Raw genomic sequence first — 144,179 nt, forward strand, 5'->3', positions numbered from 1 at the left:
AAGTAGACCAACAAGTTAAAAAAAATAAAACGACTGGTGGCCGGACAAAGCAAGGAAAAGTCATACCTCACCAACATGGTGTTGGGTAGCCCGCTCGCGGCACCTCCTCAAATATTCTTCTTTCATTCCTTCACCCTTTTTCTCTTGCAAGCACGTGGTAAACCATCAGCGATAGTTATAGAAGAAATTACATGCTGTAAAATGAGATGACAAGCTAGTAAACGAAGAGACGTCCGTGGACTATCGTCGATTGCTGACGGATTTAGTCGTCATTGATCGGAGGTCAAACAGTGAGCGAGTTAGTAATTCTCCCTTGGGCTGCGGAAACAGAACTAGGGTGTTTTTGATAGATAAGTTAATCGAACCGACGTTCCTACAGAAGTCGATTCTAGGAGGGAGCTAATGTAACAGCTCATGTTGATTGGTAAGGAGTTGACCACAGACAACTAAGTGTATGTCAAAATAACAGAGTTCAAGTATTCATGGTGAGACTATAATTTATGGACGATCCTTGAGCGACGCTGAACTGACCTTGGGAGTGAACAACTACTAATTAGGACTAAATAAGGGTTATAAAGCAATCCGAGTTCTCATTTACAGTTGATGGTCAGGGTTAAAATTTAGATTTAGTGTCTTCATCACGAACTGACATCAGATATAATGCCAAAACTCTATTAAGCCAAATGTATGGTTGAATTCCGCGCCCGAATTCGTGACTTGTTATCTTATATCTGGTTGGTTCGTCCATAAATCATAGTCTCTCTGTATTCATTCCCTTCCTCATTTTGTATGAGCATTATACTTCCTATTATCTCATATTGAGTGTTGAGAAGCTCTGTTTGTCTGAACAGGTAATCCCACGCTCCATTGTGACTGGGGGAAGTGCTAAATAAAGACCTATTCACTACTAGTCTGGTTTTTTCTATCAGTAGCACGAGGGTTACCTACGGACACGAAAATCCAACAATTTGGACTATACCACCAGGAAAGCATTCTCCACAGTTAAGGAACATATCACAGAAGCAACCATGCTTGCACATCAGGACACCCAAGCACCCATTAGTATCACAGTAGACGTATCCGGCTCAGCAATCAGAGGAGTCTTACAACAATGGGTTAACCACTGCTGGCAACCTTTAGCATTTGTCTCGAGACGGTTGCTAGACACTGAATCGAGGTATAGCACATTCGGCTGGGAACTCCTAGCTACGTATTGTGCTGTACGGCACTTTCAACACTCTTGTAGCAGTAAATAAATCCCCAAAATAAATAGCTCTGTAAGTCTTCGACATTTGATGCTGGCTACATTAGTTTTAATGGACTCACCTAGCTGAAGGCGCTCGGTCATGCATCCGCACCAGATCACGTGTGGGAACGCCGTGGTCAACATCCCCTGCAATCGCTAGCCAGACTAGATCAGTCGATTCACGATATATTGACAGCCTATCAAATATATATTCGAACCTCCTCGTTTCTGTCTTTTGATTTTCACTTGGTGGGTACGATTCATATTAGGTGTTACAGGTTAAGGCGTTGTCAATCTCCGAATGCCTGTGGCATCTTCACTCTATCGATGGCTGGGACTTCATTCTTTTTACTGATCATAAACCTCTGACCTTCTCTTCAAGCCCATCTCGAGAGAAGTACTCACCTGGTGAGTCTCGACAGCTGGACTACATCTCGCAGTTTACTTCGGAAATACAACACATTTCTAGAACAAAGAATGTAGTTGCAGAGGCCTTGTCTAATATAAGTTCCCTGAACAGTTTCCTGGGAATCGACCTTCTTAAACTCTCCCAGCTACAAAAAGAAGGCATTGATCTTCAGCACGAGTTATCCTCAACAACCCATTAAACAGATTGGAACAGGTAAGGATACTTTGCTATGTGACACATATACAGGTAGGAATCGCCCAAGCGATCTGAAACATTGTCGACTCAACATTTTCAATAAGTTGCACACTTTCTCATCCAGGTGTTCGTGCAACCATCAAGCTTTTAGCAGAACGTGTTTGCTGGCCTGGCATGAATGAAGACATGAGGGAGTGGGCACGCCCCTGTGTGAGCTGCTAGAAATCTGTGGTGATTAGACGCAATCAATATTCCTTCGGCTCTTTCGAAACTCCCAACGCTCGTTTCAACCATGTTCATTTGAATTTGGTAATACCTTTACCAGATTTAAATGGACACTCTTATCTTTTAACCTTCGTAGATCTTTTCACTTGGTGGACAGGAGCAGTACCTACCAATTACATTTTGGCTGAAACAGTGGCCCGTGCCTTTGTCGAACGATGGGTAGCAAACTTCAGCTGCCCTTCGACCATCAGATCGCGGACGCCAGTTCGAATCTGCACTTTCTAGGTATTGGTAGTGCAGTGAAAGCTGACACTGGATATCTCCTACACAAGGTACAATTGAAAGACACGACTTCGACACTTACGATACCTCATCTGATGGCCAACTCTCACGATGATACTCCAGCAGTATCTGAAAATAGACTCAAAACAACGCATTCTGGAAGAGGAGTAAGATTTCCAGAACATTTAAACGTACGACACTTGTTGACATTTTGTTTCTTCCCGATTTTTCTTTGTATTGTATATAATATAAAAAATAATTTTAATATGCTTATATTTATATAGTTGTTCTGAAAAAAATACAAGATTTTTTGCTGATATGGTCGCAAATATATGTATATCAAAAGTTTTATAAGAAAACTAAAAAACATTTTATCGCTTGTGCATGATTTTATTATCCATTTTTCTCCCGCTTTGTGTCTTTACGCACGTGCGAGTCGTACTTCGACATGCACTTACACATCCTTTTTTCTTTTCCAGGACGACTGGAAAAGACGAAAAAAGAACGACGAAATTTACAATGAACCGGAATTTTCACTGCACCTTGTTTCTTTATTACTATATTGTACTACATGATCCGTTACAGTAAGGAAAGACGACCAGACGCTGATTAACATAGCAAGCTATCAGAAGAATGCTTACCAACGGCAAACTCGTTGGGCTTAAACTTCTGGCTGGCCACGCCTTAGGGTCATCACTACCCAACTAGGGGGGTTGATGTATGAAGAATTGTCACATCTTATTAGCAGTTTGTACCACCTCGCGTGGGTAGTTTGCGTCCAGTAATACCGAGACTTCGTTAGGTTGTACAACAACGTTAAAATCTAAATATTCCAAGTTCTTGAATGAAACTATGGACTTAATATTGTCTGTATCAACAATAAAGTCATGGAATGAACCATCTGTGGTATATAAACTGAGAGGATGTATTTGTCATTCCAGCATATAAAAGAAGATCAAAACACCTTCCATGAAACTAAAGACTTGTCAACGTCACTGCTGCAGTAGTTAAAATAATGAAAATAATAATTAAAATTAACATAATGTCATTCGTGGAAACCAGGGTTTTTTATACAGGGAACTAAATGTTTTCACAAAAGGTTTACTTTATTCAACAAATCCCGTGGCAAGAGAGTGGTGGGTAGACAATGGTAAATCGGTGGATGTTGTTCATATAGACTTCAGCAAAGCATTTGATAAGGCGTCATAAAATAGACTACTCTTGTGGCTGGAAAATCTAGGCATTGCCGGCCCCCTAAAATGGTTAAAAGATTCCTTGGTAGTTCATAGACGGAAAGTAAAGATGAATTCCAAGTGCTTCTTCTGGAAACATGTACCTAGTGGAGTTCCGCGAGACTTACAGGTTTTCACACTCAGTCATCCTTACTTGGAGCCTGCTACCTGAAGTAGTGGTGTCTGGCCCTTCAGTTGACTCGTCCAAGAGTGGATCAGACATCCTCAGAAGCTTACTAGAAAAGGATTAACATGTGTCGTAGGCCTTCTGTCCTTTCTACCCAAATCTGAATCTAAATCGTAGCTGTTTGTGGCGGTGCATTTGGCTTTTGTGCTACCATTTGGCGTGCACCAATGGATCAGAACGTCCAAATAACTTTTTACACGAAATCCAAACAGTAGGTCTTCAATAAAACTGTGAAATACCTCCAAGGTATTCTGTTCCCTCCGCACCGATTGCAGTGCCACAACACACGACTGTTGAAGAACTCAATAATTTAGTCAAAGTTCTGCTAGATGGTAATATGCTTTTCTTACACATTATTGTGCAGAAACCAGAGAGTCTAGGACATATCCGGAATTTACGTTTCTCGTGGACAATTTGATTCTAACTTCAACTCTGCATGAATATTTATCAGAAAACGAAGTTATATCTGTGAGTCCTTGTTTAGCTAGATGTCATTGCTTTAGGAAACCATTGATATTGAGTTTTGTCCAAAACAAGAACCACCAAAATACGAAAGAGAATATGTACAGGATGACTTGATCAGCTGTGTCAAACGCTGTGATAAGTAGTAAGTAGTTAAAATGCGGTTAATGCTTCCTACTGATAATTGTTTAATAATTTTGTCAAATAAGGTTATAAAATTAAGACGGTAAAAGCGATCTTTGATTAAACATTTACTCAGTAGCAGACTGATGGTGGTTGCAAATCCGTAAAGTAATTGTTAGCAACTCGCTTAATTAATACCACATTGTTTTTTTACTTCACAGCAGATTGTCAAAAAATGATTAGCTCTCGGATAACGTGACTACTGAATTGGAAAGATAGTTGGTCTTACACTCTTAATTCATAACTTTTATTTTTATTAAATTATTTGTTTGTGTTAGTTTATTGTAATTATAGATAATCTACTAATGAGTTTAGAACAAATTATGTAGCCTATATAAGTAGCTTATTTGGTTAATGTATGTAACGTGCTGCTTGAGCCCTCGAATGTAATAAGTTTTGCCATGTTCTAAATAAGCAAAATATACCTGTGAAACTTACATATTGGTTTTAGAACTTCAATAAGTAGCAACCGTAGTTTAGTTATTTACTCTATCGTGTGTGTATATACTGTAACTGTGACAAACGAGTAGCTTAACACATAACGCTGATTGTGTTTACCCGTTTGCCCAGTCAAGTTTCGTTCACTGAACTTGAAGCCACATTGTGTGGGTTAGTAGTTTCACCAGGTCTCTGACTTAGATGAGATGCGGTCCAAACCTTTGACGTGTTTCTGAAGTTTATGTGTTTTAAGCACTAGGCTACAGCTTCAAACAATTCTACAGTGATGTGATATTTAAAGCCACGGATTGATTATCAGTAAATGTGCCGGTATACAGTTATATCCTAGCTCTTGTAAGACAGATACACCAGAACACGTCTTAAATTACGCTAATGACACTAAAATATTATGTTTTCGCACTTCACCACTTAGGATAGCGATTAAATTATCATGAAACCCAAACCACACTGTTCAACCGGTTGATATCGACTAACTTTCCTCGTTTTTCTCTGAATTTGTTTTGTTTTTTTTGTCAGCATTCTAACAGGTGGTTACGATGGTACACTGCATATATGGAGCCTGGATAGCAAAAGTGCCGTATTATCTATGGAGTTGGAGGAAAAAGTTAAATGTGTAGAATGGATCAGTCTAGGTAGGTCTCCTATTGTGCTCTTGGATTTTGTAAGCACCTTTATATGTGGTCATATTAGTATGTAGAATCAATATAGCTTTGAATGATTTTGGATTTACCAGGACTCACAATTATAGGGGGCATATGTGCTGTTTTGAACTGTTAGTAGTATTATCATGCGTTACAAATATATATTCCTTATTGCTTGATTTATGGAACTCACCCAAGTTTTGTAGTCACTTCGTAGTGAATAATATAAACTATACTACTTGGTTGTTACCTAGGGGTCATGTTTATATTCTAAGTATATAATGTCATTATCAAACTAATTGACCTAATCTCGCTTCTTGACAATATGATATCAAATATTGCAGAGTCGTTCTTTTTGGGCTCTCTTTTACAATTGGAAACAACTGGAAAGGAGCCCAAAGATAATCACTCAGCACTTTTTTATATTATGTTGTACGAGGGCGATTGTCCAGAAGCCATGAGCAATTTCGATCTTAATTATCGGAAGAAAAATCGTATTTGAAACATCAAGGTCACTTGTGCACCTTGATGTACTCAAGACCACTGCCCCGAGTAGTTCATTGACAACATCTGTTTGGTTAAACCAAGTCTAAATCTTTGCGTTCCTGCACAATACTTAGATCCAGTGTTTTCTGTAGTTGGCTTCCAGTTATGTGACTCTCAGATTTCCCAACAAACCTTTATGCATAAAATTTAAGGCTTGTAGTGTAAACGTTCTAAACGACCCTTCATTCTGTTAAAAATGTGTTTGTATTCATGATGTTGTCTACCAGAGTGTTGTAAAATGATAATTCAGGTTAACAGAAAAAGTAAGCTCAGTATAGCGTAATTATGAAACAGAAATAAGAAACAGTAGTTTTGACTTGTAAATTTGACAGAAACAGATACATCACATCCTAGCAGACCTGTTCAGTACACAACAACTCTTAACACGGTTTTTACCCGTTTCAGCTATCAAAAACTGAAAATAATCTATGATAACTGAACGTCAAATAGGTCCATTAACTACCGCTATCTTTGTCGATTCCATTAAAACTAGCATGCGAATTGATAATATTTTATGTATTGTTCTAGACAATCAGTCACTAAGAATTCGAGTTTCTTAGAACCTCAAATAGTTTTCATCTTGTGGTTTAAAAATTCGAAGTTGTTTACTTCAAAACTCGACTTGAATATTATGTTTTGATTATCAAGAAGTAAATCTTCGTACATTTCTGTACTCAAGGATCTGTTTGTAAAATATTACTCTGAATATTTGCGGAGCCAAACCAGCAAGTGCAGGCTGGTTTCAGACTTGGACGCGGATCTATTGACTAAACATTTACTTCATCAGTTCTTGTAACATAGGCATGGTTACTTAATTCCGACTAAAGTGCAGAAGTAATAGCCATTCGAATTAAAAACGGGGACTGTATAAAAGGAATATGTTTTTTTAACAGCTTTATTTGTTGGCCTTAGGATGGCGTTCGACTTCGTTGACCAAGAGGTTATATAGCATTGTCCGTCATTAAAAGGCGTACCAAGGAATTACATAAACTTTTTAAAGGCAGTCTACTCAAACATTACTATTCAATTCGGAGATTGTGGCGAACTATCAACCTAAGGTGGTGTTTGTTAGGTCTATTTACTACTTCCCTTTTTATTTAATTTAGTTATAGAATGCTTACTTACGCCTGTTACTGCTCGTAGGGGAGCATAAGCCGCCCACAATCATTCTCCATCCAACCCTGTCTTGGGCAATCCTTTCCAGTTCTTTCCAGTTGTTATTCATCCTTTTCATATCTATTTCTATTTCCCGACGTGACGTGTTCTTTGACCTTCCTCTTCTCCGCTTCCCCTCAGGATTCCAAGTTAGGGCTTGCCTCGTGATGCAGTTTGGTGATTTCCTCAATGTATGTCCTATCAATTTCCATCGTCTTTTCCTAATTTCCTTTCATCTGGAATCTGGTTTGTTCCCTCCCACAGTAGGCTGTTGCTGATGGTATCCGGCCAATGGATGCTGAGTATCTTGCGTAGACAACCATTTATAAGTCATATAACATGCAAACTATATAGTGGTATTCCGTGGAGATACAGAAATTAAGCAGTCTTCCGGCTCCCTTGAGTGTCAATAGAATGTTTTGGACTGGTTTGTATCATCCATCACCCAGAGTGATTATTTATTTATTATTATTTATTTGAACACATAAATATTGGTACAAAGGGGCACCAAATATATATGCGCCACACAAAACAATGGGAATGAGGAGAAAAAAGAGGTGAGGAGCGTAAAAGAAGAAAAAGAAGGGGAACAATAACGACCAGATTAATGTAAGGAAGTGTAATAATAATAATAATAATAATAATAATAATAATAACAACAACAATAATAATAATAATAATAATAATAATAATAATGGGGGAAGCGGAAAGTTACAACCAGAAGAAATCTTTCAGTTAAGGAAGATACATCCACTTTTTATGAAGTAAAAGAAGGTTACAGCAGGATCGCCACTGGCTTCTATTCTGAGCCATATCTGACAACGTCTCTAGCCACTGTCGCACCATCTCTAGGACCCCAACCAGGGAGTCGTGAAGGACCAACAGAAGCCAGCCCTTTGCAGCTTTCTTTCATACCACGACACCATGTCATACACTGACCACCCCTTCCTTTCATAGCGCAAAACTGCTCTCACCGACGCGTTGTAGATCCGACCTTTTACAGCCAGACTAACATCACGAAGGCGCCAAAGATGGCCCAGATTGGCATAAGCCGCTCTGGCTTTCATTATACGTGCATTAATCTCATCACTCACACCCCCACCAGCACTTATGCAGCTACCCAGATACACGAACTTCTCGACTACTTCTATCTGTTCACCATCCAGGGTGAGTACAGGATTAGAATCCTACCAGTCTTGTGGAAGTACTTTGCACTTCGAAGGTGCAAAGCACATACCATACCTACGAACATTGATTGCCAACTGATTAAGTGCGGATTGCATGGCTTGGGCATTATCACACAGTAAGACAATGTCATTCGCATACTCAAGGTCGAGAGGTCTTTCTCCAGGCAGCAGATCCACACCGCCATTACTTACATCCATCAGAGCTGTTTCCAGAATGTCATCGATGACAAAGTTGAAGAGGAATGGTGAGATTGGGCAACCCTGCCTAACCCCACTGCTCGAATGGAACAATGGAGAGAGGTGGTTGTATGTCCTCACTCTGCCTGAAGTGTTTGTATATAGGGCTTTTAGGATGTTAGTAAACTTCTCAGGCACACCCTTCTTCAATAGACAATCCCAAAGAACAGTCCTGTCCAACGAATCGAAGACAGCCCTGATGTCAAGAAACACTACGATTGTTGGCCTTTGATAAATATGGCGGTGTTCTAACATTTGGCGGAGGGTGAAGATATGATCAATACATCCTCGACTAGAACGAAAACCAGCCTGCTCCTCGCGAGTCAATCTTTCTCGGGTTTTGAACAACCTACGAAGTATGACGGAAGCCAATAGGTTGGACGCAATCGGAAGTAGACTTATCCCCCGATAGTTGTTACAGGAACGACGTGAACCCTTTTTAAAGATAGGGACAACTATCGATTCATTCCATGACGTTGGTACACTCTCTAGTTCCCAAACCTTTGTAAACAACGTCGTCAATTCCTTAGTCAGAAAGTCACCACCATCTTTCAAAAGAGTCGGAGGTAAGTCATCTGGGCCAGGTGATTTGTATCGCTTCAAGAGTTGGAGTTCCTTGCGGACTTCCGCCTCATTTGGTGGATCAGTCGTCACCGGCCATGGAGGGCAGGACAGTCTGACCGGTGTTGCCGGAGCAGCAGGCCATTTGAACTGCCCTTCGAGGAATTCTGCCCGTCGACCAAGACGTCGATGGATGTTAGTGATTGGCATCCCGTCATCCTCACAGATTGTTTCGCTCGTACGTGGAAGTCACATCATCGTCTACACCAACTCATTGCATCGTAACAATCACCAATACATGATGGAGAACACATCGCAACCAATTTACTGACATCAATCCTTTGGTGGCGGTCACTTCGTTGGCCACTGAAAAGTAAGGTGAGATTGGAGCAGACCAGTGCATGATCAGATTCCAGATAGGTACTCCAAAAGGAGCGGCAGTCTTGTACACAACCATGCCAGCGGTAGCTGATCGCGATGTGATCAATCTGAGTCCAGGGTTGAGATGCAGAAGGAGGACGCCAGGTGGCACATCGGCGATGACTGTGCCGAAGGTTTGTGCTAGCCAGAAACAGGTTGTGGTCTGTGCACAGTAGCAGTACACGGTCCCTGTTATCTGTCCTGCGACCAACAAGTCCCCATCGGCCACCTAAACTATTCTCTTCTGTGCTTAGACGCTCGACCTGAGCATTCGAATCTCCGGCTAGTACTACAATAGCTGTCGAACGCACTTTCTGGAGAAGAACAGATAACTGGTGGTAGAATTCATCCTTGATTGCATCCGGGCTGCAATCTGCCCCCAAGTGCCCTGGCACGGCCGAGAGTGAGGAGAGTCAGCTCTCCTTCTCGAAATGCTCTCACATAGCCATGTGTATATAGCTTCTGCCAGGGAAGTCCCACTCACTCCCTTCTCGTGGTGGTGTTTTTTACGAAATTGAAAGGACGAAACGCGAATGTCCGGCGCTTTAACCGGGTTGGTGGACATGGAGAGTCCACCCAGGGGAGTTGGAAAACCCTGATTCCAAACCAATGGTGCACATGGGCTCCAGTATCCTAAAGGAATAAATGGCGCATGAACCAATCGTTGGTCACCAGCTTCCATGGGACTGCATCTCCTTACGATGCTCCACTGCCTTGTGGATCAGACCTTCAGGTCAAAGGCTCAGAGTGTGGTTCCCTGAGAAAACTACCTGTTTTGGTTCGAGTGCTAGTGCAGTACTACAGCCCTTACACAAATCGAACGAGGAAGTGTGGTGTAATTTATTTGGTGCCTCCTTGTACCAATATCTTTGCGTTAAAATAAATAAAATAAACTGTCGGGACACAAGCGGAGATGATGAAAAGACATCGTTTCTCACGCCGATTCCCTCTCACTTTGATGGAACTTTCTAATCTAACAGCACATAACCGACTGTTAATGGCGATCCAATAGATTAGTGGTGCCTCAGCTCTAGCGCTTAGTGCGATGAAGATGCCACCGGATAAACGCACGTAAAACAAGCCTTTTGAAGCGACAGATGGAGAGCAAATTTGTAGTACTTCACCAGTCTTGAACACGGGTCTCGGATAGACAACAAACATCGATATTAAGACTTTCCAAAGACATAGCCAGCCTTATCTGTTGTCCGACTTGCATAAGTGTGCGAACGTTGAAAGCAGCCAGTTTGAATGGTGCACGTGGTTTCAGAAAAACTGCTTCAATATTCGTATTTGGTGGTAGCATACATTTTTCAACCAGGCAGTGACTCGAGAACGTTTAGATAGAGCCGAATTTCCACCATAGACGAGCTGCTGTATAAGTCGAAAAATAAGGACACGTAAAGTGGAAATAAAAGAGAGTGAATACATGATGTAGTAAATAATAATATTGATGATAATAATGTGAATTGTTTGACTAAATCGAAGCGAGAATAGAGTTTTCAGTAAATACCATCATTCTCATTATATTTGTGTGTGGGCTGTGATACTGCACGGGTGCCCAGATCGAAGCAGGTGGTTTTCTTAAGGGGCCACTCTTCGAGCCTTCGACCTGAAGGTCTGATCCACAAGGCAGTGGAGCATCGTAAGGAGATGCAGTCCCATGGAAGCCGGTGACCAACGACTGGTTCATACGCCATTTATTCCTTTAGGATACTAGAGCCCATGTACACCATTGGTTTAGAATCCGGTTAAAGCGCCGGACATTCGCGTTTCGTCCTCTCATTTTCGTAAACAACACCTCCGCCACGAGAAGGGAGTGAGTAGGACTTCCCTGGCAGAAGCTATATACGCGTGGCCATGTGAGAGCCGTACCAGGGCATTTGGGGGAAATTAGAGGACTCAAACCTGATTTGTTTCCCGAACGGGGCAGTGACCAACTTATCATGGCCTTGGCAAATTCACAGCTTTGACTGGTATCACCTGCTGTTGTTACTATTATTATGTTATTAGTGTTTATTTTGTTATTCAGTCCTCGCTCAACCAATTCTTATTTCATATATGCCAGAACCATCCTTTCACTCATCGATTTTTTCACTCAATCAGTTCTCTAAACTTATGTAAACCCTCAAATCTCTGTTTTTAAACAATGACCACCATATTGTTCAAAATCTATATCTATTTCTCTGTGATCTGAAAGTTGTGTCAACTCTTCATCACTTCTATAATTATCATGAAACCTATCTCATCAGTTTCCGAACTTCATTCAAATACTCCCTCGTCTCCCCCTATTATTTTGAATCTCATTTCCGAGTAAACTCACTTGCTCGTGCATATATATAATCATTGTTGATAATTCTTGTCATTCTAATTCTTTCCATCATCAGTGTCGATTGCCTTATATCATACCTCTATGTTATACTTTAATACACACGTGGCTATAAGCAGCTGATGAAGAACCACAAAATATAAGGAGTTCATATTGCTCTGCTTCAACTGTTGTTCTACCTTTATTCCAATTCGTAAAGGGAACCAGTTATAAGAAGACGTTTGGTTTTTAATTCTTTAATGGTGTCTTCGAGACTGTTGGTCGCTTATCATGGAACAACTAAGTAAGCAATGTCAAGATCAAACTAAGGTTACTAGGCAAAGGTGATGAATCGATTGAGGAAATTGTAAACCTTCATTAACTGTGAGATTAGGGTATGTAGTATTTATGTCCAACTATCACCTACCTCGATGGACTATTTTTGCTGATGTAGCAGTTGGTTACAAGAAAGCTGAAAGCAGTGACAGCATCAATCCACAAAGTCATTAACTATTTGCTTGAGCTATGTTGGTAAATGCAGATTGTTTGATTGAGGTCTGCATGATACCTATGGTTGCGAGCTGGGTGCCATGGCTCATAATCGTTCATAATAGCGCAGGCACATTCACTCTTTATATTCCTGCTGATCTTGAATTCTAGTAATCCTCCTTACGTACCTTTTCACTTTGTTTCAAAGGTTTAGCTTTTCTAATCATCATTGGTACTACATTACTTTTATCTGTTTTACTATTCACCGTATTATTTTGATTTCTTCGTTCTAATTTGGTATGGCGATTAGGACCAATTCACATTTGTTAGGCTATACGTTAATGATGGCTAACTTTGGTGTTTGCCATTTTCGTCAGTAGTTTGTAAGGTTTAGTAGCTGAACTTCGAATGACACTTTAGCTACGAAAGTTTTCACAGCTATTTGTTATCATTATCTCTTATATAATGGGTATTCCAATTCACGATAGAATGCACAAACGTATGTTAGTTATTCTGACATTGCAGAGCAGAGGTTAAAGTTATCGACTATCATTTAGTATGGTTTAGGTTTGATCCATGCTCTGCCTATTGTTTTGTCATTCACCTTTGTTTGTTTTAGCGTTCAAAACACCTGGATCTCAATGTGTTCGTCCGTGTTTAGGGTTTCTAACTTTACCTATCAACTAAGGGCTGATGGTACTACTTTTCTGTACAAATCTACCACTCATAGTTCAAGCCCGCTTTATATTTTGTTGATGAAACTTAAAAAAACTATGTATTTCGTTAACCATTTTAACAACTCTGTGACAGGAAATATCTTGCAATTGTTGATGTTGACGTTATCATTGTTTTGTTTAAAGACATAAATGTGCAACTACGTTTTACGTAGTTGCATTATAAAAAAAATTTTTCGAAATAGGAGGCTTTCGTACCTCAATCTTTTTAACTAGGTTTTGAGCTTACAAACAGTCATATCATGAGTTCAAAATTACTTTAATTTAAAGTCTAGTAACAAATTCAGTACCGTTCTCTACAGTGAGTGACACTTAAACCCTAGTTTACAAACTTGTGTCGTTATTGTGTTCCGTGTATTTACTTTCATAGACCTCTGTAACATAGTGTCAAATATGTGAAAATAAGCTAACATCTTTGTCATTAACCTCCAAACATCTTAAAAATATATTTGATCTATCTATTGCTATTTGATTAACAGCTAGCTTTAGTTTTATGTATGCTTGATTTCAGTTTAATTATAAACAAACTTTGGTTGCTAATATACTTTCTCTTATGAAAATATTTCAGATCAAACCAAAAATGAGGCGGTTTTTGTAACTGGCGGTTTCGACCAAACAGCTCAGATATGGCACTGGGATCTTAGTTCAAATAAAGTTAATTGTATTGCTGTTTGTCGTGGACATTCTGAAACTGTGATGACCGCAGCCTCACGCTTCTCTAATAATTCTGATACTCATACAACACATTTCGCTACAGGATCTTGGGATACAACAATCAAAATATGGTCGGCAGGTAATTTCCTAAATAAAAAAGTATTTTATTATCTAAATATGTCAAAAATTTCATCAAGACATTTAGTAATAAATTGATTAACCATTTTTTTTTATTTTTAAAGGGATTGAACCTACAGATCTGTCTGAAGAAACAGGTGGTATTGTACATGTGAGGAAATCGACTAGCAAAACACCTACTAGAGTAAGATCTTTTTGAGCATTTATCACACTTTTTATCTACTTCTGTTTGCTAAAGTTTCCACTTTCTCTTGTTTAAAAAGATAGTTTACACCTCTTAAGTGTCATGGATTATTTGATTTATTTAATATCTTCTAATAATTTTAGGGTGTTTAAACGACTGAATTCTAATGAGTTGTTATGATAGTGATTCTTACCCATTATTATACACTTTCTCGAAACAAAAAGTTCGTAACACTGATACTTGTTATTTTCCAGTAGTTTTACGGGTTATATTTTTTACCTTTCAACATATATTTCAGATCCCGTTATTCACCTTAGCGGGACATCGGGAAACTGTCACACGCATTTGCTGGTTACCTTCCACCCTTACTAATGATAGCGAAATAAAGCCTGGTGGAAACCAGCTACTGTCTATCAGTTGGGATCATAGTCTACGTATTTGGGATTGTGAAGCGGCCAAAGGTAACACTGGTGCTGAAGTCCGGTGTATACTTTCCAATCATGCTTTGCATGATGCAGATGTCAATAGCAGAGGTATTTTGACTGCTTCTTCTGATAACTGTATTCGAATATTTGATCCACGAGCAGAAGGTAAGCTTTATTATATTACGTAACAAACTTTGTCCTTGAAGATAGTTATTTTTTAACAATACTCATTATCTTTGATTTAATTTTCAAAGTACTTTGCATACTGATGAATATCGGAACAAGCATTCCACATTAATGGAGATTTCACTGCGCATGACGTAAATGCTTTGACATTTTGGTCATTACTTTCCAAATTTTGGTAGCTGATAAAACCTCAGATGAAATGCAGAGTATTCGCTTGATTTTTACCATTTATGACTCAACTAATGTGTGTGAATACCTAATTAAGAACAAGATTATTATGATCCAGTTTTTCCTCTGCTACCACGTCTGTAAAAAAGCCAGCCTGAAACTTAGTGGTATGCAATCATAAGTTCTTCATAATCACTGTTGGTAGCCAATAAGATCACCAAGCGTCCAATGATGATGTTAGGTGCAAAAGCGATGTTGGTTAATGGGTTTGTGAGGTGTTATTGACTGGGTTGGCTTGGGGGTGCGTCATGTCTAACTATCCACTACTTTCCCCACCCTACTGAATTAGATTCTACAGGAGTAACGTGATAAAAGTCTTATAATGGCTTAAACAAAACAGCATTACTCATTTAGGTTGTTGACTATATTACTGTATAGCTATGATATGTAACCTTTAAAGGTAGACTACATTCGTAAGTTACCGGTATTTGAGCATAGTTATGCATCGACCAAGATAGTCGGGACATGTTATGAATGTTGAATCATAAATTACTTCGATGTACAAAATTGGTTGAAGTAGAAATAAGTTGGAAGAAAGTTTGCAGCTGCCCAAACAAATATATGACACCAGTCTGTGTATTTACTAACTGTTCGTTTGTACCATGTTGGTAGATACAGATTCCTTGGTTGGGGTGCTCATTATCGAATGATACGTCACAGAACCCGTCGCATTGACCAAGACACGTCCACTCTTTATTAGCTTCTAGATCTTGAGTTTCAACATTTCTTCGTTTATACAGAAGGATTTTATTGATTGATCATACAAAATTTTAGACCATTAAAGTAAGCAAATAGAATACTGGTCGATAGATGGTAAGCAATGATACGAAGTGTAGCTGATTGATAGCTGCCCACAAGACTTGTATTATTGACATAAGCCCGCAAATGATTACTGAACATAGAACTACTGACCAGAAGAATAAACGTTTTATGCAATAAGATGACAGTTTTGTATACAAAATACTAACAAAAAAGGACGTTTCACAAGCGATTGAAGGGTATCAGTTTATGGGTCACTCACTACTTTCCGATCACTTAGGACCTAACTGTTAGGCTTATTACTTTTCCACCGTATCACTCCCATACATAACTTATTTTCAAACCATATTCCCAATCTCTCTTTTTTCACTATCAATACTACTAGTATTACTTCGACTTGTTTGATGCTTATCTTGTTAATTTCACCTCATTGTCCCAATGTAGTATGACAACTTGGGTCAATGCACACTTGTATCAGGCTCTACGTTGATTATGACCGACCGAATAATAAGACCTTGAGATGAAGGCACTAATATGTCTAATTAAAAATTCCAGAGGACTTAACCATCCAGAGAAGTGATCAAAGTAAGACTTTATGGTTTACTGACTGGGATGTTACCCAGTGTACAAAGATAAAGATTCAATCAATATGGTTATTTGAATAGCATACATTTTTTAGTTTGTTTGTAACTATCTATCACCTAACCATGCCTTTTAAAATTTAAATTTCTGTTCTAATATTGAAATATGCATGTATATACTTCAAAATCTCCCTATTTTAAACTCTTTTTCCACCAAATTATTTTATAAAGCACCTTTAGTACTCTCTGGATTTCAAGGACACACAGGCTGGTTGACATCAGTTGCTTGGGCACCTCATAGACAAGATCAGTTTATATCTGGATCAATTGATCGTAGTGTTCGTTTATGGGATACACGTAATCCTCGTTCCTCTCTATATGACTTAATGGGACATGCTGATATTGTGACAGATGTTGATTGGGCGCCTGCAATTAAATTACTTACTAATGATAAACCTATACATTATATCTTAAGTTCATCAGCTGATTCTACTGTAAAAGTTTATCATTATCCAGAGTGATATAATTTATGTTTTGATTACGACAATCGAATATCTGTTTTTGATTGTATAAAAATGCATTTGTCTGTTCTCAAATTAAGAATAAAATAAAATAAAACAACCTGATTTCACATTGCATTCTATGGGTTTTTATTAAACTTGATGAATAAAACATGAATAATGTACAGCCAATTCAAAATTAAACACATTATCCCCATATGTAAAACGTGTTCTTGATCATAAATATTTTTAATATTGAGTATGATAAATGTTCTATTGAAATGACTGGTTATAAACTGTGCCTTTATAAGAGAAGTCTTATTTTTAAATTAAAATACATAGGTCTGCATATACTGATTTTATACACAAAGCAAAATATTTCACGTTGACGAATACTGTTTGTATGTAAACAAAATAGAATTGACTCTGTTTGTTTAACCATTCAATGGAATTTTATATGTCAATCCATTCATAATTGTTCGAATTAATTAGAGAGTTCGGATTGTCAGATGTTTAAGGCTGTCAGAAAAGAGATCTCTTACATGTAATATTTGTTGTTATTATTACTATCATGTTTCCAGCTTAAAGTTTACCCATTAGCTTTCTGTTTAATTGGATCTCTCTCGAGAATTACTAATGTCCTACATTGGAATTCGTCCACCAGACTATATCATTACCATTGTACATTCATTATATATGTGACTGTGACTTATCCAAGAATTTAGACATTATTAAAAAATCTATGAACAACACAATGAGCTACATCCGGTTTGACTTTTTGAAAGTTGGTATTTCGAGACATAATTTACTACTAATTATTTATAATGTTTTAAGCCATGATTTTTCAGCGATTCTGTAGTATAACTGTTAATCAAAGCCTGAAATGGATTGAGCTGTTAGTGAATAATATGACCCCATGAGATATAGTTTTCATTGACAGAGTTATAAATCACACCTATCATAAAAAGCTACATGTCATAGAACTTTTCAAGTGTTAGATGCTAGATTGGTTCAAACTTATGACCCAATAGCAAGTGATGAACCTAGACCCCAAAGTACATCGTCTAGTTCACATCAGATTAATTAGTATGTGTGCTACGATTATGTTAAACGTTGTTATACATGATCCTCTTGTTTAATACGATTTACATTTTTTACTTTCTTAATCTGTCATATACATTACGTGGTTTAGTAGATAATGTGCTTATTTTCAGTGCAGAAATTGATTGGTTATCCAGACCTCCACTAATTATCCTATAAACTTTATCACTTGTAAATAGATGGTGTTTTTAAAACAGTTTGACTTTCAACTAATTAGGCTCCAGAAAACCAAGACATTTTTCTTTCACAAATTAAATTTTTTTTTTGAATCACTACTGCTGATTACTATAGCTCTAAGCTGTGGAAACTTACCATGCCTCTATCATTCAACAAATGTACAAGTTAATTTCCTCCATTCACCAATGACATTTTATCATGTTCATTTTGTTACATCAAAAACTATTCATCCGGCTAGTGTTCTTGTATTTGATTGGTAATTATTCAGAGACCCAAGTCAATAATATGATCTTGGGAGTAGCCGACACCTCGTTCATCAATCGATTAGTATTTTATTCATTGATTTGAACAACCGAAAATTTCGTCAATTGATAAGATTTCATCTGACATGAGTAAACAACTTAAATTTCATAAATTCTTGTAGGTCGGGAATAACCTCTCCTGAATAATTACTGTCCGTATATCTGTTAATAATTCCCGAAACAAATTTATAACGTTAGTGAAGTTTGATTGTGGCTAGCAGAGAGGAATCGCAATATTGACACTGGGATGGAGATGTATTCAGCTGAAAAGTCTTCAAGAAGTTGAGACGTGCATTGTGGCGTCCGTCGCTGACCATAATTCAAGATTCTGACTAGACGACAGTGTCAAGTAAATTCATTCAGGATCTGCATATGCCAATACTGATCGGTTGGGACCCTTAACATCAACATCGGGGAAATCCAAACTATTCATGGATTGGATGAAGTTATGTATTAACACCATTGGATGCTGGCTTAATGGTATATTGGTTCAGTGTTCGTGCAAGACCAAAGTTTCTGGGTCTAAGTCCTGCATACGGGATCGTGAACGCCCACTGTTGAGGAGTTCCGTTTCCAGTGCTTCCAGGTCCTCAATGATAGTTTAACATTTGATCGGTTAATGATTTTAATGGAAAACAAACTAATGCACTCCCTGTAAAATCTATGTGCTCAGTACGGATTGTAGCTTAAAGTGAAAATTATTACTTGAAATTAATTCGTGCAAAGAAAAACCTATTCAGTAATTTTCCTCTAATAGTGGTTTGTGTTGATAGTTTTTGTCGAATTGTGCTTCGTATGTTCGTGAAACTTATGTTTAACAGAGTTTATAATAATCTCTAAGAACAATTAATAAGTTGCCTATCACTTCAACCTAAACAGTATAATATTAATTACTATTTTCCCTTGAATATCGTCCCATTTATTTTTCATAACACTTAATTGCAAATTCTTTTGTTTATTTATTTGATATTGTAGAGTAAACAACAGTATTCATCACATTACCGTTTTTTCATAGTTATTACACATACAAAATGCCGTTAATTCTGTTGTGCGGGTATCCTTGTTCAGGTAAATCAACCATTGTCTCTTTATTAGCTGACATACTAAAGCAACATTTACCTCATTATTCAATTCTTATTGTGGATGAATTTAAAAGTGGTAATCTACAATCGAAAATAACAACTAACTATGATATCAGATGTGATATTTATGCAGATTCCCTAAAAGAACGTGAATTTCGCGGTCAACAAAAATCAGAGGTATGAATAAACTTCCCTTAATATATCCAACTGTCCATATTAACAGCATATAATCGATTGATAAGTAGTTTGAGGAAATAAACCGATTACTTAGAGATCTTTGTTGCTATAAGTGACACCTAAGACAAAACATAAATTCAAACTTTCTTGTTGATTCCTTCCAGTGATCTAACACTAAACTGTTAAGTGTATATTTACAAGGAATGTGTTTTATGAAATCTACGGATAATGTATATCTCCTGATCAACTGATAACTATAACTTGACTTATGATTATGTGTTTATAGGTTTTAATGAGTTATTTCTTTTAAGGTCAACATCTTCCTCATTTTTAACTATCTTGGGAGCACTACACCTATGTTTTTCTGTTGATCATAATGCTTTTAAATTTTGTAATTCTTGTTTGCTTGATGATCAGGTTGAACGAGCACTTACACAAAGTCAATCGACTATAGTAATCATGGATGCACCCAATTATATCAAGGGTTATAGATACGAATTATATTGTATGGCCAAATCTCATAAACATCAACAGATTGTTTTATTCAGTGATATCCCGCCTGAAATTTCGGAACATTGGAATTCGAAAGTGAATTTTAATTATTCTTGTTCACTACTTTGTTCGTCTATCTGTTTATTATTATCATTGTTATTATTTAGATATGATAGTCAGTCTTTTAAACGTTCTCTTCAAAAATCCTGATCTTGTCATACCATGTAGATCTTCTATAAACCGGTTAGTGTCATATTGTAGATTTGAGGCACTGAACTGTTTATCAAAGATAATTAGCATACCACGAAACAGTAAGTTCTTGCAGATGTGAGAAAAGATTAGAAGTGGTACGAAACCAAAACTAGGTCAGTATTCTCAAGATAAACTAAATTCGTCATTTTCTTACGTATGTTACTTTCAAGCTCCTCGTAAACACTTCTGAGTATCATTCTATCAAAAGTCAACGAAGAAAAATATAAACTTTGAAAATCCAATAGCATATTAAGTCCATCCACATCTCAAAGCCTCTTTTAACACATAAATCACTCATACAGTATAGATAACCTTAAAATCCATCGTCATGCGTTGTACTATATATGTAAGTACTATAACTAATACTTTCCTGTTAACTGCCTGGAAGTCGATCTGGATGTCCCGACCGTTGTTGCTACCTTGACGTGGTGGTCGGGCTTGCCTATCGTGATGAAGCAGCCGAGCTATACTGGCTTTAACAACCGTTCCTCAAGGTCCTACCATGTCAGACAGGTCGGTTGAAGAGCGGTAGGACCAAAAGCAACAAACCCAAGGTCCGAAGGCGAAGTCGTACTGCTGACTGTACAGAGGTGTGACGGCAGTAAGGTGTTTCCTTCAGACAACCAGCATGACGGCGATGCTGCCTTCCCACAGGGAGAGGTGGGGTGGGGTTAGAAAAGATCGACCCTAAAAATGCACACCTCGCCTTATCCCACGGATATCCGTCTCCGGCGGTAAGGTCTCAATAAGTACGGAGCTAACACAAAAATTACCCATAAGACGGCCATGTGTGACCGACCTCAAGAAGTTGTCCCTTGGACACCGCTTTCACACTCCCAGGTCACTAAGACCACCTCTAATCCAATTTCCTTTTCAGGTACCTCCAGAACAACCCTTCCACGGTGTGGGCAACCGGGAAGTGATAACCGCCCTCATACCTCTAACAGCACTCAAGACCACTGTATTCATAATCAACCTCCCTCTTCAATTCCTATTATTCCTCCTACATCGACTTTCAACTATAAATTCCCTTTTTCGGCTTCCCCCTCAAGTGTCACCATAGCCAACGATTCTAGTGCTCAAAACACTGTCCCAGGTCTACTGAAACCTCGCTCCAAACTACACATTGGAGCCTTCAACGTACGCACCCTATGTCAAATCGGTCAACAAGCGTCCTTAGCTAAAACCCTAGAGTCTCTCTCCATTGATGTGTGCTGTGTCTCCGAAACACGCATACAGGATTCCAGTGTGGTCATTCACTTGACCTCACCTCGGCAAAACGGAGAGCCAACGAGATACACCCTCCGTGTATCTGGTGACCCGATGGCCAGTTCTCGTGGACTGGCAGGTGTAGGCATAGCACTAAGCATGAGGGCGGAACAAGCACTGCTAGAGTGGATCCCCGTTAACAGTCGTCTATGTGCTGTTCGGCTAAACGGCTCCGTAAGAACTCGGAAGGATAGGGATACACGTCGTTGCCTTTTCGTCGTTTCTGCCTACGCTCCCACTGACTGCAGCTCAGATGATGTGAAAGATGAATTTTACAGAAAGCTTTCTGAACTTCTTCAGAAAGCTAAACGCTCAGACATAGTACTCATAGGGTGTGACTTTAATGCTCAGATAGGTAGCTTAAACCAAACAGAAAGGCATTTACGTGGATATTTTAGCATTCCGGCACAGCGAACAGATAATGGTGATCGTCTGCTGCAACTATGCTCAGACAATCGCTTATTTTTAGCAAACACAAATTTTAAGCATAAGGAGAGACATCGTCTAACATGGCGACCCCTACACCAAACCAACGATGGACTCAAATAGACCATATTGCCATCAGTCATCGTTGGAGAGGGTCGGTAGAAGATTGTCGCTCATTCTGGAGTACCTGCTTGGACTCCGACCACGCCCTAATACGGGCACGCATCTGCTTGCGCCTCACTGGACGCAAAGAAGCCACAGTAAAAAGACCCATTAGAACCGAACTGAGTAGCGAGGAAACCAAAAGTAGGTTCCAGGAACAACTGAGGTCACGATTAGGTAGTTCTGAAAACGAGGTTGACCCAGTTGTTGCTTGGAAAGCCATACAAACAGCTGTGGAAACAGCAGTGACATCTATCACTGATTTAAACCACAGGGTTACAAAGAACCAATGGATTTCTTCAAAGTCTATCACACTGATGGGTTCTCGCAAACTCGTCCCATCAGGTTCCGAACATGATGAAGAGCGACAACAAATCAGATCTAGGTTAAGAAAAAGTCTAAGAAGCGACCGTGAGCAGTGGTGGGCAATGAAAGCAAAAGAGATGGAAAAGGCGGCGACTATAGGGAACACAAGACAGCTTTACAGACTAATAAAAGAATCTGGAATTAATAAGTCAAGTGTAAGTGAGATTATATCAGAAAAAGACGATACTCTCATCTGCTCCCAGTCCAGACGTTTAGAACGATGGGCGGAACATTTCAGAGAACAGTTCAACTGGCCTTCAGCTACTTTACAACTACCCTCCATTCCCAGACAGTGTGAATGGAACATTCAAGTAGGTCCCCCAACTCTTGCTGAAGTTCAAAAGGCTATAGTTAATCTAAAACGAGGAAGGGCAGCTGGTCCAGATGGACTGGCTCCAGAGGTCTTTAGGGATGGTGGTCCAATTTTAGCGATTAGGTTGACTAATATTTTAGCTAAGATCTGGGAGTTGGACGTTATCCCATCTAACTGGTCACAATCACTTATCGTCCCAATATATAAGAAAGGGTCAAAATCATCCTGTGACAACCACAGAGGGATTAGTTTAACTAATATAATATCTAAAATACTAGCTTCGATAATTATCAGACGCCTAACTAAGACTCGTGAACTGCAAACACGAGAGACTCAAGCTGGCTTCAGACCTGGTCGTGGCTGCATCGACCACATATTCACCATTCGTCAGATTCTAGAACACAGGCATACTTATCGGCGTCCGACAATGGTGGTCTTTCTCGACTTAAAAGCAGCATTTGACTCGGTAGACCGCGAGATTCTGTGGCAGTGTCTGTCATTGAAAGGCGTACCTCAGAAGTACATAAGCCTTGTGAAGGCTCTTTACTCGAACACTACCAATCGAGTCAGAGCTTATGGAGAACTGTCATCTGCTTTTGTAACCTCAAGTGGTGTCGGTCAAGGCTGTCCACTTTCTCCATTTTTGTTTAACTTCATCATAGATCTACTGATGGAAATAACATTCTCGTCTACCGAATTCTCGGGTATTGATCTCCTTTCAGGAGGTCCACTTATCGACTTAGAATTCGCGGATGACATAGTCCTGTTTGGTGAAGACGCTGACAAAATGTAGTCTTTTGGTAGCACTAAGCAACAATGCCAGAATGTTTGGAATGCGCTTCTCTCCCTCTAAATGCAAGTTGTTGCTTCAGGACTGGTCTGCGTCAACACCTGAACTAAGGATAGGGAGTGAAGTAGTCGAACGCGTTGGCAACTTCACTTATCTTGGAAGTCTGATCAGCCCTAATGGGTTGGTGTCTGACGAAATCTCAGCACGGATTCGAAAAGCTCGCTTGGCTTTTGCCAACTTACGTCACCTATGGCGAAGGCGAGATATCCGTCTATCAATAAAATGAAGAGTATACTGCGTGGCAGTCCGTTCTGTTTTAATTTACGGCAGCGAAACATGGCCATTAAGAGTAGAAGACACTCGTATGCTACTAGTATTTGACCACAGATGCCTTAGAAATATTGCTGGCATCTGCTGGTATCACCGGGTAAGTAATAGTGAGGTTGAACGCAGGGTATTAGGGAATGATGGTAAATCAGTTGATGAGGTTATGAATCTTCATCGACTGAGATGGTTGGGCCACGTGTTACGTATGCCTGAATACCGACTACCACGACGTGCAATGCTATCCGGTATTGGAGATGGTTGGAAGAAAGTTAGGGGCGGCCAAACCAAAACGTGGCATCAGTGCTTGAAGACACTAACTTCTAGTCTGAGCCATGTTGGTAGATGCAGACTACTTGGTTGGGGTCCGCGTGACTGTCGTAACCAATGGTTATAGACTCATGGTGACATGGCTCAGAATCGATCACAATGGCGTCGGTGTATACACTCCCTGTCTTCCCTTAAACTAAGAGATTAGAATCGCTTCATATCTTTCTTTCTACGAGCCAATTCTTTCTTCCTGTACTATATCCTTATTGCAATCTTTCTCTTATATATTACCACCTCTGAATTAACCACTTTTATGAATCCGGTGTTGATCTTGTTGTGTTAATGAGGTATGGCAACTTGGACCGATGCATATATGTGCCTGGTCCTACGTTGTAGCTGACTGATGATCTGGATGGTTTCCTTGAATCCTTTACACAGTTCTAATTTTTAGCTCGTATGATAGTTCACTGTAAATCTACTCCTTGCCACTAAAATATAATGACTATCTAATTATTACTAGCTAACGTGTGATTGCTATCACTGATTACCGGGAGAGACTAATTCACATTATTATTATTGTAAAATGTTTCAGTAGACTGTTATAACTTGTGACCGCCGATTAGAGAGCAGTGACTTATTGATCGGAACAATGACGCATAAACCTGCATGAGCAGCCTAGAGTTCTGATTGGTCCTGCTTTCCGCCTAGCCCAGCCAGTCAAGTCCAGAACACAAGTCTCAGCCTCTGCGATATGAATCATGTATTTCAAACATACTCTGTTTATATACCAATCAAGCAGACCATATCGTACCATAAAATAGAAAATAACATTTGTACAATATTTGGCCAGCAGGAAAATGGCACGTGAAATAAATGTTGACCAGTAGGGAAACGACACGTGAAATAAGTATTGACCAATAGGAAAATGATACCATTCCAAGTCCAAGGATAGCATTAGACTTAACAGGATAATTTTTAGGATATTTTTCTGAATATCCCAACATAGACAAATACCAACATGTTATTTATTGTTATGCTGGTGGTAACTGTGAAAACATGTTTTCGATATTTTTACGGAATACTAATCAATTTATAATTCTTTGCTAAATTTTCATTATTAGATTAATCGGTATCCTGTTGATCTGCTTTCGGATATGATTAGCAGGTTTGAACGTCCTCAGTCTACACAGCGTTGGGATAACCCACTTATAACTATTGAACCTCATCTTTGGAACTCACCAAGCACTGATAATATGGAGTCAGTAATTATACAAATAAAACAGCTGCTAAACAACAGAGGCAAAGGAAAGATCCAACCAAACAAATCAACACAACTGACAATTATTTCATCATCTAACTACCTACAAGTAAGTTTATAAAAGCTATCTTTTGGCACATTGAAGAAATATTTTTCAAGTCATAAACAAAGATACTACATTTCAGTATTGGTATTAGAAAAGGTGTCTGGTTAAGCAATAACACACATCAGCATTTATCAATACAGTGTAGGGGTAGGTGCTGATTAATCACTTTCAGCTTAACAGAACTAGCCCGATAAGCGGTTTTCATTCATTTACAGTTGAAGCATTCTTTTAACAGCCTGGCGTTCATCGACCTCAACACAAGTGGTTTCGACGTTAACTCTGAAAGTTTTACGTCTTATCGTTTTATTATAAATGTTTTGCAGGAAAAGTTGAACACTTTTTCTCATTTTACGAATCTCAATAATTACATGTTATGGCATTCTTAGTAATAAAAAACTCATCGTTTATTAAAATTGACTTATGATACCTGTTAAGCAATATATTAAACTTGTAAAAGCATATATTTTCTACCATGCTCTTATTTGCAACATATTGAATTTCAGAATCTGGAGCATATCACGCAGCAAGTCGTAGATCATGTCCTTCGAAGTCAAACCAGTGGTCTTTCATCAGTCGATCTCCCTATATGTTTCCAAAACGAGCATAACCGAGATGTAGTTCTTCAAATTACCAACTCCGAAACTAAATACACGATTGGCAACCTTATACGACTTAAACGCCGATATATTGCGGTACAACGATTAAAATTTGATCAGTTAAATACAGTTTCGGATGATGCTTCGATTGCAACAAACTTTTTGCAGTTTATTTCGTTCAATGGGGATTTATGTGATGATGAAGCCAGTTAGAAAGTGACAAAAACTTATAAAGACAAGAATCACAAGTGATATTGTCATGTAACATAATATTTTTTTATCGTTTGTCACACTGCTCTACAATGGGTCTTTTGTAACGATTTATAACATTGAATAGTGTATTTCAGAAATATGAAAATCGTATTTCTAAACTACACAGATATAAAATTAGAAAAACCCTATGAGCTACATTGAGACAAATACTAAGAATAAACAGTAGGAAAACTATATTCATTTTAAATGACTACCCTAGCTACATTAACAGAGCAGTTTACCATATGGATATATTTGCCAAGTATGGACGTTTGCGTAAAGGCTCGTAATACATACTCCCCGACTATCCAAACCAGAGTAAGTTGATTAAAGTCAAAATTTACAGTCAACTGGTTGAGTGCCTTGGAATGACACCTCACTTAGCTTCATGAAGTTATGATTTGAAAGGTATGAAGCTAGCACAATAAAAGAGTTGCGACCTTTGTAGCCAGGTTCCTAGGTTGATAAAAGCGTTACCACCATCTATCAAGAAGTTTCCTCTGAAGATGTATGGAACCGAGAAGTGTCAAGCACCCCCATACATCTCTAACAGTGCTCAAATGAACATTATTCACAACAAGACCGTGTTCTCATCTCCGTATGTTTTTTCCACCCCTCTTCTGGCTCCGCCTTCTTCACATTCAAACATTGCTAACGATCCTATAATACGAAATATTTCCCCTGTCTTCCAAACAACGCTGTCCGAAACCTGTGTCAATTGAAGAACTTCACGAAGACTCTCGTGATACTGATACGAACTGTGTTTGTAACCCGAGATATGGAGCCAACGAGAATCATCCTTCGCGTAATGGGATATTCGACAAGTTTCGTCACATGTCACATAAAAATTATACTTTCTTCGACTATTTAGGAATCGATCTCTATCTTTATAACTTATTGGAGATAGCAATTTTTCTAGTAAGAACGAAAAAACTGCATTGAAAATCTTTCTATCCTCCAAGTACAGTGTTGTTTCGAGAGGGATGTGTCAGCGTATAAAATGGCCTTTAGGATCAATCGCTTTACTTATTGTTATCCCTGATAAGTTGTTAACAAACGTATTTTAAAAAATTTCATTTGCTTTTTGCTCATATTAAGACCAGTATATTGCCCAGAAATTCTTATTTTCTAAAACTCTGAAACGCCATTTGAATTCGGTCATAATGTAGGATTTGGTTCAATAGAAGCATGACTTACATGAAGTAGAACAAGTGCACAATCCTGGGGTTCGATTTGGCGTACTAGGCGAGAATAATAATAAATTGACGAGAGGTAGAATCTTCATTGGATAGAATAGCTGGAATGTTACATATGCTTAATCACCGCCTATCTCGACGATAGTTATATACTTTCAATGACATCCTAAGAAAGTGGTCAGTCTCTCGTTTTCAAATAAACCAGCGAATGAGTTACCTGAGTGCTGCAGTTATATTCATTCTAACATGATCTGTCATACTTTTCATTCTTTGATCTCATTTGTTATCTAGATCACAGTCCTCACGTTCAGCTCTCATTTCATTTGATCCTATTTAACCTCTGTCCATCATCTTTTTACTCTTCTCGCCATGATGATGTGAATTGCGACTAGTGCCAGATCCTACGTCGATTAACTACTAAGCAATCGTTTCACAGATAATTGTGTAGGAGTTTGTTTTTTAAGATTTTGGTGAAATTAGCCTAGATGATGTCTGTCTCGTTCCCGAAACTTTTTAAACTCATATCTGAACATTGAAATAAACGAAACATATATCGCAATGATGGGCAGTTATATGTCAATTTAACTAATGTTGAGAAATGTATAGGTGAATTCATTGAACTTTCCTATTTATTCAAATGTTGTAACTGCTTCGATACTTTTTATATTTACTAGTAATAAACAGAAAAAGGTTGGAACACATACTATAATGATTATGAAGTAAAAAAAGAAAAGGGCGAAATTCGAATTATTCAAACTGTGATATAATAAGTTTACATGCGTGCCCATCTAACTTGAGACGATCAGTAAATATTAATATTTAGATAATAATGGTGGTATATTGAACAACAGACTGGTCAGGAAATATATATATATGATTTAATGAAGTGTGGAAAAAAGTAAAGGATTTCCCTATATATGTAAGTAAATGGGCATTGTCATTGATATAGTGTTACTAATATCATTATATATCTGAAGAAATGGCAACTACTCATATGATGTATATATGTGACAAAAAAAATAAGTGGAACAATTGTTAATTACTTGATGAAAAGAAATATACATTACAGATGAGAAGTAAAAAAAACAGTTCTTCAGAAAAGATTCACGTTCAAAAAGTGTCTGTCTTGTTTTGTCAGTTGGCAGTAAAAGTAAATTTTAATTGGGTAAGTAAATAAAAACGGGGACCCAGATTAATTATGTATTCTACGTACCTCTACCAATGAATATTTATTTAAATAATAATCTTCCAGACATTCTAAAGGATAGTAATGAATGTAGCAAGAAAACTAGTACATCCAAGTAACTTTTAATTTCAGCTTGTGAAATACCAAACTGTTAATATTATAACATGATTATCTGTATTTAAATAAAAGAGATATACATTGAATTATTCTTGTCTCATGTTTAATAGTTCAATTTGTGTTACTGTGTTCCCTCTTTCCATAAATGTCCACTTGACCAAACAACTTGAGACAGGGTTTGTTAGAGTAAGGAAGTAAATTTTATAAGCTATATAACCTGAGGCTGTATATAACATGATAAAGTAGAAAAAAAGATTTCACAGTAAAGTTTGGTTTCGGTTTGTATATTTTTTTCTAAAAAAACGAAGTAGCAGAAGAGAGAAAACCTAAACAATTTTGCTTTTAGATCATCTAAAAACAGCCTCTAACTGAGAACTACGGGGGAAGATAGAGGAAGAAATGTCCAGATCATTCATTTCTTATCATAAAATGAGCGTAAAAGTCCAATTTTGTTACACAAGTGTAATAGCAATCAACATTTGATGAGATTCATTCAAACTAATTTATTGTCCGCAAATCAACCTCTTCGCGTATTGAATTCTTTACGACGAAATCCCTGTTAAAGAATTTTTAAAAACACTTATTAGAAGACTGAATGGTATGTGAAAATTCAGTGTTCAGTTAGCATGGCATATATTTAAGACATCAGTGATCTTTTTAAAATCTAAACACAGATATTTACTTTACAATTCCTATATATATAAACATCCTGAAAATATTCTGAAACCTTATGTACCCAAGAGTTTCGAGTCACAGTATTTGAGATGTTCTCAAGATGAGTTAGCTGTGCTGGTGTAGGCCTCCCCAGTAGCGTTATAAACACCAATATAACAACGCGGAGTATTTTTGAACACTCATAGTGTTTTGTGTTTTTTTCAGTGATAAAATAGATGGTTATCAAAACTTATCATTAATATTTGATTGCTAACGTTTGACTTAGATTGTGGAAATACTCGCCTTCAAAAACCACGTTGAGATTGTTGCTTCCCTTATTATAAGATCCAGTACAAACATTTCTCAAGATAAAGCTTTCGGCAAAATGTTTTTTTTACATTTTTTGACTGCAATGTGGAGATTAGGGCGTCACGGCTTACATAAGCACTCAATTATGAAATGAATATTCTCGTCTAAACTGAGTGATAAGCTTTTCATTTATGAGCTCACAGAGACCATTCGATTGATAGTTTAGTCACGACACGGCAATACACCAAAGAATTCTAAGGAAACACAACCATGAGAAGAAAATGAATTAACAAAAATATTTTAAACAATAGGGACATGACTGAATATAGACGAACCTAAGTTAAAAGCATATTCATTTATTTAAACACATAAACATTGGTACAAGGAGGCACCAAACAGATATGCACCACATAAATCATTCAATATATGTGAGGGCTGGGATACTCCCCGGGTGTCCAGACTGGAGGTGATTTTCTCAGGAGGCCACACCCCGAGCCTTTGATTTAAAGGTCTGATCCACAAGGCAATAGAGCAACGTCAGGAGATGCAGTCCTATGGCCAACCGGTGACCAAAAATTGGTTCATACGCTATTTGTTTCCTTAGGATCCTGGAGCCCATGTGTACTATTGTTTTGGAATAAGGGTTTTCCAACTCATCTATATGGACTCTTTGTGCCTACCGACCAGGTTAAAGCGCCGAACACTCGCTTTTCGTCTTCTGAATTTCGTAAACAACACCCCTGCCGCGATGAGGCAGTGGCAAATGGTGATTCACTAATCCAAACCGGAGCTTATAACCATGTAAACAGACTTACAATGAAAACTTTGAGATACCTTTTTGTGATTTCTTTAACAGATACATTATGTTAAACAGTGGGCCGGTAGTCGAGAACTCTAAACGGTTTAGTTCGGAGACTAAATTACTTGGTTTTTGTTAAAAGTCGTTTCCGTCCATTTCCCACAACGTAGTATGACCAAGTAAAATTTCACGTACGAAGCTCTAGAACATGACTGTATGTAATGGATGAAAGAAAATGGTCTAAAAATTCCAATATTAACTCTAGTGAGTTAGGGATGATCGACACACTTCTGATATTTCAAAGATAAATATGTTAAGTCAAGATCACGATCATTTTAGCAACCTAGTGAAACATTATCTGTCCCTGGAAGAATTCGGATTAATTATTTATTCATCTAGTCGAGCTTAAAGCTGCGATATTTTTAGAAAACCAGTAGTTACACAAAAAACATTTGTTATAAACAGAGATAAGGTTATAAAAATATAGCAAGTAAGAATTTCTTGGGTGAAGTAACTTACTGATAAAAATAATCTAACTTACCTCTTGTCTTTCTCGTTGATCATAATAAAAGAAATCGTCGAAAATAGACAATGTATGTGAATATGTGGCAAGTACTTCCATTACTTGTTTACCTCGTTCTAAAGGAAGTTCTGTAGTGTCGCGAGAGTGAGTTACTGGTTTATTATCATTTGTCTCAATGCGAATATGTCTCAATGCCGTATTAGGAACATCTTTTACAAATATCCATCGAACCGAAAATTTACCTTGCCATTTATCTTGAGCCCAAACACTAGCTCTAGCATTATAGTCAACACGAGAAACCATTTCAGCCATCCCACAAAAATGTCCAGATCCATTGACTGAAAAAAATAAATATATTGGATAGGCATGATTGGCCTCAGCAAACGCTGTGTCAAGCTTCTTGTTGCCTAGTTCTGTTGAACACCATATAGAATACTTAATAGAACGATGGATATCATCTTCGGAAAATGACTTGATTACAAAGAATCTGGCCTTTTCTATGTGTGTGTCGAAATCATTGGGGTTAATTACCTTAGCCAAACGTTGGTGCAGCGCTTCCGACTCACGTTGAAAAGCTTGTGCAGATCCATCTGAGGTTAGTAGGGATATTGAATTATCTGCAGCATGGTTACCATTATTCGAAGTACTCTTTAGCTCGGAATTAGATTCCGCCAAAGAACGAACATTTCCTGACTGGTCCGCAGTATTAACTCTGTCTTGTTGTGTTAAATGCCCATTATTACACGAAGCATTTGCCATCAAAGAATTAGCCCTACCAACTGAATAGTTCCCAGTAGAAGTTTGGAAAGACCTGTTAACAGCTGTTGGATTGTGAGGATGAGATCTTTTCGCTGACCATCCTACAGAGTTTTGAATAACTGCAGCTGACCCTTTGGGTGGTTGTCCTGCTATATTAGCCCAAGTTTTAGTACGTGGTGAACTATTGACAGATGTAGCAATAACTGATGGTGCAGGTCTGTTACTCGCTGAAGTAGATAACCTGCTTGCTGGATAAGTACTTGGATTGGATTGTGATCTGGATATATTATCGGACTTATCCATAGAACACATGCTATTACTAATCTAAAAAAATAAAAAAGTTCACATATTTCCCAGTAATATATTTAAATGTATATGTTAGCAAATAAATTGACTATGTACATATTTGGCGTTTACCTATCAAGTAATAGTTTCAAATTGATTTATTCATAATTAGCCGATTTTCACATTTAAATGATACAACGAAATAAGTGAAGAAGTTAATTTCAAGTTAAATTCTAATTCCCAACTGAGTAAATATACACAAACCTACAAAACGTTTAGTCACACTATTAATGTTTTTAGTTATGTTATAAAAACTACCACTAATTTAAAGTTACTTGATGCATATTTAAAAGTAAAAAGTAATTGTTGCCTTACTCAGTCATATGCAACGGATCATATTAGCACGGTGAGAGACCATCAGAACAAATCACAGAACATTAGAGGCAGTAACTGTACTAGTGGTAATAGAAAAGATCAGGCATCGAAGATACGATTCAAGAATAAGTAGACTAACCTAATGAAAATAAAAATATTATACAGTAATCCGGAAACTTAGGATCTGAGGGAAAACAAATAGTGAGTGCGCCTATGCCATTCCAAATCAGTGAAAGCAATATTACCCCTTGCTTACGAAACTCTGTGAACCCCAGCAAGGTATTCTGCATCTACTTACATAGCTAAATCCAATTGCTAGTGTCTTCATAGGCTGATGCCAAATCTTGGTTTGGCTGCCTATAGCTTTCTTCTAACCTACGCCAGGCATCATCGAATATCGAGGTAATCGGTTGACGGGCGTACGTAGCACGTGTTTCAACCAACTCAGTTAAAGATTCATTACCTCACTAATTAATTTGCCATTTTTACCTACAATCCTGCATCTAGCTCCGTGGTCCTAACAAATATGAGTAATGCTTTCAAGGCATTTGTGGTCGAATACTAGTAAACTAAGAATATCCCCTAACTTTAAAGTAGAATAGAGTGAACAGCCACGCCGTTTGGGTGTAAAAGATTATATTTTATGGACATTATTTTAAAAACCTGAAAACAATAATAAGAGGATTTTCATGGGTCCCTGATATGTCAGCTTCACATTTGAAGTCTGTCAAACCAAAAAGCGCGAATTGGTGACTATAAAACCATATGCAGAATATACGGAACTGTATTGACTTACTCCGTTACTTTCTTTCATATGAGACCATTGTGTCACTGAAGTATTATGTAACTGAACATTACTTCCGTTCCCAACAACTGAGGTTTCATAAAACGGGACATGCAACTGATTTAGCCCATTATCACTACAAGTTGCTGTTTCGACACCACATCCAACATTTAGTCGACCGAATTCATTGATCAGATGTTGTGAGATTGTTTGGCACTGATTTACTGAAGCATAGGGATCCAACATATTAGCAGCACTACCAGGCAATCCATTTACAAGATGTGACTGAGGTCCTTGAGATGAAAACGGATAGGCAGCTTTTGAATTCGGATGGTGGTAGATGAATGAAACACCAGGGTCTTCAGTAGTACATTGTTGTTGTTGCTGAGAATAGGATGCAGGTGGCGCGAAAACAGTATCTCCCATATTCGATGATGTATAATATGTATGTGGGTCTTTAGATGACATATTTGCTTCGGATGGACCTTGACTAAAGTGACTGATTGCATCATTTTCACCACAAGGTGACAGTGTTAATTGTTGACCATTTGAAGCCCAGCCCTCAAAAGGAACGACTGCACCAGTAGGTCTGTCTATAAATGAAGAGTTTGGATAGTGAGTTGGAGGAACAGTGAAAGGCCAATTAGGTAGGTTACCAAGAAGCCCATTAAGTTGGTTAGCATTAGTAACAGATGGTCTTGTGGAAGAACCAAAGTACATTGTTGTGAAATCAGCTGCTCTATTATTCATTGAGGGATTAGGTAAGAAAGACCGACCTGTTTGGCCAGAAACGGCATTTGCAGCACCCTGAGGAAGTGGATAAGCTGCAGCTGCTGCTGCAGCAACTGCAGCCAACAAAGTTGCAGCATAAGGTGATGATAAAGAACTGGATGGAATATTACAAGACTCGGATAAATCCCCAGAATTTGAGCAAGCTGCCATTGATTGATGTGTACGCATATTATTTATCATGTTTGAAACAGCGTTATAACCATCAGTATTAGACCAATCGTTTCTTCCAGAAGCCACTGCTGCTAAGGCTGCAGCGGCAGCCGCCGCAGCTGCATTTTCTGCATTTGGGGTTGTAGCTGAGTTTACTCCATTGCCCTCACCCATTCCATAAGACAAGTGCGAGAAAAGTGTCCCATAGTAAGCGTCCGCTGAATTATTGATACCATATATATTCTACAAAGCACATTTACAAATATCACAAAAATGCTTTAAATAATCAGTTAGATCAAAATGATTTATGATTCACAAAGTCACCTAGTCTATACCCTAAATATAACTTGATCAGATAGTTATGATTAGTGAGGAAACGATTTATTCTAATTTTAAACTAACGCTTTAAAAAATGTAAAATGAAGCCAAAAAAATTTCTGATTAAATGCTTTATGTTCTGTTTACAAATTTCAACTAAAAGATCTCGTCTCTTGATCAAGATACCCAAGTATTAGACAGCAAACGAAACTCGGCAACAGTGTAAAACTTAATGGTTTAGATAATGTACCATACCTACTGGATGAAGACATGATACTAGTCGACTACTCATATTTCATCAAAAGCAGAGGAATGAACCTGTAACTTGTCAGTTGAAGCTAGTCTAAATTAACAGCCCGAAACTAAATAGCCAAGCATTAAACGGTTTAAAAATTAACACTTGTTTTTAAATTCCTAAAATTTTTCACTAAGGGACTTTATTTGATTATTAGGACATCGTTTCTGAACGCATCTAAACGTGAAAACGAAAATAAAATGGTGGAGTTAGATGCTTATTTTTAGGACAAACAAAACGATATTTATACCCAAAATAACTTTATGCACATAATCCAGAAGCTAATGGCTCCTTATGGCGGTGAGTAGTTCCTCCATATAAGTAATTTCCCAACGATCTTAGAGAAAATGTTTACATTTTATATTGTGTATGTCACAGTAAACAATTAGTGCTATATTTAACTGTGACATACCAAATCTGTTAATATTACCTATTATGACCAGAGATCCCAGATATAAACCTCACTATTTTAGAGCGATTTAGTTATCTAGCTTACCTACAACTCTAGGTAGGCAACACATTAAACGACGTATCAGAGACACACTGTTTTAAATTATAGGGTTGGTAGTTTAGTTTTAAGTGAGCACATATACTTTTTGTTTCCTATATGATAACGGCCTACAAATGCTTCTCGTAAAGAATTGAGGCCTTCAACAATGCTGAGTCAAAGCATAAACTATTGAGGAATTTTGTATGAACCAAACAGTTAAATAAAATGGCGGATTCACTGAAATGAGATCTTGCTATGTAATTCATAATCGTGGAGAAAATTATTCTTTATCCACTTCATCAACAATCGAGAAGTCATTTGAGCTACAAAACTTTGTTTAGCGTTTTGAGAACGAATTAAATGGTCCCATCTGAGTAAAAGCACCAAATAAATATTTTATTCATCGGGATATCTTACTGCCCATAAAGAATATAACAAAAAAATAACAATAGTAACGCTGCTGACTTTTGCTTCGACAACAAAATGTGTGGGGTGTTAATTATTGCCAACGTACGATCTGGCACGAACGTGCAACAGTCCACATTATTATGTCTCCTCAGCACATGGAAATAAAACTTGAAAATACGATGATCAAAAAGTAAATAATGTCAAATGTAATCGAAAGCCAAACATGAGAAATGCAACTCAAGCAGAGCAAATGTAGTTAGTCAGTAAAAAACATGGAAAAACGTGAGGATATAGAATGAACTACGGTAATAGGGTAACTCATTAACGGAATACAGATTTATGTACTTGATTTAAAGCCGCACATTTTGTGCGGAGTAATGTTACTATCTGTCTGGTTATATCGAAGTAGATGGAATGGCATCCAAACTTGTTACACCTGACTGAAAAAAAGTGAGCTAAATACTAAGTCATAGGAATCATTTGGAGATAATGATGACTGAACAGACTTGTTATATTGATATGATGGGATGAAAAGTCAAAATTAGATTGATTTACTTAGTATGATTTTTATTCAACATTAATTCCGTTTTAATTCAATGTGATGATTACTCAGTAAATTATTTATTTTGTTTACCCGTATAACATTTTATTCTGTATAAACATACGATATTCTTGTATGAATTATTTTTCGTATGTGATTTATTCTGATTATTAATCAAAAATGGGTGTATGAATCAATATATAAATGAGTGCATTTCTGACTAGACTCGTCGTGGTTGTTCATGCTTCTGGCTGCTTGTGGAATATATTTCCCTCTTTCGAACTTGGACTTCTCTATCTAGTTAGCTGAGTTGGGACTCGTCGGGATAGCTAGCTTATCTGTCATTGTCCCAGTTTTCGTTCCGTTCTCAAATTAGGTGAACTCGTAATCGCTCCAAATATAGTATATATATAGTTTGTTTAGGGAAGCTTTTGCAAGCAAACAGCAGAACTGTTCGTAACGCCATATATTGTCTTCTATTTATTTATTTATTTACTTGAACACATGAATATTGGTACAAGAGAGCGCCAATATATATGCCCAACACAGAACAATGAAAATTCGAAGAGAAGTAGAAAAAAAACTAAGGAGCGCAAAAGAAAAAGAGAACAATAACGAAGAGATTGGTGTATGGTAGTGTAATAATAATAGTAATAGTAGGGGAACAAAAGGGTACAATCAGAAGAAATCTTTCAGTTAAGGAAGATACAACCACGTTTTATGAAGAAAGTAAAAGGTTACAGCAGGATCGCCACTGGCTTCTATTCTGAGCCATATCTGATAACGTCTCTAGCCACTGTGTAGCACCATCTCTCGGACCCCAACCAGGGAGTTGTGAAGGACCGACAAAAGCCAGCCCTTTGCAGCTTTCTTTCATACCACGACACCGTGTCATATACTGACCACCTCTCCGTTTTCTCCAACCAGTCCCAGAGTCGGCAAATAATGCACGACGTGGAATTCTCTGGGGCCACTCGTAGAACATGTCCAAGCCACCGAAGTCGGTGTTTCAAGATGGTGACACCACTTGAATTATCATCTCTGTGCCCGAACACACGATGCCGAACCTCTGCATTACTGACATGGTGTTGCCACTGAATGTCAGCAATCCTTCGGAGACAGCGATGATCGAACACAGAGAGTCGTCTAACGTTCTCAACTCGGAGAGGTCAGGTTTCACAAGCATAGAGCAAAACTGCTCTCACCGACGCGTTGTAGATCCGACCTTTTACAGCCAGACTAACATCACGAAGGCGCCAAAGATGGCCCAGATTGGCATAAGCCGCTCTGGCTTTCACTATTCATGCATTGATCTCATCACTCACACCCCCACCAGCACTTATGCAGCTACCCAGATACACGAACTTCTCGACTACTTCTATTTGTTCACCATCCAGGGTGAGTACAGGATTAGAATCCTACCAGTCTTGTGGAAGTACTTTGCACTTCGAAGGTGCAAAGCACATACCATACCTACGAACATTGATTGCCAACTGATTAAGTGCGGATTGCATGGCTTGAGCATTATCGCACAGTAAGACAATGTCATTCGCATACTCAAGGTCGAGAAGTCTTTCTCCAGGCAACAGATTCACACCACCATTACTTACATCCATCAGAGTTGTTTCCAGAATGTCATCGATGACAAAGTTGAAGAGGAATGGTGAGATTGGGCAACCCTGCCTAACCCCACTGCTCGAATGGAACAATGGAGAGAGGTGGTTGTATGTCCTCACTCTGCCTGAAGTGTTTGTATATAGGGCTTTTAGGATGTTAGTAAACTTCTCAGGCACACCCTTCTTCAATAGACAATCCCAAAGAACAGTCCTGTCCAACGAATCGAAGACAGCCCTGATGTCAAGAAACACTACGATTGTTGGCCTTTGATAAATATGGCGGTGTTCTAACATTTGGCGGAGGGTGAAGATATGATCAATACATCCTCGACTAGAACGAAATCCAGCCTGCTCCTCGCGAGTCAATCTTTCTCGGGTTTTGAACAACCTACGAAGTATGACGGAAGCCAATAGGTTGGACGCAATCGGAAGTAGACTTATCCCCCGATAGTTGTTACAGGAACGACGTGAACCCTTTTAAAGATAGGGACAATTATCGACTCATTCCATGACGTTGGTACACTCTCTAGTTCCCAAACCTTTGTAAACAACGTCGTCAATTCCTTAGTCAAAAGTCACCACCATCTTTCAAAAGAGTCGGAGGTAAGTCATCTGGGCCAGGTGACTTGTAACGCTTCAAGAGTTGGAGTTCCTTGCGGACTTCCGCCTCATTTGGTGGATCAGTCGTCACCGGCCATGGAGGGCAGGACAGTCTGACCGGTGTTGCCGGAGCAGCAGGCCATTTGAACTGCCCTTCGAGGAATTCTGCCCGTCGACCAAGACGTCGATGGATGTTAGTGATTGGCATCCCATCATCCTCGCAGATTGTTTCACTCACACCAGACTTCTTGCTGCCAGTGGCTCGGATGAGCTGGAAGAGCTTCCGGTAGTTACCAGATGCAGCTGCTGCCTCCAGCTCATTAGCACGCTTCGACCACCAGGCTTCTCGGTCCTTACGCAAGCTTTGCCCAATTTCCTTACGTAACATCCTTCGTTTGTGGTCAAACTCACGGTCACCCGGAGTAGACCGACGGGCTTCAATGAGTTGTAAGGAACCAGAAGAAACCCAGTGCTTAAAAGCGGGACGTTTCGCAAACCCACAACTGACTGTATCCGCCATTTTCATGGCGTCATGCAATTGCAACCAATGCTCATCTATACTTTTCGGTGGAGTGGTAGCTAGCCTAGAGGCTAGCTCGGTTCGATACTTACTTGCAACAGAAGTTGCAACCAGCTTGCTAATATCAATCCGTTGATGGTGGTCACTTCGTTGGCCACTGAAAAGTAAGGTAAGATTGGCGCAGACCAAGGCATGGTCAGAGTCCAGATAGGTAGTCCAAAAGGAGAGGCAGTCTTGTACACAACCACGCCAGCGGTAGCTGATCGCGATGTGATCAATCTGAGTCCAGGCTTGAAATGCAGAGGGAGGACGCCAGGTGGCACATCGGCGATGATTGTGCCGAAAGTTAGTGCTAGCCAGAAACAGGTTGTGGTCTGTGCAAAGTTGCAGTAGACGGTCCCCGTTATCTGACCTGTGACCAACGAGTCCCCATCGGCCATCTAAACGACTCTCTTCTGTGCCTAGACACCCGACCTGAGCATTCAAGTCTCCGGCTAGTACTACAATATCTGTCGGACGCACTTTCTGGGGAAGAACAGATAACTGGTGGTAAAACTCATCCTTGATTGCATCCGGGCTGCAATCTGTCGGGGCATAGGCGGATATGACGAAAAGACATCGTTTCTCACGCCGATTTCTTCTCACTTTTATGGAACTTTCTAATCTAACAGCACATAACCGACTGTTAATGGGGATCCAATCGACTAGTGCTGCCTCAGCTCTAGCGCTCAGTGCGATACCAACGCCAGCAAGACCAGACGAAGATGCCACAGGGTCCCCGGATAAGCGCACGTAAAACAAGCTTTTCGAAGCGACAGATGGAGAGCAAATTTGTAGTACTTCGTCAGAGTCTTGAATACGGGTCTCGGATAGACAACAAACATCAATATTAAGACTTTCCAAAGACATAGCCAGCCCTATCTGTTGTCCGACCTGCATAAATGTGCGAACGTTGAAGGAAGCCAGTTTGAATGGTGCACGTGGTTTCAGAAAAACTGCTTCAGTTCTCGTATTCGGTGGTAACATACAATTTTCAACCGCACAGTGACTCGAAAACGTTTAGATACAGTCGAATTTCCACCAAAGACGAGCCGCTGTATAAGTATAAAAGAGGGTGAATAATGTGGAAAATAATAATAATAATAATAATAATAATAATAATAATAATAATAATAATAATGGTAATAATAATAATAGTATTAATAATGACAATAATTGTAATGATAATAATTTGAATCAATTGATTGTTTTTCGAAGCGAGAAAAATAATTTCCATAGACATACAGAGTTCATCATTTGTGTGTGGGCTGTGATACTGCCCTGGTGCCCAAACCGAAGCAGGTGGTTATCTTAGGGGCCACACCCCGAGCCTTTGACCTAAAGGTCTAATCCACAAGGCAGTGGAGCATCGTAAGGAGATGCAATCCCATGGTAGCCGGTGACCAACGATTGGTTCGTACGCCATTTGTTCCCGCAGGATACTGGAGCCCATGTGCACCATTGGTTTGGAATCCGGTTAAAGCGCCGGACATTCGCTTTTCGTCCTCTCATTTTCGTAAACAACACCCCCGCCACGAGAAGGCAATGAGTAGGATTTCCCTGGCAGAGGCTGTATACGCGTGGCCGTGTGAGAGTATTTCGAGAGGGAGAGCGGACTCTCCCCACTCTCGGCCGTACCAGGGCATTCAGGGGGCATTTGTCTTTTACAGAAAGACTAACGCCACAATAGTGCTAGTTTATGAAATCACCAAATAAACTCAGGTAATACAGTAAACAGTCAGAAATCAACTCAGATTTCCATCGGTTACAAATACATAAATACCGTTTTGGTCAGGAATACAATAGAAACCCAAGTTAACGTATCATGTTAAAACGGCAAATGGAAGTAATATAAAAAGTGAACAAATAAAAATAATGTATTAGCAATGATAATGAGACTACAGCTAAAAAGCATGATGTAAATGCACGGATGAATAATAAGTTTCAAAATCTACAGCAAGACAAATAGTGTATCCATCTGTGCTATCGTGACTGATGCTAAACTGTTACCCGTCCCCAACCACGGTAATTTTCACACGAACCCCAACAAAGTAATCCGCATTTACAAAAATGCCTTAGACAGTCGATAACTCAACGAACTGATAACCACGACCGTAGCTGCCACCTTGACGTAGTGGTCGCGTTTTCATATCGTGATGACCCAAATGAGTTATACTGACTGGAACGTACCCACCCTATGTCAAATCGGTCAACAAGCGTCCTTAGCTAAAACCCTAGAGTCTCTCTCCATTGATGTGTGCTGTGTCTCCGAAACACGCATACAGGATTCCAGTGTGGTCATTCACTTGACCTCACCTCGGCAAAACGGAGAGCCAACGAGATACACCCTCCGTGTATCTGGTGACCCGATGGCCAGTTCTCGTGGACTGGCAGGTGTAGGCATAGCACTAAGCATGAGGGCGGAACAAGCACTGCTAGAGTGGATCCCCGTTAACAGTCGTCTATGTGCTGTTCGGCTAAACGGCTCCGTAAGAACTCGGAAGGATAGGGATACACGTCGTTGCCTTTTCGTCGTTTCTGCCTACGCTCCCACTGACTGCAGCTCAGATGATGTGAAAGATGAATTTTACAGAAAGCTTTCTGAACTTCTTCAGAAAGCTAAACGCTCAGACATAGTACTCATAGGGTGTGACTTTAATGCTCAGATAGGTAGCTTAAACCAAACAGAAAGGCATTTACGTGGATATTTTAGCATTCCGGCACAGCGAACAGATAATGGTGATCGTCTGCTGCAACTATGCTCAGACAATCGCTTATTTTTAGCAAACACAAATTTTAAGCATAAGGAGAGACATCGTCTAACATGGCGACCCCTACACCAAACCAACGATGGACTCAAATAGACCATATTGCCATCAGTCATCGTTGGAGAGGGTCGGTAGAAGATTGTCGCTCATTCTGGAGTACCTGCTTGGACTCCGACCACGCCCTAATACGGGCACGCATCTGCTTGCGCCTCACTGGACGCAAAGAAGCCACAGTAAAAAGACCCATTAGAACCGAACTGAGTAGCGAGGAAACCAAAAGTAGGTTCCAGGAACAACTGAGGTCACGATTAGGTAGTTCTGAAAACGAGGTTGACCCAGTTGTTGCTTGGAAAGCCATACAAACAGCTGTGGAAACAGCAGTGACATCTATCACTGATTTAAACCACAGGGTTACAAAGAACCAATGGATTTCTTCAAAGTCTATCACACTGATGGGTTCTCGCAAACTCGTCCCATCAGGTTCCGAACATGATGAAGAGCGACAACAAATCAGATCTAGGTTAAGAAAAAGTCTAAGAAACGACCGTGAGCAGTGGTGGGCAATGAAAGCAAAAGAGATGGAAAAGGCGGCGACTATAGGGAACACAAGACAGCTTTACAGACTAATAAAAGAATCTGGAATTAATAAGTCAAGTGTAAGTGAGATTATATCAGAAAAAGACGATACTCTCATCTGCTCCCAGTCCAGACGTTTAGAACGATGGGCGGAACATTTCAGAGAACAGTTCAACTGGCCTTCAGCTACTTTACAACTACCCTCCATTCCCAGACAGTGTGAATGGAACATTCAAGTAGGTCCCCCAACTCTTGCTGAAGTTCAAAAGGCTATAGTTAATCTAAAACGAGGAAGGGCAGCTGGTCCAGATGGACTGGCTCCAGAGGTCTTTAGGGATGGTGGTCCAATTTTAGCGATTAGGTTGACTAATATTTTAGCTAAGATCTGGGAGTTGGACGTTATCCCATCTAACTGGTCACAATCACTTATCGTCCCAATATATAAGAAAGGGTCAAAATCATCCTGTGACAACCACAGAGGGATTAGTTTAACTAATATAATATCTAAAATACTAGCTTCGATAATTATCAGACGCCTAACTAAGACTCGTGAACTGCAAACACGAGAGACTCAAGCTGGCTTCAGACCTGGTCGTGGCTGCATCGACCACATATTCACCATTCGTCAGATTCTAGAACACAGGCATACTTATCGGCGTCCGACAATGGTGGTCTTTCTCGACTTAAAAGCAGCATTTGACTCGGTAGACCGCGAGATTCTGTGGCAGTGTCTGTCATTGAAAGGCGTACCTCAGAAGTACATAAGCCTTGTGAAGGCTCTTTACTCGAACACTACCAATCGAGTCAGAGCTTATGGAGAACTGTCATCTGCTTTTGCAACCTCAAGTGGTGTCGGTCAAGGCTGTCCACTTTCTCCATTTTTGTTTAACTTCATCATAGATCTACTGATGGAAATAACATTCTCGTCTACCGAATTCTCGGGTATTGATCTCCTTTCAGGAGGTCCACTTATCGACTTAGAATTCGCGGATGACATAGTCCTGTTTGGTGAAGACGCTGACAAAATGTAGTCTTTTGGTAGCACTAAGCAACAATGCCAGAATGTTTGGAATGCGCTTCTCTCCCTCTAAATGCAAGTTGTTGCTTCAGGACTGGTCTGCGTCAACACCTGAACTAAGGATAGGGAGTGAAGTAGTCGAACGCGTTGGCAACTTCACTTATCTTGGAAGTCTGATCAGCCCTAATGGGTTGGTGTCTGACGAAATCTCAGCACGGATTCGAAAAGCTCGCTTGGCTTTTGCCAACTTACGTCACCTATGGCGAAGGCGAGATATCCGTCTATCAATAAAATGAAGAGTATACTGCGTGGCAGTCCGTTCTGTTTTAATTTACGGCAGCGAAACATGGCCATTAAGAGTAGAAGACACTCGTATGCTACTAGTATTTGACCACAGATGCCTTAGAAATATTGCTGGCATCTGCTGGTATCACCGGGTAAGTAATAGTGAGGTTGAACGCAGGGTATTAGGGAATGATGGTAAATCAGTTGATGAGGTTATGAATCTTCATCGACTGAGATGGTTGGGCCACGTGTTACGTATGCCTGAATACCGACTACCACGACGTGCAATGCTATCCGGTATTGGAGATGGTTGGAAGAAAGTTAGGGGCGGCCAAACCAAAACGTGGCATCAGTGCTTGAAGACACTAACTTCTAGTCTGAGCCATGTTGGTAGATGCAGACTACTTGGTTGGGGTCCGCGTGACTGTCGTAACCAATGGTTATAGACTCATGGTGACATGGCTCAGAATCGATCACAATGGCGTCGGTGTATACACTCCCTGTCTTCCCTTAAACTAAGAGATTAGAATCGCTTCATATCTTTCTTTCTACGAGCCAATTCTTTCTTCCTGTACTATATCCTTATTGCAATCTTTCTCTTATATATTACCACCTTTGACCTAACCACTGCTATGAATCCGGTGTTCATCTTGTTGTGCTGATGCGGTATGGCAACCTGGACCGATGCACATATGTGCCTGGTCCTACGTTGTAGCTCACTGACTGACTGACTGGAACACTTGCATTCTAATGTTTTACCGTAACTAAACAGGTCTGTTGAACAGATGTCAGACTGAAGCCAACAAACTTATCGAATCGAGCTAACTTCTAGGCTAGCTACCATTCCAACGAAAATTATAGATGAGCGTTGGTTGTAATTGCAAGACGCCATGAAATTGGCGGATACAGTCAGTTGTGGGTTTGCGAAACGTCCCGCTTTTAAGCACTGGGTTTCTTCTGGTTCCTTACAACTCATTGAAGCCCGTCGGTCTACTCCGGGTGACCGTGAGTTTGACCACAAACGAAGGATGTTACGTAAGGAAATTGGGCAAAGCTTGCGTAAGGACCGAGAAGCCTGGTGGTCGAAGCGTGCTAATGAGCTGGAGGCAGCAGCTGCATCTGGTAACTACCGGAAGCTCTTCCAGCTCATCCGAGCCACTGGCAGCAAGAAGTCTGGTGTGAGTGAAACAATCTGCGAGGATGATGGGATGCCAATCACTAACATCCATCGACGTCTTGGTCGACGGGCAGAATTCCTCGAAGGGCAGTTCAAATGGCCTGCTGCTCCGGCAACACCGGTCAGACTGTCCTGCCCTCCATGGCCGGTGACGACTGATCCACCAAATGAGGCGGAAGTCCGCAAGGAACTCCAACTCTTGAAGCGTTACAAGTCACCTGGCCCAGATGACTTACCTCCGACTCTTTTGAAAGATGGTGGTGACTTTTTGACTAAGGAATTGACGACGTTGTTTACAAAGGTTTGGGAACTAGAGAGTGTACCAACGTCATGGAATGAGTCGATAATTGTCCCTATCTTTAAAAGGGTTCACGTCGTTCCTGTAACAACTATCGGGGGATAAGTCTACTTCCGATTGCGTCCAACCTATTGGCTTCCGTCATACTTCGTAGGTTGTTCAAAACCCGAGAAAGATTGACTCGCGAGGAGCAGGCTGGATTTCGTTCTAGTCGAGGATGTATTGATCATATCTTCACCCTCCGCCAAATGTTAGAACACCGCCATATTTATCAAAGGCCAACAATCGTAGTGTTTCTTGACATCAGGGCTGTCTTCGATTCGTTGGACAGGACTGTTCTTTGGGATTGTCTATTGAAGAAGGGTGTGCCTGAGAAGTTTACTAACATCCTAAAAGCCCTATATACAAACACTTCAGGCAGAGTGAGGACATACAACCACCTCTCTCCATTGTTCCATTCGAGCAGTGGGGTTAGGCAGGGTTGCCCAATCTCACCATTCCTCTTCAACTTTGTCATCGATGACATTCTGGAAACAACTCTGATGGATGTAAGTAATGGTGGTGTGAATCTGTTGCCTGGAGAAAGACTTCTCGACCTTGAGTATGCGAATGACATTGTCTTACTGTGCGATAATGCTCAAGCCATGCAATCCGCACTTAATCAGTTGGCAATCAATGTTCGTAGGTATGGTATGTGCTTTGCACCTTCGAAGTGCAAAGTACTTCCACAAGACTGGTAGGATTCTAATCCTGTACTCACCCTGGATGGTGAACAAATAGAAGTAGTCGAGAAGTTCGTGTATCTGGGTAGCTGCATAAGTGCTGGTGGGGGTGTGAGTGATGAGATCAATGCATGAATAGTGAAAGCCAGAGCGGCTTATGCCAATCTGGGCCATCTTTGGCGCCTTCGTGATGTTAGTCTGGCTGTAAAAGGTCGGATCTACAACGCGTCGGTGAGAGCAGTTTTGCTCTATGCTTGTGAAACCTGACCTCTCCGAGTTGAGAACGTTAGACGACTCTCTGTGTTCGATCATCGCTGTCTCCGAAGGATTGCTGACATTCAGTGGCAACACCATGTCAGTAATGCAGAGGTTCGGCATCGTGTGTTCGGGCACAGAGATGATAATTCAAGTGGTGTCACCATCTTGAAACACCGACTTCGGTGGCTTGGACATGTTCTACGAGTGGCCCCAGAGAATTCCACGTCGTGCATTATTTGCCGACTCTGGGACTGGTTGGAGAAAACGGAGAGGTGGTCAGTATATGACACGGTGTCGTGGTATGAAAGAAAGCTGCAAAGGGCTGGCTTTTGTCGGTCCTTCACAACTCCCTGGTTGGGGTCCGAGAGATGGTGCTACACAGTGGCTAGAGACGTTATCAGATATGGCTCAGAATAGAAGCCAGTGGCGATCCTGCTGTAACCTTTTACTTTCTTCATAAAACGTGGTTGTATCTTCCTTAACTGAAAGATTTCTTCTGATTGTACCCTTTTGTTCCCCTACTATTACTATTATTATTACACTACCATACACCAATCTCTTCGTTATTGTTTTTTTTATATCTTTTTTTTTACGTTCCCCACTTTTTTTCTTTTTCTTCTTAAATTCCCATTGTTTTGTGTGGCGCATATATATTTGGCGCACTCCTGTACCAATATATGTGTTCAAATAAATAAATAAATAAATAAACTTATGATCCGAGGACGATGTGTTCTAGACTGCATATGATTTTGACGGTATTACGGTGTTTCCGTTAAACAAAAAGTAACTGCAGCGATTCTGCTTTACCACGACGGAAGGAGGGGTTAGAAAACGTTGGCTCAATAAACAGCATTTTATCTTACCCAACGTTTCCCCTTGACCGGTACCAAACCGTTTAAAGTACCGAGCTAACACATTGTAAACTCTTCTCAATAGGCCCCTGTGACCGGCCTAAAGCTGTTGCCTCGCAATTTAGTCTCCTTATTTGGCCTAGTGTGCTCAGACGCTTTATTTTGCACGACTCAAACTAAAACAGGACTTAGATAGAACGTAAATATATCCTAGCAACTTGAACGCATTACCTCAAAATCCTAGGGTGTTAAGACAGATTTAACCAACCAACTCTAGAGGATAAGCAGTAAAGACGGTAGAATCGTCCTGTACGGTCATTAAATATGCACCGATATTTCTTGCTGAATTAAGTGAACTTTACTCACCGTTACTCAGCACAAAACGGTGGGACAAATAAAATAAACAGCTCCTTTCAGGAAGGATGGTAGCCTCCTGGTCAGGAAACTAAGTGGATTTTAGGGGTCTAGGAAACATCGTGGAATGAGAGAGCTACCTTTCCTATCATTAAAAAGCCCTCACGTCATCTATACAGTGAACATCGGCAGCCAACCGTTACATATAGTGAAAGCTTTCAAATCGTGCATTATTTGCAGACGCTAGGACTGGTTGGAAAAAGCGAACAGGTGGTCAGTTTGCAGCATGGTGTTGTGCTACGAAAGCTAAGTAGGGATGAAATCTGTCGGTCCCTTACGACTCCTTTGTCGAAATCCTAGTTATTGTGCAACACAGTGGCTTGAGACGTTATCAGAAATGGCTCAGAATAGAAGCCAGTAGCAGTACTGCATTAGCTTTTCCTTACTTAACATAAGTGACAAGAACTTTAACTGAGGTTCTTTTTGGTTGTCTTCTGAACTTAACTGCTTCTCCCACCATATATCACTCTCGTTCGCTTTACTGATTTGTTGATTATACCCCCTCGCATAAATCTTTATGATCTTTTTTCGTACTGCACAAATTTACCTTGGTACTCGTTTGTACTGGTGTTTATGTGCTTAAGTAAATAAACAACGAACAGATTTCCAGTCATCTGCGCCAGTTGTTCAGTAGGAGACTAATACAGCTTCTACTGACCAAAGAAGCTATTAGGTGTTTTTTCACCTCATGGTTTTATGAAATGCTAATTATATAAAACAAAAATACAAGATACTATTGAAACACGAGCCCATTTATGGATCTCGAATAGTAAATTACTCTTCATATTATCATTAACCTCGTGGCCAAAATGATCATAGCCGAGGCCTTGTGTCAAAGTTATGAATACGACTGAGAGACCAGTGAATTAAGAAAAATATTATACACAAAGATGTCATACTACAGAACCACGTTATTATACCGGATCCAAACGGTTAACGAGAATAATACGTTCATTGGTACACCTTGATATATATATATATATATATATATATATATCAAGGAGATTGCAGCTTAATTGTGGGTTATTTATTGACCACAAACGTATTTACGCATCACTGAGTCGCGTCTGTCTAATTAGTACTCGAAAAGAGATTCTAAAGGTGAAACAATTCATTTTTATAATATGTGCGAGTATCAGAAAGTGATGTGGGTTTTTTAGACGCACTTCAGCTCGATTACCATTTACTTAACTTACAAAACCTACTTCATTAATCTTCCTAATGACATTTTGTCCCATAAGATACCCATAGTTTTCCGGATTAAAAACTTACAGAATAAGGTGAAAATGAATTACCCAGTAAAAAACAAACTACCTGGGGCGTATTCGACATATTTCGCGCGGACAAATTTCCCACGTGCTCAGCTGTAGGGGTAGATTAAACACAATTTGTAACCATGATCATCTATGACTTCACAAAAATGTATGTCCATCAATTATACTGTAAGTTTTATTGGAAACAGATCTTTAGTTTTATGGATTAATGTCATACTGCCGTTTCGGGTCGTGATTTATCACATCTCTGATTTAATATACTTGAAATGGTCCAAATGGTTGTGGACGGAATAGAAAAAGCTTTCGCTTAACGGGATCACCGAAACCTCCAGGCAGGAACCTAGGTATGTTAACGGTAATAGAGAAGAAAAGAAACTGGTAAATCATAATAAGATGTTATCCTTAGTCCTTAAGAATAGGTTGAGTTTCCTCTTAAAGGACTCCTGGGAAGTCGCTTGAACTAGTTCAGTCGGCAGCAAATTCCAGCATTTGACAACTCTTAAAGAAAAAATTTGTGTCTACAGTCCGTCCTGCTGTATTTTGTCTCTAGTTTCTGGGTGTTACCACATAGTTTTGTATCGGGACTAAGCTTAAGTAGGTGTTTAAAGGGATGTCCTGAAGAGCTAAGGATACTGTAAGCCATCAAAGGGTCGCTTCTAAGACGCCTATACTCTAATGGGTAAATGTTAAGGGATTTGAGGCGCTCTTCATAAAGTATAAATTTGAGTCCTCGGACTGATTTCGTGGCTCGCCGTTGGATATACTCCAGAGTGTCCTTATCCTTTTGGAGTGAGGGAGGATGTACTAAGTTTCCGTACTCTAAATGGGGACGAATAAAAGTGTTGAAGATTATGTAGAAAGTTCCTATGTCAAACTGGCCAAGAATGCGCTTCAATGTTATCAGTGCAGGGTTTGCTCGAAAGGCATTTCTGTCACAGTTAGCGTAGGACTTTAAATCGTAGGGTATCAGGACTCCCAAATCTTTTTCGACTCGGGATAACAATAGACGGGAGTTTCCTAAGTTGTAACTGTAGTCTGCAACATGTCGCAGATGGACTACTTCACACTTTGGAGTGTTAATGGTAAGTCCGTTATCGTCTGCCCAACTTTGAAGTCGGGTCAGATCCCCCTGAAGTGCCATTATATCGTCTTGGTTGCGCATTTCTCTCCAAAGTTTCACGTCATCAGCAAAAAGTAATAGGTCTTACGATACCTGTCGTGGAAGATCATTTATATAAACCAAGAAGAGAAGAGGTCATAGTACTTAGCCCTGGGGAACTCCACTAGGACATTCCATAGCCTGCGACAAAGTGAAATTGGCCCTGAACTTAAAATGTCGATGTTTCAGGTATAAAGTGAGCCAATCGATTAGAGGTGGTCTGATACACAATCGTTTGAGCTTATTGATAAGACATATATGGTTAACCTAATCAAAAGCTTTTGAGAAATCAAGGTAAATGATATCAACCTTACCCTTGCGATCAAGGATGCCCGTCCATCTGTCCACCGCAGTAGGCAGGTTGGTTTTACAAGAGTAACCCTTCCTGAAACCATGCTGTTGGGATGAGAAAATTTAAGGACAACAAATAGTCATGTATACCATCGCATATCAGGGACTACATGATTTTTGAAGGTATAGAGAGCAGACCACCGGTCAGTAACTTGAAGGTTCGCTGAGTCGACCTCCTTTGAAAATTGGTGTGGTGTGGGCCAGCTTCCAATTTTCCAGTAGTTTGCCTCGGCTTAGCGAGTCTGAGAACGTCACGCCAAGTGGTTTTGCCAGGACTGAAGCTGCTTCCCTCAGTATAGCAGAATGAAACATATCCGGGCCAGGATAAGTGTTTTTTCTCAGGAACACCACGTCAGAGCTCAAGTTCACTTCGGAAAGTCCTGTGCAATTGCAGATGAAGCTGTCATCAATATAGTTGATGTGGCTCAGTTGAAATGTCCAAGAGTATTGTTCATCCAAAAGGTTAGCGGCATCGCCGGCGTTATTGGTCGGGTCATTAGGAGCTTGCAGTTGGGAAGCTCCAGTTTTGGCTTGTCGAAGAGAGGCTGCATAACGGAATAAGCTTTTCGGATTGGAGACAAATTTATCCAAAAGCTTTATCTGGTACTGGAGCCTATCTTCTCTTATACCCTTCAGGCATATGTTCCTTATATTTTTGTATTGCCTGTGCGTCCCATTGTTGTCAATTCGTTTGTATTCTGCCAAATAGTGCCTTTCGCGCCTTAGCAGGCGAAGAGTGCGATTCTCGATGATTGTAGGTTGCTTGTAGCTTTTGGGGACCGATTGAGGAACTGCATGCTTTGTAGCACATAACAGCGTTTGCAGTAAGAAGTCCCAATAAACATCCACATCGAGTTGAGGGTGAACATCCCAATCCACCTATCGTAGATTGTTCTGTACAGCTGTCACATTCAACCGTTTGAAATTCCAGCGCAAGTTGTTGGTGTGATATCTTAGCTCAGTTTTGCCGACGAAACCGAAAGTTATAACGGTGTGATCGCTTTTTCCCAGGGGAGCCACGATTGAGAGGTTGTCAAATAGGAATTCTTCGTTTGTAAATACACAGTCTAAGCGCGATGGTGTCTGACTGTTTCTCCAACGAGTTGCCGACTTTAAATTTTCGTATAACCCCAGATCCTCAATGGGGTTGAAGAACCGAGCTTCAGTTGAGTTTTCATCTCCAGTATACGTATGTTCCGCGAGGTTGACTCTAGGGAGATTGAAGTCCCCTAAAATCAGGATATGGGTGAATCCAAGAAGCGTAGAGCTGGATAGTCCACCCAGAATACGACCGTCATGCTTAATGTCAGCAATGAGCTTCATATAGATGACCCCGACTAGGCACCTCGAAGTAGTAGACAATCTTACTGAGCACCATACGGATTCAGTAAGATTGTTAAACTCGAGGATATGAACTTGGTGTACCTCCAAGCAAGATCGTATGCACACGGCTGCCCACCTCCAATTCCTGTTTTTCTGTCGTTGCGAATTAAAGACATCCCAGGTGCTGCTAACTCCTGGTCCGAGGACTGAGAAGCTATCCAAGTTACAGATATTCCTATCAGATGAGCCTTATTAGCATTGCCAAGTTCACGTAGCTTATACGTTTTATTTGGTAGACTCGCAGCGTTCATGTATAAGTAGTTTATGCTTTCAGTTTGAAACGCGTGAGCTTCTGTCTGTTTGTCTGTATGAGCCTTACGTGAATGGACAGGCAGCCTACCTATATAAGGTTTGTCGAGTTGGTAGGCCCTGTCTTTTCCAGGTTTTTTTATGAACTAGACAGTCCACAAGTGGAATGGTCAGCTCCGACTTATCTTTGTGCTTGATCCTGGCGTCGGGTGGCCTATCCGGGTGCATATGGATTCCAGCTGGCAACCGACGTCTGTTGGCACGAAATGCTTCCAGAGTTGCAGCCGCCATATGGGAGGATAAGAAAGTTATCCTTATAAGCCGGGTTTTTGAGCCTCAAGGAATGCTTGATGAATTTTCATTCATAATGTCAGAGTTTGCTTGAATAGGGTCCGTTATTTCCGGTACACCTTGAACAATTATATTCCTTCCGCGGAACAATTGCGAAATTCTTCAAAGATGTTCCGGATGAGATTGCGCTCAGAATATGGTATGTCGGGCAGTATTCTTACGTTCCCATCGATTTTCAGTAAATGACTAGCTAACAGGACATCCTCGACGTCGATAGCATTCTTAAGTTTTACACGAAGTTGACTCGGGTGATTTGATGCTTAGATTCCTTTCTCCGAGTGGGCAGTGTGACCGTCAAAAACTCTATTCTAGGAAGTTCGACCTTCTTGTTCAATCCTCCCCAGAGCATCCTGTCATTTCTGTCCGGCAAACTGAGAGGAAAGTCAAGGTTGTCTTTGAAGTTCATGATTATGAGAGAGTCATCACAAACCGTTATTGTTTTCCCAGGTTTTCCGGTGCGTTCATGTTCAGCACCTTGTTGTTTAGAGGTCAAAGCGCGTTTCTGATTCCTAGGCTCTTGGATGACCGGACGGACATTCTTGAAGGTAGACTGTGCGGTGAAATCACCAGTTGATTTCCGAACAATACTCGGAAAGTTCAGCTTAGACAGTGACGCCTGGTCACTTTTAACGTGGGTCTAATCACCTACAGAGTTTTTGGGAACCACTGTTGAATTCAAGGACCCTGAGCTGGGAGACCCGAGTTTGCCAAGGGAATCAGGGATTACAGGCCGTTTTAATTATTTTCTAGTGAGCTTCTGTGAGAGTTTGTTCTCCTTCTGAACGAATCAATTGAAAGTGTGGATATCGCTTCTTCCGGTGGTCAGTTTCAAGAGTTGCTGACACATTGTGAAAACTTGTGTGTCGTGAACATTTTCTGAACACTTCTACTTCTCAGAGTTTTCTGAGTTAGATGGAATAAAAAGAGAAGATGTATCAAGTTCAAAGTCATTTCCTAGAATTTTATACAACAAAATCAGATATGATCTTACTTTCTCAGTTCATCCTGTAAATGGTAAGCCGCTTCTCGTAGAATGATGATAATGACTGTAGTAGCTCTCCAAGTTTCAGTTCGGTACAATAGAGCTATCTTGACGCTCTTATTCAAGATTCTGAATTTGGTATTGGTTGACAGTAGTTTTAAGTTCTATATGTTCTTCAGTCATAGGAATATGGAGCTTGCTGTGCCAATCCTTGCCTTCACGTCTGCATCGGATCTTCCTTGTTCATCGATGCGGCATCCTGGGTCGGTGAGGTATTCCACTTCTTCCAGAGTTTCTATATCAAATGTGGTTGGTTTGGTATTATTATTATTATTATTATTATTATTCACAAACATCTTATGGGTACATAAGTGTTGTGAAGAAACCATTTCGGGTTTCTTCAAAAAATTCAATAATACACAATTTTCAATAATGTCAGCATTATACTTGCCATTTAAAAAAAATTAGAGCAATAATAGTAGAATATTGATAATAATAAATCGGGTCTGTGTAATTGAGAATATTGAATTGAGTTTAAAGAAGGAAATGGAGAAAATAAGGGAATAGAAATAAAGGAGACGTGCAATACGCAAACAGTCTAGTAGGCGTGTTTATGAACACAGAACAAGAATAAACGACTATGTGTGTATCGTTAAATTAGTAACAAAAATAATTAAGAAAAATAACTTATAATTGCAGTAAGATATGACGCTAGAATAAATGTTTGTGCAGTTATAGTTTAGAGTGATGCGATGAAAGTCTCAATTGAGTGGAAAGGATAATAAAATATCAATATGTATGAGTAGTCATATATGCATAGTGAAGATAAAACGGGTCTGAGAATTTAATTTAAGTGTAACACAAGTTATTGTTTTAATTACAAACTTCGTAATCTTAAGAATAATATTTATTTAGAGGGAAAGAAGAGAGAAAAGAAGTGAACACTTAGTGAAAAGTTTTGATTCATGATAAGAATAATAATTGTGTAATGAATATCAACCTCAGAAGGAAACCAACAATTTAGAAAAATAAAATAAAAATCCTTTAATGCACTCAGATGAATACATTTAGATTTATGTGATAGTATACAGAGTGAAACCGGATATTAGTATAAATATTTGTGCAATAATAATTAAGATTGATGCTATGAAAGTGACAGTTAATTTCAAAGGACAATCAGGAATTAAATATGTTTAGAAGGATAAGAAGTGATAAAAAGAATATCTAATGTGACGGGGAACTAATAATGATATTAATAACGGTAATAATGATAAATACGAACATAAGCAGACTTCATATATTAAGATGAACAGAAATAAAATAAAATAGACGTGAAAAGATTTAAAAGTTTTATTTTGCTTTTCAAGCAATTAAATAGATGACGGACCTTGTTTGTATAAATCATTATTGAATACATTGATACTCAATAGGTGACATAATCCACTTTCGGAAAGAAAATCGTCAAGGAGACTTTTGAACCGGGTTGTAGTTACACTGCAACGGAGGTTCACTGGGAGTCTGTTCCACATGGTTGAGTAGCGAATAACGAAAAAATTCTGACGTAAGTTTGTGTGGGTTCTTGGAATCGCTAGAATATTCTCCTTATTGCGTAGATTGTGGGATGATATCATAAGGTATGAAGGGGTGGATACCGAGGAGTAGGAAATACCGTTAATAAGCCGGTAGATAAAGGCAAGATTTAATTTGATACGTCTGACCCAGAGAGGTTCTAATTTGAGTTCTTGACATCTTTGGTGATAGTCTTTTTTGTCAGAATAACCCAAAACAGCTTTGGTGAAGCTTCCTTGAACACCTTCAATTCTAATCAGGTCATTATGTCTACAATTACTGTAAACTAAAATACCATATTCAAGAATGGGCAAGACACATTTTCTGTATAGTAACAATCTCGATTCGATATTATTGAAGTTTATCATTATGAATCCGATGAGCTTTCTAGCTTTGGATACTTGAGATATAATGTGTTCAGAAAAGTTCAGACTATTGCTATATCTTAAACTCAGGTCACGAACAGTGTTGAGAGGTTTGAGCGTATGTGTCTGTACAGTCAGATTTAAGTTAAGACAGCGACCAATGTGAATAAATCCACTTTTGTCAACATTAAGTGGCATATTCCACGAAATAGTCCATTCGTACAACTTGTTTATTTCCTCTTGGATTACCGCTGAAATATAGCTTTCTTTCGTGGGAGAAGAGAATGAATATACTACTTTCAGGTCATCAGCAAAAAGGAAAGGCTTACCATACTGAAAGAGGGAACACACATCATTGATAAAAAGGAGAAAGAGTAATGGACCAACCACACTTCCTTGTATAACCCCACTGGTTACATTCACAGGTTTAGAGTAGCAAGATCCAAAGCGAACGATTTGGCTACGTTCTTCTAAAAAAGATTTGAGCCAAGATAAAAGGGGATTCTGTATGCCAAATGAAGAGAGTTTTAACAGAAGAAGTTTGTATGAGACACTGTCGAAAGCCTTACTAAAATCGAAGTAAAGAACTATCACTGACTGACCAACATCTCTTCTCTGGGTAATTTGATCAAAAAACTCCAGGTGCGATGTAAAACATGAGCGTTTAGTCATGAACCCGTGTTAGGATGGGCTGATCAGACTAGCCGAAAGTAAAAATAATAGTAGCTCTTTGTGGATGATTTTTTCCATGGTTCTTGAGAGCAAGGATGTCAAATTAATTGGCCTATAGTTAATAATATCACTACGTGGTCCTGTTTTGAATCTAGGGGTGATAAGGGATGTTTTCCATACAGATGGATAGGTCCCATATCCCATAGATAGATTGAAAAGTTTCAAACAAAATAGTGGAAATTCTCTACTTCCATATTTCACAAATGATGAAGGTATCCCGTCAGGTCCACCATGATAAGACTTTTTCAGGGCAGCTATGGCCTGCTTGATGTTGAAGGGTGTAAAATCAATTTTCGACAGATGTCTGGATGTCAGCATTGGAAATGTAATGATGGCGTCTTCAGTCCCAGTTTTGTAGCACTGCGAGAAGTGCTTTCTGAATTGTTCGCATATAGTATTCGGGTCGTTAACAATGCTTCCGTTAACTGTGAAGAATTTAGTCGTGCCAAGGGAATTTGACTTTACACGGGATTTAAAAAGCCGAAGTATTGATAATTCTGGGCTTTTACTACGTAGAGCTTTATTTTCTATATTCATGAAATACTTACGTTTAGATGAAGCATTTCTGTCGATTAATTTAAGTATACTCTGAAGTGCATACACATCCTTCTGCTCATAGTAGCGGTATTTTAATTTCTTCAGCTTTCTTTTAAAAGTATTTTGGCCTCTATTAGCATTATAAGCCACACGGCCAATAACTGGAGCAGTGCAGTCAAGACAATATATCAGGTTGTGGTATAGATTGGAAAGCACAATGTCAACATTATTTGTGGTAAAATAAGTTTCCCATGGTAAACATTGAATGAGAGTTTCAGTCCGTTTCCATGTTTGTTGATCAAAATGTCTGCTCTGGTACGTCATTGAAGCTTTAGAGTTTAATTGTATAGCGTTTAAAGAGTGAATAATACTCAATACAATTTTATGGTCACTCATAAAAACTCATGACTGGTATACACTGAGATAGAGTCTATGTTGATTGTGAACATTAAATCAAGTGTATTATTGCCCCTGGTTGGTTTTCGGACCTGTTGAACCCATCCACAAATTTCTAATGTTTCAACTAGCTTGTTATATCGACCTGGTACCGGAGTCAAGCCCCATGTAATTTTTGGCAGATTAAAATCACCTCCGATGATTTTAAAAGTATGAGGTTGGTGCGAAGCAATGGAAAATATGTTTGTTAGTAATCTGTCAAACTTAGTATCCGCATGGGGTGGTCTATATATACATCCCACCAGTAAATAATTTTGGGATCCACAGTTTACAGTAACCCAAGTGGAGTCGTCTATAGCATCAAGGGATTTATCCTCAAATTTGCACGCTTGAATGTCTGAACGGACATAGATAATTGTACCGCCTCCTATTCCATAACATCGATCGATTCTAAAGAAAACGTAGTTATCTACATTCAAGGAATGATCGGATATAGATGAATTACACCACGTTTCCGTAATAAGTACAATGGTTGGGTTTACAAGGAATAAAAGAGTTTTAAGATGAATAATTTTATTAGACAGAGAGCGGGCATTGAACGAAAGAATAAGAAACTCAGGGTCATCATAGTGAAGCAGGTTAGAGTATAAATCGCAATTGGTAGTTCCATGAATACTCATAGGATTAGCTAAGGTAAGAGTCGTGTTGCGAGGGGAAATAGATTCAACCACTTTGTCATCATGTGAAATATGTTTACCGTTGCCGGCAGGAAAGCCGGCGGAATTACAAAAAAAGTTTTCTCATTGTTATTGGATATAACATCTGATAAGGGCATACTGTACATATTGGGAGCCGGACCAAGAAGGCTATCAGGTCTATGGTTGTGACCAAGTGGCCAATTACAATTCGGATAACTATTTATACCTGACGTATGGGCAACGTGTTTAAGACGTTTATTTCCAAGGTTTGTGGTTGATTTCGGCTTCTCCATAAGTTGGAGAGGATTGTAAACTGTTAAACATACTTGCGATGGTTTGCGAGGTTCGAATATATCAACGTTAAGTGCGTGGTCAGTTATATGAATGTTATGATTAGTTTTCCTGTTATCCGTTGCACAGTTACTGTAACTGGGTGTTGCACTAACAGCGGTTTGGATTGTGTTATCCCATTCTTCATCAGCACAACTACTTCGGGTTGAATCTAAGTCAACATTTTTAAGAGGATGGACACCACCTACATTGGGATTACTTTCTTCTGGGTTTTGAACTTTATGAGATTCAGAAGAGTTTTTCGGTGGCGGCAAAGTTGTTAAGCTAGACGTCCTCTTAGAATCGGACTTAACTTTACAACCATTAGGATTATGATGCGTTTGAGAGTTTGACGCTGGTGGTCTGTAGTTATTTCTTCCTGCTTTTCGCTGGCATGGTGTTTTATCCGGAAGAGTCTTAATATCCTTGAAAATCTGTTTTTGTCTCAATGAATTGGAGAAATTTAAAAATTCACTGGCGTCTACAGATGAGTTGAATTTGAACAAGATCGGTGAGTGCATACCAGGATGACTTCTTTTTAATCTTGTGCATACACATGGTACGTGTGTCATATTGCTGGCTCTAAGCAGACTAGATTTGATATTTTTAAGGGCATGTGTATCCGGTATAATAAACACAATTGCATTGCTAGATCGTCTTATTCTTTCAAATACCTCTGATGCAACACGATCTAGGAAAATATTTATGTCATTCATTTGATCTGGAGTCTCTGTGAGGTTGGTGTTGATGAGATATTTAAGCGGGTTGAGAATGTTCATGTCTACTTGCAACTTTTTTATAGCATCCATATGGTTGCAGTTGCGACTATCATCACTGTTTACCATCAGAGTTTTCAACATGTCTGGAATGGAGACAACTGGTAAAAGCTTGTCTGCTTCCGGATGAACGGAGTGGCTCGTCTCGTTGAAACTGTTGGAAATCGTGTCAGTAGTGGTGTTAAATTGTGTCGTTTTCCTACGTTTGGCTGAACGCCTAGGAGCAGGGGTCTTCATCTTCTTTTGTGGCATGATAAGAAAGTGACTTATAGCAAGTGGATTGAACAGAATGTTGGAAATAGAAAGGGGTGAAAAAATCAATTCCGAGGGCTCAAGTTAGTCTTAAAATCAAAATCTATGTTTTAACCAAGAGTGAATGTATCGTGAGGATTAGTGGTGTTAAAAACAAAAGATAACAATGGCAGGAAGATAGTAGTGGAGATGAAGTATTTATGTCAGTGTCTGTGTGGAGGCAAAATAGAATATAAAGGAGCAAGTTGTATAAATTTTAACATATATGACACGAAAGATAGCCTTATATGGTAAAGTAATTTAGAAATGTCGATAATTAGTATCAAACAATCAAAAAAGTACGGTACGTGATACATATATAAACTGAAAGTCCGTATTAGTAAAAATTGGGAGGTGCGGAGATAAGTAGTTTAGAAGATTATTACCGTCTAAGATTATTATGTTGCTTCTTGAACAAATATATGAAACAGCTTTTTGGAAAAAAAGCACTGTCAAAAAAAACTATGACAGACTCACCGAATTGGACAGGTAATTTCGGAAATGAAATAATTTATAGTATCCAAATACGATTTAAATGATAGTTCATAAAATAGTGAATACAGTCCTTAAACATACACAGTTATATATATTTCTTGATTTTAGGTAGAGGTTTGAATAGATCCTGTAGATACATAAAGTACGTGGGTTAAAGCATCCAAATACGATATAACCATATATTCCTTAAGGAATAGAATGCAGATATGAAATGCAAATCTTCGTCAAATATGATTATATATGGTTTCAAAGTGACAAAGTATAGTTTGATCGTATAGTCAAAATGAATATATGTAATTATATGATTATGAATTATTGTATGAATATGACCATAAATACCGTAAGTTAAGCTCAGAACTTATCATATGGCATGAAATTCACAGTTTATATGTTAATAGTTAAGAATAGAGTTAACTTCCATAATTCCAAGAAAAAATAATTCATCCAGCTCTGCGAGAATCCTAGAAAAATAAAACTAAAAACCTCGGCCTGAACGTAACGTCGTTGCGAATTAAAGACATCCCAGGTGCTGCTAACTCCTGGTCCGAGGACTGAGAAGCTATCCAAGTTACAGATATTCCTATCAGATGAGCCTTATTAGCATTGCCAAGTTCACGTAGCTTATACGTTTTATTTGGTAGACTCGCAGCGTTCATGTATAAGTAGTTTATGCTTTCAGTTTGAAACGCGTGAGCTTCTGTCTGTTTGTCTGTATGAGCCTTACGTGAATGGACAGGCAGCCTACCTATATAAGGTTTGTCGAGTTGGTAGGCCCTGTCTTTTCCAGGTTTTTTTATGAACTAGACAGTCCACAAGTGGAATGGTCAGCTCCGACTTATCTTTGTGCTTGATCCTGGCGTCGGGTGGCCTATCCGGGTGCATATGGATTCCAGCTGGCAACCGACGTCTGTTGGCACGAAATGCTTCCAGAGTTGCAGCCGCCATATGGGAGGATAAGAAAGTTATCCTTATAAGCCGGGTTTTTGAGCCTCAAGGAATGCTTGATGAATTTTCATTCATAATGTCAGAGTTTGCTTGAATAGGGTCCGTTATTTCCGGTACACCTTGAACAATTATATTCCTTCCGCGGAACAATTGCGAAATTCTTCAAAGATGTTCCGGATGAGATTGCGCTCAGAATATGGTATGTCGGGCAGTATTCTTACGTTCCCATCGATTTTCAGTAAATGACTAGCTAACAGGACATCCTCGACGTCGATAGCATTCTTAAGTTTTACACGAAGTTGACTCGGGTGATTTGATGCTTAGATTCCTTTCTCCGAGTGGGCAGTGTGACCGTCAAAAACTCTATTCTAGGAAGTTCGACCTTCTTGTTCAATCCTCCCCAGAGCATCCTGTCATTTCTGTCCGGCAAACTGAGAGGAAAGTCAAGGTTGTCTTTGAAGTTCATGATTATGAGAGAGTCATCACAAACCGTTATTGTTTTCCCAGGTTTTCCGGTGCGTTCATGTTCAGCACCTTGTTGTTTAGAGGTCAAAGCGCGTTTCTGATTCCTAGGCTCTTGGATGACCGGACGGACATTCTTGAAGGTAGACTGTGCGGTGAAATCACCAGTTGATTTCCGAACAATACTCGGAAAGTTCAGCTTAGACAGTGACGCCTGGTCACTTTTAACGTGGGTCTAATCACCTACAGAGTTTTTGGGAACCACTGTTGAATTCAAGGACCCTGAGCTGGGAGACCCGAGTTTGCCAAGGGAATCAGGGATTACAGGCCGTTTTAATTATTTTCTAGTGAGCTTCTGTGAGAGTTTGTTCTCCTTCTGAACGAATCAATTGAAAGTGTGGATATCGCTTCTTCCGGTGGTCAGTTTCAAGAGTTGCTGACACATTGTGAAAACTTGTGTGTCGTGAACATTTTCTGAACACTTCTACTTCTCAGAGTTTTCTGAGTTAGATGGAATAAAAAGAGAAGATGTATCAAGTTCAAAGTCATTTCCTAGAATTTTATACAACAAAATCAGATATGATCTTACTTTCTCAGTTCATCCTGTAAATGGTAAGCCGCTTCTCGTAGAATGATGATAATGACTGTAGTAGCTCTCCAAGTTTCAGTTCGGTACAATAGAGCTATCTTGACGCTCTTATTCAAGATTCTGAATTTGGTATTGGTTGACAGTAGTTTTAAGTTCTATATGTTCTTCAGTCATAGGAATATGGAGCTTGCTGTGCCAATCCTTGCCTTCACGTCTGCATCGGATCTTCCTTGTTCACCGATGCGGCATCCTGGGTCGGTGAGGTATTCCACTTCTTCCAGAGTTTCTATATCAAATGTGGTTGGTTTGGTATTCTGTGTTTTCTGTCTCAGGATCTTGCTTTTTTGTGTTTGTGTGCTGAGGCCTACTGACACAGAGCCTTCTCCTGCTACACTGAGTGTCTTCACATTCATTTATTGTGTGTATATGGTAGAATAGTTAGGTGATCTGCGAGGTTGTTTTTTTCATGCTTACCTTGAAATGTCGATGACTTCATAATCCAGCCAACCACCAGAAGAAAGAGAAATGGAGGCAGTTGAAGAATTATGGTCTATTATTATACTAATACTGTTCTACTAATAGACCTAATCCTGTAATTGTAGATTTGTCAAGATATAGCTGCCTAATCTATAAGATATTACGTGGAAGTCACATCATCGTCTACACCAACTCATTGCATCGTAACAATTACCAAAATATGATGGAAAACAAATTTAGGCTAGAGATAAAAGAATAAATTTAATATGAATAAAGGACATAAGGTAACATTCAGCAGGAACCACGCCTGCAAGACCGAGCTATGCCATCAGATCAACTCGACGTAATTCAATTCCTTCTTCCCGACCTCTTCATCGTTGGGACTTTCTCCGTGTTAAATGTTGAGTGTCTATTTCTCCAATTGTCTCGTGTTAGTGCCCAATGCCACTACACTACTCTCCCACCAGAATCAACGTGACGTTGGTTCGATACCAAATTGAATGGGATTGTCGCGCGCCGGAGGTTACCAAGAATAATAAGAATCCTCCGGGTATTGATAAGCTGAAAGATTAATCAAAAAGAAGGCGGCAGAAACTGATCGAGAAATACATGTAATAATTTTAAAATGTCTGTTTTAATGCTTAACACGCTCAAAATGAAAACCTACTTGAATATTATTTATACATCAAGAATGGCGGTATTGAATAAGAAAGAGAGAATTCAGCGAAGAAAATTTTCTTTTCGACGAACTCATTTACTTAAGCTGTACATTCATATATATAGTTATATGGAACATGTATGTCTATTTTTGCTAAGCCCTTTTATTAACTTACTTAATAGACAATGCTATTCAAACAGTAACAATCCGCATATTTCATTGTGTTATTATGATCACTATCTTGCCTGTATAATCATGTACAATTGATTATATGACAGCCTACGCATATATATCTCTATAGCTTGAATGTTAATCGCTTAATTATAACTTGATGAGTTATTCCTATATATGTACATGGATCATATTATTGGCATTTGCCTTTATTATCTTCGCATTTATTCGATTTGACCCTAAGCTTGCTTCTACATTTGCTCGCATAAATACATTCGCCCCTCTGTATCATATTCGCTTGATGTGCTTGTAGGTTTGTTATCCGTGCTATCAGCCAGTAAAGTGTAGTCGCCGCTTCTTATCGTCTTCTGATTTAAAACACCCTTAGAGTTTACATAATAACTTTAATCAAGGTGACTGATTAACAAAGCCAAACCACTTCATAGTTTCCCTGTTCTCGTTTGACTATTGTTTACCAAAAAACGCCCTAACAGTAGGAAAAATTCTTTGAAAAAACAATTTTACAATATTCCACAGTGGAATTTTTATTGGACACCAACTAGCTGAAGGTTCTCGTTCAAAAATACTCAGAGTTGAAGTAAATTAATAGTTACCCAAGTCTTCCACATTGATGTTGATTTCAGTTTTACTGGACACATTCTAGCTAAAGGTGTTGGGTCACGCATTCACATCAGATCACCATTGAGTACGCTGTGCTGCGCATTCATCATAACAATCAGCCAGCTTAGATAACATAACTTATACCGAATACCTTCCAAATATGTATTCTGACTCCTTCAATTATTACTACCTATTTGACTGTGTTTTGAGTCCTACGATTACAAAGTTGTTGCGGAAAAAGCATTGCTAAGCTCTGAATATCCGTGACACATTTAGACATATTTGTAGGTCATTAATGTAAATGATCTGTGTCGAATGACTGAGTGCCCACTCGAGTTACACGGGAAAGGTGTGCGAAATAAATGACTTTGAAGTGGCATCTTGAGGTCAGCACCTAACGTGGATTACCATTTCGTCCCATCAAGGTACCACGGCTGCTTTGCAGACCGTGCAACACAAAGGACATTATTACAGAAATATTTTAGTAAGTGTATGTACATGGAAGAGATTGGGACCATCACCTCATGGGTCAGTCCACGGTGCGTGATTATTTGGCACGCGTTGGTTGTCCTTAACTTTGACGGCCATTGGCAAACTGTTCGACGTTCAATGACCCAAACGCCAGATGATTCGGCTAGTGTTCAGTTACATTTCACTAGTCCTATATATTAGAGGGAATGTATGAGCAACTGAGATACAGGTAGATTATTAGTCTTCTTTTGTCATATCTTTTAACCGTTATCAAAAACACAGTTCAACTATCAAGAGATAGATCTCAATAAATATAGTTTTTTAACACTGCCAAGCAAAACTTTAAAAGTTGCCACATGTATTCTGAGTTTGAATAGACCTTCGTCGAAAGTTCTTAGGCCTATAACCTCTCTCATCCGTTGCAACATGTCTGTCGCAGAACCGTGTTGCAGGTCGATGTTATTGAAGAGTTGGTCTAACCTTTGTCGATCGGTTAGATCTCCTCGTTTAAGAATCGAGCGTTTTAAGATTTCGTAAGGATCGGAAACATCACTAGTAAACATACTAGGTGTTACGTACCTGTTGAATTCGCGCGGTAGTGCCTTGACTACTGCGAGGAATTGTGCACGTGTGTCGATCACGCCGTGCTCGGAGAAGTCGGCTTCTGCGTAGCAAAACCAGGCTTCGATGTTGTCGGGCCAGAAAGGCATGAGTTGAAACGAAGGTGGGGACAAAGTCTTAAGCTTGAGTACTTTAGGTGTCTGTTCAGTCATGATGAAGTATGAAGTACGATAATGAACGAGGGGAAAATATATATATATCCAAGAAAAAACACGAAACAAAATCACAATGTTTAAAAAAAAATAAAAAATAAGGCAATGATATATAAAAATCCCAAAAAGGAACAGACTCACAGTTGCAATTAGGTGTACCAGATCACGTCGGGTTCACCAATGATGATGTCACAGGTATTCAGTGTTTGACAACGCTTCTACCAGTAACACCTTCTAATATATTTCGTTCCCACCCAGAGAAATCAAAAGACAGAGTCGAGGAGACCGGAAGAGTATATTTGGCGATGACCGATATATCGGAATTCTCTGATCTAATCTGGCTAGCGATTGCGGTTGATGTTGAGCACGGCGTTACCACACGTGATCTGGTGCGGATGCCTGACCGAGCGCCTTCAGCTAGGTGAGTCCACTAAAACATATGGTCAGCATCCAATGTCGAAAACTTACAGAGCTATTTATTTTGGGGATTTATTTACCGCTACACTCGTAACACCATTACAGTCGAACGATTCCAAGACAGTCAGATCATAAGTCAGAGGTGAAGGAAAGCTGTCTATGTCGAGAAGTGTTTTGTCTAAGCTGGGGATTAGTTTAAAGGGTTCCATAGCACAGCGTACACACTGGTGATCTGGTGCGGATTCAACTAGAGTGCTTAAATTAAAACTAATAAGGTCAGCGTCAATATCGAAGATTTGTGGAACTATCCATTTTAAGGACTCATTTACATCACAATTACATTGAGTTTTTATGTCCGCTACACTGAGAATGAAAAATGATAAGTGTTTGATTTGAAAACGAAATCCTATTTTAAATCTCGGAAAACTATAAGGGATGTTAGACTTAGCAATGGTTTAAATGACAATAAATTTTGTCAAACAAAGCACTATTCAACCTGTTAGTACACGGTGAACTGTAGGTCTTCTCAAGGTCAGTGGCGCACAATAAACGTTGGCCATTATTCAACTCTCCAGTATTGTCGTTTGTTATTTGGAGAAATCTAGTTAATTATCAAAGAAAATCCAGTCTTCCTTCTCTGCGTCTCGAATCCAGCTTGCACTCGAACGATCCTTGTCTCCCGATTTGGGAGTCTTAAATTTGGGACCTAAATACTATGAAAATTCGTATTTTCCTGTAGAATCCGAGGAAATTTGAAGGGACCACCTCCCAACCGATATAAATTGTTTTGATACAACTGCAGCATATACGGTAAATAAATATTATTTACATTACCTTGTTCTTTCTGCTTAGCAGATTTCTCTGTTCTAATGTGGTCTTTAGTTCCTCGTTTGCTCTTTATTTTATGTAGCGTCTAACCTAAAGTACCGAAAGTGCGCTCGGCAAATGAATCCGTTTTTCATCCTAATTTAGTGCGGGTCTTTTTTTGATATTTTTTGTGATTTCAGTCATGAAAATTGCTAAAGAACAACTCACCTACACTCCCAGCTACTGGTCTGTCACAATTATAACCATTTCTACTGGCTAAGTGAAGAGAATGTGTACAAGCTGTTAGAATATCTGAGGGAGTTCGGTAACTTACAGTGTGGATACGTTGTATTTTTGTCCAATGTGAACAAATCTGTAAGTTGTAATCAAAGTCCATCACACCAGACACTAGATTGGTTTGTTCGCCCAAGTAAAGGGAGATCCTCAAATGGACCATTTCATCATATGGGTAATTAACGCTCCAAGTTTACTGTTTTCTTTTCTTTTAAGGATTACCACGTTTTCCTCATATACGACGATATGTCCAATTACTGGGTTTATGACTTTGACTCACTACTGCCGTTTCCCACCCCATTTGTCCAGTATCTAACACACGGACTCCGGCAGAACACCGTTCTTCCAGAAGAACTACATAGGTAAGATTTTTGCAGTCGTAAATATGCGTCACTTTTGTTCATAACTGCAAACTGTAGTCTCAATTCTTGTGTTATTATTAACCATATACCAATAACTAGTGTTATTGTAGAACGTTACTGGGGTGTACTTCAACGATGACTTTGATCGAATCCTCCTAACCCGGTTTGAATAATTTGAGTAAGTTACGCAGGTTCTCTCTTGAACAAAAGTACCAAGAGTTAGGCGTATCTGTCCATTTCTTATTCAAATGTCTTGATGATGGCAGTTAGCTTCATTTAACTTGGAGTTGATGAGTGGGTGACTAGGTATTGACTAAGAGTCACTCGAAATGTATCAGCAGTGTTTTAAGCCACCCTTTTCAGAGAAACTTTGGTTAACAATTTCAATGGCGAGTTTAAAAACTTATAACAACGTACTACATGAGGTGTTCCTTCTCTATTGCTGACTAGCTATTGTGTTTATTATTTATAACAAAATAATTCTTGGAGGAAAGAAAAGTACGTGCTGCTGAAGAACAATGAAGGCTTCACAACCATACTAGCTCAAACCACGAAATCCTCATCCTGAAATATGAAGTCATCTCAATGGTTCATGATAATATTAGGAGAGAATTTCATCTGTTAATAACAGTATGGATATTAAAGAATATAGCTCACACAACACTCATTTCAGATCTCATTTATCTAAAAGGTACACCACATACTTTATAGAGGACAATTGGAGACCATTAGATTCCTACCGGCTATAATTTGGAGCTATACTTGGTAACCGTACGTGCCACTGGTTTGTCCAGTCTCTAAAACCCTTTTCGCGAAACCGTGAAGTACAATCATATTTTAAACAAATACTACTCTTCGTTCAACAATCTAAGTTATAAACTGATCATTCACCTAATTTCTACAATCAGTTTCTGTGGCACCAAGCAGTGCTTGGTATAGTAACCTTTGTGTTGATATGCGTAGTTTGTCTAGAACACTAGAGCAACTCTCACTAATTGGGCCCTGATTCCCACTACTCCTAAACACAGCTAAAACCCAACATTGTTTATTGTTACAACTAAATTCGATCCTTCAGTGAGAAAATGATTAAAGACAAACTCGTTGAACTTCCTCTGCTTAGAGACTAAGTTTCGTAAGTACAGGACAGAAGCGCTCCCACTGCAGCGCCATACGATTGACATTTAGAGGCCAACACTACCCAATAATCCAAATCATCACATAGGCTCTATTACCTGTCGATCCGGTTACTCTCACTCATCATGGTAAGGATAAGCCTTAGTCTAGGTTACGTTGTTTATTAGACAGTTGAACATCTGCTTTGTTTGCTGCTTTAAATACTGATCTGACACTAGAAATGTTCTAAAATATTTCAATACTTGGGCTGTCTTACAGTGAGGATCCATCTTTTGTTATACAATGTTGATTAATGAAAGTGAGGTGACAGTTTGAAAAAAACTGTTTTATGCTACAGACAGTAAATTCACAAGCTGGAACAAACAGTCAAACAATTAACAGTCACGGATATAAACGAACATGAGTTTTATTAGTTTAATAAATAGCTAAAAGTACGCAAAGTATATGCTAAAGGCTGATTGGATTTTAGATGTGACCATTATGTGTATCTATAGCCACACTTGTGTAAATTTGTCTCTTGATTTGTAACAGTATCTTGTTTGTTAGTGTTTGCGTGTTGGTACATGGAGCTTTTGTTCCTCTATTAATCAGCCCAATTCTACTGTCAAATAGATAATTAACAAACGACTACTGAAATTCAAACGATACTTGGTACTACCTCTAATAAGTCACTATTATGTTTTTTGTACGTACTGCTAATTTTTTCGTGATTTTATATATTTTTATGAAAGAGGGTTGAGAAATGAATGAAATTTCTTGATGGGTAATATCCAGTGTTATGAATTGACTGAGTGGTGGCTATTCACTATCTGTAATCCCTTATGAACAGGTATCTGAAGACAAGACAGCTATTTATTAGGATAGGCTTTTTATATAATAAGATAACATACAAATATTAGCAAGAAAGTAAACATGATTAAATGTTATAAGCTGTTAGATGAAATAAATTTTGTTAGTCACTACTTCTCCACTAAGTTACGATCTTGATAATCATACATTGATTGCTGTTTTATTTCAGTTTTTAATTCATTCTGGTTCACATTGGGTAGGTTTGTGAATGTTTAATATATGCTTTTATTAAAACAGTCGATGCACCGAAACGCGAGAGTAAACAGCCATAGAAACCATTCTAAAATAGTGCAGTCAGCTATTTATTCTGCCCACCTTAAGAATAATAACATACTTAAGGAAGCGAGTTTTTGAAACAGTTGTGACAGACTCCAAACACCATGATGTTTACTCCATTCATATACTTTATTATTCAGTACGTATCACTTATATTGTCACTTATGAACATAGTTATTATTGGCATACATTTATGTATAGAGTTTTATATACTAGTAAAATTGCAGACTTTTGCTTCTTCTGTCGACTAAACAGCTTGTTAGCGTCTGTAATGAACTTTTACTCAGGAAATTTGTTTAAAGGTTGCTCTTCAGTTGTATTGCATGGATTATATTTGTTTGCAATGCCATGTCATTCCTTTTTGTTGTCACAGGTCCTATCGCGTTATCCATGGCGTCGACTACCTAAATCACTTTTCATCAGATCGTAGTCATATGCAGCGTGAGGATGGCAGCTGGATAGCACCACCACCAACTTATGAATGTATACGTGGACAGAGTTCAAGTTCGTTACATACTTTACCCTTCTACTGGGATATGACATCTAATATAGTTGAGAACTTATCACTGACGGGCAGTGTTTATGGAACTGTTTTAAGTGAAAGCGAGTTTTTCAAAAAATTCTCTGGTGTTTAGCTTATTATCATAACCATTTCATTTTATTGACTACAACGTTTCCTTTCAGTTAACACGAAATATGTTTTAGTTCTTTTTACCTACTTCTTCCAAAACATCTTTCTAATATGTTAGTATTCCAAACAATAGTAAGCTAGTATGCACTTTGTGACTTACTTTTCAATGTACATCATTGCGATCAAAACTGATCTTTTGCTTCCAGTCACTACCGAGTTTTTATATTATCTTAACAATGGTACGGTAGAATTCAAATGCTAATACGGACTTAGGTCTAATGAAATTATTAGACACAAGGACTTCAATAATACACGAACAGATGCAGAATGGTAAGAGGTAATTGATCTGAATGAGAAAGCTTTTCTTATCATTGGGTAGTAGTGCCTTGGCTAGTAGTTTTTGATCAATAAATACTAGGAGCCGTCCCTTCCATCATATACGCGAATTAGCTAACGGGCAAATAGACTAGTATGTCAACACCTACGTTATTTTCGCCAGTCTCAAGTTTTGAGCAGCGAGAATTTTCTGCATGGCCGTGAACTGGGTGAAGAGCACATTTTGACATTTTCCACAACTCGGAATCTGGAATTGTTAAGATAACATCCTCATTAGCATGCCGATAGAACGTTAAAGACCTCGACCACTTTGTTCATCTATATCATTTAAACTATGAAATCCAATCCACTCGTTTACATTCTTATTGAATGTAAATAGAAATTCGTTCGTGGGCATCTACAAAGAACTGAATAAACAATGTCCGACTTAGAACCATCAACTACCATGACTGATAACCAACATTCAGCCTTATAAGTATCCATATGGGAGAGGTTACAGTGATCACCAAACCGTCAACATCTCTATATAATGGATAAAAACTTCTCTGCACATCCATCAGTCGACGACAACTTGTGCCGGTCTTGAGTGTTATAACTGCATTTGACATCTTAGTGGAGTCACCATTCTGCGTAGAGAATAAAGAAATCAAAGTATTCGTGAGTTATTTCAAAGACATCTGGAGTGATTAACTTGTATGGATCTAAGGCTCCGATTCCCGAATCATACTATGAAGCACCTACAGTTTCGTTTTGGACGATCTTCAACAAACATTACTGTAGAGCGGTGGGATGAAGGCTTGAAACAGCTCGTCCGAACACAAAAATTTATTGATGCTCAAAAAAGCAAATGTCTAAATGGATTGAAAATCAAACAGTCTGGCAGGGATCTAGCAATGACGTGAAAAAAGCACACGGAGATATCAACACGGATTAAAGTGGTTTTACAAGATTATAGGAACAGATAGATACGAAACTATTTACTTGGTATAGCACTCAATTTCGACTTACAACTTTAGACATTAAACCGTGCTGTCAAAATTCACAAGTGCAAATAACACTCATATCTCTATTACATTATTAAACTACTTTACGCGTGACTGTTTTTTTATCTGCGCCTATTTTGATAGTCACTATGTTGGTGTGCACCCTTTTGCCTTGATCCTTCCATCATAAACGGGTCCTCCGTTTAGAAGTGTTTTAATAATTGATAGTCCTGTCAACCATATATTTTTAGTCTGAAGCTTTTACCAATTGAAAAAATTCAGAGTTTTAAATTGATGGCAAATGACGCTCTTTCTGTTCTCCTTTGGTTTCTCCTCTTTTTCACTTAATTATTACAGCCATATAAGAGGAACGACGGTTTGTACCTGAATCCCTGTGTTCACACCACGGCGTCCAACGTAGGACAAAACGCGCGTTGTGGATTCCCATTCCGTCTTTTATATAACTTTATTAAGGTTCTTGTGACTAAATGGCAATACTAAGGCATTCTATTCAGGATGTACATATGCCAAAAGCTACTGACCAATTCCAATTCTTAACAATGATGAGAAAATTCATCACTTATACGGGAAATTATGTCCAGTGCTGTTTTTGTGGATTACCCGTAGAAGAAAACAGCCATTTCCATTTGATTTAAGCTGTTCAGAGAGAACTGGATATTACGAGAGTAATGGGACTTTGTTTCAATAAGTGCATCCAACTTATTCAGTTTATTCTGATTCCCAACCGGTTTTTCTGTCTCAATTATTCCTAATGAATCAAGCTGTGAGAAATTGTTTGCATACGACATTCTAGCAGAACATTTCTGGTTGAGAAAATTGTTGGACGATAAATTAGCTAAGGAGCCCAACTTCTGTAAACTTTCATGAATTTTTGAAACAGTAGTAGCGAAAATGGGACAGATGCGTTAGCACAAATGGGGAGTAGTTCGAAAAAAGATAAAATAATTGATATTTTATAAAATAAAGCCTTTATCCACATGTTTATTGGATAATAATATCTCATTTCCTAGAAAAAAGTATATAATAACAAAGAACAAATTACTAAACTTTGTATAAACTAGGATGAAAATTTTATCGGCTAATTTATCTGCTAATTATCATCCAACTGGTCTGAATGTTTTGTGTGACTTTTGCAGTCGTTTTTTTCACTAAGACGAGCATATCCTATTTCTAGTATGATCAGAAAAGGATAATGTGAATTTTTCACTCACCTTATTTATAAATTTGTACAATGATTAACTCATGCAGGAAATGAGTAATGATAATTTCTTTCTAGTTTGTAATTTCTCTAATACAGTAATGACGTATTTTATGTTTGGATGGGTTTATCATTTTGGTATGTACAATAATTCTTAAAAGTAACAAGTACATATTGAGATTAATCAGCATAACCTATACTTCAGTCTAACACAAATAACTTTCCAGTTGTACACAGCAAGTGAGTATATGCTAACTCCGAGTTGTCTATTTGCAAAATAACGCTTAACAAAACTTTCTAGGTTACAGTTTTGACACCAGTATTATATCTTCTAAAGTTTAAACGACCATCCTAGTCACTTGTTGTTGTTAGTTTCGTTGTACATCAACCTTGCCAAAATAAACGTAGGACAATACAAAAAAGGCGATATCGTAGAGTTCTAGAAAAACTTAGTAGTTCCCAGTTAATATCTCCAAGTGAATAATAATGTAAATCGATTGTGAAATCGCGAGTAAATACATGTGGAATAATATAGGGTTAGTCATAAACTAGAGCGCTGTATGGAAGCAATTAGCTCTTGGCTTGAGAACGATATTGAGCTCTTAGAAAAGGTTCAGTGGACATCAACTAAGTTAATCTATCGTGTCGTTGAGCTTCTGTATGAGAACATGTTGGTTTAATCAAATATTCTCTTATCATGCAGAAAGACTTGATATAATCCGATCACAATCTTCAAGCTACTTTCTGATCAATTCTACTCCTATATGTCCTCATTACTTGTACCTTGTATAGTAGCAAGAATATGAGTATATACTTAAAGGTCAACAAGCCTATGAACAGTTACTCGTCGGCCGGGAATGGACTTTCTTATCAAATCGTTAACCAGTTAGACTCTTCAGCTCAATATGTTGTGAAAACATCTTAAGGAAATGTGTTCATAGAAAGTTAGATAAATCAAAAGTCCCTATTTTCGGGACTAACCTTCCAATCTCCTGTTCTTTCCAAACTAAAACTGACAATTCATGTTTATTTATGACAGAAATACACTAATAACCCTATACAAGTTTGTAATATGATTCATTTTCATTGGAGACTAGAGTAGACTGAAAATTAGTAACATTTTTTTATATCTATAAATTCCGTCAATACAAAACACTAATTGTGATCACTGTTTTGGGGAAAATCACTCACTTATTCACATCTAAGACTGGTTGTCGATGTGGACTGATATTGACTGGAGAACCTTTGGGAACTCGAATTGGATGAATGTTTTGCCTGCGCTTGCAGCTCCTCGTTAGTATGCGCCTGTTGTGGTGTGCTACTGACGTCGACTGATATAAGTTGTATGTATCACTAATCGAAAGTGGAATGCCTGGCTGCAGAAAGTTAACAAGATCGAAGAGAAGATACCGAAAACAGAGAGTGATTGGTATGGGAACGAAGGAACGACAAAGTCTGAGACAATTAAAATAACCCATAGTGTCATTGAATAAGAAAAAGAGAATTCAGTGAAGAAAATTTTCTTTTCGACGATATCATTTACTTAAGCTGTACATTCGTATATGTAGTTATGTAGAAAATGTATGTCTATAGGAGGATAGAAAAAATCGCATCACCAAAATGGATTCGAGGATAAATAACAAATGAGGTTACGTACTAATCAAGGGGTAAGGAAGAAAATCGTTTATGAGTCAGATAACAGTCCAATTGACAAATATGAAGAAAAGCGACAAACACAAAGGTAATAATAATAGACTGAATCATAATCAAGAAAACTTGTATAAGGTAATAATAATAATTGTTTCAAGTTTAAAATGCAAAATAGTGGTTTTAAAAATTCGATAATAATCAAATAAAAGTGCAGAAAAAAAACAGAAACATACCCATTAAGAGAATTAGGGCCAATGAAGGGTGGGAGGCCGGACAAATCGTTTCTGCACGCAATGTTCGGGCTTGAGTTCGTGAACTGCCAGTGCCTCATCAGTGCATAAAATATTGATTCGACACCCCTTCGATCCAATTCCTTTAACTGTGTGGATCACTTTTAACGAAGAATACTTGGGAGCAGTGTGTCCATAATTAAATAAATGCTCCTGTATAGAACTAGTGATTGTCTTACATTCTGCTTTTGCAAGCCAAGCCGGATAGTGTTCTGAGATGCGTTTGGAAAGTGATCGCTTTGTTCGGCCTACATAACAAGCCCCACATGAGCACGTATAGTTGATTTATACTGCGTTATTAATAATAACTGGTTGTCGAAATCCAGTAGTTCCTTTCATTTAAAGTGACAGGTTTGACTGCGGCAATGCTACCAATTGTCACAATACTTGGAAAAAATATTATTATTATTACCTTATACAAGTTTTCTTGATTATGATTCAGTCTATTATTATTACCTTTGTGTTTGTCGCTTTTCTTCATATTTGTCAATTGGACTGTTATCTGACTCATAAACGATTTTCTTCCTTACCCCTTGATTAGTACGTAACCTCATTTGTTATTTATCCTCGAATCCATTTTGGTGATGCGATTTTTTCTATCCTCCTATAGACATACATTTTCTACATAACTACATATACGAATGTACAGCTTAAGTAAATGATATCGTCGAAAAGAAAATTTTCTTCACTGAATTCTCGTTTTCTTATTCTGAGACAATTGATGGATATTTTGCAGATGAAGTATTCACTGCATGGTTCTCAGATTTTACTAAGAGATATAATTTTGTACCAGTATCAGGGTTGTGGGGATTATTAAGTTTTTGATTAAGATCATGAACCGATTGGTGTTAGACCACTGTTGGAAACCTGGAACCACTGGACGGCCGTTTCGTCCTATCGTGGGACTCCTCAGCAGTGCGCACCCACGATCCTGCTTGCGGGATTCGAACTCAGGGTCGTCAGTCGCGCGCGCGAACACTTAACCTACTGGACCACTGAACCGGCATCCAATGGTGTTAATGTCTAACCTCAACCAATCCACGAAATTTCGCAACCATCTTCCATTGTACTGAGGTAGATAGCTGTCTCTACCCGACACGGATTAGCGCACTGCTGAGTAGTCCCATAATAGTACTCAAATACGTTTAGTCGTTACCGCCTGTGTTCACGGGATTCAGAACTGCCATGTCGGCTGTTATGAAATAATAATCCACATTTTCAACTTCAATCCAAACCCGACCTAACTCAGTAACATCGGTGATATTTATCTCACTTCTTGGATGATTTATATCTGCCAGTCATATTTTATCACTGTCATATACACTATTTTCAAATTAAACTATATCACTGAATAGTAATCCTTACTCACCTGAACAATTGTTAGTGACTGAAGTATGCAGAGTTTTGTTTCCCTCTGAAAATGTAACGAATGTTTGGATAATACTTTAAATAAACTAGTCTTTCAACCTTCTACGCAAAACATATATCTATTAAGTAAACTGTGGAATGAACATACGATTTCTGAAATGCAACTTTTGATTGCGTCATATATGACTTTTTCTTTTCGATGACCATAATGTGACCCTGGATCAATACGTTTTTGATAAAATGAATAAATGCATGGAGTATTCCTAATACAACATTATAAGGGTTTGTATGATTATTAAAATTATTTGAATTAATGTGCTAACTAGGAATTTCCGTAATAGTGCAATTTACAGCGAGTAGAACTACATGAGCACAAATGGGCGTATTGTAATTGGAAATCGAAACCAGTGGGCAATCAAGTACATCAGTTCGTACAAATACCACAGTTTGCTGTCATAAAACAAACTGAAGAATACCTTAAACCTGGTACATTGGTATTTTCGTTTTTTAGTAGGTGTAAGTTTTTATTAACCGAATGAATCCAAGTAATTATTTTAAGTATATATCAGCTTTGTTATTTTGTATACCATTAGCACTAGTTTAGGTTCAGATGAATATCGCAAAATAAATGAGTATTCGTTCTCAAATAATGCTAATTAATCACAACATCTGTGGCGGAATTCGAAACACCAAGCACTGAATATCTGGTTTGGGGTTATACTGAAGAAACCTAAATGTTAACTACTCGATTTCAACCCAGACGTCAGCTGTTGTACCTAACTGTCAGCAAAGTACAGGTGAGCATGATTCTGTAAATCTAAATTTCACTAAAGAGAATTTGGCATTAGGAAGTCCTAACATGGTTATGTATTGGTTTATCAGTATAATCACTAGTAGTATTAATGTCATGGACTTGACAACTGTCATTTGTAAACTCGACATTCTTAACGATCAAAAGACTTATGAGTTAATGTTGGACTGTTCGCCTTTGGGATTATTTATTCAAGGCGCACTAGACCTGTTTTCCGTTGATTCCTATCGCATTCGGTGTTACGATTGACCCACCTTTTTACCTGTTTATGCTGTCAGTTTATAGTGTCAGAATTGTTTTCATGAGCTAAGATATGCTTTCCTTACTTTTTCACCATGGTGCCATGGGTGTCTTAAATGATATGAGAATTTCGATCCACTACTTCCAATTTATTTTGATTCTCCATCATTTGTTGTCAAGTTCTTGTGATGCTAGTTTTTAGTGGAAATTACACAGTAATAGTCACCATTCCTAAATAATCGAGCGGAAAAAATGACTGAAGGCGGTAGGTAAGTCACACTTAGTAAACATAGAAACGTGAATTCCTGATGTGTAATTTTTGAGAAAATTAAGTAGGATTTCGACTTGCTAAAACATTGTCAACTGTCTTTTTTAATTCTGCAAACAACAGTCTCCCAATTTTATTGGAACTTAAAATGGTAGTTAACTACGAACAAAAAAGTTAACATTTAAAACATACATTTGTAAACATGAGTAAAAGATTTCTTACAGAAGCCTGTAGAGACCATAAGTAGCCTCAAAGATACATGGTAATTCAAAGGTGAAAACGCGAGTTTGCCTAGTGTGTGAGTGGATTATTAATCTCGTCAAGGTTAGCACGCATATATATTAGGGCATTTGTATCACATTTTTAGTCTTTTTGTTCTGGATAGCTGGTTGAGCAAACACTTATAGTGGACTTTTAACTGGATCGGATAGGAAAACATAAAATAGTTCTTCCTATAAGTACTTGAAATAATGGTTTAAGTGTATTAGAAAGAATGGCATTGCAGAAAGAACAGTTAATAAAAGATTGTGTGGAACGATACTATGCACACAAAACAACCGTTTGATCATTGTGGGTGAACTTATTTTATGTCATTTAACGTTCCCAACCACTGTGTACGAGTAGTGAGTATCCAAAAGAAATTACATTATAAGGAAAAATAATATTAATTTGAGTATAATAGCCTGAACAAGTCTTATTTTGTCAGGTTTTCTCCAACTAGAACATAATTGATCGAAATGAAGTTGGTGAGACATAAATGTATGCTCGTTGAATTGCCTAAACTTCATGTATTTCTAGTCTGTTATTCCCCGTTTTCATATTCGACTAACAGGTCACATTTCTGCACAACCATAGTCGCAAATAGTTAATTTCTTAAGAATGTTACTCGTAGGAGATTCAATTTCGGATCGCAACACTTCGAAGGTACCAATGTTTGACATTCACTTCCTGGCTACTAAAAAGCAAACATTTAGTGTCAAAATGCTCACCGATGAATAACTTTTACGGTACAACTGTCCATTAAACATTTATCAAAAATCATCTCACCTAAAGGAAGCGCTACTTCTTTCTAACGTCTTTTCAGAGGATTGATATACAGTAAAGCATATTCATCGTTTGATGATTCATGTGCGTTGCTTAATCTACCTAGCAAGTAGGTGTCCGAAAGTTACTTATGATTCCCTATACGCTTTATTTCTCTTAATTTATAAATCACAAACCTCAAGTGTTATAAAACAGGGCAAATCATGATTAAGTAGGAACTGTTTCTTCCTTTTGTTTGTTTATAAATTTGGCTATGTGACTAACAATGACAATACTCCATTCCTATTTGTTCATGTCGTAGGTATGAGTTATGTGTGTCCTTAGACTTTATCGATCAGTTTAATACGGTCTGTCTTCTAACTACCATTTGATTGGCGGGTTTTGGGCATGAGAATTAGTCCTGAGTACTCTCAGACTTAGACATTGAGTAAAATCTAGAAAAATAATTTGAACAGTACTCGCCATCGGTAGGTCAACATTTCTTATTTCCTTTTAAAGTTGATTTGGGTTTTCTATCGTTCACCAACCGGCTTTTCAAATATTTATTGAAATATCTCGTGGGATTATCATTAGTCCAGGTACTTTAATTAATAACCATCCAGGTTTGAATTTCTTAAGATCTTGTCACTGGAAAGAAGCCTGGAATTTAGCTTTTATGTTATATAATATGTTAGAAGTAGATTCCGAATAGGATTTAAAAATGGTGGTGGCAATTATATACGGAGTCGAACCCAAAATTCACGAGTTTCATGGGGACAGTGACACTAAGATATTGGCTTGAAATCGAGTTGTAAACATCTTCAACTTCATTTAGTTTACGATTTAGAGCAACCACCATTAGATATCATCGATTGGCAGAGAGTATGTGAAGTTTTTAACACAACACTACTCGAAAAACAGGAAAATACACTCGTTTTTAAAAATGGAGACTGGAAATAATACTTTTTATACTAACTGGGTATGTTAGTTACAAACAGATACTGCTTTATATTATCAGTCTAAATCTTGTTATTTGAAAAGTTATGCTTATATGGTACTGTTAGTAAGTACAAGCATACAACTTAATGAAACAATTTCTCGTTAACATATATGATTTATTAGTAATCCATGAAAAATGGGAAATTCTAAGTGAATTAATATCTTAAACGAATTCCATTTTTGTTAAAATCAGTACCTTGGATGAGTGACTTTGTTTATACCGTTTTATTGTATGAGTTAACGGTTGTGATCGATGTCTGAATTCAGTTAGACCTAAGATGGAATATTAAGGTTCTTTAGAAACCATAATATGTTTTCCGATTGTTGATGTGCATTATATGTAACTTTTCCTTCTTGGTACGTCATGTGCTGCTTAAAATGGATTTATTGCTTCACAGACAATAAGCTCTATTATTCAAATTGATAGTTCACAGCACAGGATATGAAAATTTGTTCAGTTTTTAATAAAGCAGTACACTCTTGCCACATAAAGATTATTATGTTATTCATCCGTTTGCTGTTTGGCGAATTTATTTAGTACCTAAATTGTTTATTAATTAATTAGGATTTTGGCTAGGCTTAAGACCCAGGCCACATGTTTAATTCCATTCAGGACTCAGCTGAATATTCCTGCATCCTAGTATTTATACTAATATTGATACTCAAACGTAGTACCTATCACTCCAAACATCCTTACGTTATCTAAAAAGTTAACGAGTCCAAACAACCACTAATTTGTTCAAATAAAGTGGTTATTTATGCGCGATACCATGCAAAGTTTTTATCTTATGGAGGGAGCAATCTTGTCTTACGTTATCAATTTTTCCATTATTAAAATTGTTTCGAAAAGCCACATATTATGTCGGCGAGAGTTTGTTGTTCAAAGTCCTAAACATTCACCTTGACAGATATCTGTCTTCTGTCGGAGCATTTAGTTTACTAATGGGTGAGAGTATCAATGAGCGGTTCAGTAATAAATGAGTATTTATTAAACATTCTACCCGATCAATATATATTTTACTTCATAAAAAAGATATTCAAAAAATAGTTTTGATTCCTGGAATAAGTAATAAGAAAACATTTATCAAGATTAAGTAATACATTGGTGCAATTCCCATCAAATAATGTACTGTTTGAAATATATTTTGCCTGACACAAATACAATGTCCTCATCATCTCGTCGTTTAGAAACGATTTGAACAGCTTTATATTGAAATGAAGGCTTGAACATATGGTTGGAAACGAATACCGTACTTCAGAAAAATTCCAAATACACTATGAACGATTGGGCAACATATCATTGTATGTATCGATTTACATATACTTTAGTAATTTCCTAAAGAGTAGTAGTGATAATGTAAACACGACCGAATATGTACGTAAATATCCGCAAAACAACAGAATTTTGACCGTCCAATAATATAAGACGATTAAAAAGCTTTCCTCATGTACCACTAAATAGGTTCTAGAAATATATAAAATTGACCTCAGAAAGGTTCATATAATAGTGCATAGTAGTTTTGTGAGCCTTTTTATCTGTTCGTATCACCGGCAACCACAATCTCCAACTTTACTAAGATTTATGTTTATGGTAACGCAACATCGGCGATATCGAAAGGAGTGGATAACATCTTTCTTTTCCTATTATACTCCTCGTTTTTATATTCCCATTGACCTGACCTAAAACTCAGTGATTTTGATCATATATATAATATTATAGTATATTACTATCTCATTGTCAATAATCACTATAAATAGTTGGTGTGTCTATTGTTTAGAGTAAACAAAAATATCAATTTGATGTCCACAGGATAGTTTCAAAGTTTTATTTTTTTGTTATAAAGTCTAATTTTATTAGTACTTTTCTTAAATTTTAAGCAATTCGAAATGAAACTGTGTGGACTTGTGAGGAAATGGTATAGAGACGACCTTAAGCGATTCTTAAAATGACTGTATGACTTTGAAGCGACTTTTTAGCCAATAAGTAGACGGTCTGTATAAATTAAAAGTATTTCGCAATAGAACGAATGAAATCTGTTAGTTTGATGATTTTAGAAAGTTCATTAATTTTCCAAGGTTTATAGTCAGCCTTATCAACGCTAAAGGGTTTCTTCCTCAAAGCTGCACATGGTTTTGTGATAAATTTGTTATCGCTCATAAACCATTTCTTAATAAATTTATTGAAGGGTTATAGGTGAACCGTTGTTGCCGCCACATCAATATGAACAACTCATGGGCATATATATATATATATATATATATATATATATATATATATATATATATATATATATATATATATATATATTTGGAGTCTACACATGAAAATGTGAGTACTTGATGCCGGTTCAGTGGTCTAGAGGTTAGGCGTTCGCGCGCGAGACCGAAGGCTCTGGGTTCGAGTTCCGTGTGCTTGATCGTGACTATGCACTGCTGAAGGGTTCCATACTAGAACGAAACGGCCGTCTAGTGCTTCCAGGTTTTCAATGGTGGTCTAGCTTAGATCGACTGATGAATTCAACTGTGAAAGTACTTGATACATTTAACACTTCATTTTTATGACTTAGCGACAAAAAGAATTGCATCTAGAGTTTTCTGTTTCCGCTATGAACGTGTCAATGTAACAGATTCCAAAATGCTATATGAATTACCCGTGTGTAGTGAAAGTTATGGTTTGGAAATTACACTTAGCAATCACCCACTAAATGAACAGAAAAATGTCCGAAAAGTTTTGATGCCGCACATTCATTGAACATCAAAATTTGAATGAACAACTAGAGCCAAGAAAAAAGACATTGGTTTCTGAATTTCGCTCAGAAACTCGAAAGTAGTTTGTTCGACTCTGATTGGCTTGCCCGTATACTATATTTTTACCAAAGAAATATCAGTCTATTTACTCAGTTTATTTGCTATGATTATAAGACTTGACTTTGCGTAGCTAAGCTAAAAAAAAAGCAAAGCGAAATACGTTCGCGGAATAAAACAAACGACACCTTTTGTAACGCTATCTCCACCATTTTCAGTCACGCAAAATCATTCATATTAATGATTATGGCATTGAAATTGCTACTTTCAAACAGTTAAACGGTATATTGACTATATACGATATGCATTTCGCTTTCTAATTACAGTATTATTTACAAATTAGGGTACATTTGTAAAGTCGGTGAAAATGCTTACATCTAATGTATACTATAGGTATCACTTGAATAAATATTGAGATATTTTGTTCGTTTCTTACATAAAAACAAGATGCTAGGATTAGTTGACAAATCATTTCAGTAGGTTTGATTTATTTATACATATTCAAGTTGGGATTGATATGACAGACATGACACGCAGCACGTGATTTGTTATAGCTCAGAGTATTTTTCATATGTATGATTTCATCATAATTAATAAATAAAATAGGTGTACAGTCTATATATAAGTGTATTTTCTACTAGGGTCGTTGTGTTTTGTGTTTAATAAGTTTTCACTTGTACCAGTCTTGGTACTCTTACTTCGCGTCGTGGAAATTGCTGTGGTTTCCTGTTTTACAAGTATAAGGAATAAGCGATTCCGATATGACAATTAGCGTCGACCGGACATAACAATTGGCGATGTAGTCATAGCGATTGACGACCAGTTATAACAGGAATATTATTACAATTTTATCTCAAAAGGATTGTAAAAATCTTTCAGAACTAACTCTTAAAAAATATTTCATTTTCACGGGTTCTTAGTAAAGTTAGGCTCTTTCACTATAAATAATCAATATTCACTATTTAAATGATTCTTGTGATAACCTAAGTTTACTGTTATTAAATCCCAAATAAACCATACCTTTAAGTTAGTTGTTACTCCGATATATAAATATATAAATATATATATATATATATATATATATATATATATATATACTAAGTGGCATTCATTGAATACTTTGATAGAGAGCGAACGTAATTCATGATGCAATTTATTTGGTTGTATCATTCGATGCGAGTATATTTAATGAAACATGATTTTTATTTCGTACATTCGTGAAAGAAAACCTAGAGTAGATAAGATCTAATCAAGCTAGCTATAAGGGCTAGGTCATATGAGAAGTCCAAATCGTTTAGTTGCATTCAACCTGTCCAATTTATTCCGTGCTTCCCGTCAGATATAGAGGTCTTCATAATCCAGTCGACCACCAGAAGAAAAAGGAAGGGAGAGACTAGTCAGCCTTATCTGACTCTGGCCCTCACTTGGAATACATCTGCCAGCTGTCCTCCATGCACCACTTTGCAGTGTAGTCCGTCGTATGAATTCGCATGATTAAGATATTTTCAGGTACACCATACTGTGAAACGCTTTCTCATAGCCATAGAAGTTGATGAATATTGACGAGTTCCATTCAATTGACTGTTCAACAATGATGCGTAGTGTCGCGATTTGGTCTGTGCAAGATTGGTCCTTACGGACTCCGGTCTGTTGATCTCGAAGTTGAGCGTCTCCTGAGTGTTTCATCCGGTTGAAAAACACTATTGAAAACTTTTCCTTGTACCGATAATAGTGTGATGCCTCTACAGATGAGTTCTCACACTTGCTCATATCGTTATACTTTGTAATGTTGATGATGTGTCTTTCTTTGCAGTCTGTCAGTGGCACTTGTTGCTCCTCCCGAATCTTCGTGATTAGAATATGTTTGTAGTATGTTTGTAGTTAGTTCTATGCGCGATATCAGTGTTGCAGTTGGTATTTTGTTGGATGTTGCTATTTTCCCACTGTTGATTTGTTTGATGGTCATGCTGATTTGTTCTGATGTTGGTGGAATGAAATCTACAGGAAGATCTATGTGTGCTGCTTCAATGTCCGATATGTTTAGTCGGTTTCGTGTATTCAAGAGTTCCTAAAAGTGTTCTACCCATCTGTTTTTCTGTTCCTGAATCTGAGTGATTGGCTTACCTTGTTTTTGCTTGATTGATCTCTCTGGTTTACTATATTTACCTCATAGTTTCTTCCTTGTGTCATATGGTTGTCTGATATTTCCTTCTGTTGCAGGTTATTTCTCTGTGTTTGCTAGATGTTCTACGTGTTTCTGATTGTTGGCTCCAATGTTATTCTTCAGTTCTAGCGCTTAGTGCGACACCAACGCTGTCAAAACCAGATGAAGGTCCTCAGATAAACTCACGTGAAACAAGCTTTCCGAAGCGACAGATGGGGAGCGAATTTGCAGTATTTCACTTGAGTCTTGAATACGGGTTTCGGATAGACAACAGCCATCGATATGAAAACTCCTAAAGACAGCCAATTTTATCTGTTGTTCGATCTGCATTAGTGTGCGAACGTTGAAGGAGGTCAGTTTGAATGGTATACTTGGTTTCAGAAAGACTGTTTCAGTATTCGTATTCGGTGATAGCATTCAACTTTTAACCAGTCACTGACTCGACATAATTTAGATAGTACAGGGTTCCCACCATAGATACGCAACATGAGGAATATATAAATGATGTAGTATAAACGAAATAAAAAGGAATGTTATCCGATGATTACGAATAAGATTTGTCTGAAAGTTGAAGCAAGATAAGTCTTTCCAGTCGTAGTTATCATTGATTTGTGTGAGGGCTATGTTACTGTTCATGTGCCCAAACCGAAGCAGGTGGTTTTCTTAGGAGTTTATTGGCCTGTGGGTCTGACTCATATTAGATCGTAATGAATGTTTGTTATCATCTATCCTCGTATATAATCATCGACTTAAATCGCGTTAGTCAATAACGGAATTAAATAAGTCAAATAATGAGAATGTACTTTTGAATACATATATTTTGTATATGAAGCGAATGGAATAGAGAGAAGAGAAACGACGCGCAGTGGAGATGGAGGGTAAGCCAACTCCCATTTGACCCAGCGTTGATCAATATTTATAGTTACACAAAAATAAGTTACAGACATGTGATGAGTAATGGGATAAGAAATGTACACACACATATGCGCTCATATAAAAACAGTCAAGTTTGATAAGCGAATAAATAGCAAGGTCAGAATGTGACTCAAGTAGAATGAATAAAATGGGCTGTCCGAAAGCGAGAATAAGGTATATGAGCTTAACATATCGACCGACACTACAGGAGGCCACACCCAGAGCCTTTGACCTAAAGATTCTAATCCACAAGGCAGTGGAGCATCGTAAGGAGATGTAGTCCCATGGTAGCCAGTGACCAACGACTGGTTCATACGCCATTTGTTCCTTCAGGATACTGGAGTCCACGTGCACGATTGGTGTGGAATCAGGGTTTTCCAACTCCCCTAGGTGGACTCTCCATGTCCACCGACCCGGTTAAAGCGCCGGATATTCGTTTATCGTCTTCTAAATTCCGTAAACAACACCCCCACCGCGAGAAGGCAGTTAGTAGGACGTCCCCGAGAGCGTCTGTATACGCGTGGCCATTTGAGAGCATTTCGAGAGGGAGAGAGGACTCTCCTCACTCTCGAACGTACCAGGGTGTTTGAGGGCGGGTTTCGATGGATATCTACTCCTTGTGATGATGCTTCTTGCGGCCCACCACCTCCTGAAACGTTGAAGTTAGTTCTTCTTTGATCCTTTTCCAGTTGTTTTCCATGGTGGTTGCTTCTTCTTTGAATAGATCTTGTAGGGTTTAGAACTTTTTGTTGAGAGCTATTTTGAATTCGTTGAGTTTGTCAGTATGTCGAGGGAAGACTATATCAAACATTTGTAATTCTGGTTTTCCGGTTGTTTAGTGTTTCGTTGGCTTAAGTGTCATCTCGGTAGCCACTAGGTGGTGATCTGAAATCATGTCAGCTCGTCTCTTTGTTTATACGTCTCTCACTGATCTTCCGGATTGTTTGGTGGTGCAAATATGATCGATGTGGTTCTGTGTAGTGTGATGCAGTGAGACCCATGTAACTTTGTATATGCGTTTTGTAAATTATATATATATATAATCATTTAATGTTTAGTTTCTTATTTGAAATTCAGACAGAATGAGAGGAAAAGAAAACGGATTACAAATATTTTTATGATACAGAACGATTTCTGTCATTAAAATGAACAAGTAGTATTTGCTTACAAACTAGTCAAGTAGTGACAGCCAGTCATATTCGCATGTGAATACATGATATGAAATATTCATTTAATTTTTTCCATACTAACATATATATATATATATGTATATCACGCAATAATAAACAATACGTTAGTCAAAATAAATAAAGCAGAAAAAAACAGCACATACATACAACAACAATATTTGTCTAGAAGTTATGGCTACTCATGAAAATTACGAAGTGTCTATTGAACGTGATATTACAGAAGAAAATGAAGTAAGTCTAAGTGTTCTCTTTCTACTGTACTTATATTCATAAAATATTTTTAATTGTTATTCATTTGACAATTATATATATATGAGTGACAATATTAAACTCAATAAAAATGAACAGGTTTTCATTTTTATCATTGGTAAAATTTTTAAAATGTTATTTTCTCTGTTGTGAATGAATTGTTTAATTGGGAATGCTTTCCTTGTCGTTCTGGAAAGCATCTTCAAGTAGACCCTGTTTTCAACTAGTTGTTTCCGAGTTTATTGTACTCATATATACGTTTGTTCTCGTTGGCTGTATTGTTCAGTTGACTTCTGATAATGTAGCTGATTTTTTTCTGAATCTATTAGTAAATTAAGTCTATATCGATGTGTGTGAGGCATTTTCTTCTTCGTGACCAGAGTACAAAAGCACCTCTTTCGAATCTAGTCTTTTCTGTCCAGATTGGGTCCAATGGGTTTCAGTGACTCCGAAAACCGTCAAGTTGTTTCTCCTCATTTTCTTAGCTATTTGATTGGTCCTCCCGGTTTCCTACATTGTGTGGACATTCCATGTGCCTATATTAATTGTCGCTCTGATTGCCAGAAGAGGCACTGGCCTCTTGACTTCCAAAGTATATCGGCTTTCACCATGACTTGTCATAATTTTTCTGAATGAAGATCTTTCAACTCAAGGGACAGGGTTTAAATGGTTTAAATTAATTATTCTGGTTAGGGTTTTTTAGCAAGGTTGTTTTCTACGACATGGGGTTGCTGAACCATTGTCCAACTCTCCTCCTTTACCGGGTGCCGGAACCAGCAATAGCTCTAGAACTACAGGCGGAGTTGTATGTATGTATATATAGTCGTAGTTATTATGATAATTATCATGTGACATAAGAAGGATGAAAGTATAAATTAAAAAAATGATGTTTATTCTTACCCTGCATTTGGTCTTTTGTTTTTATATATAAATATTCTTAACAAGTATATATGTGGTCAGATCTTTTGAAATGTATTGCGCATATATATCATAGTTCTGATTATCTTCGTCTTCTGATTACGCTATTCAAATTTGTCAAAGGGACTAATCGCTTTGAAAAGTGATAATTTTGATTTTATAACCTGATGAAGTTTGATAAAGAAGTTGATTGGAACCAACTGTTCACTCTAATATGAACGAGATAATCAATTCAATTTTTTATATCTCAGTGTAAAACGGGAAAATGATGGAAATTTTTAAATAGCCTAATTAATGTAAACAAATATGGTAAGCACTACTGAATTTTACAAATATTTAAATGAACAAGTGGCATAATCTCGGATTTCACTTTGAATTAAAACATGTTCACCTTCTACACTTTTATTTTTTTATGAGTAAATCTAAAGAGCGTCATCAGTTCGATGTTTTCTTGAAATTTATGCATTTCACCATCGTTTCTCATATTGGTGCTAAACTATGGGTTTCATGTTAGAATACGTTAGTACATTTCTAATGTTGAAAGGGTTAATGTTTTCCATTCTATTTGTCATGTTAAGTCACTTAAAATGATGATCTTATATCAAATTGATTGGTAGGTTTCGATCAACATTTGGAGTTAGACAAATGTACGATTGATTACTGTTATCAATTAATATAACTTGCTCCTTGTCAAAATACAATACTGAAGGTGATTTAATTCCACATACTTTATTCCAGGCTCTACTTTGATTATCATTAAATACATGTCTGACTAAAATACTTCAAATAAGTTTATTATCCTCATATTGACTATCCAAAAATGACTTCTGTATAAATATTCACCTCATATCAATTTGTTTAAATTATTATAGATTTCAAATTATCATTTAATAGTTGGTGCGATTCTAGATGGAAATTTGGAATTGATAAACCATTTATTTACCCAACGCAACAGTTTCAACTTTAAAAACTTGGATGAGGTAAGATGAATTAAACTTGTCGACTTTGTTTGTTTTTAGTTACCTTGAAAACCTCTTGGTGTTGTGAAATTGTTTTTGGATTTCGAAGCTTTTTATTATTTCATTTAAGTAACCATTAAAAATTCGTAAATTTAAACAAAACAAACAGTTTTTGTCCTCACTGTGAAATCCATTATCACTAAATATTTATCCTACAGAGTTCTCACATTTATTTAGCTTTCAAACCTTGTGGGAAATGCATTACTATTCAATTTGTATGTGTAATTGATAGCAACCGTTTCTCTTGACACTTTGTTATTGTTTCAAGGATTGTCAGATTAAATTACTTTTTCTACTAATGAAAATCAAGCAATGAGAATACAAACTGCACAATGTTATCATATATTTCCACTAAAATTACTACGTCCTAAACATCATTGGGAAGATTCAAACAACTAATACAAATGAATAACTTATCCTTACCCATCAATTCTGTAAGCAGTTGAAGATTTCATGATTGTAGTTGTATTTATTTCAGAATATATGACAGAATTTTATTCGTTTAAAGAAAAATATTCAAATCATAATCTTTTTCTGTAATAATTAAAATCAAAGATACATTTTCGTAACAATAGGTTATTGACATTTTACCATTTAATTAACTCGGATACAAATTAAAAGGTCAGTGAAAAAAAGGACAAATTCTTTGAAAATTCTCATATACTATTATTATTGTTATGTAAAAAGAAAAAAAATATCTGAAAAGATGAAACTATGTTTCTCAAACGTGACCTAATTACTTTCATTATTTGACAATAACGTATTTCGATGATAGTTTAAACTAATTAGGGTTATAGAAAACTGTTTCTGTTGGATTTTAAATATTAATTGTTAAACAAAAAATATTATCTAAGAAGTCTATTTATGGAAATAATGCACTGTTGAACAATTGATGTTGGAAATATAAATCATATTTTCGATCGTAGTAACTGGTTAGTGTGATTCTTGCAGTGACTCCTAAAGAATCTAGGTGTGTCCTATTGAAAAGATTCAAAAAAACAAAAAAACGTTCAGTGTTTCCTGGTTTCCCGTAGCTTTCTAACTAAGTTCGTTCCTTGGTGTAAAGTGGAAAAATCAACAGCCTTCCCTGTAGTAATAATAATCACGTGCTCACAAGTGACTAATATTAAGAGGTAATTCTCGGAGTTCTACTGAGAAGCTGTGACCAGCTGGTTGGAACGAAGTTAAGAGTAACACAGTTATCTGCTAAGGGTTTGGAAAGATGATTGTGCAGTATCACGATCTGATTTAAGAATGAAAGGAAAACTATTCGATGACTATTCATTAGCTCAAATATTAAGTGCTGCCTGAATGTTCTAAAGGCCTGGATTCAATACTCGGTAGAATCATGAATGTACATTGCTGAGGAGTCGCACACGAGAACGAAACACCTGTTCAGTACCTCCTGGTCTTCAGTGGCTTCCTAGCTAATGTTAGTTCACGTTGTAAACTATAAGACCTAACAATTTGCACAAAACCCCTTTACTAAACATAAAATAGTTATCTAGTATTTACCAGTTTTTAGTGATTCTTCAGTTGCCGTTACTCCGTGATAAAAACCATCGTCTATCTTGACTACTTATTAGTTAGGTTGATATCTGATAACAAAAGTTTGGAGTTTAACTTATACTAAATATTTTCCTCTTTAAAATGTACTATTTTATTGTCTTGACAAGGATTGAACTCAAAAAACCACTTTCTCATGTAAATTTATGAACTGAAGATCGTAAGTTTTTTCATAATGTAATGCATACTTTTAATTTCTATCCATCAAGATCATTGCATGCATAAAAATCAAAAGCTTTTTGAAATAAAATAACCTTTCTGTTTAATTGTACATTTGGAACTTCTTTATATATGCAATAAAAAACTAACAACCTTCAAATTTAGGAGTTATTAGATAGAGAAATCTAAGTTTTAACCTTTTCATTTCCAAAAGAAAACCTGGAAAGAAAGCAGGACATCCAAGATAATCTATTTTCGTTTATGTTCTATGGACTCAAAGCTAAGGCTGACAATTAAAGATTTCGGCTAACCAATAGTATTATGATCTTAATTTAACATCAATATTCTGACAAAAAACTTCTTATAATATGTAAATGAAGACTATCTGTTTGCCGGAACTCATTTTTTACTGGGTTCAATAGACAAATACTTAACTGGTTAAACTCTGTCTAGATAGAGTGTATTTTACAGAGGAAGGATCTATACTAGTAGGTTTACCGACTGATAGTATGAACATTAACGGGAAGTAATCTAAGTAAGCAGCATAATACATTGTTTTTTATGTTTTAAGAGCACTTAGGTAATAAAACATGTTTATTATTGTGCCAGTAAAGTGCCGGTCTAATCTATAACAATAAATATGGACACTTTAGACTAATAAGTCAACTGGGAATTGTAAATATTTAAGATACGGTAAAAAATTTGATTCACTGCTTATATTTCCCTTAAATTTTCAGTTATTTATTATAATAATTAAGACACTTGAACGATATTTCAGGACATCAACGTAACGATATAATATTCTGTTTCATTATTTCGCAGAAGGGCAAGAAGTTGGATAGGACATACTAGTTTTGGAGTTAGGAATTTCTTAGTTGAGTCAGACGTTTTTATAATGTAACTACTACACTCTAAGGTGAATTGTTTTTAGTGGAGTTTCATTCTTTGAGCTGGATGCTTTGGCGACGAGCTTTCATTGTTCTTTTGAATAACATAATCAGAACACACTTCAGGTAGAAGTGGAGTATTTGGATTTCTCTACATATGACCAACAACTTTTGCTGTCGATCTTGATCTTGATTGGTTATTTTTGACCTCTCATTATCTGCCTTTTTATTTTGATTGTATCTCCCTTTGATATAATTCTCGTTCCCATATCTGTCCGTGATTTTTCCTACTGATTGTTAAGTTGGATCGATGTCGATGTGTTTGTTGATTGCTGACTGACCCGAGTGTCAAGCTTCTAAAGATACTCTGGTGTTCTTAGCATTTCATGAATCTAGGATTTCAACATTTTCTCAGACGAATGTGAGTCCACAATTGTCCACATGCATTGATATAAGCTAACTGATGTCCATGAAGTCGAAGATGGAGGGGTCGTTTGCTCTTTCCGATATATTTTTTTCGCAAGTAGAACAATTTATTTTATAGATGACCCTATCGAGATACATTCTCGAATTCTAAGAACTTAAGTAGTATAAAAATAGCTAGGCGATTGAATTACCAGCAATAAAAACGCAACAGGAAATTGACTTCGAAAGAACCAAAATTAAACCGAATGTATTTGTAACGTCTCAGCGAAAGGATTTGAAGAAAATATTTCCTTAAAAAAGCTTGGACCAGATTGCCAGGCGAAACTTTGAATTTACTCCAAAATTCATTCGTTGAGATTTTACAAATACATTCTTCCTCTTTAATGTCTCAGATTAACTCGGCGCCCAAATACTGTGAAACTATTCGATCAAATTTAGACGAAAGTTCTTAATTAATTACATATTACATTTTTAAAAAAATGTTGATTAGCGGGAATTTCGATAAATACTGTTTAGCCATAGTCAGTTTATATAGACTACAGATTGAAAATTTTGCACCAACTTTCCATGCTAACAGTAAAGAAGTTCTTTCGGTTTTTAATTCTTCTAAAATGAATATAAGTTAAAATATTTGACGATCAATCGATTTTTGTCGAGATATTTATTTTGACGCATGAGGATTTCAGACAATTCTGTACAGCTATGTTCTTTTTGCAAATATTTTGATGATTGTTAGGCTTTATGACAATTTTTGACAGATTCACTTTCATCTTGTAATATTCTCTTAAAAGACTTGGTCTTAGTGAGTTAAGTTTCCTTCTTACATTTGTCTTTAGTATTCACTGACCTTCTCCTGATGTTTTTTCTCTTCATCTTCCTATATTCTTTGAGTGAACAGCTATATTCGCCAATTCTGTCTTAAATCTTATTTTGACATGTACTTCATTCATATATTTATCTACCTTATAGAGTTGTTATATGGGTTGTCTTTCAGATCTCATTTTTACTTGTTACTCCAATTTTATTACTCTTCAGCTGTTACGCAACTATAGATACTGATTGAATTTTAGCACCTATCAATGATGTAGTAATCCCCCATTTTTATTATAGACCACTATATGTAAAAAATAACTATATCTAGCCTGTACAGCACTAGTAAATAATAACGTCGAGAAGAAAAACGCTTTTTCGAGGAAAAGTCTTCATTTTATTTAACGACTCAATATGTTTCTTTCGTTATTTGTTCATATCAACCATGGGAGGGGGAGTAGAACGTTTATATTTTTGACCGGAAATTATTTTTTTTATCTTGGAATATTTATTTGTCTAATTTTCGACTACATATATTACATATGTCTTCATAAAAAATAAGAATGATTTCAGACTGCATAATTAGTCCAGGTTGTATACAAAGTAAATCATATTTATAGTATAATATGAAGTTATTTTTCTACTTTTATTGATAAACATCTGTATATAGAATAAATCAAAATATTACTTGCTTACGCCTGTTACTCCTCGTGGGGTAGCGTAGGCCGCTCACCAGCATTTTCCACCCCACCCTGTCCTGGGCAATCCTTTCCAGTTCCTATTGATCCTTTCCATATCTGCTTCTATTTCGCGACGTAATATGTTCTTTGGTCTTCCCTTCAGGATTCCAAGTTAGGACTTGTCTCGTGATGCAGTTTGACGATTTGCGTAGTGTATGTGATATCCATTTCCATCGTCTTTTCCTAATTTCTTCTTGAGCTGGAAGCTGGTTTGTTCTCTCCCACAAAAGGCTGTTGCTGATGGTATCCGGCCAATGGATGTTGAGTATCTTGCGAAGACAGCTATTTATAAATACTTGTACCTTCTTGATGATGATTGTAGTAGTTCTCCAAGTTTCAGCTCCGTATATTAGAACTGCCTTGACGTTCGTATTGAAGATTCTCACTTTGATGTTGATTGAAAGTTGTTTTGAGTTCCATATGTTCTTCAATTATAGGAATGCTGTCTTTGCTTTGCCAATCCTCGCCTTTACATCTGGATCTGAACCTTCTTGTTCATCGATGATACTTGCCAGGTATATGAAGGATTCTACATCTTGTAGAGTTTCGCCATCAAGAGTGATTAGATTGTTGTTCTCCTTGTTATATTTGAGGACCTAGGTTTTCCTCTTGTGTATGTGGAGGCCTACTGATGCAGAGACTGCTGCTACACTAGTTGTCTTCCTCTGCATTTGTTCATGTGTAGGGGATAGAAGGGCTAGGTGATCTGCTTAGTCTAAATCGTCTAATTGGTTCTGAGCTGTCCATTGTATTCCGTGTTTTCCCTCAGATGTAGAGGTCTTCATAATCCAGTCGACTACCAGAAGAAAAAGGAAGGGAGAGAGTAGGCAGCCTTATCTGACTCTGGCCCTCACTTGGAATACATCTGCCAGCTGTCCTCCATGCACCACTTTGCAGTGTAGTCCGTCGTATGAATTCGCATGATTAAGATATTTTCAGGTACACCATACTGTGAAACGCTTTCTCATAGCCATAGAAGTTGATGAATATTGACGAGTTCCATTCAATTGACTGTTCAACAATGATGCGTAGTGTCGCGATTTGGTCTGTGCAAGATTGGTCCTTACGGACTCCGGTCTGTTGATCTCGAAGTTGAGCGTCTCCTGAGTGTTTCATCCGGTTGAAAAACACTATTGAAAACTTTTCCTTGTACCGATAATAGTGTGATGCCTCTACAGATGAGTTCTCACACTTGCTCATATCGTTATACTTTGTAATGTTGATGATGTGTCTTTCTTTGCAGTCTGTCAGTGGCACTTGTTGCTCCTCCCGAATCTTCGTGATTAGAATATGTTTGTAGTTAGTTCTATGCGCGACATCAGTGTTGCAGTTGGTATTTTGTTGGATGTTGCTATTTTCCCACTGTTGATTTGTTTGATGGTCATGCTGATTTGTTCTGCTGTTGGTGAGTATTTCTGCTTGTCGGCTTTAATGTTCTTCACTTGCTTGTTTTCTGTATATTCAGCGTGCGCCTTGACTTTCTCTGCTCGTGTTCAGCTGTTGTTCATTGCTGTTTTGTGTTCTTCCTTTCTTGAATCTTGTTTAATGTTTCGATAGAGATCCATTCTTTATGATGTTGCTACTTGTGGCCCGAAACGTCCTGACACGTTGAAGTTAATGCTTCTTTGATACCTTTCCCGTTGTCTTCTATAGTAGATTCTTTTTCTTTTAGTAGATCCTGTAAGGCTTGGAACTTGTTGTTGAGAGTTATCTTGATATCGTTGAGTTTGTTAGTATGTTGAAGGAAGGCTGTATTGAACCTTTTTAATGCTGTTCCTCCAGTTATTCAGTGTTTCTTTGGCTTCTGTTTCTTCTTGGCCACCACCGTGTGATGATCTGAAGTTATGTGAGCTCCCCCTCCTGGTTCTCACATCTGCCACTGTCCTTCAGAATTTTTTACTGATGCAAATATGATCTATCTGGTTCTCTGTGGTGTGACCGGTGAGATCCATGTAGCTTTTGTATACGTTTGTGTGGGAATATTGTGCTGCCTATAACCAATTTGTTGGAAACACACGGTTTGCAAGTCTCTCCCCACTTTTGTTTCTCTCTCCTAGTCTATGTCGTCCCATGATATCTTCATATCCGGTGTTGTCTATTCCAACTTTGGTGTTTAGATCTTCCATTAGAATGGTGAGGTCCTTTCTTGAGCACTTCGCTATGATTGATTGCAGCCTCTCATAGAATTGATCTTTAATGTCGTCGTTGCTATCATTAGTGGGTGCATAACATTGGATAACATTCATTGTGATTCCCTCCTTCTTTGTTTGAGATGATGCTTAGGTTCTGGATCCGTGTGATTCCCATTCCGCAAGTGCATTTCGTGCTTGTTTGGACAGCATTAGAGCAACTCCTTGAGTATGTGGGGCATTTTCCTCTTCATGACCGGAGTATAGCAGCATCTCACCTGTATCTAGCCTTTGCTGTCTAGCTTGGGTCCAATGGGTTTTGCTGATTCCCAGTACTGCCAATTTGTATCTCCTCATTTCCGTTGCTATTTGACTGGTCTTCCCGGTCTCTCACAGTGTACTGACGTCCCATGTACCTATAAAAATTGTTGCTCTGGTTGTTAGAAGGGTCATCGGCCTCGTGACTCCTGAAGGAACTCGGCTTTCACTATGAGGCGTCATAATTCTTCCTTCAACTTCCAGGGCAGAGTTTAAATGTTTGAATTCGTTTAATCTGGTTGGCATTTTTTTAGCATGATTTTCTACTGGATGGGGTTTCCGACCCTCATCCTATATCCTGGCTCGGGACCGGCAGTAATTCTAGAAGAGCTACAGGTGGAGTTAAATCGAAATATGATACTAAGAATTAGTTTACAATTTGTCTAATCAACACATTATTATCTCTGTTTTCAATGTGATCTCTGTATGAGTTATCAATCTTTCTGAACATGCGGACTTAAATAATTGATTTATTTGATTAGTTAAACCAGTGAGCTGAGAAAATGCAACTATGCCAAAATGATTCATATGAAAAAAATTTTTTTCTAAACATCAGGATACCTCTGATATTGTGTAATTTTTTTTGTCTGATTTATTCATATTGTCATTGGTAATAGGGAAAGAAACAATAATCAGTAATTTCTTTTCATTGACGATAATGATTAATGTAGGTTGATGTAAATGCTATTGCAATTCAATATCGAATTATTGATTTACTCGGTTTATAGTCATGTTTTCATGTGTATGTTTTAGTCATATTATCAGACTGTCTGAACAGATATAAATGAAATGATAAAGTTTAAATGAACTATTGAAAGTGAGACGTTTTGGCAACTAGGCTATCACTCTAGAGAAAATATCCAAGAGAAATAGGTACTAACTAAATTTATCAAATAATCCATACTTTCTTGCATCTAGTTTGTATTAACAAATGAAGTAACAAATATGGTGTTTCACAGGATGACAGAACTGTACTATCATAATGACTAGATTTTATTACATAATAGAATGATAATCCAAAGCTCACTTCAGTATAAAGGTGCCATGAGATATAAGACATGTTGGTTGGTTGAAAGTAATTTGAGAGAAACTGTACACCTACTTTTTGTGCTAGCTACCATTCATCAAAAAGGTGTACATGAGATCTTTAAGAGGCTGATGATCCCTGATGAATTGGAATCAGTGTCAACTAACATCAAAACATGTTGGGCTACTTAGATTACAGTGGCTATATTCCAACTTGATTGACAGAACTCGATAAATACGACATTAGTCAATACTAATTGTTCAGTCAATGTAGGGATATATGTTTATATACTTTTAGCCAAAACCTTTTTTCACTAAACTATATATGAAGGCGAAACTACGTAGAATTGAATCCTCTACTATTAGACCAACTGTATTACATTGTTTTGATTAACAAGATTGTTTAAAATAGTAATGATGGTTCACATCAACGCAAAACTGAATCTGACTTCATCCATATCAAAACAGACGAGAAAAAAGTTCACCTACTCTAAACTCAACTTGACTGTCCTAGTTTCGGAAATTAGTTATCAAGCTGAAACGATCTACAGTTAGATAATGTTTAAATTAATTAAAATATTAAAACACATTGGTTGAAGCAGTAATCATTATTTTAAAGTGTTTTCATATTCACTTGTGTCAATAATATTGTCATCAGTTTGTAAAAATGTAATATAATTTATGGCATATCAAATAATACTAGATCTCACTGTTTCTTTAATTAATTTATATATCTTGTCTTTTTATAACTTGTAGAATGGAAACAGTTTGATGCACATTGCGGTCATTTCGAAACACTTAGAAATTGTTCGTTATCTAGCAGAACATAATGTTCCTTTGTATACAGTCAATAAGGTAAGTGTATCATTATAATTAAGTTTTATTGGGGTTGAGTTAATTGTGTGTTATGACCCGTTATTGTGTCAACAACAATGGTTTTTATTGTGACTTTTGCACCTCATTACATCTGTGGGGTATGTATTGATGCCATTAAGTTGACACTTGTTCCTATTAGTTGCCTAGTCTTTTAAAACTTTCTATAAACTGTAATGTATACTTGTTTCATCTTCTTATTTCATGATATCTTACCGCTTGTATAAATTCTTATATTTTTAATGGATTATGGTTGTTATCGTTAAAGTATCATTGTATACTAGTCACCAGTTTATTGAGCTGTGTTAGATCTATTGTCGTTTTAAGAACTAACATTATCCGTATTTTCAACTTCGACTAATAATAATTATATTGTAATGCAAAGTATACTAATACTGTGTTGAGCAAAATAACTTAGATTTCTTTTGTTGGTCGTCATGTAAACAAGTTAGATAAAATGGTAACTAAGGCGTGAATCTTAAGAACAAAATGTATACATTAAATAATAATGATAATTGTACCTAAGAATAAAGTTCAACCTTCACTTCAATGTATTATTACAGTCTAAGGTCAGTTTGATATTAACGAACATAAGTCGGGAAAATAATCAACGTTTTTATTTGATGCTATGTTATCAACAAACCAAATAATTTTAAGAGTAAGTAATTTGACTTCAAATACGTCAAGTGCAAGACATTTATTCACTACAGGTAATGGAAGATGCTTATACAGTATGGCGAATTGATTGAAGTCAAACACATGTACGCCGTGTCAGTAGCCTGAATGTTCAGCACTCGCCGTGGGATCTACAAGTCTTATGTTTTATCCACATTGGGGTTGTGGATTTGAACTGGTGGATAGTCCAATACTAGGACGAAACAACTGTCCAGTGCTTCATGACTTTTAATGATTATTCAATTATGATCAATCTGGTGCTAACTGTGGAAATTACCAGTCAATCAAATGGTAATAAAGAAAATCAATAATTCCTGCAACAGATCGAAGCATTTTGTGCATATTTTTTTCTTGGAAAGTTCAATGCACTACTTTTTATGTTGGTTTACTCTAATAAAGACCTGTGCAAAGGGGCGAGTACAAAAGGTTGTGATTAAAAGATAACAGTTCTTTCTAAACTGACTTAACTGATTACAGTTGCAAGCCATAATAAATGTAAAGACATTGTAGCAAATTTTGATTCATTCATTGTAATGAAAACATGATTGCAAATAAAGTAAACTAGAATCTGTTTGTTTCACAATAAATTGTTTAAGTAGATTTCAAAATGTTACTTATTACACTTATAGGCAGTATATTACTTTCCAAGTTTCATTTTCTAGGCCTTATTAGAATCGAATTACGATATGTAAAATGTAATAAGGATGCTGATTTTTCGGTAGTAATTGTCTATACTTTCAGAAGAATGAAAATGATTCATGATTAAAAGATTTGAAGATGTATCAAATGTCTCAAAACAAAGTGCAGATCACAATATCGTATGAAATATGAAGTGAATACGAAACATGTAACGGAAAACAATCATGTTCCAGATCAAGCTGAGGATATAGTGCTAATTCAACTTTCACTTGTGATTCGGATGCTGTAGATAATTCAGCTTGCACGATATAATAATCAGGCGCCGTTACCAAACCCGAATTCATTAGATGTACCGTTTCTACTTTGTAAATTGTTGGGGAGATCCAGAAAACTCCTTGAAAAAAAGCCAAAAAGGCTCTGAAAATGTTGAGAAACATCTTACCTCATCAGCATTCACTAGAAGTTTTGCCAGAAACATCTAGAAAGTGAAAAGTCACATGTCGAGTTTCTGATTGGATGACGCCCTATACTGCTACCATGTTTAGTAGCGTTTCAGAATTTTCCGGAAACCCAAAGCCATCTAAGATACTATAAAATCTCTAGATTTTCCGTACATGAACGAACCTTGGAGAACAGCATTTCTTCCATATTTCGCACCTTTTTTCTCGTGTTCAAGTCGCTTTGTAGATTTAGCCTGGGGGTCATTAGAAGAGCTTAGGGACCGAATCTAGTGTTCAGTTGGAAGACTTATCATAAATTTATGACTATTGTGATAGATGAGGATTATCTACTACATGGTAATGAAGTGGGTAGTAAATGGATTTTGATATTTTCTGCAACTCCGAATCTGGAATTACTGAAACAGTGTCCTTATTCGTATGCCGGTATAACATCAAGGACCTTGACCCCTTTGTTACTCAGATTTTATGTAGTTCAATTCATTGTATTACATTATAATGAACAAAATAGTATGAATTAATATATGCTCATCTCTAGAGAACTGAACAAAATAGATTGTAGGAGTAGATCAATTCTAGTCTATCTACTCGGTGTAGCATACATTTTGAACTTAAACCTTCCGACATATTAAACCAGTTTGTAAAAGTTTACAAATATATATAAGATTTAAATCTGCCTTGCATTATTAAATATGACATTTGATACACACTTGATTTACAATATTCAGTCAGTTAATATATATTGGATTATTTTATCGTACTGTTAAGTAGTCTCCCTATTTTATACTCACCTTTATTGGTTCACGTCTTTTTGCACTCGTCCATTTAAACGCTTACTTATTGGAGAATACCGTTACATGCCTAATTGTAAAACTTAAGTTTAAATTATTCTATATTCCGGTCTCTCAATGTGTCAAGTTATAAAATATGTGATTTTACGACTATTTAAAAAATTTATCTTTTAATAGTTGAATTCATGAGTCGATGTAAGTTAGACCATCATTGAAAACCTGGAAGTACTAGACGGCTGTTTCATCCTAGTATGGAACTCCTCAGTAGTGCGCATCCACGATTCCGCATACGGGACTCGAACCCAGGAGCTTCCGTCTTGCACGCGAACGCTCAACCTCCTTTACTGTCTTTTTTGTCTGTAGAAAGGTTGACTCCTTTATTACTAGCTAGCCTGCTGTAATATGGTTTTTGTTATTATCCTACTAACACCAGATAAGTGTCTAGCAAGTTTATCCGACTAGTATACATAATCGAATTTTAAATCTATAAGAATTTTCTCATTAGGCTAGATTATTTCGTTTTATATTCAATTTTTTTATTGAACGAAATTGGAATTCAAGGTGCATTTTGGTTCTTTTTAATACAGTGTGTAACATAGATGAAAAATGGAATATTCAACATAAATGTTGCTTAGTAATAATATTTCAGCACTCAAATCTTCGGTCATCTCACTTTATTTGAAAAAATTGAAGTGCATGGGATTTTATAGGGTTTACAACTGATCGACATTGAAAATATGTTTGAAGTAATTAGACAATAAAAAACAATGGATATACAAGAACTGTGGAAGTCATTGATTATGTGAATATTCTAGAACAGGAGATTGAGAATTTCCTGGAGCTTTAATGCTTTTAACAATGAGAAGTCAGTGTCATAAGTGTTATGTGATTCCTACTAAGGGGTCAAAACAAGTATAAATCGAATCAGAACCAGGCAAAAATATTTTTTCCAAAAGGATTTTAACTAAGAGTAATGAAGTGAATTAGGTAAGAGTATAGTGTAGAGGCGAGGTTGACCGATTTTTGAAATAAACACGACAAATTTCAAGCTGTTATTAGTCACTTCAAAAACAGTTATCATAAATGAAAAGTTTATTAAAAGAAAACAGTAAACTTATGGACATTTCATATAATTCTTTTATTATAGTTTTCTAAAAGTTTTTCTTCTTGTACATCGAATAAGCAACGACGTGTAAGTTGATCCACAAAGATCATCCATCTTTCAGAGCGAGTTTAAGCACCCAAAAAGAATTTTGGCGACCTTCGCATTGTTCCTGATTAGGATCGCTTTCTGTGGTACATACAATCTACAGAGACAAAATTGAAATTTTGGTGCGTTTAACGCTACTATTTTGACTCCGTGATGACAAAATATACTTTCTTTTAAATCGTTTTAATCGTTTTGAGTATTACACACAAGAATTTCTCACTGCTTGTTATACTGTAGTATTTGAATTTCTTGTGAAAACCCAAAAGTTACCGTCATGATTCTGATTGTCTCGTCCCTATACACTTGCAATACATTATCACGATATCTGAGTAATCAAGCGATCCGATAATTAGAACAACGTAATTTATTTACTTTACTATATGACTTTGTTTTTATTTTAACCACTTTTATGCAATATGATACATTGGTGTTTATGAATCTTTAATGGATATAAATGATTAATTTTACAACCTTTTAGAATCATAAAATGTTTTAATGCTTTTAAAGCGAAAAAAAACAATTAAAAATTACCATTAAACTGATGTACATAAAACTGTTATGTTTCGTATATTTATTCGTCAAAAAGATGAAATAATTTTCTCTTATTTTATTATTGATCAAATAGGATGGTGAAACACCGCTTCATATAGCTGCAAAATTTGGACTATTACCTATTGTTGACTATATTATTGATGTGGGATCAAATCTACTCAAATTTGTTGACAAGGTAAAGTCTATTATTTTAACTGTAATAGTAGTTTGTGTACTCGTGTCTGTATCGATCGTGTAAGATATTTTTCTGATTGACATTTCAACAGACAAAGATGTAACTAAGTGGTTAGATCAAAATTATTCCACTTAATTGATTAGTTTGTATAATTGGAAATTTTTTTACAATTATTTTCGATTTTGAAACAACAGAAAAAAGAACCCACAGATCCAACAATTTAGTGCCAACTGTATAGTTGATATTCCCTATTTGAACCGATCTTCTAATTGCATAAGTGATATGAAATTGGTGTATATCTGGAAAACTATATCAAAGGAAGTTCAATCTTGTTCAGAAAATAATTATCGGTATAGGGATTTGTGGAAATTGTAGTATTTTCACAATTGAACTCATGAACCGATCTAAGCTAGTCCATCATTGAAAACCTGGAAGCACTGAACGACCGTTCCGTCCTAATATGGGGCTCCTCAGCAGTGCGCATCCAGTTATCCACCTCAAGCAATAGATGAAAGGTTGCTCAAGATCGTGGATCGATTGAAGTTAGACGTTAACACCATTGAATGCCGGCTCAGTGTTCGCGCTCGAGACCGAAGGTTCTGGATCCAAATTCCGTGTATGGGATTGTGGATGCGCACTGTTGAGGAGTCCTATACTAGGACAAACTGAGCGTCCAGTGCTTCCAGGTTTTCAGTGGTGGTCTAGCTTAGATTAGCTCATGATTTCAACAAAGAATAATAGACAAAATTAACTTCTAGAATAAACATTTTGTTTTGATCTCGTATTCTTAAATTAGGAATTTTGTTTTAATATTTAATTAAGTTTGCTGGAAAAGTATAATATTTAGGAGTAGATAAACAGAAAGAACTAATCGAAACAACATTTATTTATACATACTGATTGATTAGTTTAAACAAGTAATCATTTACTCCCTGAATAGTTCTGTAGTAATGCCTGACTGATGACTAATGACTGACTAACTGAATGCCTCTGACTAAATGAAATCGAACTTAGTTTGGTTCAAATCGCGTGATGAGAATATCAGTTCTATCTGGATTCGAGATATCTCTGAGTAACAAATACAGGCTATCACTAAATATTTCCATTTATAGCTTCTTGTCAATTGACCTAATCGGCAGAATAAAATTCCTAGCTTAGTGTTAGCACAGCAAATTGACTAGTAAAGGTTTAATCATCAGGCAAGACACAATAAAATGATATTGGTTATCGTTCAGTAATAGATGAGAATGATTCTTTAAATTAAGAACAATACAATCGTCACAAAAGTTCAAAGGCCTCAATTCCACCCTCAGTGGGGCTGTGGATCTTCATTACCTAGAGGTCTCATACCAGGATGAAGCAGCTGTTCACTACCTTCTTGTTTTCAGTTGTTATTCAAGGTCAGTTCATAATCTAAACTAGGTAAACAACACTTTTATCATCTTAGCTTGCATTCTCTAATAAATCGTTAGCCTTAAAAAATCGATGAGACAATATAACTTAATTGCAGAGTTTTTAATATATGATCTAAATACTACTAATGTATGAATGGAAATATTGAAATTTCAAAATCTTTTCAAGTTTGTCAGATTTAAATCAAGTAATTTTCTGAAAGTTCTGTTGAGATACCATGGTATGGCAGTTTTTAAATATAAATGCGTTGTTTTACTAAAAGTTGTATGCTTAATAACAACTTGAAATAGTAAAAATAGCTAAATTTGTTTATGTCAACCCGATACATTGAGCATAAAGTATTTGCATGAACTTTAAATCATATATTTTAACCTTAAAGTGTGGTGATCGTGTTTTTTTAGCTAATTAAGTTTTCAATTATGTGAAATTATTTATTTGTCTGTAGTGGCCTGTGGAGAGCTTATTGTGTTATTCGTTTACCAATCGCTCGGATAACCGTTATCGCGATAACTTCAAACTAGTGTATGAATCCACAGCGGGTGAAACAAAGTAGTTAGAATAATTAATTTCAGGCGCATATCTCAAATGAGGCGATAAGCGAGCAAATAATAATATAGGAAAGTGAATCACTTACCATTCTAATAAACGTATAAATAGATGAGTCATTGTCACTTCAGTATAAATAGTTAAAGTAATTCAGTCAGTCAGTCAACTACAACTTAGGACCAGGCACATTTATGCAATGGTTCAAGTTGTCACACCTCATCAGCACAACAAGATGAACACCGAATTCATAGAAGTAGTTAATTCAATGGTGGTTATATATAAAAAAAAAGATTGCATATAAGGATAAAGTACAGGAAGAAGGAATTGGTTGGTAGAAAGAAAGATATAAAGCAACTTTAATCTCATAGTTTAAGGGAAGACAGAGAGTGTATAGTTTTAGTAATTAGTGTTCAAGCCAGTGAGACGAATAGAAAAGTAGGCAGATACACTCACAAAAGTTATATGTTGTACATACAAGAAGCATAAGGCAAACTTTTAAGGACTAAAATAACATTTTTATCTACAGTGAACTAGTTTACGTAGCCTAATCAGTTCAAAAATGTGCATGCCCGGGCTTAGTAACGATGCTATATATTGCTTTTGATCTATAAGTAGTACGTATAGAACGGTAACAATTTCGTATGGTAAATATTTTTTTTTGAATAATTCATCACCATGGTACTTGAATTTAATACTTGTTAACCAGGGAACAGTGCATGTTCTTTATTCTGTAAAATGATTTATTGAAAACTAATAAACGTTTTAGTTAGGGTTAATTAACGTGGTGTGGAATACGGCAGTAAACTTTTCGGAATTTTTCAGTTTTTTGTAATCAATTATCTATCCTTCATTATTTAATAGGTTAGTGCCTACGTTTATTCTTATATTCAATAAGATATTTAATTGGTTAGAGGCTATTCTGGTGATTTTTCACTGTAATCCTCATATTTTTATAACTTACTGCTGATGAACATACAAGAAACCAAACACTTCATCATTTCGTTCTTTAAATTATCCAGTAAATTATATCCCTGTTGATTACGTGAATATTTATTGATATGTGAAGTTAACTAATCTGGGGGTGAGACAGTTACTCATCAATAATATTGAATAAAATGAAGAACCTTTGAAAACCAGAGAGCATTAGACAATTAAAAATAAACACTAATTCTTGGCCTGAGTGCACTAATCATTGAAGTACTAGAGTCGGTAGTTTCCTTAGGCTGTCAGTGCATACTGTCGAAGTCTCAAACTAGGCTATAATAGCTAGTCAATGCTAAATTAATTTTAATAATTCTTCAGTTGTTTGTTTGTTGTGGAAATTATCCTGCAGATTAGAAGAATGGTATCATTAGCAAATTGGTTCAATAACTTCGATCAGCACTAAGAGGAATAGATAAAAACTATATTAGTCGCTACTCAGTGATCAGTCAGTTGTAGATATTACAGTTGCAGACCAAATATCTCAATGGTAAAATTTTAGATTGTGAAATTAAGTGACATGAGATCAAATCTTCCAGGTAGACCGTGCTCTCGAGTCCTGGATAGCTTGGAACCTAAGTACAGGATTTCTTGTCAAGTACCTCTAACCAACCGATATATCAATATATTACATGCGATGTCAAGTCACTGACCAGCGGTCACATTTCAACTTGATCTATAGGCCTCGGTCAACACTTAAAAAGAATACGCATACAAAATAACAACAAAACAATTGCAGTTTAAATTTATACATCACACCGGCCTCCGCCATTAGTGAGCGGCTTTTTTCAGTCTTTCTCCTATTCAGTCCTCAAACCTGTTTCCCAATATTAATTATAATTTTAAAAACGATGTGATTGGTTATTATTGTTTTAAGATGGATAATAATAATAATAATAATAATAATCAATAGAAAAAGTCATGTAGTAGAAATGTAAGACCCATGTATATGAATGAATAATTTGTAAGTTTCTTTTGTAAAGAGAGATTAATACTGTTTGTTCATAAGTTAGAAATATTTTATAATCAGAAGGGGTTTTGTGGAAATTTCTGAAAATTTCAGTAGTCGACATCATGAGTCAATTGAAGCTAGACCACCTTGGAAAACCTGGAAGCACTGGGCGGTCGTTTCGTCCTAGAGGCGTACAGTGTACGGTGGTGCAGTTTCATGGATTGGTTAAAGTTAGACATTAACACCGTTGAGTGCCGGCTCAGTGGTCTAATGTTTAAGTGCTCGCGCCCGAGACTTATAGGTCCTGGGTTCGAATCTCGCAGGCGGGCGGGATCATGGATGTTCACTACTGAGGAGTCCCATACTAGGACGAAATGACCGTTCAGTGCCTCCAGGTTTTCCATGGTGGTCAAATGACTCATGATTTCAACTACTGAAATATTTTATAGCCTAAACAACTACTCTCTTATAAGCTTTGGTAGCATTAAATGTCAGTCATTCTTCCTCACTATTTTTAAGTTTATTGTTATTAAAAAATGAATATACCAGCTGTTAATTATTACATGATAGTTTCTATTCACTAAACATCATGATGATGAACCATTCAGAATGATATTATTTTTGTAACTAACAAAAATTTGATTGTCATGTTTTATCGGTTAAAATCATATTTTAGTAACTCAGTATCTTTGAAATTATTTGTTTGTTTAATGTCATTATTATTTCATAACATTTTTTTCTTAATAGAATGGCAATACACCTTTACATTTGGCATGTTTAACGAAGCATCCAGATGTAGCACTGTCACTTTGCAATGCTGATGGTCCTCTAGAAGTTCGCAATAAAGTAAATGGAATTAATATTTAATTAGTGCTTACTAAACTTTTTATATTCAATTTAGCTTACGAATGTGACGATTTAATTGTCCCGTTAAGATAAACATGAAATATAACCTGATGTCGTCAGGTATTGAGCTAACTGAATGTTGTATGTTAGCATTCTTACCTCTCTCGATTCAATAGTATTTTACAAAATATGTCCACAATAATAGATGCACTTTGTGGAATTTATATTGACACCATTTACTGGCAAAGTTAGAGCCTTTATCGTTGCGGTTTTCAGGTGTTCATTACATTTCCGTATAATTTTTGTCTATGATGAAGAAAACATTATTTTTAGTTTTTGTAGTTAATCTTCACAGATCACCTGATTAAATATTATTGTAATTATTCTTCGACGTTATTTATGTTTTCACTTATCTATTCATCACTTTCCATTTAGATAAACTTCTTCTTCATCACGTTATCAGTAATTGTTTTCTTTCCCAGACTCCTTTTCTTTTTGTCTATATTTAAAAAGAATTCTTCTGTTTTGTGTATGGCTGACAAACAATCACTTATACTAATTAAATTTTCTGCATTTATTTCTACTGTATAACACTATGTTTAGATGTTTTGTTTACTATGATTGAAAACAATGAACTAAGATCAAAATTGTAATGATTATTAATTTGTGTAAGTGCTTTCAATTTATTTCATGCAATTGGTTCCCTTTATGAATTTAAATAAAGCAAGAACAAATATTGGTGCAGAATAGTATGAATTCATATTATTTCGAGGTTTCAATTTATTTGGTTGATAATGATGTTTAAGTATCATAGATTGTAAGCACGTAACGTGAACCTAACAGAATAAAACGAATTCATGTCATTCGACTTAAATCTTTGTTATTGCTCTCTTCAAGATGATAAGGAAGACAGTGTATACATGATATATATCCTGCAACTACTGGTTTTATTGTATTGTTCATATGTTTTTTGGAGAAAACTGAAGTTATATTTGCATTTCATTGTATTGAAAACAAAGTAAATATTTCGTTTAAGATTTCTCAAATTCAATTTGTTTAGTTAGTTAATATAAATCATATAGTAGTAGGTATAATTACGATTCACTATGTGATGCGTTGATATTTATTGATTTACTAATATAGTCTAAATCACGTACTGGTCTGAACTAGACCACTATCGAGAATCTGGAAGCAATGGATGACCGTTTCGTCCTATTATTTGGTTCCTCGACAGTGCACATCCACGATCCTACGTTGATTCCTGGATACGGAGTTGTGCTTCCAGGTTTCCAATGATGGTCTAACTAAGATTAATTCGTGATTGAAACTATGAAAGTCGTTGAGTTGCATTTTTACCAAACATACTTGTTATGCAAAACAACCGTATTCAACTATTCTCTATCATCTCAATAATCTTTATCAACCTTATTTCTGTTTAACAGGATCGGAAAACGCCTTTGTTATGCGCTGTAATCTCTAGTTCAGAGAGTTGTGTGCGTGTTCTTCTGCTAGCTGGTGCAAGGGTTGATATTACAGATGAGGTAAGAAAGATTTCTAAGGAAAAGTAGTAAAAATGAGAAGATTAAAATGATGTAGTAACTGTGGAGTATATTAAAATTTATTAAAAAAACAAACATGAATAAATATATACATTAAAAGATTTGTTCTCCTAAGATGTTAGCATTTTGACGGAGAGAGACTTTTTCCTTTTCGTGTCGTTTAAACTCGGTGAACACCAGATTTTACGTTTAATTTGACAGTTTAACAATTCGAAGAAGTCCAATGCTTTGAATTGGTCATTTATGACTAATGTAATACAGAATTAAAAGTTGATTACATTCCAATGAAATATTGTCTTAAACATCATAAACGGTTAAAGGGGTTACATTGATCCTAAAAAAATACCGATACGCTTCTGCATTCCAATGACATAAAATTTTCTAAGCTTATCAACAATGCAAATAAAATTGAATTATTTAAAAAACTAATTAATAAGAAAATAAGTAGTCTGGTTTTCTATTTCGCTCGAATTTTCGATTCGTTTGAATCGTTTTACCATAAAAATGATAAATGATAATGTGAATTCTTGAAGCATAACGTGTATACCAGTGGGTTCCTTAAAAAATTATTTTTACCTACCATATAAGAGGCGATTGAATCCACTTACCACTGAAATACTTATTACCAATTTGGGGCTTTCAGAAACTGTTTGTTCTCTTGGCAAGCTAGCTGAAAATGAAATTGCTAACATTCCATGTGAAGAAACTGTTACAAGGAGGCACATCTGATAAATAGTACTTCGTGGTAGGGTTATAATTGAAATCACCGGTATTCAGCCTATAATTGTGATCTCATGGCTTTAATAAGTTGTCGTCTCTTTTGACCACTGTGATATGTGCCTTACTTCGCAGATATTTTGATGATACCTACTATTCACTTGTTAAATGAGATCACATCTTTTAGTTTTTCTGTTGTGAGCTTATGTGTGGTGAATAAACTGTTTCTGTGAAGTTATGCTTAGTTAGTATTTACTACATATTCCTTCAAAAAGGGTATATGAACATTATCTTGAACGGCTATACCTAAAACGTAGTGTTATAAGCAAACATATTACCAATAAAGACCGTTAGATTACGATGTAGTTATTACTTAAAAAGTATCTATAACTTGAACAATGAAGAAGGACATATATGTGCTTCTTTTCTGCACTGCTAAATACCTTGATATTTGCAAAGAAACTCTTCAATTAAATATACAGGAAAGCAGAAATTCGCCTGTTTTTCTACCATTTTAGTAAATTATCCAATATCTTCCATTCTATTGACTTACTATTTCAAAACTATTTACAATCGTTTTCAGGATATGCAAAGCTTTTCATTTTACTTATTATTCTGTATCTAGTTTCTATGACATTTTTAATTAGTACTCAATTTTAAAAGCAAATAATCTTAGCATCTTTACTTGTACCATAATTGACGCCAAATGATTGTAAATAATAACATCTATCAGTCAGTCAGTAACAACGTATAACTTCGTACGTACGTACATCAGTTCGAGTTGCCACACCACCTTAGCACAGAGATGCAGTTGTCGATTCAAATCCCGTAGTGGTAGAGGTAGCAAGAGTATAAGCAGTAATCAAGAAAATTAGCGTTTGGAGATGTTATTTAAAGAGTATAATACAGTGAAATAAATTTGGAAAGAGGAAAAAAGGGACATGAAGAATTCAGAAGATTAGAATTTGGGAGAACACAGAGAGTGGATGCACCTGCGCCATTGCAAACGATTTTGAGCCATGTCATTCAGGGTCTCTAACCATCGGTTGCTATCATCTCGTGGTCCCCAACCAGATAGTCTACACCTACCAACATGACTCAGTCCACTTGTCAGTGACTTTATGGACTTGTGTCATGTTTTGGTTTGGCCGCCCCTAGCTTTCTTTCAACTTACTCCTATACCACTGAACATAGCACGTCGAGGCATTCGGTCGTTGGGCATACGTAACACGTGTCCCAGCCATCTCAACTGATGAAGTTTCACTACGTCATCAATTGATTTGCCATCCTTACCTAGTACCCGTTTCCTAACAACTGTGTTACTTACTCGATGGTCCCATGATATACGAGCAATATTTCGAAGACACCTATGGTCAAATACTAGTAACCTACTGATATCCTCTACTCTTACCGGCCATGTTTCACTGCTATAAAGTAGGACGGGACGAACTGCTGCGCAGTAAACACGTCCTTTGGTTGATAGACGGATATCTCGCCTGTGCCATAAATGACGCAAGTTGGTAAAAGCTAGTCGAGCCTTCTGTATCCGTGCTGAGATTTCATCACACACCAGACCACGAGGGCTGATGAGACTTCCAGATAAGTGAGGCGGTCGACACACTCAACTACTTCACTCCCTATCACTAGTTCGGGTGTCGATATAACCCAATCCTGAAGCATAACATCTATACATATAAGAAATCGCGTTTTCCCTTAAATACAGTATCTTTTTCCTTTGTCGTATCAAAATGTGTTCCAGTTTATTAGTTAATTTTGAGATGCTGGAGAAGATTTGTAGCTTAGGTGGATAATTTTGGTGGAGTTTTTTCTCTCTGGGCTGGATGGTTTGGTCATGGAGTTTTAATTGTTCTACTAAACAAAATCATCAGCACAAACTTCAGGTACAAGTGAATTGTTCGAATTTCTCCACATATGACTCACAGCTCAGAGAACAAAACTCCACCTGAATTAGTTAACTTACTTTAATATTTGGATTACATAGAGTTATTCCTTTTTTGATAAAGTCTGCCTGTGGTTAAAGTGACCTTTTTGCAAATGTGCTCGTTTTTTTTCGAACTTTATGAGTAAAATGACTACCTGACTTTTTGTATTCAGGAAATATTGTAGTATGAACATTACCCGTTATCATGAATGCCACATTGAATTTTATATGGCTACTAATCAGTCAATAGTCAGTGGCAAATATCATACAACGATTTGTTTTTTATTAAGTTAATTTTATCTTTCAAGTTAGTAATAATATATCAAGTTACAGCGACTTCTTGCTTCAATCCATTGTGCTTGACATTAGAAACGGCATATATCCTCAGTTTTTCTAATTGCTTTCAATTTCGTATAATCGAATAGTTTGTTTTTGTCTGTTCAAAATACCCAGACAAGAAATTGTTTGGGGAATACGCTTCACTTTTACTCCCAAATTATTTTGTTGGGATTTCCTGTCTCAAAAAAATCACTGCTAAGTTCTAATTTACAATAAATTTTGTTATCAAAATGAATATCTCTGCTAGAGTGCCTAATCACAGCTAAAACTATTAATTTAATAGAAACTGCCAAAGTTTAAAAAATACAGTTAATAAAAGATTTCTAAAGTCCCATAATCATTATTATCCGTATGATTTTATTATATCTGTACACCTGTAAACAGACACCGGCAAATACCAATATTAATGAACTTAGTCATTGAAAACGCAGAACTAGATTTATTGCTACTCAGTCTGTATATAAAATTGCTACCATTTACATACAATTAGACTAACATCGTTATTACTCCTGAACTATCTATTAGTTCCATAGATTTGATTCTTTGCAAAATGTTGTTTAGTTATTACTTTGTTCAGTTTCACTTTGGTGTTCAAATCTGTGACTTACATAACCGGTATATTGAAAATCGATCAATTGTCATCTTTATTTTGATATGCAGATAGAAATTCCAGTTAGATTTTTGCGTTTTGTTTAGTGAATGTCATATTTTCATATACTGTACTTGGGAAATGTTAATATCCTTAAAAGGTATTTGGCCTACTTAATCAGTATTGTTGATATTCAGAATTTAATAAATTCATCACCAAAAAGAAAATACTGGAAAATCCAGTATACATTATTTTTAACATACTCAGTTCCCGTTATATATTTATATACTGAGCATATCTTTTAATAGTTGTATTTTTGGAAAATCATAAAAACAGAAAGCAGCTGTTGAAGGCTATTAAGAAACAGCTTTACTAGTATTTCAAGGCTTGATGTCTTGCAACCCATAAGGATTTCAAAGTATTTCTACTGTTCCATTTTTTGTCATTTATCAACATTTTCTCCATATTCTAGGAAGGTAATACTGCACTTCATCTTGCTGCTATTCAAGGAGACTATCTTATTGTTAAACTGCTTTCCAAGGCGGTATCAAATGTTGATATCTTCAACATAGTAAGATCTATAATTACAATATATTGTCTTGTGTTCTTGTTTTAAATTGTTCACTATAAACTTCGTAGTTTTGTTAAAATCAATGTATTCTAACTGGATTAATTATTTTTAGAAGTGATAATAAGTAGTTGTGAAAAAAACTGCCTTATTTTTATGCAGTATTAATCCAACACCTTTATTAATTTCGTGGTTTTCAACGGTTTATGTAAACTGAAGTAACAGTTCGAAAAACTGTTGATCAGTATTTGGCAATAACGCTTAATTATTTTGATCAATTTTTTTTCATTTTCACTGATCTTAATTTATTCACTTGTAATTGCGATATAAATTGTGACTAAGAAGCTTGTATGATATTAAAAAGAAACACATGTTTCTGTCCGTATTAGAGGTTTTTGAAGATGATTGAATGTTATGAATATCATGGAAAGACCTACGCTAGACGTCTACTGAAAGACAGGAGGCATTAATAATTATTTCGTGCTCTCCAGTAATCAATTTCAATAGGTAATTATAGAATTCCAATGAGAAGCCATGACCAATCGAGTTCAAATGTGTTGGAAGTGAAGTAGTTACACAACGAGAACAGTGGAAGGTAACTGTGCAATATTGTGAACTGACTAAAGTTATACATATAAACATTTGGATTCCGGTCCACTGGTCTAGAGGTTCTTGCGCGAGACTGAAACTTTTGGATTCAATTCCTTATGAAGGGTTTGTGGATGCGCATTACTAAGAAGTCCCATACTAGAACAAAATAGATGTCTAGAGCTTCCTTTTTTCATTGAATGTCTAGCTTAAGTAATTTCATGATATCAATATATATTTTCATTTATATACTCACAGCGAAAGTAAAACAACTTTCTGTAATAAGTCAGAAATCTGGTCGTTTACTTAATCATGTATACTTGGATCGTCTGTCAATGAAATTCGTTATTGAATAGCTTTGCCCCCTCGAATTCTCATAAGTTGCATGGCTAATAAATACAGACACGTTTTTGGTTATAAAGACCACAGTGAATTTTCAAACGCATTATATTTACTCACTACCTTGAAGTGAATTGTGAAATAATATTGAATGAAATGTAATTATTAATAGTGCATTGAAGTTGGTAACTTTCGAAGTCTTTGGAAAAAAAAATGAACGAGAGTTTATTAACTATTCATCCTTTCCATATCTGCTTCCAATTCCTGATACAGTGTATTCTTTGGCCTTTCTCTTTTTCGTTTCACTTTGGGATTCCAAGTTAGCGCTTGCCTCGTGATGCAGTTTGGTGGAAAATCAAGTACTACTGACCACTTTTTCCGTGAAAAAAACTGAACCGCCATAAATTTAGAATATTGATAGATAATTAGCGTTTTGAGAAAGATTTTTATTTACACACTAATTTTTTAAAAGATAAGTAAATATCATAACTTTTGTGAGTCAAATTAAAATAGTCTCTAAATACGTATTATCAAAATGAGATTTTGATCATTTACAATCTGAATGATTCGTTTTTATTAACAAGCTAGATAACATAATCAATCACAGTTCATATATTTATTCAATTGTCTATAATGAGAAGTTAGTATTGTATGCTAAGATGGTTGTCCTTAAATCTAAAAAAAACTTACAAATGTTTAACTTCGGTGCTATTTAATAAACGTCCTTGTTTTTAAATGCTAATGACATAGCCATGAACAATGATATTGACGGAAATAAACGGTAATGGTAATTATTTTTTCTTTCAGTTGGAATTCACTCCACTTCATTTGGCAGCTAAAAATGGACATTTAAGGACTGTTCGTTGTCTTATCTTAGCTGGTGCTGATCCCAGTATTACAAGTCGTGTAAGTTGTCTAACAGAATAAATTATTTTTTCTTGACTTGTTAATATCACTTTATACTTTGAAAAAAATATTCTTTAGATCAGGTAAGAATGATCGTCGTGCCATACCATAAATTGATGAAAGTGGAAATTCTGCCTTTAAACTTCGGACGAATGGTTCTAATGGTTAAGTGGGTTCTGTGAGACCTACTGTTCGTGAGTTCTATCCGTGGATGAGTTTGTTGGTGTGCACCACTAGAGAGTCTTGTACTGGAATAAAATAAACCCTCAGTGCTCCTTAGTTTTTAATGTTACCCCAAACGAGATCACTGTGATGGATGTCACATACGAAATAAGTAAAATTTTAGATAAATCTATTTGTAGTTTATATCATGAAATAATCTTAGCTAGACTATCATTAAAAACCTGAAAGCATTAGATGACCGTTTCATCCTAGCATGATACTCTTCAGCAGTGCGCATCCACAAACTTCCACCCGGGAATCGAGCCCAGGAACTTTGGTATCGTGCACTAACATTTAACCTCTAGACCACTGAGCTGGTATGTAAAACTTCAATAGATTCATGATGTAAAAGTACTGGAAGTGTTTAATGGCTAATATTCAATAATAGATTATCAGTTAGCGGATTAACATGCATTAAGTTATAACAATAAACTTCAAAGAAATGAAATTCCCTCGATTTGTTGTAGTAAAAATGACAAGATTACAAATTCAGTGAATATTTTCCAAATGATACCTTAAAAATAATTGGTACTTTCGAGAACACATGTATAAAGCATTCAGTTAAAAACGTCACAAGTTTCATATCTTTAATGTTTGACAAAAAATTATGATTAAATCTTACATGAATAGATATTCAGCTTCGTTTGTTAATAACTAGCTAGCAATCTTATTATTCATTTATATCTTACTTTACCAATAAACAGTCTACTACCTAGTACCAAAGCACGTTTGTATGAGATTTCACCTTCAGATGGTGGAGATTTGTAGCTCAGGTGGATGATTCATCAAGATTTCATCTTGTTCTAAACTTACTGACTGGGTACGTATGTTATTCATAAAACTACAATGTCTAAGTATTATTGAGAGAATAAATGCTCGTAAATCTATCTCAGAACATAAATTTTTCAAGTCAAAATGTGAACTTTCCTTATTCAATTGTTCATTTCATTTTCTTAGAATGGTATAACACCAGATGTTATGGCATATGCTCAAGGTCATTCAAAAGTTGGCATGTTATTAACAAAAATGAAACCGGTATGTGTTAACTTCTAAGAACCTAGTTTTAGCATGCTTAGTACTACACCTATTCATTTTTTTATGTAAGAAGTAAAGTTTGTTTGCAAATATTCTATTGTTATGTTTATTCATTTAGTTTTGACTATTTAATTATGGTTTATTTTACGAAGTTTAATTGGGTTCTACTATTTTTGATGGAGTTTTGTTCTCCGAGCTGGATGGTTTGGTCGTGGAGCTTTCATTGTTTTTCTGAACGACATCATCAGCACAAACTTCAGATAGAAGTGAAGCGTTCGAATTTCTCTCTATGTGTTTCACAGCTTGTCCTGTACACCTCGATGTTGATTGGTTCTTGTTGACCTTCAATTTGTCATTGTTTATTTCTTTTTTTGGTTGTGTCTCCCATTAGTTTGATTTTTGTTCCTATTTTTGGGATCTACGATACAATATTTAAAATATTCTTTTTTGAGTAATAGAAGACACGTTTCAAACAGATTACTTAACTAATTATAATTAAATTCGCATAACGATTTATTTCACCAGTTAGAGTTTTAATAAATTAAAATATCACTTGTTGAAATCATGAGTCAATTGAAGCTAGACCACCATGGAAAAACTGGAAGCACTGGACGGCCGTTTCAATTGACTCACGATTTCAACAAGTGAAATTTCTAAAAATCTCCACAAAACTTATTCTGATGAATTAAAATATATTTGAAATGTGTCCGTGATTTGATAAGGATTGTAAACAATCAACCGGAATATAAATGAAATTATATAAGTTAGTGTTACTTCATTGTTTTACTGTTTAAATTCTTTTTAAACTTTTAAAACGGATATTTACTTTTCATAAAATTATATCAGTTAAAATATTGTATTAGAGCGGAAACAACAATGGTAATAGAATAATACTTCGTTGACTTCTGTTATTCTACAACGATTGTCATTTTCGACTTCATTAAATTTATAAATTAGAAAAATTGCACGGAATTAGAATATTGATGATGAATATAATGCACCTTTAAACATCATTGTTTCCCTATGAAGTTAAACTTGAAGCCAGTTATTTAAACTGTATGTTTTGTGTTTATTATTAGTTGTTGTCATCAAAAGTCAGCTCACTTTGGACAGTTTTAACAAGATAGAAATTCGATTAAAGCGTGTTTCTAACAGGATTACGTTGGAATATGCTTATTGACCAATTGTTAACTAATCAGCCTTCGTGAATAAGCGGAGAAGTGAAAATTACAAATACACTGACATTTTCTTACTGTGTAAACTCAATTTAACTTGGTGGAATACAGTTGTGTTCTTGCCTAGGCGGCGTTTTGAATTAGAAAATAGTCGAGTGGAGTATGGTGTCCGAAGCATACTAGGGAATAGAAAAATGCTAAGTCAAAGTAGGCGGCATAGCAGACAGTATAAATCTAGATCCTATGAAATTAGTGAATATCTGTACAACTACTTTCATTATAATAAACACACCAACACAAAAATGACTATTACTGTAGTGGTTTTCAGTATAGATTAAAATGGGATTAATACATAATAAGCCTTGTGATAAAGCCTTAATTTTGTAATTTGGCAAATAACCTAGGAAGTCTGAATACAAGATCCACTTACGTTCCAAAAAGATTTTAGTCATGTGTTTTTGTGCAAAATATTTAGAATACGTTTGTGTAGTTTTGTAACATGGAATATTTTACTATCAAGTTATCTAGTCTTTTCATGATTATGTACATCAGTAATCTGGATGTATGAGCAGTTATAACCAGGTCACGTTGATCATTTTAAGTCAAGCAATCGATCAAATTTTCTTAAGCATACAATAATTCTTTCTCTATTAAATTTACATATATATTTATAAATATTCGTAAAGTGTGATGCAGTTTCACTCGTTACGTACCACCAACACGTTTATTTCTACGTCTTTATGACGTTTAGGTATGTTCCAGTTAAGCTCGCTAGTTATAGGCACTGCTATTTAGATATGTACTTCTCACTATGGTTTAGTGGTACAATATAACTCTGAATTTCAGAAAATCTTCCGAATATTAAAAAAAAATTAGATGATCTAATAATATTCATTATTTAACGTGTACATATCGAATCAGTGAAACGCATCGACTTCATCATTTACATCGTCTTCATTTTAAATAATTTAACCCCAATTGAAATTTTAATCATTTCGTTTTCATTATTATAATTAATACTAAAAATTTACAAGGAAAAGCGTACAGCTTGGATTGAACAATTAAGACAAGGTACACATCGTATGCCAAGAATAAAGCTTAAATTATTTGGTTCAAGTCTTGTTGGTAAAACTCAATTAACACATTCTCTTTATACTGGTCCAATATCGGCATATTTAAAAAAGAAACTAACAGATTTTGCCGGTTTAACTGGAGAAGTCAGTAAGTATTTCTTTTAATTTATTCAACAGATAAACTGTAACTGAAAAGACTTTGGAAATGAGAATTTTTTATTCATCATAAATAGATATTAGGAAATTGTGTATGATATTTTCAGCTTAAACAGTATGATTATGAGTTACGTACTTAGTATTCTGTAAATTTTAAACCTCTTAAAACAAGTTTTGTAGCAACAATTGATTCTGAAGTTAGAAGTTTAGTAATTAGAAAACATTGTTATAAGATAAACCAAAAGGTTAATTTTTGTTTGATCAAAGGCTTGGCTGTGGTGATCTCTCACGCTAGTTAGTATGAAATCTCAATGAAATACTAACTAAAATTAATGTTTGACAAATAAAACCTAAGAACTTTTGTTTGTTCAAAATCAATTTACGTACGTAGTATTTGTTTTTAGAAAGTGATCATTTTCGATCGGAAAAGTTAGTTTACAGATTAAATTTAAGAAAAAATCTTGATTATTTGTTTAACTTAGTGTCAAACATTCACTTGGTATTGTTTGGCTTGTATCTTCCCATTGAAGTTTAAGACTGCAATTGATCAGTCTGTTATTGGCATATGTGTATACTGTACGTATGCCTCGATATTACCTTAATTCACAAGCTATTTGTAAGCAATGATGGATAGTGGCTAGCAGTGGAATCCAGGACGCGCGTTTCGTCCCGTTTGGGACTCGTCAACTGGATGTACCTCCATCTCAGAGAAGTGATGTTCACTCTGGGACTCGAACTCAGAACCGTTCGCTTCAAACGACATCCACTCAGCTACTGAGTCCTTAGTGTCAAACATCTTAGATTACATGATGAAATTTTTACAAGAATTATATAGATGAAATCGAAAGTTAAATATATTTTTCTGTTGAGAAACGATCAATTAATAACGTGGATAATAAAAACATCTTATTGGAGTATTATATACAATTTTGTGTGGAATCATTTCACTTTAGATTATTCACTCATAACTTTCTATAAAAAAGTACAACTGATGAATAATCTGTGGAAATTATATTTGAAATATTCTCAGCGATTGAAATTTAACTAATTCCAACGTTTCGTCCAGCTAACTTGTCTGGACTTCTTCAGGGTAATAATCAAAATCAAAATTATCAAAGAAATATATAGCTTTTAACAATCAGGATTATACTGTGTTAAACCAATCATATTTGGGTGTTGATTTTTTGTAAAATAGGATAAAATGAGTCAGTTGACTACAAATCATGTGATGAATTCAACTACATGGAAATACTTAACTGAGTAACAAATCGTATGTGTGTGAGTGTGTGTGTATGTATGTATGTGTGAGAGATTGATATGAAGGAATAAATAAAGTTCAAGTTCAAGGATGAAAAATTGATAATGAAACATCGATGTACATGTTAAAACATAAATTGTATTGTTTAAAAACTCATTCAGTTCTTTCAATAATAATAACGATGCATATGATATTAAAAACAGGTTTAAACAAGAGATAGGTTCCAAATTTACTTGTCAAACGAAATTTGCCAGGTGGTTGCCATTTGAATACCATCTTTTCGGTTCAGGCTGTTCTTGTTCGCCCATATATGCAGAGCTTCTGCTGTCAATCTTTCTTTATGGGTGTTAAAACCTTTCTGAAGTATTTTGGTCCCTTCAAAATTAATCTTGTGTCCTGTTTCTAACGCATGTAACGCTATCGCTGACTTATTTTCAAGTTTCTTTAAATCTACCGAGGATTTTTGAACATTTTTCAAGCATTGTTTGTGTTCCTTCAATCTTACATTTAATTGCCTGGATGTTTCTCCAACATAGGTAGCATTACAGTCATGACAGTGAATCTCATACACAATGTTCTGTTGTTCTTCCTTTGCTAACTTGCCCTTAACTTTCACCAATGTCGATCTTAATGTGTTATTTGCTCTAAAATACACTCTTATATCATGTTTGTTTAGAATCCGTTTGATTTCTTCTGATGTTTCACTCCGGTAAGGTATGACTACGGTGTACTTCCATTCTTTTCGTATACTTTCTAGTTTAGTTTTTCTTTCATTTTTAATAATCTTTTTTAAAAACCTTTTTGGGTAGTTGTTATCCCTAAGAGTAGAAAATACTTTATTTAATTCGGTTCGTTGGTCTTCCTTGTCTGTAACAATCTTAGTACTTCTGTTCATTAGATTTTTTACCACATTAATTTTCGTGCTCTGTGAATGGGCTGAATTAAAATCCAAGTATCTCTCGGAATGCGTTGATTTTCTGTAAACATTTATTTTTAACTTCTTATTATTGTGTCGACGTTCAACCAGACAATCTAGAAATGCTAGTTTGTGGTCAACTGATTCTAATTCCTTAGTTAGTTTAATGTTTTCAGAAATGCTGTTTGCATTGTTAAATAGTTCTTCCATACCATCCCGTTTATTGATAATAAAAATATCGTCTACATACCTTAACCATAACTTTGGTGGACATAAACTCTTTGCGATTGCACTAGTTTCTAGGGAATGCATGAATAAATTCGCTACAATCGGAGAAACTGGTGAGCCCATTGCTATACCCTCTTTCTGTCTGTAAAGTTGACCTCGAAATATGAATAAGGTAGATCTTAAACATAATTCTAAGCATTTTATAACCTCTGATGGATCTAATGGGTATCGTAAATTCAAATCTAAATCAGATTCTAAACAATCATTGATAATATCCATAGCTCGACTGATAGGTACATTAGTGAATAAGGAAGATACATCAAAACTTGCCATTATTTCGTCCTCTTCTATATCGATGGTATCAATTAAATTCTTGAATTCCATAGAGTTTTTAATTCCATGATTAATTCGTTTTTCATATGGTTCGAGAATCTTAGCTAAATATTTAGCTAGATTGTAAGTCGGTGAATTTGTATAGTCTACCACTGGTCTTAGTGGAGTATTATTCTTGTGGATCTTTGGTAGCCCATAAAATCTGCATGGATTACAACTCTTTGGATATAACATAAACCATAAGGACGATCCTAGCTTAGCTTTTAATGACTGTAAGAGTTTGCTAGTTTGCGCCTTGAGTTTATTAAGAGTTGTTCTACTTTTCGCTTCTTTGATTTGTTCATATGGACCCTCTTGTAGATGTTCTTTGGCTTTGTTCTCATACTCTGTTTTATTCAATAATAACTGTAGTATTACCTTTATCTGCTCTCGTTATTATGATCGTTTTGTCCTCTCTCAGCTGTTTTAATGCGTAATGTTCATTTTTATTTATGTTAGGGTTGTGAGGTTTCTGATGTAATAATGTGTTCATTATTTTATTCCTCAGTTCATTCGCTGTATCATTCGGGAGTATATTCAGCGCTGGTTCTACTGTTGGTATAACATTGAAAGGTGTTAATTTATGTCTATTTATATTGAAGTTGAGACCCTTTTTGAGTAATAATATTTCATGTGGGTTGAGAGGTCTATCCGATAAATTAACAATTATTTTATTCATATCATTTGTGTTAGATCTATTTTCCGTCTGTTGAACTTTGGTGTTTGATGAATGTTTCAATAGTTTTTCAAACTTCCTAATTTGTCGTTGTTTTGATGATTGATAATAAAATTGTTCTCTATGTTTGAAAAATTCAATTATATATGATCTTATTTCGTTCGGTGCGATAACTGACAATATGTCATCGATATTACAATAATCTATTTTCAAAAGTTAACTGGTTTATATAATTAATATTTCACTTTTATAATCTCCATAAATACTATTGATTGATCACTGAGTAATGACAAATGTCATATTTATTAAGTCCTCTTTTACTGATCGAACTTTATCAAATTGGAAGGTTCTCACTAGCCAGTCCTACAGATGATTAATCATGGTTTAAATAGTTTAGTGTTGACTTCTCAGGCTGTGAAAGTGGGTGTCCCTGTCCCAATGCATTAAGTGACAGTAATCCCATCAAGAATTTAGATACACCTTGTTGATGAGCGTCAACTAGCACGAAATCCTGCTTCAGGCTTTCCTACTGACTACTGCTAATCACTCAACACGTCCATATATGCACATTCTCTACTTTTATACCCCACCAAATTCAGTTAAAAGAAAAAGTTCACGATTTTATGACGCAACTACGATCTTCAGGGTTTTTGAAGTCGGAAGTGATATGGTACCTCACTCATAACATTGGATGACATTCGCACTATGTAGCTAACCAACTTAAGTCACCATTTATTATATCCACAACCATTAATGATTAGTATCTCATTTATTGTGTAAGATATAGATCCAACATTCAATCTTACTTGAGGTCGCAATTATTCATTACTGAGACGTTCCATATTAGGCTTAAATCACAGTCACATGCTCGATATTTAACATTTCTCTGTATGTTATTAGTGTACTATGAAAAATAACATTAGTTTTCACTTACCTTTTACTTGACTAATCTCTTTTGTTTTAATCACAAGTTCAAATCACTTGAATCACGTTCACATATACTATGAATTACTTTTGTGAAATATTCTGAAGTACATTATATGATTGTTAAAAAAAGAGAATCAACATTTCATTAGACTTGATTACAATTCCTGAGTTGAACAGTTGTATTTTTACCAAAATTACGCAATACTTTTGTTGTTATCTAATGATACAATCCTACATTTAAATACAATAAAATAACTTTAAGTAAATGCATAATTCACTATTGAAACAAAGAATAAGTTCTTTGCTATCTTTATCCATTTCTTAACATTATTGACTTTTTTAAACTTGTTAATGAATAGGCGGTAAATTCTCTAGGCATTAAATGCCCGTCTTAAATTCTTCCCAGATTTCCTCTTCACTTTGATTTAAAGAGATAAGATTTCCATTTTGAAAAATAAGCCTAACTGTGTAGGCCATTGAATGTGAAGTCAATCAGAATTATACCCTGGTTTATTTGGGTAAAATGTGATTTATGGATTTTTCTTTATAGAATCAAATGATTCAGATTACAATTTAGTTTTCTGTCTAGGGATAAAATTGTAAAGGGATATTATTTGACCAAATTATTCTTGTATATTTTGTTGATTTTCCTTTTTGATCAAAAGACTGGTTAAAGAAGTGAAAGTCGTTTTTTTCGCTTGGATCGTATTCAAATGACACCTTGTTTGCTGACACAACTATTGAATCTTGATTTTTTTTAGTTCTGTGAATGTTTCCTTTGTTAGCTTTTTTGCACTTATTATGAAACGAAAGATATTAAGCTAGAACTTATACAAAAGGGTTTCAGTCGTTTTCTGTTGTTGATAAAATAAATGGTTAAGAAATAATTATTTAAGTTATTAGGCCTCAGGTTAAGATAATCACTTCCCGGACCGTATAGAAAGGTGATGCATTCTAGAAGATATTGTTCATATATTTAAGGATGAGACTCAACAGACTGTATACACTACTTCAAGATGTGAATAGTAAATATTTTCACGTTAGTGTTGCCAACAGTATAGCTTTATGCGTGCAGAATGGATTAAGATAGTGTTTAGTAAGAATGTGTTAATTTCCTGATCTTGATACACCGAAAAAGTACCAAGTACAAATAGGAAAGTACTGGCATCAAATAAAATTTCGCTCATTATATATATAGTTTATGTAATTTTGCCTCTTTAATAAATGGATGCTAACTAATCGTCTTCGAATTTAATTAATGTCAGTGTTGTGTCGATTCACTTTAACTACTATTGTTTAGATTGCTGAATATATTTGTCAATTATATGGAAACACACTTAGACTATAAAGTTTCACTGACTGCCTTAAAACCAAGATTCATTACTCCTAGTCTTTTAGTGTGATTAATTGTTTTTTGTCAAACTCTGACAATATTTATTTTTAAGATTTGTTTTTATTTTCACATAGCTCTATTCATAAAATCACTAAACAGTTATACCTCTTGCAATAAACTAAAACCAATTAAATAATAAAAAAACTAGGGAAAACTAGAAAGCTGTTTTATCCGAGTTCATAGCTACTCACCTACATATATCCAAGATCTAGCACAAGATTGAATGTAAAACGCAAAGGTTTTAAACGAACACAATAATCTTGGACCAATCAGCAGAAATTTGATAGAATTCGCTTGGTAAATTTGATCGTCATATCTAAATTCAATTGATAGATATTAGTTAAAACCTTAATTTTTCCAAGAATTACAATTAATTGTGTTCTTTTCTAATTTAGGTCCGAAATCTAGTGTATATCGTCATAATTATCCATATTTGTGGGATATAGAAGCGCAACATGAAAATTATACGCATGGAATTGATGTTCATAGTAAGTCACTTGTATATAGACAACAATCCATAAATATTTTATTTTACTTTCATATATACAACATTAGTACAGCAAATTTGTGGATACTGTCGAGTTTTCACGGTTCGAATTACGAATTATTCGTAGTTAAACAACTATTGAAACCTAGATACACTGAACGCTCGGTTCATCCTAGTACAGGATTCTTCAGGATTCTCCATCCACGAGCCCGCATGCGGGGATCTAACGCACGACCTTCGGTCTTGCACGAGAATGTTTAAACTTTAGACCACTGAGTTGGCATCCAATGGTAATAATCTCTAACCTCAATTGATTCACTATACTGCGCTACCCTCATCTGTTACTTGCGATAGATAACTGTCTTATCCTCGACATGGATTGAACTCACAATTTAACCCATGAGAATCCTATAATCTCCTCGAATCCCCTTACTTACTTACGCCTGTTACTCCTCGTGGAGGAGAATAGGTCGCCCACCAGCACTCGCCATCCAACCCTGTCCTGGGCAATCCTTTCCAGTCGTTATTCATCCCTTTCATATTTGCTTCTATTTCGCGACGTAATGTGTTCTTTGGCCTTCCTCTTTTCTGCTTCCCTTCAGGATTCTAAGTTAGGGCTTGCCTCGTGATGTAGTCTGGTGATTTCCGTAACGTGTGTGTTATCCATTTTCATCGTCTTTTCCTAATTTACTCTTCAGCCTGTAGCTCTTCTAGAGTTACTGCCGGTCCCAAGCCCGGGTAAAGGAGGAGGGTTGGGCATGGGGTTATCGACTTCATCCCGTAGAAAACTAACTCGCTAAAAAACGCTTACCAGAAAAAATAATTCAAACCATTTAAACTCTGCCCTGGGATTTAGAAGGTCTTCATTTAGAAGAGTTGTGACGCCTCATGATGAAAGCCGAGTTCTTCCGGAAGTCACGAGAACGATGCCTGTTCTAACAACCAGAGCAACAATTTTTTAAGGTACATGGAACGTTTGGACTCTAATCCCCTACACCAATAATAATCTTGTGTTCATTAATGACTAGATTTAAGATGTAAATTCTGGAGTTCTAGTGATAAGCTGTGACCAGTGGAGTCCAATTCGTGTCGGGCATGAGATAGCTATCCACTCCAGGCAAGCAATGGGGTCTGCGCAGGATTGTCGATTGACTGAAAATAGACAATAATACTGTCGGATGCCGGCTTAGTAGTTTAGAGGTTGGGCGTTCTTGCAGGAGACCGAGGGTTCTGGGTTCGATTCCCGAATGCAGAGCGTTTGGCGTCGTTACTTAGGTACCCAATATATATAATATTTTATAAAAGTGTCATCTGTGTTCTCTGTCTGCTGAAAAAACATCATTAAGTTAACTAATGGATAGATGAGAACGGAAAGCTTACGTTATAGTAAACGAAATCGAAGCTTAATTTTTTCTTTTATACAATATATCTATACGAATATATTGTTTTACATTGATCTTATGATACTACTGTAAGATTAAAAAATAACGATGAAAAGTGTCAAAGGATAGAATGAGTGACGTTCTGTTATAATAGTTCATTTTCCTTTAACTCTCATGTAATATATTTAGAATAACTTGTATATCGTAGATAGAAAATCCAATCAAACTATGGTTATAGATACAAACTCAGAAATGATGATCTGTTGTTATAATCTTTTTCTTTGATAATAAGCAACAAGCCTGTGAACTATAACTTAATGGGATAATAAAAGTCACCAGGATTGGTATGTTTTGACTTGAACAGTATATGGTCACTAGTAAATAGCTTCCAGATGTATTTAATAATATTTTAGTGTAAATATATGAACTGTGTAAATAAATAGGGTGGATGTAATATAGTAACTCACCGGCGTTATTTGTCATAGGTTGTGGTATACCAGAAACAAGAGTTGAATTTGAAAATGTACTCACAATCATCAGCTCGACTTTGTACGATTCAGTGAGTATGGGCTTTTGAGGAATCTCAAAGTAAGACGAAACAACTATTCAATGCTTCTGAAAACGTTTACAACCTTACTAGAATTTCTTATGTATTTGATAACTACCATAAGCTTTCTTACTTTAAACGAAAGACTCATAGTATGATATATATATATATATATATATACTTTAATTCATAAGTCACGATTTACGATAAACAAATGATCAGGATATTACGGAAACCAGCCTTCAGAGAGACTATAATCATAGAATCGGTATTAAGGATTTAAGTGAAAAACACTTTCCTATTCTTTTAACCGAAAATATTTTCATTTAAATCAAAATAGTGTGGATTTGTTTTGTTGTGCGGTTGTCCGAGTATTATACTAATATTCAAGCTTTCTATACTTGAGCTCAACTGTCTACATGAGTAAGTAAGTCTACAGTGAGGAGACTTTATCACAAAGAGCTGAATCCATAATATGTGTAAATTCATCCATATATATGCACTTTTCCCTTGGAAAATAAATTTAAAATCAGTGAATTGCTGAAAATATTATACAATATTTGAAAATTAAACTTAACAATCCCATTGAAAATTGAAATTCACTTTTTTTCTGCATAACTTTTTTTTCTTTTTTAGTCACCAATGAATATACTCTATGGGACTTTTCTGGATTTCCATCATATTATTGTTTTTATGATCATTTTATCGGTGATATTGATAGTATACATTTAGTGCTATTTAATTTGATGGATTCATTAGAATGGAGACGTAGAAGTGTACGATTCTGGCTTGATTTTCTTCATGCTCGTATACCTGTAAAAGGGCCTTTATGTATGTAAATTATTTTCTTCCATCAAGACGTTTTTACTGATTTCATTTTGTTACTATTATTTTGATTATATTAATATTATTATATATATAATCTAAAGAAATACTTGAAACCTAAGGACAATTAACAACTGAATGGTTTCAATAAGTTAATATTTTACAAAACAATCTAGCACACAAACTATTCACAGTAATTTGTGCTGTTTTCGTTCTGCACTTTCTGTCTCTGTCATCTTTTTTCTAGTTCTAGATTATTATAAGTACCCTGTAGTGACAACGGAATCACTCTTCACTACACTGTTCTTCTCTCAGTCAGCCTAACAAAAAAGTACTAGTTCCGAACTTCTTTTTCATATTACTCTAATCCTTGTGACAAATGTCTTTTAAAAACGATTTATGGATCCTGTCTTTTCAAAAAAATTACCCTAATGTCTATTATTTACACGTTACGTTGCTTTCTGTATCACTATGGCTATACCTTTTGACTGATATGATTTCAGGTTAAAAGTTTGAATGTCATCTGATAAAAGGATAAATCATATATATCTCAAGTAAAATAATACCTTAACCTGAATTTGGCCTTATTTTTTCAACTTTATACACCTACAAGTGCAGGATGATTGAGAATGACATTTGATTTTTTAAAACTTCTTGTTTATTTTACTCTTCCGCTCAGTTTTGATTAACGCAGGAAAAATTGATAGTTGTAGGCGGGAGAGTAGTTCACTTGATTATGGTTGAAGTTTTAATGAATTTTTGAATAGAACTTAATAATATTTAAAATATATTCCTTTATATCTTCCAATTCCATTGTAACTGTAATACTTGCATTCTTATGATTTCCGATTCTTCTAAAGATCTTAACTCTAAGCCTTATAGTAGTTTCAGAACGAACTCAAAAGTAAGCATTACAAACATATATAGTTTTTATTTGTAACGTTTTATATTTTCTCGTTTTTGATATAAGGAATTTCTGAGACTAACAGTGTAGTGCACGAGAACTCAGGACGGAAAGATCAATTTATTGTCTCATGCACAGTCACGCAGTGGTTTATTAAAATGTGAAAATCATACATCATTTGCACAACTCCGAGTCGTCTCTTACAAGCTTCATTGTTCCTTCATTTCTGTTTTGATCTTGATTGCTTTCAGTTTACTTCTCTCTTCCCTTCATATTGAGTTCATCCAATTTTCTAGTTTTCGTCACTTGGTAGCTAGACTACCTGCACAGTTAAGTAATTGACATTCGAAATCTGAATTTGTTGTTTTCTTTTTTGATGTAATTGGATAATATATTGAATTGTTTTGGATTTGTCGATACTTATATTGTCTAACATGTTTTTCAAGAACAAATACTAATCCCCATGGTAGATTTAATCCGTTTGATAGCAGTATTTTTTCAAGAGATTTACTTTTTAAATATTACAAGTGTATTTCAAAGAACAAATGCTCATTTTATCAAGTTTAGCCATTAAGTTTAGTCTTTATGTGTTGTGGTGGCCCGTTATTTAATCGCCATTTAGATTGAACGATGTTGTCGAAAGGACTCTCCACTTTAGTGGCCCAAGATCTGACACCAAGGCGATTGTAATGGTGATTGTTGTTGAAATAATTATAGTTACACAAAAATAAGTTACAGACATGTGATAAGAAACGTACACATATCTACGCGCTCATTTAAAAACAGTCAAGATTGATAAGCGAATAAACAACAAGGTCAGAATTTGACTCAAGTAGGATCAATAGGATGAGCTGTCCGAAAGCTAGAATAAGGTATATAGGCTTAACATAATAACCGACACTACAGTGTGTTGTTGATACTCTTATTATTGAGAATGATTCACTATTTCAAATAAGCGAATACGGTTCTTTAGTAATTTTCCACTTACATCTTTTGTAAACTGAAAATTTTCATAATACAACTAAATCCGACACAAGAATTAATTTAACAATGGTATACTGTAATCTCTATTTATTTACAGACTATTAATTAACTTTCAATGTTATTTTTAGGATGAAAAATGATTCATCAAATACAATTTACTAGTATGTTTTCAAATTTAATAATCATATCTTATTTAATTGTTTAAGTGTTTGGAGGACGACCGACAGAAATGGCTCGCGTCATTCTTATTGGAACTCATGCAGATGTGGCTCAATGTCAAAAAGATCAAAATGGATTTTATTATGATGAAGAGACTTTATTGTTTTTAAAAGAAATTATACTGGAATACCAGTAAGTTGCAGAATGTTTTATTCTTTGATTTTGAATGTAATGCAAAGAGTTTTTGTAGCAGTGTAAAAAAAAATAATATTTCATACTAAAAAGTACATCAGAAAATCTGTAGATAGAAGAAAAAGAAAGATGGAATTATCGAGTATGATTCAATATTATACTGTAAGAACTGTGAGTGGAAGCATCAGCGTGTTGTAACCAACTGGTAATTAATTGAATTCACCAATTTATATGATTATGTGTAAAAATATACATAAAGGGAATAGAGATAGTTGAAACATATCTTTGAAATAGTTCATGTACAATAGCTTTTAGAGATTTGTCTGCAAACTTTCAAGAAAGCATTATTCATGTTATGGATGTCTTTACCATTGTTTATGTGTACACAGACAATTTGTCCCAACTTTGAATCTCTCCTCATAGCCTTCAACATATTTTAATCACCAGGTTGGTTTGCCAGCCAATTTCTTATTCTTTCCCTATTAAATTCTTTCGTAATTCCAATTATCATTTCTGATTCATTTGACCTTTTATTTAATTATCAAAGCTTACGTTACGAACTGATCTTGGCTAGACCACTATTGAAAATCTGCGAGCACTGAACGGCTGTTTTATTCTAGTATGGGACTTCCCAACAGTGCGTGTTCACGATCGTGCACGCACAATTTGATTAACATTATATATATGACCACAATTTTCAGTGTATGTTGTAAATATATTATAATTTTCAGGTCAACTTCGCTTTGACAGGGATTAATTTTAGTTTTCTGTTAATGCATATTCACTTTATGTTCACTGAAAGCAATGAATTATCAAAATAACTTATATGAATTTTTATTAACCCTTCTTGCTTCCGTCTTCTAATAATCTTACTGATGTTCACATATTTGCTGGATTTTATTCTTTATCCTATTGAGTGACTACGCTATCAGTTATAAATTTCACGACCTCTACATAACCTCTGTTATCTTGATTATAATTAATGGTAACATCTGTTCTACTCTGCATTAGTACTTTACACCATATAGATACATATCGATCTTAACTAAGTTCATACATACACATTATGTCCTATTATTATTATTATTTATTATTATTATTATTATTATTATTTATTATTATTATTATTATTATTATTATTATTATTATCATTATTATGTGATTTGGGTTACATTTCGAAAATATTTATGTAAGCTTCATAAATATTTGGGTTATAATTATATTGATCATAGTAATTTTATGCTAAATACAGTGGATGAGAAGTCATGAAATAGACTGATTGATGAGTTCATTTTATTCAGTAAAATTTGTTGTTTTCGCTCTGTTTAGATTTGTCAAAGGATCTGGTTACATAAAAAAATTTTATTATTGATTGTGTAACTTCAGATTTATTTATACTCTTAACTACGTGTTATAATAATCAAACGGAACTCTAAATCACAGTAACGAAAGTCGACTCATTCCTTTGTGTGCAACTTAAGATAAACAATACTTATGAAAAGAAACTCTAGTACATAATTTTCATCCACTTTTTGCCGTAATTATTTATAGTATATGAGATATTAATTGTATTCTTCACTATTACTTTATAAGGGATTTATGAAGACTACTCAATTTTATTGTCATCATTACGGACTACTCCTAAGTTGAACAAGCATAGAAGATCAGGAATAGCTGGATATTTGTTTCATCTTAGTATTAAACTTCTCAGAAGTGCGCATCCATTATCCCACTAGCGATCAAATATAAAAGTTTCAAATATCGAGGCGAGTGCTTAACCTTTAGATCATTGATTTATCATCCACCAGTTTACACTTTAACTCTAATCACTTCACTATATTAAGCGACCATCTTCCAATGTAATTTTTGAATAACTGCCTCACACGATATGAATGAACTATTCTACTGATCATGGATTTCCTTTAGAACTCCAGGAGTCACCTCCCGAAACCAGTTACTACTAAAACCTAAAGTTCCTTGGTTTGACCCCCTGTGGGATCAAGGGTGTGCATTGCTAAGCGATTTCATGCTAGGATGAAATAGTTGTTTAATGCTTTCTGGTTTCAAATAATATTTTTACTTAAGATGTTAACTATTAAATTCTGAAATATTTCAGAGATCATAATTGCGCGGTTAAATTTTTTTATTCGAGATTTTGTCTCATCGTTTTTCTAGAAATAATAACTTATATATAACAATGTGACAGTACAGTCCTTTTTGTGAAAATTTTCGTCCAAATTACGATGATTCTGAATAAAAATTTGTTTACTACTACTTTGTAATAAGATGTACTCATAATTTTCATTCATTTACTCTGTGTACATTGTCGTGTTTTTATTTTAATTATTAGAGATAAATTAGACATACATGAAAGTATTTATCTGCTCGACGCAAGAGATGGAACATCTCTAGAAATGAAACAACTGAAAACTTACTTGACAGATGTTCGGAATATCATAATACAAGTATAAATTGTTTTATTTTGTTTCATATTTATATTTCTACACATTTATGTTACCAGTATAGGGTTGCTGAGATTGTTGAATATCGCTGAAATCATGAGTAGATCAAAATTACTCAACGATAGGAAGTGTGAAACCACTGGACGGTAGTTCTGTCCTAGTATGTGACTCCTCAGTAGTGCGCATCAACGACCCTCCCACAGGTAGTCGAACCCACGAGCTTCGGTCTCACTCACGAACGTTAACCTCTAGAGCATTGAGTTTGGGATCCAACGGTGCAAAAGGCTAACCTAAATCTTCACAACCTTATACTGACAAGTGTCGTGTACTTACTAGTGAGTAGCTTCGGTAGGAAACTTACGAGGTTCTGGTGGTGCTAAATAGTTTTAGGTGTGAAGAAAATAGACGATTGCAAACTATCATAGACTGGTAGAAGCTAGACTTTTAAACCATTAGATCCCGGATCAGTGATCTAGAGGTTAAGCGTTCTTGTGCGAGACCAAAGGTTCTCTGTGAAAGAGGTCGTTTATGCCCACTATTGGGGCATCCAGTGCTCGGACGAAACTGCAGTTCAGTGCTTCCAGGTTTTTAGTGATTGTCTTACTTTGATCGATTTGAGATTTCAATGAGATTTCTCTTGAATAAACAATGTAGTAGATGAACTTTAATTTTTTTATGCATTAATCTTACTGGGCTAATTTTGTTTAAAAACTGACTATAACCAAAAGAAATGACATTTTAAATATATTTATAGGGTTGCCAAAAATGGAAACAGCTATGTCCATCAAATTAATGTGTTTAACTTTGCAATTATTCAATCTTGATTATGAAATTGTTTATATAATTTACCATTATGTAAACAGTTGAACGTTTTTTACAAAAAAAACTCGAACTGGTTTGGCACATGAATATGCACTGGAAGATTTGATTAGTTCAGTACACAGTGAGAATTAATAACATGATTAATATAACACAAAATGATTAAAACAAAATTGAAAAAGTTTTCAAGTGATCAAATTATTCTAAAAAGATCCTCTCAGTTGTTAATATTAAACTTTAATGTACTGTGTTTAACATGGACAGGAGTACTATCTCATATTATAACTAAATATATAGGTATCTTTTCTTCTTTTACGATTAAAAGAATATTTATTTGATAGTTATAGCCAAGAGCTCTCAAGAAGGTAGGCTAGTTTTCTGGTTACGAGTCATGAGAAGTGTTTAGATAAAAACAGGATGTTTGTCCAGATACTTTCAAATTTCTTTATTCAGAAATACATTGAAATTGTAATCTGGTACACATTAATATATTTAGTTACTTAGCATTGTTTTAATACTGAACTTTTCAGATCTGTTGACAATATTCATTTTACTGATCGAGGTCACTAGTCAATTGAAGCTGGACCACCATGGAAAACCTGGAAGCACTGGACGGTCGTCTCGTCCTAGTATGAGACTCCTCAACAGTGCGCACCCACGATCCCGCACCCCGCGAGATTCGAACCCGGGACATATCAGTTTCGCGCCAGGCACTTAACCAAATAGACCACTGAGCCGGTATCCAACGGTTTTAATGTCTAAGTTCAACCAATCCACAAAGTCGTGCCACCGTACATCATTGTCTTCAGTGAGTTGATATCTCACAACAGACCTGGTTGAACTCCACTGGTAACGGCTTCTCAGTAGGACCCCAGGAGTATCTCTTGAAGTCATTCACTAGTGAGCAGTTGATTATTATCAGAATGGGTTTTGTGGAGATTTTTTAGAAATTTCACCGAGGAGTCCCATACTAGAACGAAACGACCGTTCAGTACTTCCAGGTTTTCCATGGTGGTCTAGCTTCAATTGACTCATGATTTCAACCAGTGAAATTTCTAAAAAACATCTCCACAAAACCCCTTCTGATAATATTCATTTTAGTTTGAAAATCTTGAAGGCAGTTAGTATACTTACAGCCTCATTGTTTAACCAAACAAAATGGATAATAGAAAAAGAAATGTTGGCATTTTACAAAGCTCTTGGTTTATTTTTTATTCATAGACACTACCAAGGACAAATTCTTTAATGATCGATTTATCAAACAAATTGCCAGAATGGACAGTTAATGATATATTTCCTGTATGTAATTTGGATGAATTTGCTGAACGTGTTCATGAACATATTAATCCTTTGTGTACGGATGAACATTTAGTAACTCTTGTTGAACATTTACAATGTGCTGGGAATGTGAGATTTTCACTGATTTATTCTCATTTTTAAAGTATATTCTTGCTAAGCACTTATTATGTTTGTTAATTTGATTGATTTTTCAGTACAATTGACTAATGTAACAACCAGTAAACTATTCATGATAAATATTTGATTGAACTCAAAATGGATTATAATATGAGAAATGCTTAGGTTGTAACGAGGTGAAACTAAGTAGTTATTTTGTTCTATTCATTCTATTTGAAATCTAGTAACACATTTGTTTTATTGAAATCCACCTACAACCTGAATCAGTATTTCGAATCCTAAAAATACTTATTGATATATACAGAAAAGATGTCATTGCAGATGTATATTTCTAAAGTTTCATAGGTTATCTAATTTTCCTATCGGGATGATGTAATAAGCTGGTTGTAATATATCTTTGATTGATTATAGGATTACCATAATACATACTTTCATCAGTTCCTTTGTAATACCCTATTTGAAGCATAAAACCACCTCACATCTAATTTCAGAATCAGCATGTCTCTACTTATTTACAAGATTTCAAATTAAAATAAAAAAGATTTTCAAATTCTTCTTGTTTCCAGTGATAATTTTATACAAAATTGTTGACCAGAAAGTTGACAGAATTGTCCATGCATATAATTGATAGGATTATCTAACGTAACCTACTTAAAATTTTCCCCTACCAGTGAATATTTCAATCAAAACAACAATGTTCTTTTTGCGAACGAAACGTGATGTTAATGGTTGTCAAATTTTGATTTAAACGACAATTGTACTTAATTTTTCAATCAATCGGTCAATGAATGTTATTTTTCTCAACCCCCCCCCAAAATATTGTGTCTTTCTTGAATGTGGGGAATGTTTTATTTGCAAAAAGTATAAACTTTGTAACTTGTTACTGGGTACAGTTTGATTGTGAAGAATTCTCTCCCAGTGTTAATCTCTGAAGTCTAAAATCAACAGACTTGTTTTGGGTAGTGTCTAGTATTGTATAATGAACAATAATACACACTTTTTTGATAAATTATAAGCAGGATAAAAGTGACACTAAAGGTATTCAAGTTTGATGACAGAAAACAAAATTTTACAAATGTAATATGTGCACAAAGGTAAGAAAAACTAGGTGATATGGCCTTATTACAAATCCACTGAAGTTGAAATTTACAAATCATTTCCTATAATCTCACTGGTTTCGTTTTCGTTTAGTAATCTGAAGCTCTTAGGTTTAATCCCATGTAAATTTTAAGGTGCGCAATACTGATAAATTTAAAAGTTGAGTGAGACAGTTAGATACTCGTCCCAATATCACTGGTTCTGCGGCTTATGTCAGTTCATGATGTAGACTGTCTTCATACTGATGAAACGGATACCCACTGGTTACCTTGGTTTTTATCGGTACCCTAACTAAAGGGCAATCTATGATTATCCTTAACAAAATTTATTTATTCACACCTTTAAATTTGTTGTATAAAGCTGTAAAGTAACCAGTCTTTTCAAAGTGAGCACATTCAACAAAATTTTTATTCAAATAACAATTGTATGCTCATCGATGACAAACTTTTAGATAAATATTTGAAATCAGTGTTTGGGAGTGTTCAAACTTGCAAGAAATAATACAGTCATCTACCTATGACAACCGATGATTACCTCATATTACCTTAAATTGACTGCATTCGGAAGCATGGGACGTTGAATTTCTAACAAACTAAAACCACTGTGCCTATTTAGGGAGCTGAAAGCTATGACTTTTGATTCCATATTTGGGCTATGTTTTTACAATCCTGTGGAGTCTCCAATCTAATATAAAATAAATGTACAGTGCTTCCTAGCTTTCCGTTATTCCTCAAATGATTTTAATGTCTAATTGTTAAATATTTTCTAAACTTTAGTCTCAGAGTAACCTGTTCGATTTTCACTTCACAGATTTTATATATTCAAACCACTTCACATAATACTACTGTAAATAATTCATCGGCAGTTATCAGTGAAGATAATGGCAAATATTATTATTATAAAGATGATTTGATTGTATTAAATCCAAATCACTTATGCAATGAGATACTAGGTAAATGTTTCTCTGAACGATTTCTTCATCGAACTCGAATCACTGGCAGTTTTACTCTAGATGATATACAATTATTTGTACGTGAACAAGATACACAAATTTTACTTAAATTGCTAGAATCATTTGGTTTATGTGTGTGTTGTATTGTTAAAGAGCATCGTCATTTAAAATCACGAAATAAAAAGAAACATTCAACTGATTGTTTTGAATTATTTGAACAAATTAGTAGTAGTCCATTGTCAAGACCATTGACACCAGATATTGAACAAACTGATCGTAATGGTAGTAATTACAACAGCAATAATAATAATAATAATAATAATAATAATAATAATGGTAATAATGATTTATACTTAAGCAATAATACACAATTTCCAAAAACTATTGTATTCGATATTTCTAAATTGAATAATTCTTCCATTGCAATTGAAGAGATACAAATTGAAATGCCACGTTTAAATCAAATCCCATTATATCATGGTTTATGGGATAATAGTAATGATGAGAATAAAAGAATGATATATTCTGGTTTACAATTAATTACATCCCCAGGACAATTTATACATTTAATGCCACGTATACAAGTACAATTAAGACGTGAAATTTCAATCAATCGAAAGAAATTTATTCAAACAAAATTATCAAATGAATTTAATAAATTAAATTTAAAAGGTCATCATAATAGTAATCAGAATATTAATAAACAGTTTTATACAACATCAGAATTATATTTAAATTCATTAGATTTTAATTTTAATAATAATAATATTATTACCAATTCTATTTATAATAAACGAAGAACAAAAGGTTCACATTCATGGAATTTAGTACAGTGGCTTCATGGATCAAAAATTACTGATTCGAAAGGTGAAATACAAATATTTTTATGTATTAATGAATATAAACAAGTAAGTTAACATGATTAATGATTTGTTTCCTTTAAGGAAATGTTTTAATTGTTAAACATAACATAATCACTAATTCAACTTTCTACTTACTTACTTACGCCTGTTACTCTCAATGGAGCATAGGTCGTCGGCCAGCATTCTCCATCCCACTCTGTTTTGAGCCTTCCTTTCTAGTTCGATCCAACTTTTGTCCATTTTTATCATGTCTGTCTCCATTTCTCGACGTAATGTGTTCTTCTTCTGCACTTGTTGTTGCGTTTGGGATAGAAAGGCCAGACCATCTGCTAAGTCTAGATCGTCTAACTGCATTCTAGATGTTCACTGTATCCCGTGCTTCCCTTCAGATGTTGATGTCTTCATGATCCAGTCGATCACCAGGAGAAAGAGAAAGGGTGAGAGTAAGCAACCTTGCCTGGCATGGGTCTTTACTTCGAACGACTTTGTCAACTGTCCTCCAGTCACGATTTTGCAGTTTAATTCATCATAGGAATTCCGTATGATATTGACTATCTCAGGTACGCCGTGGTGTCGATGACGCTTCCCTAGTGTTGTCCTGTCCACGCTATTAAATGCTTTCTCATAGTCAATGAAGTTGATGTAGAGTGATGAATTTCATCCAATCGATAGTTCCACAATGATCCGTAGTGTTGCGATTTGGGCTGTACACGATCGATCTTTACGGAATCCAGCCTGTTGGTCTCGAAGTTGGGCGTCTACGGAGTCCTTCATTCTGTTTAACAATATCCTGTTGAAGACTTTTCCCGGTATTGTGAGAAGAGTGATCCACCTGTAGTTATCACACTTGCTGAGATCGCCTTTCTTTGGTATTTTGACCAGAAGTCCTTCTATAGAGTCTCTTGACACTTGTTCTTCAACCCAAATCTTATTGAAGAGAATGTGGAGTATCCTTGCAGTTACTGCTATGTCTGCTTTTAGTGCCTCTGTTGGAATGTTGTCTGGTCCTGCTGCTTTGCCACTCTTGATTTGTCTGATGGCCATGCTGATTTCTTCAATTGTTGGTGGGCTAACATCGATTAGGAGGTCTGTGGGCGCTGCTTCGATGTTGGGTGGGTCCAGTGGAGCTGGTCGATTCAAGAGTTCTTTGAAGTATTTTACCCACCTGTTTTGTTGCTCTTCAATGTTGGTGATTACTTTGCCTTCCTTGCTTTTCACTGGTCGTTCTGGTTTGCGGCGATTTCCAGAGAGTTTCTTTGTTATGTCATACAGTTCTCTCATGTTTCCTTCTCTTGCAGCCTTTTCCGCCATCGTTGCTAAATCTTCCACATATTTACGTTTGTCGGTTCTGATGCTCCTCTTCACTTGTTTGTTTACTTCTGTGTATTCAGCTTGTGCCTTGGCTTTTTCTGCTCTTGTTCGACTGGTATTGATTGCTGCCTTCTTGTTCCTCATTTCTTGAATCCTATGCAGTGTATCAACAGTGATCCATTCCTTGTTATGGTGCTTCTTGTGACCCAGGACCTCATGACATGGTGGAGTGATTTCCTCTTTGATCCCTTTCCAGTTGCTCTCCATAGTAGTTTCTTCTCCATTGAGTAGATCATGAAAGACCTGGAACTTATTGCTGAGGACTATCTTGAATTTTTTAAGTTTGTCAGATGGTTGCTCTGGTTGTCAAAAGGGTCATCGGCCTCGTGAATTCCGAAGGAGCTCGGCTTTCATCAAGAGGCATCATAACTCTGCTAAATGAAGACCTTCTGACTCCCATGGCAGAGTTTAAGGGGTTTGGATAATTTTTTCTGGTTAGCGTTTTTTAGCGAGTTAGTTTTCTACGGGATGGGGTCGCTAACCCCATGTCCAACCCTCCTCCTTTACCTGGGCTTGAGATCGGCAGTGGCTCGCGAGGGGCTCCAGGCGGGGTTAAGCATTTATTGACTAACACGATAAAAATACTGATCACTAAGTTATCACCAATATATCACCCTGTGTGTGCGTTAGTGCTTACATGAGATGCAAGATAGGCCTCTTTACTGAATGCTAACTGTCACGACACATAGTGAAACGTTTTGGTGGAGTTCGAACACCTCACTTCTATCTGAAGTTTGTGCTGAATATGTCGTTCAGAAGAACAATGAAAGCTCCACGACCAAACCATTCAGATCAGAGAAGAAAACTCCATCAAAATCAAAATCATCCATCTGAACTACAAATCTTCTCCAACACCTCACAGGGAAACGTCTTCGTTAACAGTTATGGTTAATCACCAAATATCAAACATAATAAAATTTATGTGGTATTGTAGTGAACAAGAACACCAGTGGGGACAATCCAATGCATTTAACACAAAATTGCAGGACTTGTTAATAAAATCTAACAATCATAAAGTAAATGTTTAATTTGCAAATTGTTCATCGATTGTCTCAAAATCACTCAGCCTTGATTGTTTTTGCATTTTCATACAAATTAAATTCTGTTTCCATTCTTTACTGTTCGGTCCTCTTGTCTCTCTGCTGCCAGACCTTCTATTCACGAGTAACGTCATATACTACTTATGTCAATACAAGTAGCACACCACAGTATGAGTAGCTCGAGTCAGTTCGTCATACTCTCGAAGACCGTTGGTATTATAAAGCGACAAATCAAACAACTAGATTTTACATTTTGTTTACAGTAATAATATATTTACTCTATAAATTACACACAGCATAACAATAACTGACATATGATGTCCATAATGTACCCAATACAGATGCTTAAGTATGTTGGTACATCAATAAATTTCACTGATTATAAAAAATGACGATTATCATTATAAAAATACAAGCAGTAGTCAATCTAGATTTTTTCAGGCAGATCAACAGTTAGTAATAAAAGAATCTGGGATTATGACATAACCATAGATAATCATTTATAAGGGCTTGGAACAATATACTTCAATTAATTGCTCTTTTTTACACGCTTAAAACTCAGTTTAAAATGGAACTTTCCCATTGTTCAATTTATTATTGAACACTTGATGTGTCAATGAGAGTAAATATACTTTTATGTTTGATTGTTCAGGATCACTAAGATCGAACTGCAAGACAGAACAGTTGATGTACTGATCTAGTTCCAGTATTGATTATAGAGCCAAATCCTGACCACACATCAATAGAACTAAGAAATTACGTTACGGGTATAACTGCGTCATAGTTGGAAACGAACTGACTAATAGACTCGTAATAAATTAACAATAACTTAGGAATGGTGAGACGCACAACAATGATTTATGTGTTAGACAATAGCTTATAAATAAGAGAATACAAGAATATAATAGTTTAAGTGTTTAATAATTCTACAACGAAAATATCAACAAAAACTCCAGACAGGACCATTCCGACAGTCCACTCCCGCTTTATTATTCATCCCGCCATAGAAAAATTATTTTGATGTGTTATGACCTTGGACGTCTGGTTTTCCTATCGCACGACTTATCTACCAATCCGAATACGACTTATACGAATCTTCACACTAGGCCAACCAATGACGTTTAACCGGTGTGGGCAGTTTAGTGTCCTTATTGGTCCTATGTCTTCCGAGCCCTTCCACTTGAGTCCAGAACAAGATACCAGCTTCCGAATCAGAGCAGATCAGACCAGAATCAGAGCAGATCGTTTATTTCAGGCATACTTCGTTTATATATCAATCACACAGACCTCAACGTACCATAAAATAGGAAATAATATTTGTACACAAATAAGCCCAAAAAGTGGCTGTGGATGTGGGAGGCAGTAGTTAATGAGCTGAACATAACTTAAGAACCGTAAATCGTACAATAATAAGTTATAGGTCAAAATAAAGCTTATAATAAGAGGAATATAAATATATGTAATGTAATTGTTGAATAATTATACAATAAGAATATTTATAGAATATTAGTCCATTAATAGTCCTCGGGAGTTACCTGTAATTTAATCTCCACTCGGACATAACAGATTGAGTTCAGGAATATGAAATTTTGTAGCCATCCGATTGATCAGTAGTTAATTAACCAAGTTCAATGTATGGTGTTCGATTTATTATTCAATCACTTCTGTAAGAGATTCTACTGATCTTAAAAGTAAAAGCTTTCTTTAAGCAGTACCTTGTAGACTCCTTTTAGATTAGTGAGCTGAATATATTTCGCGGCACTTGTCATTTGATAAAAATAAAATATCGGCGAGACTATAATTTGTGGACGAGCCAATGAAATTAAAGGTATCATGTCTTGGATTTTGTGTGGAATTCATTCATATGGTAAAATAGTATTTTGGCATTATAACTGATATCAGTTCGTGATGATGACTCTAATCTCTAACTTCTAGCGCCGAATCCCGATTTTTGACACTAATTTATACTATATTTAGACTAGTAGGGAGGGGAATTTTTCTGTAGTTCTCTTGAAGGTCATCCATAAACCACAGTCTCACTGAAATGTCTTTCACAAAATATGTTCTGACAATTTTATGTTTTATTTTAAATGTCTTGGTTGATGCTTAGCGGTTATCCTGTATTCATGTCAAATAAAAATAGAAATTCAACTACCTAACAAACCCGAACCACTAGTCCTTCCAATAACGCTCCTGATTTTGCACAAGCTTACTTAAAAACCTGACATGCGATAATATTTCGAGTTAAATTTGTTTATCGGTGTGAAAGCCGTTGAATTTTGACGTTTGGTTCAAGCTCATTTAACCTCTGCGTTTATTGCTAAGAAACATGACAACCTCGATTACCAACTAAGGACCTAGTTCTTGACCTTCTAGAAATCCTCTGTTGATTATATAAAAAACATTTCTCGACGAAAGTATAAACAATACTTCTTTATATACATTTCAACATAAAGCATGCGATTTCGAGTCATCTGGATTTGTAGGCCACATTGCAATTTGACCCATAGAATTTGATATAGACCAAAAAAAACTGACATACATGACATTGGTCACTACCTTGTGATCAGTGGTAACATCTCTGACCGTGAAACTGAGTGACATGTGATCGAATCCACCAGGTAGCGTCAGTTTCTTCAAGATTACAGACACACCTTGCTGTCGGCTGCCAAATAGCATGAAACCTAGGTCCCGGGGCCTCTTTATGACTACTACCATCGACCACCCTAATACTTTTTTAAAATCTTAGCATTATGGTATCTGTGTAATTATAAGCAATCAGTTGTTTTGAGCTAGAAACTACGGCTTCACTCATTAGATACCAATCATTTATGTATAATACAAATATTTTTGTTAGTCAATTCAAATATAAATAGTATGGTCATTTAATTTGCAATATCCTTCTTTCTCATTTTAATAATAGGTCCTTGATATTTTCTCCAGATGTCTCCCATGTCATATACACCAAGCATTTAGTCTTCTTCATGAAACCGTCCATTTGATTACACAGGTAATTTCAAAATGTTGTCCAAACTTAGATCTGGAATTTAAATTACTCAATTCAAACGATCTAAGCAAACATTATAAAAATCCAAAAGTATGGGATTCTAAACAATTAATACAAACACTTCTATTTTTGATTGCACAAAATTCTCACAGCTATAGAACATCGTTGTGTAGTATTGACTTACACAAACCAAGAACATCACAAAATGAAACAAACCAACGCTCAACTGATGTGAGACATCTTCTTGATAATGATGACGATGATGATGATGATAATGATGTCAACATAGGCAAAGACGAGGGTGAAGAGGAAGATAATGACGACGCATCTTATGAAGAGAACATCTTTAATAACAACAATATAAACAACACTAATATTAAACGAAGAGAAAATAGAAAGTCAGATCATTCAATACATTTACAAAATCAGTTAAAAAAAGATTTATTTTTCAGTAACAATGAATTAGCACAAGAAGTATCTAATCATTTATTAAATATACCATCCTATCCATTACCTACTACTGTTTTACAAAAATTAGCTAAACAAATCGATGTTAATGAACGGGATCCATATAAATTTAATACACTTGTACAATGTTTATGTTATCCAGAAATGATCAGTTTAATTACTCAATGGAATCAAGGTATTTGTTTATGGAGTACATTAAGTCCAACAGTAATATTATTACATTTTGCTAGTAAATATCCCATACGATTTTTAGAATGGGCATTATTATCAAGTTATGGTATGAATATTGTAAAATTATTATATACTTCATATATTCTATTGAATTTCAGTCAAATTATATTCAAAGAATCATCAATGAAATCATTAAACAAAGATAATAATAATAATAATAATAATAATGATAATAGTAGAGAAATGAATCATTCAAATCATCTAATAAAATCTATACGTTCTTCATCTACACCACGTAATAGTCAAATATAACAAACAATAAAAGTGGAATATACAAATCGGAAGAGATTTACTTATTAACTTTGTTTATCTTACTTAGAAAGATGCTTCTTTACAGTTTACTTCAAATTTCATCATAAAATAATAATAATACGAATACATTTTCTTTCCTTCCAATTTCCTCATTTTATCATTATTATTTGTGTGTATTGCTTTGTTTGTTTTTTGATTTCTTGTTTTTATTATTAAAATATGATTTTACAAAGAAAAGAAAAGAAAAAAGAAGAACAATAAAAATATCAAACTCATTTACATCAATTAAAATTAATTAAGTAATATATAAGTAATATATATAAGTAACCTTTAACGACAGTTCGTGAAATCCAACTAATGATTCACTAGTAAGTAATCATATCGAGATTCATATATAATCTTGTAATCTGATCAATAAAAGAACTAGATCTCTTTAAGAGATTTACTATTTTTAATGACAGAATGAAATATAACATCATAGGTATCTTGAGACTTTTTAATTTTATGAATTCAAATTCAAGTTTACTACTGCATAACTTAATTGTTTAATCAATAAAAATAAGATGAATGTTTCGGTCTTTTTTTCCAAAACTCGTCAACTGCATATATCTACATCCAAACGTTTTTTGTTCATACTATGGTTTAAATCCAGTAGCTTTTGCTTCAAAACCTCGGTGTGTTATCCACTGAGTTGATAAGTACAGATAATCATTAAACTGTTCAATCGGCTGTGAAGGTATTACTAAGGGTTTGTACTTTCTTTTTTTTAATACACAATACTGAAGTTTGTCAATCTGTAAAAAACATTTTCATCACTAAATCTTAGTTTGAGAGTTCTCGAATGTGCCGTTACTCATGACCTTTATAAATGATCAAACTTAAAGCATTTAGATAATGACAGCAAAGTAATTGAGTCTCATTTCAATAATCAATACTTACAAATTTTGTTAGTTTGCGATATACTGCTACCATCAACCAGTGCTGTTAGTGAAGAGTTGTCCAATTATCTAACGTAGCTGAACTTTATAGATCACATCTCTCTTAAGCCTTAAGAAATATTGTATGAAAACTAGTGGCTAGTGAACACACAACTATTGATTTCATATTAGGCCTTTGTAGATTTTTTCAGCTTTTAGATCAATCATCCATAAGTAACGTTAAACCTATCACATGTATGCATCGGTTTCCGTTGTCATGTCACACAGCAAAATAAAATTAACAATACAAATGTCGTATGATAATTATTGCTAACAGTATCAATCTTATTAGAAGAGACTAAGTATGAATAATATGATTTGACAATAAGAAAACGGCTTCCCAGTTCTTCCAGTTTTTCAGTGATGGTTTACCATTAATCGATTCATAATCTTAAAGTAGGAAAACAATTTCAGGAATCGGAGTTATAATTTCTTTAAGACAGTGAATACATTTCTTCCATCAAGACTAATTATGAGTCACGTTATCCAATGTCTCAATCCACTGATTATGGTAATCGTTCGAATATCAAACAGGTAGTTTGCACCTACTATCATAGTTCAGTTAAGCAGTCAATAAATTCATGGACCGATGTTACGTCTTAGGTTTTATTAATTCTACACCA

The 144,179-nt window shown here is 36.1% G+C and overlaps 4 protein-coding genes across 6 annotated transcripts; 3 read left to right on the forward strand and 1 right to left on the reverse strand.

Annotated features, from left to right (window-relative positions):
• Positions 1–3,748: 3,748 nt before the first annotated feature.
• On the forward strand, positions 3,749–27,413 carry WDR12_1 (WD repeat-containing protein 12; the record flags this gene model as incomplete). 2 transcript variants are annotated; one of them, XM_035731214.2, is made up of 12 exons in its annotated part: positions 3,749–3,987; positions 4,023–4,108; positions 4,141–4,244; positions 4,280–4,383; positions 5,397–5,512; positions 13,724–13,948; positions 14,052–14,131; positions 14,430–14,721; positions 16,542–19,649; positions 20,067–20,237; positions 25,435–25,680; positions 26,181–27,413. In XM_035731214.2, the coding sequence occupies 9 exons, from the start codon at positions 3,944–3,946 to the stop codon at positions 16,829–16,831; spliced, it is 1,341 nt and encodes a 446-aa protein (XP_035588307.2). In that variant the 3' UTR covers positions 16,832–19,649; positions 20,067–20,237; positions 25,435–25,680; positions 26,181–27,413. The 2 variants fall into 2 exon arrangements, with proteins under 2 accessions (XP_035588307.2, XP_012796318.2); XM_012940864.3 differs by lacking the exons at positions 3,749–3,987; positions 4,023–4,108; positions 4,141–4,244; ... (3 more) ...; positions 14,052–14,131; positions 14,430–14,721 and having other exon boundaries at positions 19,422–19,649.
• A 934-nt stretch (positions 27,414–28,347) lies between these two features.
• YTHDF2 (YTH domain-containing protein 2) lies at positions 28,348–49,013 on the reverse strand. Its single transcript, XM_012940863.3, has 4 exons — positions 48,963–49,013; positions 33,525–34,697; positions 31,328–32,392; positions 28,348–29,580 (listed from the first exon to the last, which is right to left on the reverse strand). Exons 1-4 carry the CDS (start codon positions 48,978–48,980, stop codon positions 29,542–29,544), a joined length of 2,295 nt encoding a protein of 764 aa, XP_012796317.2. The 5' UTR covers positions 48,981–49,013; the 3' UTR covers positions 28,348–29,541.
• A 16,637-nt stretch (positions 49,014–65,650) lies between these two features.
• Positions 65,651–69,732, forward strand: WDYHV1_1 (Protein N-terminal glutamine amidohydrolase). Of its 2 annotated transcripts, XM_051209793.1 has the most exons (6): positions 65,651–65,980; positions 66,026–66,223; positions 66,259–66,352; positions 66,390–66,446; positions 66,488–66,633; positions 69,266–69,732. In XM_051209793.1, the coding sequence occupies exons 2-6, from the start codon at positions 66,180–66,182 to the stop codon at positions 69,525–69,527; spliced, it is 603 nt and encodes a 200-aa protein (XP_051075259.1). In that variant the 5' UTR covers positions 65,651–65,980; positions 66,026–66,179; the 3' UTR covers positions 69,528–69,732. The 2 variants fall into 2 exon arrangements, with proteins under 2 accessions (XP_051075259.1, XP_051075260.1); XM_051209794.1 differs by having other exon boundaries at positions 65,657–65,980; positions 66,026–66,352; positions 66,390–66,633.
• An 8,410-nt stretch (positions 69,733–78,142) lies between these two features.
• MS3_00002222 (uncharacterized protein) lies at positions 78,143–143,394 on the forward strand. Its single transcript, XM_051209795.1, has 18 exons — positions 78,143–78,199; positions 85,672–86,015; positions 87,824–87,931; positions 96,788–96,886; positions 101,303–101,404; positions 106,044–106,142; positions 107,585–107,683; positions 111,761–111,859; positions 113,591–113,689; positions 114,869–114,946; positions 117,156–117,342; positions 123,516–123,608; positions 126,173–126,367; positions 128,456–128,600; positions 130,951–131,065; positions 133,103–133,288; positions 135,206–136,255; positions 141,545–143,394. Exons 2-18 carry the CDS (start codon positions 85,956–85,958, stop codon positions 142,577–142,579), a joined length of 3,849 nt encoding a protein of 1,282 aa, XP_051075261.1. The 5' UTR covers positions 78,143–78,199; positions 85,672–85,955; the 3' UTR covers positions 142,580–143,394.
• The last annotated feature ends 785 nt before the right edge of the window (positions 143,395–144,179 follow it).

The sequence above is a fragment of the Schistosoma haematobium genome, chromosome 1 (assembly GCF_000699445.3).
Source record: "Schistosoma haematobium chromosome 1, whole genome shotgun sequence".
NCBI classification, from domain to species: Eukaryota; Metazoa; Platyhelminthes; class Trematoda; order Strigeidida; family Schistosomatidae; genus Schistosoma; species Schistosoma haematobium.

Coding starts and splice junctions, on each gene's coding strand:
- YTHDF2 (XM_012940863.3), bottom strand. Junction 32,393..33,524: donor ATATGAAAGAAAGTAACGGA/GTAAGTCAATAC, acceptor TTATTTTTTTAG/ATTAGTAATAGCATGTGTTC. Junction 29,581..31,327: donor ATCAACGAGAAAGACAAGAG/GTAAGTTAGATT, acceptor ATTCTTTAACAG/GGATTTCGTCGTAAAGAATT.
- WDYHV1_1 (XM_051209793.1), top strand. CDS start 66,180: ATGAAAATTGCTAAAGAACAACTCACCTACACTCCCAGCTACTG. Junction 66,353..66,389: donor TGTCCAATGTGAACAAATCT/GTAAGTTGTAAT, acceptor ACCAGACACTAG/ATTGGTTTGTTCGCCCAAGT. Junction 66,634..69,265: donor CTTCCAGAAGAACTACATAG/GTAAGATTTTTG, acceptor TTGTTGTCACAG/GTCCTATCGCGTTATCCATG.
- MS3_00002222 (XM_051209795.1), top strand. CDS start 85,956: ATGGCTACTCATGAAAATTACGAAGTGTCTATTGAACGTGATATTACA. Junction 123,609..126,172: donor GCATGGAATTGATGTTCATA/GTAAGTCACTTG, acceptor TTTCTTTTTTAG/TCACCAATGAATATACTCTA. Junction 133,289..135,205: donor ATTTACAATGTGCTGGGAAT/GTGAGATTTTCA, acceptor TTCACTTCACAG/ATTTTATATATTCAAACCAC.